This window comes from Tachypleus tridentatus, chromosome 10, assembly GCF_004210375.1.
Source record: "Tachypleus tridentatus isolate NWPU-2018 chromosome 10, ASM421037v1, whole genome shotgun sequence".
Classification (NCBI taxonomy): domain Eukaryota; kingdom Metazoa; phylum Arthropoda; class Merostomata; order Xiphosura; family Limulidae; genus Tachypleus; species Tachypleus tridentatus.
In genome coordinates this window covers 34,674,383-34,800,829 of record NC_134834.1, presented here as the reverse complement: position 1 = coordinate 34,800,829, position 126,447 = coordinate 34,674,383, and the positions used below count along the sequence as shown (strand labels likewise).

At 33.1% G+C, this 126,447-nt stretch overlaps 2 protein-coding genes across 19 annotated transcripts; one reads left to right on the top strand and one right to left on the bottom strand.

The window, feature by feature from the left end:
• The first annotated feature begins 21,364 nt into the window (after positions 1 to 21,364).
• LOC143229038 (E3 ubiquitin-protein ligase RNF4-like) lies at positions 21,365 to 84,989 on the top strand. Of its 17 annotated transcripts, none has more exons than XM_076460719.1 (10): positions 21,694 to 21,906; positions 22,817 to 22,868; positions 29,289 to 29,626; positions 36,258 to 36,417; positions 49,768 to 49,870; positions 50,571 to 50,656; positions 51,341 to 51,549; positions 60,133 to 60,214; positions 69,993 to 70,164; positions 83,514 to 84,989. In XM_076460719.1, the coding sequence occupies exons 5-9, from the start codon at positions 49,837 to 49,839 to the stop codon at positions 70,140 to 70,142; spliced, it is 561 nt and encodes a 186-aa protein (XP_076316834.1). In that variant the 5' UTR covers positions 21,694 to 21,906; positions 22,817 to 22,868; positions 29,289 to 29,626; positions 36,258 to 36,417; positions 49,768 to 49,836; the 3' UTR covers positions 70,143 to 70,164; positions 83,514 to 84,989. The 17 variants fall into 17 exon arrangements, with proteins under 17 accessions (XP_076316842.1, XP_076316837.1, XP_076316834.1 ...); XM_076460721.1 differs by lacking the exon at positions 83,514 to 84,989 and adding an exon at positions 79,075 to 83,304; XM_076460718.1 differs by lacking the exon at positions 83,514 to 84,989 and having other exon boundaries at positions 21,694 to 21,860; positions 69,993 to 70,210.
• LOC143229041 (uncharacterized) lies at positions 84,898 to 86,697 on the bottom strand. 2 transcript variants are annotated; one of them, XM_076460733.1, is made up of 3 exons: positions 86,559 to 86,697; positions 85,695 to 85,892; positions 84,898 to 85,075 (listed from the first exon to the last, which is right to left on the bottom strand). In XM_076460733.1, exons 2-3 carry the CDS (start codon positions 85,872 to 85,874, stop codon positions 85,010 to 85,012), a joined length of 246 nt encoding a protein of 81 aa, XP_076316848.1. In that variant the 5' UTR covers positions 85,875 to 85,892; positions 86,559 to 86,697; the 3' UTR covers positions 84,898 to 85,009. The 2 variants fall into 2 exon arrangements, with proteins under 2 accessions (XP_076316848.1, XP_076316847.1); XM_076460732.1 differs by having other exon boundaries at positions 85,695 to 85,895; positions 86,559 to 86,694.
• Positions 86,698 to 126,447: the final 39,750 nt, after the last annotated feature.

Below are 126,447 nucleotides of genomic sequence, written 5' to 3'. Positions count from 1 at the left end.
ATTTGTGATGTGACTATCAATTTCAGTATCCATTAGTAAAAAGTAGTCTGATAGATGACGGAGGACTCTAAACTACCACTTCAAGATTAGAGCAGATAATTCACGCGTATCTTTTCAACGAAACCCAACAAAATCAAACAGTGCCTTGTGATTTACGAGAAAAAAACCATTCAGTGTTGGACCGTAGAAAGTATACTTTAAGGGCATTGTTATTATAGTTTTAACTTGATAGCACTGGATATATGTAATTAATATTAAGTTAGCCATTTTTTTTAAATAACTATGGCTATCAATTATAATTTTGTAAAAACATGGCTCTGAAAATCTGAACAATTAATAGTATAATATTTACAGCTAGTATTACAAAATAAAAAAAGAGAATTAAATTGAATGAGGACTATCGATTTTCAAGAACGTTGTTTAATTGAAAAAGTTTCTTTTACTAGAAGTTCAGCGTCAGGTTTATCCATTAACAGTTCTCATTTTGTTAAAAACTGGTCTTCATTTCCTGATGTTACCTGTAACTAATGAACTCGTGTTGGTTTTGTGTGTTCTTGAAATAATGTTTGCATAAACATTTCATATATTTTTGCTTCTAATATATTGAAGAACTGAGTAATGATAAAATCTATGCTAGTCCAAAATATTCAACATCCATGTTTTTCCTACCGTCGTTTCAGTGTTTTTGAAGAAACTATTGCTAAACATACACTATTAGATGAAAAATAAGAGTTAATGTTTTAAGCAGAGTGAGCATTTCCAGTGAATGGTTATTTCTGCTTCTAATTAACATGCATCGTTTCAGTCAGTTCTTCAGGTTAAAATGCGACGCTTCGGGTACTTCTGTGCGCTTCATGTACTTAGAGAACATTTTATAGCTGTTTCAAAGCTCAGAACAACTAAAGTAAAACAGTCTTTAAATTATTTCAAATGAGAGACTGACATTTCTATAACTTTTATTTTCATTCATTCAGTGACATGTGTGGAAACATCATCAAACACGTGCTATTGCAACTCTTATAGGCCCGGCATTGCCAAGCGCGTTAAGGTGTGCGACTCGTAATCTGAGGGTCGTGGGTTCGCATCCCCGTCGCGCCAAACATGCTCGCCCTTCTAGCAGTGGGGGCGTTATAATGTGACGGTCAATCCCACTATTCGTTGGTAAAAGAGTAGCTCAAGAGTTGGCGGTGGGTGGTGATGACTAGCTGCCTTCCCTCTAGTCTTACACTGCTAAATTAGGGACGGCTAGTACAGATAGCCCTCGAGTAGCTTTGTGCGAAATTCGAAAAACAAAACAAACAAACAAGCAACTCCTACGTACGCTTCAATACTTTTTTATTGTTAACTTGATACGAAAATGCAGAGTACTCCTCACACAAAAAAAAAAAACTTCATTGTTGTATGGTATATAGATTTAAGCACAAGTTTACTCAGTTATGTATGTACCAAACAATGAAAACGTAAATATAATTTTCAAGAATAGTTTCCTATATACAAATACCACTAGGCTACTATGAGTAACAATATAAATATAAAATAGGTAACTTTGTGTTTAACAACAAACCAATGAGAAAAAAACACACACTAAAATCACTTTTTCTATCGAATGTTTTTCACATAAAGCACACTGTGGCTCACAAATAATAATTTACTGAAAAATAAATATATATATAAATGGATTGCCTGTATATTTTAAAAGTATTTTTTTTTTCAATTTTATGTATAATGATAAAATTATAAATTACACACAACATTAAAATAGATTCACAATGAGCGTGTACTATAAGCAAAGCTACATCAGGCTATCTGCTGAGTCCACCGAGGGGAATCGAACCCTTGATTTTAGCGGCTACACAATGAAAGTATTTTTAATTAAGATCAGTCTACGGACTTCAAAAACATGTATCACATGTTTCAAAGTTGTTATTAAGAGCAAAATTCAAGACATGATATTGTTATATTTAAACCTATTTAACTACGTCGTGTTAGCTGTACGTAGCCCCCAGTGGCACAGTGGTATGCCTGCGGTCTCTCAGAACTAAAAACCCAGTTTCGACACCCATTGTGAGCAGTGCACAGATAACCCATTGTATAGCTTTGTTTTTAATTCTAAACAAATAAGCAGACAAATACCTTTACGTAACTTTGTTATTGGTGCATAATACATAGAGGAAGTCCCGCCACATTCTTAGATATTATATTTGCCGGACCTTTGTCTCTATTTAATAATTCATGATTGATTTTATACTTTATCATTGCTACTATTAGCTCTAATACTCTTTAATCGATCCACTATTACTGTTATTTCCATAGTATTTTATATTGTATCAAATATAAACTATTTAATATTTGACCATAGCAAGGGATGTACAGAAAATACAACATAATATATTGCGGGGAAAAGCAGTTAATATTGGCTCTACCAAGAGTATTAGAGCCAATAATATCTGTAAATCTTTGGTAATAATAAAGTATAAAAACGGTCATGAATTATTAAACAGAGACAGTGGTCTTGCGAATACCTGTGTAAAAATGTAGCGGAACCTTCTTCAAGAATTATGCATAGCAAATCTATACACAGATCACATGACCTAGTTAAAAAGGTGTAAATATGACATTATTAAGTTTAGCATTTTCACTTGAGATGATGACATTGAACTATGTACAATCAATTTTTGGAGGCCTTAAACTGAAGTAAATGTGTTTTTAATTGTGTATATATTTTAAAGTTGTGTGTTATTTACTAGTTTAGGATATTCTATTTTACTTTCCTTATACTATAGCGGTTGTTTGAAAGGGAGTGTATTATCTCAGTATTTTCTGAATCATTGAGCATGCTATGATATTTTACATTAATATATAACATAGAGAGGTTTAAGATTCAAAATAGCCGGTTTTCATTTATGACCAGCACGACTTTTAGACATACCTCGATTATTACAAAAAGTGTTAGGTAATTTGCCCATGACCGAACTTTAAAGGAGAGTATATGAAAATTTGATTTTTGATTGTGGTTAAGTGTAAAACTACATTCTGTTTTTACTCACATGCAAAAGGTATATAAATGTTTTGTTTTTTTTTATACGTGAACAATCAAAGAAAGGTAAAATATTTGGTTGGAATTTTTTGTTTGTTTTGAATTTCGTGAATAGCTACACGAGAACTATCTGCGCTAGAGGCCCCTAATTTTGCAATGTAAGACTAGAGGGAAAGCAACTAGTTATCATCACCCACCGCCAACTTTTGGACTACTATTTTACCAACAGATAGTGGGATTGACCGTCACATTAAGACGCCCTCACAGTTGAAAAGGTGAGCAAGTTTGGTGTTACGGGGATTCGAATCCGTGACCCTCGAATTACGAGTTCAGTGCCTTAACCATCTGGCCATGCTGAGCCCTATTTTTGGAGATAAAATGGAATAAACTGTTTAGTTAATCTTGACTTTATTACAACATATTAGTTACTACGGCGCCATCCCGCTGGCTCAGCGCTAAGTCTGAGGGCTTATAACGCTAAATATCTGGCTTGGATACCCGCAATATATACGGTACAGATAGCCCATTGCAAAGTTTTGCACTTTACAATGAAAAAAAAATATTTGTTATATACTGCATTCACACATTTCAGTTTAGTTTTATGATCCCGTTGGAGAACGTTACATATTCAACTGTTGAATACTGTAACACTCACAAAGTTTCCTGTCGATTTATATCACTGTCTTCATAATTTCATGGATTCAACTTGTACTTTAATAATTTAGCCTAACGAAATACTTTTAAAAAACAATGTAAATAAATTAACAGGATAACGGTTTGTGACCATTGATACTTTCAGGAAATTACTGCTCTTTGCAGGTCGGCTGGTAAGACGGTAGTCAGTGTTTTACAGCAGTTCAGCTATTAACATCCCCATTATGAGCGCTGATGAGGGGCAATGAAGCTGTAGAAACGGATTTAAACTGTTAACTATTCCCCAGGGCTTGCAATTTATGGTTTTAGTTGATCATGTTCTTATATTGGACTAGCACCGCCAACCTAATTTCTGTGGGAAACGTTTCTTGCTCTCAACCCCAAATACGCCATTCCAACAGTTTTGAGTCATCATTGGTTATTAAACGAACTGGCCTTTCTAAGGCACCTGCCGCTTATCTACTGGGTCTTTACTCGAGCAGAACGATATCATTTTTCGGTATGCGTTGCCAGATTATTATAGTTTTACCGCCAATTCCTTAATAATGGTGGAAACACAGGTGGTCGCCGGTCAGCCACTGATCAGTTGATGGCTACGGCCCTTTGGCAGTAGTTGTAAATTCATTAGTATTCCTGGTTGGTTAAATTTATCGCGGTTTTAAAATGAAGATAACGTATGATATCAGACACAGCGATGCCATTAATGAACAATGTTAGAAACAAAACTTTCCTAATCATGAAGTTGAAATGTGTTTACCAATATACGAAATTAATTTTAATAAGTTTAGCAGAGCTCTCTTGGAGGAATTAAAAGCTTGAACTTAAAAACTAGACCCACTCCTCGTTGTTTTGAACTTTCTACTGGCTCATTTAAGGGCTTGTGACACGAAAAACTGGGTTTTGATACGCTCTGTGAGCAGTAAACAGATAGCTCATACTGTTGTTTTGCGCTTAACAGCAAGAATAGAATAACTGCTTTTAATATTAAAACACATAAAAAGAGGACAAAAGAATATATTTTCCAAGTATATTACCTAATTCAGTTGGTGCAGCAGTAAAGTTAAAAAAAAAGGATTGTTTAAAACTACATAAAGTCATATTATGTGTCTGTTATGTCTAGAGAAATACGTTTAAATATATTTTTACTTTAAAATAGATTATTTTGTTTTGCGAAGCATTGCTGTGTATATCCAATAGCTTAATAGTCCGAATTATTCAGGTCAGTAGCAGTCGGGTAGAGTTTATGTAAGCTAAATTCAAAACAAACCAAACCAAACCCTTCTTGTCACTGACGTTTCGCTATTTCTGCCCAACCATTCGTAAGAACTCATTCATACCAGAAGAAATAAAGGTGCGGTCTAGATGCAGCGGCATGAAAAATGTTATGTATTTCAAATAAATGGACAAATTAAGAAAATATTTCTGCATGAGATATGTAATCTGTTTTATTTCTTTTTGCAAGATTTTGTTTTCTTGAGTGGTTGTACAAAAATAACAAACCGTCATTGATTTCTAATCAGAGTGTCAATTTTCTTGCTCGAAACAAAATAAAAAGTTATCTATCGCAAAATATGAAAGTTTGTATAGTCGTGTTTCTGAACACCCTACAAATACAATAACAATCCTCGGGTTAATATGACCTTCTGAAATTAACATAAAGTTAACTCCTGATATAGTATGACGTAACATTCACAGAGAGAATCTGTGAATACTAAATTAATTAATATGTTTTTGGAACTTTGAGAATATTGTTCTTTACAATAGTAACTGTATAAAACAATAAATGTTTGTAGTCAAAATTTCAAGTAATAGGCACTGCTAATTTGTTCTAGCTTTTAATTCTTCAAACACAACAGCAACAAAATACACATAGAAGCCCAAGACACAAATAGCATTGTGTATTTATTATCTGTTAGTAATTTAGAGTCGTTGACCTCTTACAGAGAGCAAATATTTATCTAAAAATATTTTCAAGTAGAGATTTCAGTCAACGATTTAAATGGCCCTGAATGGCCGGATGTTTAAAGAGCTCGACTCGTAATATGAGGGTTGGAGATTCCAATCCCTCTCACATCAAACATGCTTGCTCTTTCAGCTGTAAGGGCGTTAGAATGTGTCGATCAATCTGACTATTCGTTGGTAAAAGAGCGGTAGCTCAAGAGTAAACGGTGGGTGGTAATGAGTAGCTGCCTTTCCTCCAGTTTTACGCTGCTAAATGGGAGACGGCTAGTGCATATATCTGTACGCGAAATTCAAAATAAACAAACAAACGGTGGAATATTTGGTGACTCAAAGTTTATGAGACTGTAGCAACCTGTCACATTTCATATTACAAATTTGTCTATAAAAATCAAACGTGTTTGGTAACACATGCTTCAAAGGTTCTTATGAAGGAGAATATATCCCTTCTGCATTATAGTAATTGTTCCAATTAAATTAAATATCAATCATCAAGGATAAATATCAAACCACCAAAAACGTATTACAAAGATAAAAGAAGCGGAAAGCGTAGGACAGGCACATAACCAAAACCCAAAGGGTTACTGAGTTGGATATATGATAGATCTGTTCAAGGAAGAGGAAGGATCATAAATGTTTGTGACCACTGATAGGGTCTGAAGCACGTAAATCTAAACACTTTCTTAATAAATAGAGAAAATACACGACAATCAAACATTTCGTTAACGTTTAAACAAACATTGAACAATATTGATGTAATGTTTCACTGATAATGTTTGAGCAACTGAGTAAAAGACATTTTGTTTGTGAATGCAAATGATTAACAGTTATATTTTCTTACTGCTATAATACAAATAATTTGAAAATATATAATAATTGTAACGGTAACTAATTAAATGAACATTATAACTAATTTCTTGTTCAACTAATATGTGATAGGAATATGATTAGTTTTATTTCCAGCAACGTGTAATTAGTAATACATTACTAATGCTAGTAATACTGCCCGACATTGACAGTAAATATTTAATAAGTTCAGAATATAAAACAAAGAATGTGTTCACGTTTATCTTAGCATTAGGATCATATTAAAGAAATATAAATTAATAAAAAGAATTCTGTTAACTACTGATAAAAAAGAAAAAGAAAGAAATTTAGACAGTAGAAAAAATATCAAATATTATAACGAGTTTTTAACGTTTTATAAAACATTAAAATCTTAGTTTGTTTGTTTTAGAATTTCGGACAAAGCTCCTCGAGGGCTATCTATGCTAGCCGTCCCTAATTTAGCAGTGTAAGACAGGGAAGGCAGCTAGTCATCACCATCCACCCCCAACTCTTGGGTTACTCTTTTAACAACGGATAGTGTGATTGATCGTGCCATTATACACCCCCACGGCTGGGAGGGCGAGCATGTTTAGCGTGACGCGGGCGCGAACCCGCGACCTTTGGATTACGAGTCACACGCCTTACGCGCTTGGCCATGCCAGGCCATTTAAAACCTTACTACAAATAAGCATTTTCTTAACGTTTATGTAAATATTAAGATTTTACAAGCTAGAGAAAATAAAACATTAGAATCTTAGTAAGTAGAGAAAATACAAAACAAAAGTAAAATCTGCTAACATTTAATAAAACATTAAGTTTTTGGTAAGTACAAAAAAATAAAAGTTTTTTTTTACATTTAAGAAAACGTTAGGGGCTTAATAATTAGAGAAAATATAATTCTATAAAGCGAACTTTATTAACATATAAGAAAAAACAGTTTCTTAGAAGATAGAGAAAACACAGTACAATAAAGTGAGTTTTGTTAACATTTAACTGTTTGTAATTTGTATCTATGGGGAAACTATTACGGCTATTTACTACCTTTCTTAAGTTTGAGCTCTAGGTCAAAGGTGAGGCAGTCATTCAACAGCATTCTATATCCCACCAACTCTAAAAGACTTACCAAGTTCTTATAAGACAACAGTTTAAGAGTGCGGATTCATACCAAACTTACACGTGGTATAGCTCTGGATTTCAGAATAGTAATATTTTGAATTGGATTTTTTTTAACATAGATGTTTGTTGAAATTGAAGAAATGTGCAAAAAAGATAAACAGTTTTTGAAAGAAAAATCCAATTCCTGTAAAAAAAAAGCTAAATGCTTAACTTTAAAAATGTAATAACGTTATTACATTATGTATTATAATGTATTACATTATAATGTAATAAATATGTATTATATTTCTGATTAGTTTTCAAGTGCTGTGAAATTCACAATCTTGTAAGTTTAACTCCTAAAAGTGTATGTTTTTTTCTTATAGTAAAAACATATCTGGCTATCTGCTGTGTCCACTAAGGGGAATGGAATCTCTGATTTTAGCGTTGTAAATCTGGAGATTTATCACCGTCCAAGTGGGATACCTCCTAAAAGGTTTCCACTTTTGTCATCATAACAGTTATCTACTAACTTTAGTTTAACTCTATATTGTATTCTGAAATAATTTTTGAAAATAAATATCCTTACTGAATTATCGTTTTATTACCCAAACTTTCTCACTCCTGATTTCTCCCTGCCGTCGGAATTTGTGGATTCACTTCTTCCCATAACAATTGGTTCTTACCGTGTAGAATTTCTTAGGCATAGTTTTGCCAAATTATGACCTAAAGTTTAGTTTCCGGTATTTCTCTGTAAATCATTTGTCTACCGAAAGTTTCAAACGGCGTGTTGTTAAGATAATTGTTTTATTGCATAAAAACTTTTAAAAGCCGCGAAATCGTTCTTATTTCCTTTACGGTATTGAAGCTACCACCAAAACATGGTATTAATGACTATTAAACTTTGGTGTAGGTTAATATAAGCCGCTTGGTTGATTATACAGGTACTCATTATTTATTTTGATGTTTTTTGCGTATTTGTTTGAAGTTAAGCACAAAATTGCTCAATAAGCTACCTCTGTTCTGCACATCACGCCTAACGAAAACCGGTTTTTAGCGTTGTAAGCCTGCAGACTTACCGCTGTGCCACTGAAGGGCTTTTTTAAAAATAATGTACGTACGGTCTATTTTTTTCTTTTAAGTATGTTTAGCCATGTGTTCCATAATACGAATACTGCTTCTCCCTGATGCGCTGTTAAAAGTGATATACCTTTTCCTAATAAACAGTTAATATGGCACACGTTTTCCCAATACGCTATTAATACAATACACATTTTCCTAATACGCTGGTAATCTGATACACTTTCTTTTTTATATATATTTATTTGGTGTGAGTTTATGGAATATTATCAATTATGTATTATAAGCATTGTATCAATTATTTGTTTGTTTTGTTGCTAAGCGCAAATCTACACAATGGTTATCTGTGCTGTGTCCGCCCCAAGTATCGAAACTCGGCTTTTAGCGTTTTGAGCTCTCATACTTACCAATGGGTCCTCGTATGGGTGGTGGGATGGGAGGGTGTACCCAATTATAGCTTATAATAATAAATATTATCAGGCCCGGCATGGCCAAGCGTGTTAAGGCATGCGACTCGTAATCTGAGGATCGCGGGTTCGCATCCCGGTCGCGTCAAACATGCTGGCCCTTTCAGCCATGGGGGCGTTATAATGTTACGGTCAATCCCACTATTCGTTGGTAAAAGACTAGCCCAAGAGTTGGCGGTGTGTGGTGATGACTAGTCTTACACTATTAAATTAGGGACGGCTAGCACAGATAGCCCTCGAGTAGCTTTGTGCAAAATTCAAAAACAATAAATATTATTCTTAACTTTTAACCTTTAAAAGTTTTATCATTTTTAAAGAGGTTAAAACATTTACTGATGTTTTATATACATCTATATCACCATTTTCTTGAAGACGTTGTCATTTGAATGTAACAGTTTTTAGTTAATGAAATAAGTTATGTTACACAATTACATGCACGAGGTTTTTCTCATACCTCTTTCCTTGTATCTCCTGCTAAGTACGTTTTCTTATGACTGAAGAAATATACTGTATATAATACGCATTTCATATCAGATGAGCTCTATACAGGAGCATTTCAAGTGGTCACATTTGTGAACTTTGTGAATGTTTAGCGCCCCTACAATTTCAATCTGGTTTCCAGTTTGACGTTCTTTCTATATGGATATTTCTATTGTGATGTTTTTCTGTCTAGATCTTTTTAGTTGTTTTATTCTTTCTTCATGGATATTTCTCGTGTGTTGTGCTTTCTCTATATACATTTCTAGTTGTTTCATTTATTGTGCACGGATTTTCTATTGTGATTTGCTTTCTCTGTGTATGTTTCTAGTTGTTTTATTATTTTTATACTGATTTTCTAGTGTATCTCAGAACGACTGGTATGGATATTAACACTTTTGTTGATAAGGAGAGAACAACGTTTCGACCTTCCTAGGTCATCTTCAGGTGAAGAAAGAGAGAGTTTGAATGTGACCATTGACGGACACATGTCTTAGGAACAAGAGTATAAACGGGTACGGGATTGTAGGGTAGGCTGCAGATGGATGTTAGGTTACTAATTAGTGTAGGTATAAAAGTGTTACTTTAGATTGGTTTAATTTTGGTTTTAGTTGCCATACAAGTAGGGCTTCTTTGATTTTGCGTTTGTTTATATTTGTTTCCCTACTTGATATCTCGGTGTTTTCTATGGTTATGTTGTGTTTATTTGATTTGCAGTGTTCAAAAACATATGAAAGTTTTTGTGTTCTTTGAATCTAGCTTCCCCAGCAACCAGTTAGCAACTCTCATAGAAGTCACTACCACCAAAACTACCTACAAATAAATGGCCTAAGTATGGGGAATCCCGCGTAACCAGTTCTAGCCAACATTTTTATGACACATATTGAATCACAAGCGATCAATTCAGCCTTACACCCACCACTATACTGGTATAGGTATGTTAATGAAACAATTGCTGGATTCACATTTACAGAACACACACTTAGTTTTTTCAATCACGTTAACTCGATACACCCCAACATTAAGTTCACCTGTGAACAGCAAAAACTAGCCAAATAGCATTTCTTAACCTCAAAATCACAAGAACTGTTACACAATTCAAAACAGAAAAATCACCCATATTGGATTATACATTCCCTGGGCCTCAGCACATAAAACAAACAAACAAAAAACTCAACATATTAAGAAACCAAATAAACACAGCCACAAAACTATGCTCACCCGATAAAATTAACAATAAAATCAACAAAATAAAACAACACTTCATCAACAAATTTCCTTAAAAAACCGCGGAAACAATTGTACGCACACACCTAGACCAACAACAATAAATCCCAAGATAAAACAAACTACAAAATCTTATACTGCTGCATGCCACATGTTCCCGACATCAGCAAAAAAATAACCAACATTTGGAAAAAAAACTTATAACAAAATACAACATTCCAGAAAACACCAAATTTATTCAAAAACCAGGTACAAAACTCAAGTCCATATTATGTAAAAACGACTCTGACAAACACAACACCAACATAGTTTATAAAATACAATACAACAACTGCCACGACTTCTATATTGGAGAAACAAGTAGAAAAATGGAAGCTAGAGAGCCCCGATAACAATCGACCGTGATGTATTCAGAATTAATTTTTAAGTATTGCTTTTGTCTTCGTTGAGCTTTAATTACAATGTATTTCAGATGAATGATGAAGTATGTCATATTCATCATCAGTATTTGTTGTTGACCTTTTTTGTAGCCATTTTTTTTACTGCTTGTGTGATAGTGCAAATACTGTCCGCTAGGAATAAAACAAAATATTAAACCAACTTTGATAACTCCATTAGTTTGTTTGGAATGAAGGACAAAGCTACATAATGGGCTATCTTTGCTTTGCCCATCACGGGTATCGAAAGTCGATTTCTAGTGGTGTGAGTCCGCAGACATACCACTGTGCCACCAGGGTTGCTAACACCATTACAAAAGTGACAAATTAATATTCTAATAAACTGAGGGTGGTATTTCACAATTATTTTATCTATATAATTGATAAAATTACATATCACTAACGTAATTTAGTTCACACCTTAACAGTTGTTGCTGATGCAGTTTTATAGTATACGTAATGTCTCAATCACCACTATGACTGGTTATAACCTTGGTGAGCATAAATATTTGGCAAAATATACAGTGTGATTGGCATATTGTTGTACATTTTTCTTTGCTTTCACTGTCAATTTCTTAAAACTGTAATTTAATTTTTTTTGTTCAATACGCGAACAATGTCCCTTGGCTATAAATACAATACTATATTTTTCTAAACAAAAGATAGGAAATGAAGAAGCTCGTTTCCCTCAAAATCACAGCTCTCCCTTTTTTTCCTTCTTAACTTTACATGTGTGATCAGTGAACTATTAAAGTAAATTGTTTGATTACAGTGAACTGTTAAAATAAATTGTTTGATTAGGTTGAACTGTTAAAATAAATTGTTTGATTAGAGTGAACTGTTAAAATAAATTGTTTGATTACAGAAATTTATGTGAAATACATGGTTATAGGTTATTTGATAAGGACAGAGTAGTAAAGAAAGGGAGAAGAGTGGCTCTATATATAAAGCGTGAATTACATCCTGTTGAAGTTGATAATGTTAAGGATAATCGCAAGGACGTTGAATCCATTTAGGTTTCTGTTGGTGCATATCAAGGGAAAAAAACTCTCAGTAGGAATTTGTTAAAGATCAACATATAAAGTTGATGAAATTAGTGAAAAACTTTACAGTGAGACTAAGATTTCAGTTGTTAATGATGTCATAATTATGGTCGATTGTAATTTCAGACAAATTGATTGAGAAATTTATAAAGTTAAACCATGAGTGAGAAGGGTTTCTGGAAAATTTTCAAGATAGATTTCTTCACTAGTTGGTGAAGGGACTCACTAGAAATAATGATATTTTAGATTTTCTGTTAACGGAAATATTTGAGATGGGGTACATTGGGGAACACCTAGTTACCAGTAATCATTGCCATATTAAGTTTGATGTTTTTTTGCATATGGAAATCAAGAATAATAATATTTTGATTCCAAATTTCAAAAATAGAAAGCTGTCTTTCCTGTCAGCAAATAAAATAAGATCAGAAGCAATTATACCCTAGAACTCAACCCTCAGTGATTACAAATATTGAATGTGAGGTGTGTTTCGTAAACAAGCCTCTACTTTCGATTTTGTGTATAAAGCTGTGTGGAGCCTCTTAAATCAACACCAGCCAGAAACGATGAGTTAACCTGAACTTGTAATAACTAATGAGACAGTCACTTAGATAGAGATCAAATTCTAGACTTAATACCCACTGAAGTTGAAAAAGCATAAAAAGGCAGGAGATCAAAGGGTCTAAGACTAAGTTCTGCTTTATTTCTATTGATAAAGCTAAAAGCTCCAACGAAAAACATTTTGCTAACAGACCTAATAAAAATACTGTGTTCGTGTGTGGACATATCACATAAATAGGGCAGACTTCAACTAAAAATATTACGCAAGAGATATGTGGGTGGCTCAGTAGACTTGACTACAGTACCTGTATCAGCAACACAGATAGTTTTTGAGGGCACCTACCACTGCAAATGTTTTCAATTATGTGTTTGGTTGTGACCACAATCACTATCACCAAAGTGATTACTATAGCTATGTGCATTAGAGCGTCTGCTACAACAGACATGGCAGAAATTCCTGCAATGGCTCTGGAGGTACAGGCTGAGAGGATGGTTAACCAAGACCCCATAAATAAGCTGAAAAAGTAGTTCATCCTGATTCAGATGATTATTCCGAAATTTCACTGCCATGATCAGAAAGTCAGAGGAACAGAGGCCTGGGAATTGTTCAACCAGGAGGAAGACCATCTGTTGAAACATGGAGATCCACCAACACAGCTTAAGAAAAAAGTGTGTTGATTCTGGAAGGATCTGGAACGTAATCAGAAATATTTTGCAAGAGCTAGAGAGATTATTTAATAGACCACCATGCCATGAGAGGTCCCTAGTTCCATTGAAAGATTTATTTTGAAGCTCCTGTAAGTGGGTAGCTTCAGCTTCTCACCATAGTTGTATATAAGATTTGAGTAATTATATATATGTGTATGTGTGCATCAGGTCATTCCTTAAGTAATTCTTAAACGTCCTACTACATATTTTAGTCATTAAAGCCTTCTACAAAGAAAAAAAATGATGATGCATTTTTTGTATTAAATTTTCGGACATTACTTATGGGATAACCTGATATTTATTTACTTAACAGTGCAGTTTTATTTATCATATTCAGTTGTATGAATGTTTATGTTTGCATTTATAGTATATACGTGAATTTACAGCTGTTTACAGTTTAAGTTCATTTTGGGTTTTATATTATTAATTTATTTGCAATCAGTATGGTGCAGTGAGTATTTTCATTTGTAACTGTGGAAATTTATTTCTTTATACCATTTGTTATTTTTATTCTCAAGGGTTTTTATTTCATGTACTGTTTTGTTGATTAAGTGGTTTTACGTAGAGCTAGCACCATAGCATATATATATTACATTTTAAGAATTTTATTTTTGTAAGGTATTATATTTGTTTTGGTATTTAGATTAAGTTATAAGAGCACTGTCAATATATGTAGCTTACTTTTTCTATAGTAGTATTTTGCTAAGAGTATTTTTTCTATAAGAGTTGGTTTATTTAAAATTTTTATGTATGAGAAAGTAAGTTTTTATTTTGATTAATTTAAATATTTACCTTAACGTTTCAATTAACAGGATTATTTTCATTCCACACATTATTCTGTATAATTGTGCGTGATTTGTTAAAGTGGCACGTTCTGAATGAGCTAGGTGAACTGTGTATTCACGTTTTTATATTTATAAAACTGTTTTTGCCTTTGTGTTTGCTAATACTCCAGTCAAATAGTTTTATTAAAACAGATTAAATTGTAATACTTCTTGAAGACATGCACTTAAAGTTTGATATTTTATAGTTCTAGATGGTATGGCTGGATAACCATGGAGATAAATATATTATTATGTGCTTTCTATCTTCCTAGTTAAATTTGCATTTTTTCGTGATTTTTAAAGTTTGTAGTTTGGATGCAGAGAAAGTTGCTCAAGTAATACTTTAACTTCCCTTGCTTTTAACTCTTCAAGAACTTTTACTTAGATTTCTTAATGGGAGAATCTTAGACCTTTGGCTTATATATATATATATATATATAGTGAAATCTCTAAGTGCAAAGCTTAGTATTTCTCTTGCTTAACTTTAGATTTTGTCGATACAGTTTCAATTTAAATTAAATTGTAATTTTGAGATTTATCAATACCTTTAACTTTAGATTAACTCTATTCAGTTCACTGTTCAACGTAATTTTAGTTATCGTGATCTTGTATTTGTTGTCCTTGTTAACTTTTAAATTTCACTTTTAGTTCATGCGGACGTTTTAATTTAACTTTCAGAGAGAAACACATCTAGCAGCTAAGAGCTTTCAGATAAAGACCTCACAACATGCATGATTGAACATTTGCCCTTGTTTTGTTTTTGTTACTTTATTGTCGTTTTTGTATATGTGAACCTTATTCACTGCACTGCAAGAAAACTCTTCTGAACAGAAAATACCACGATGTTTTTGTTGGCAGTTTTTTGGTTTTTTTTAAATTTAAGAATTCTTCATAGGCGGCCTCATAATAACATTCATTACAAAAGAGACGAATATAAAAATTAAATAACACAAGTGCATAATGTAATGCGCTTCGTTGATGCCATTTGTAATAGTTTATATAAAAGGTTTGGTTTGAATTCTGCGCAAAGCTACACGAGGGCTATCTGCGCTAGCCGTCCCTAATTTAGCACTGTAAGACTAGAGGGAAGGCACTTAGTCATCACCACCTACCGACAATTCTTGGGCTATCCTCTTATTAAAGAATAGTGGGATTGACCGTAACATTATAACGCCTCCACGACTATAAGTGTGAGTATGTTTGATGCGAGGAGAATTTGAACCCAAGACCCTTGGATTATGAGTCGAGTGCCTTAACTATCTAGTCATGCCGGGCTGCTTTATAAAAGAACAAATATGCGAATAAACCTTTTGAGCTGAACAATTTTTTTTCAGCCATAATCTAATATTTCACAAGAGTAATGAAAAATATATTGTAAACTTTCATCTTTACATAAACCTTCAAGAAAGTCTTTTATAATAACAATCCGTTTTTCTGATTAAATTATAATGTTTTTCAAGTGATAAAGAATGTAATATCAAAAACTAATGCCCTTGAACCATTGGACACAGGCAATATAAATGCCTCACTGTTTCCGATTCTTTAGCACATAATGTATCTAACTCGGTATCGTGTTTTTGCATATAAACAAGTTAATGTTGATCAGTAAAGCTTTGTGATATATCAAATAATTCACATAAGCAAAGACAAAGCTCTTAAATGAGAGGTAAGTTAATTATTGTTAGGTTTTATCAATTAGTAGCTATTAAAAGATCTTTCCAAGCATGCTAATCGAATATCTCAAATCCTTGATTCTGTAGTGGTATTGAAAGTGCTTGGTGTAAAAATGACCATTTATAAAAACAAACAAACAAAAACACCCTCAATTCGATTTAGTTTTTTGAGTTTAATCTATCTGAATCTATTTCAATCCATGTTTATTTGAAATAAAACTTATTGAAACTTATTGTTAAAGCATTTGACATCTTGAGGTGTGAGAACAAAACATTCATGGGTCTGGTGGTTCCTATATTATCTGTTTGTCTAGCTAAATTGGGCTATTTGAACAATAAACAGTTGTGAATTTGTAAGCCTCTAGATGAAGTATTAATTAAAAACATAGAAACTAAGTTTGACAACGTATCAACGGTGGCATTTCCATACTTTCGTTTCTAGAAAATTTGAAGTAACGAGTTGAGCAAAATATGTTACGCGCAGTAAAAGAGCACAGTACAGTAAGGTACAGAATCGTCTAATCAAGATAGTACAACAGTAACAGTAAATGAAGACGGTTGTTTCAGATACCTGCTGTTACATTTTATAATTTTTCCTCGACGATTATCTGTTTTATTCTGTTATTAAGATTTCAAATAGTTAGAAATTTTAATTTTAGTTTGGAAGTTAACTGAATATCAATATTTATTAAATTTAACATATTTGCCAATAAGATTGATACAAACAATTTTCTTTCTTAATACAAATATATTTTAATGTACAAACAACAATACAATTTATTATAACGGTTATTACAAGTAAAGATTTAGATACAAAAGTTTCACAAACTTACAAACTATGCCGAGTCTTCTGTCTAATCTGTAAATGAATATTCTATCGACGATTCAAAAGGATCTAATTCTATATTTATACTGTTACACTTTCGCTTAATGAACAGACGCGTTTATAAGCTGGTTTCTCTTCGACGAATATATCTAATATCCTCGAAGAAATACTAACGTTCGAAGTTAATTTACTGAAGTTAAACAGTTTGTAATGCTCGAAATCTCTGAACGTTCCGAGTCAAATATCCGTAGTTTTTGGATTAATAAGAGTTTACCACAATTATAGCTTTCGAGGTTTATAGTATACTGACTGAAGTGTCCCAACAATATATTAAACTGCGAAGTTCTCGAAAGTTCAATTGGTCCAACAATATTAGTATTTACATAGATTTATACATTGTTGATTCTTACGCTCCAGAATCTTCTACGAATTTGGAGAACAGGCAGAACTTTAGAAATGCGCATTTCACAATATAAGTTAGATGCATTTTTAAATGTATTATAACAGATCCCCTGTTGTACATTTATTTTGGTGGCTACGCTTTTTTCTGTATAGTTTGTTTTTTGCACGTAGCGTATATTCTTGGCTCTGTATTGCGTAAAACCCTCCTGTTCTCCAAATTTATAGAAAATTTTTGAAAGTGAAAATCAACAATATTTGTTTACAAAAACGCGGTAAAGCTGTAACTGTTATTAATGTCTATTAATCGGAAAGCTACAGAATTTGACCAGAAACGTTTATAGATTAGACTTGGAACATTAGAAATCGTTCAACTTTAGTGAATAACTTCGGACGTTAGAATTTCTACGAGGACATGAATTATCACTATTGGTAAGAGGTGAACTTGTAATCGGTGTAAGGCCAATCAAGTCTAGTTAACTTAAACGAAGTGCAACATCATCAACTCAGAATTAATTTGCTCGTAATGGACCTATATCGTCGATTAAATATTCAGTTTTATTGTTTGTAAGTCTGTAAACCATCATTTGTAATAACTATTAGTAATAATCGTATTATAAAGTGCATTGTTTTAATAGTTGTATATTAATATACATTTGTGTTGAAAAAGAACGTTGTGTGTATCAATCTTGTTGGAAAATACCACAAATTTGATGCATATTTTTATCATTTAATTAACTTTTAAATTCAAATTCAGAATTCCGGTTACTTTAAATAGTAATACGTAACGTAATTAATCGGAGGGCCTGGCATGGCCTAGCGCGTTAAGGCATGCGCTTCGTAATCTGAGGGTCGCGGTTTCGCGCCCGAATCGCGCCAAACATGCTCGCCCTCACAGCCGTGGGGGAGTTATAATGTTTCGGTCAATCCCACTTTTCGTTGGTAAAAGAGTAGCCCAAGAGTTGGCGGTGGGTGGTGATGACTAGCTGCCTTCCCTCTAGTCTTACACTGCTAAATTAGGGACGGCTGGCACAGATAGCCCTCGAGTAGCTTTGTGCGAAATTTCAAAACAAACAATTAATCGGAGACTCGTCCAAAATAAATTATAATACGTAACTATATTTTAAACTGAAGAAACATAGATATTAAAATAGATATATAACTGTAAATTCGTTACACTGTAAATAAAGGAAATATAATGTATTGGATGTAAAAGTGATCAGGTAGTTTGTGGTTTTCTGTATAAATCACGTAAAGTCTATTCAAAACGACGCAGTTTTAAAGTCAGTTTTAATTTAATTAAATACGGATGTTCCGTCAACTGCTGCACTTTTTTCTCTAGTTGGAAAAGGTGTGGTAGAGAGAAGAGAGGAGAAATGTTTGATGTAATCATCGAAAGAGCTGTTTTTTGAAATATAACGGTGATACTGATCTTCCAAAACAATCGTTTTAATACTGCAGTTATTACATGATGCAAACTCTGTTAAATAATTTCATACTAATTGACAGGTTTCATATTAGTTATTTGTATTCCTTTTTCTTGTATTGTGTAAGTTATTTGTCGCTTTTCTTTGAATATGATAAAATAAAAATAAAAGTATCTCCTTTAAATGTATCATGCATTTTATTGCATTGAGTTCATTGCGGATAGTTCAGCTCTGTAATATATGAGTTCTCCCAGTGGCACTGTGGTATGTCTGCAGACTTACAACGTTAGAAACTGAGTTTCTTTACCCCTGCTGATGTGAGCACAGATAACCCTTTGTGTAGCTTTGTGCTTAACTTGAAACAAACAGACTATATTCATATAAATAATGCACAATGTACACAGTCCACGTTCGACATGCAAGTAGTTATTTAAAAATAACGATTGAGTTGTTGCATTTTTAAATAAGTAAAGTTTTGGATAACGGCTCTTCTATCTTTAGCTGGTAACGACCAAAGCAATTGCGTTATTTTCCCTAGTAACGAGCCCAACATTGCTTCTCCCCAAAATAAATCACTTCACCCTATGGCGACAAGTCATGGGTCAAAGGCTATATGATCGTGTTTTGTTGACTCACAGTGAAAATTGTATTGGAAAACTATTTTATGAATTTATGTCACAAAGTTCGTTATCAAGCTGTATATTATAATTCACATTATATACTATTTAATTTAAACGTAAATATAAAACACATATCTAAACATCGAATTTTGTGTGTGGCGTGGTATGCTGAATGCAACATTTGTTGAAATTAAATGCTTGTGATGTCAAAATTCAAAATCTATAGTTCTGTACGAATTAATAGCTCAAATCTCGACATTTAAAAGATAGAATTTAAAATAAAACCTCCTACGTTTACTATAAGCTGATATATCGCTAATGTAGTGAACCAAATACAATAGCCCCTTAGTAGTTTGGAAACCGTCCCTCATATACACTTAGTTTTATATATAACATGTAAATAACCAATTAATGGCTCAAAATGTCCCACAAGTGGTTTTATCAGCCATTTTCACATACAAGAGCGTCGTTTATTTGTTATTTGAATTTTGTGCAAAGCTACACGAGGGCTAGCCATCTCTAATTTAGTAGTGTAAGACTAGAGGGAAGGTAGTCATCACCACCTACCGCCAACTTTTGGGCTACTCTTTTACCAATGAATAGTGGGATTGATCGTTACTTATAACGCCCTTACAGCTACAAGTACAAGCATGTTTGGTGTGATGGGGATTTGAAGCCGTGATCCTCATATTACGAGTCAATCGCACTATCCTCCTGGCCATGCCCACCAACAGCGTCGTCTCTTTCTTTCTAGACATACCTTGGTACTGGCGAGTTGAGTTGTTAGCCTATTTAAAATTTCGTATTTTTAAAGTCCCAAATACAGCTTAGTAAATAAATATGATGAATTATAATGACATTAGATGGTATCGTATGCTAATGTATGATTTATTTGGTTATTACAATGTATATACATATAAAACCTGAAAAAAATTATTTTGTTTTAGGTTCTCCACGTGTAAAAGTTCTTAAGGCTTTGAATTCTACAACAAACAGCAACCGATTACAAAGGTGATAACTAAAAGTATAAGAGATAATTGTTTGCTTTACTTCTTTTTTATTGTTCTATGTTTTAAGAAAAATAAGTTTAAGCATCTATTTATAAATAGTAATAATGTATTATAACTGAAATGTGTTTGTGTGTTACAAAACATTAGTCCACTGAAATCAGTTAAGACAGGACAGTTTGTATATATCAGTTTCATACTCATTGATATGGTAGTATTAGTACACGTGCGCCGTGTCATCGTAACTTTTATCAAGTTAGCCAGCAACGGCTGAAAGACCAATTTAATAAAAATAGTATATATATATATATGTGTGTGTGTGTGTGTGTATAATATAAAGTTTGAATTTCGCGCAAAGCTACATGAGGGCTATCTGCACTAGCTGTTCCTAATTTAGCAGTGTAATCCTAGAGGGAAAACAGCTAGTTGCCATTGCCAACTCTTGGGCTATGCTTTTACAAATGAATAGTGGGATTAACTGTCACATTATAACGCCACACGGCTGAAAGGGTGAGGATGTTTGGCGTGATGGAGATTCGAACCTGCGCCCCTCAGGTTACGAATCGAGCGACTTAACCACCTAGCCATGCCGGACATAATATAAGGACATGTAAGCTATTTAGATTTAACATCTATGTTTTCTAGTTATAATTTGTAGTTATTCTAAAAAGTAAAAACGATATTGGTGGTTACGAGATCGGTCAAATCTATCGAACACGCACAGAGATTCCGACTCGATAGTGAAAATGATAGATAAAATATAAAGTTTTCTCTTAAAATATTTCATAATTATCTGGAAGTTATAAATATTTTGTATGTTAAATTTGAAATCTTTCTGATGCACAAAAGTATTTGTAATCGTAAAATGAAAATTATTCTGGATGTTGGATAGTCAACATTCTGAAAGAAAAAAATCTTTAACCAAAATATCTTAATATTTAATTTACGAATCTGATATTTTGTGTACGAAAGATTTGCTATGTTTACTAATAATGAACTGCAATATTTTGTAAACGTATGCTAACATCATTAAAAATCGTAGTATAATTACTATCATAGATTCTTTCCAGTTTCGTGATTACAAGATAGATGGATTCAACCTAACTCGTAATGAAAGAGTGGCAACGATTAACGAGTCGTTACATTTTTAAATAGGTAACGTTTTAGATAACTAGACATCTATTTTAACAAGAAACATAAAAAAAACGCTATTACTTTTTCTAGTAACGTGCCTAACACTCATTCTCAACAAAATAAATCACTTCAATATGCTTAGTAATTATTGTTTGCCTGGAGATTTTAAAGTGTGCAAATTCTCAATCACCGCTTAGCGACAAGTTACTTAACTACTCATTCAAAAATAATAGGTATTAACTGAAGGAGTCGAGCCTGGAAAACTAAAAAATCTCAATTGAGGAAAAGACTGAACTTTTTCTTTGTTTTATTTTCTAAACTTAGATGTGAAGTGTGAACTGAAGCTAATAATACTCTCCAATATTATGAAAATAATTAATGTATGGAATTCAGGAAGACGTAATTCTAGTATTATAATTTATATATGTATGTATGCATTTGCAACTCTGACGCGTGTAAACCAACATAACAAAAATAAACTAAATAGCCTTATAAAATTTGTAGTATATAGTGAAGGGATTTACACATTTTGGTAAAAGTTAAGGAAAAAAGACTATCATTTCACATGTATCTGAAATGTAAAGATTGATTTTACTTAACTTTTATCAAAAGGGCCTTATACTAGTAATGGTATACTTTTTTAGTATTAACTTCGGCAATCAGAGTTTATCGTGAGTAATATCTTATTTACCTAAACTGAAGAGTCTCTTCCTAGCTTCAATTTTTGTCCCAGCATTCATTGATCACAGTTAATTTCTAATATGAATGGCATCGAAGCAGTTGCATTGTTTCATTGTAACTTACAATAGTTCACTTAAATGTATAACCACATTTCTTGTAGATTATTCAAAACAAATGGTAAATTAATATTACTAGGTGGAAAATAAGTCTTTTGTTTAAAAACTGTTCTTTACAGGGTTTTTTTTTTAATATAGAAGAACAAGTGCCAAAATTATTGATTTATATACACCTATGTTAGCAAGTGAATTCAACTAAAAATGGAAACTAGCAATAAAAACTGGAACTATTATAGGTGAAAAAGTAGAATTGTATTTGTGTTAGTTGTAATCCAGGAAATAAGTAGAAGTCAGGTGTGATCAACTAACACTTGGTTTTTTTTATAATTATGGTTACTACTGGAACTGATTTTCTAACCTTTAAACAATTTACAAAGGTAGAAAATTAACATAAATTTTATAGCTGTAATTGAATATATATGCAAAATAACAGAAAATGATCTCAATAATATAATTTTTATTTTGTGACCAATAATTTGATTAAAGAACTTTTGCTCCTTATGTGACAATATGCCTGTTTCTCTTTTTTTTTGTTTTAGCCTTAGTCCTAATTATACCAGCTAGAACTTTTCTTGCAGAATCATGGAGAAGGTCTGTGTTATCAATATTACATTTGAGTACATTGTTTGACAATAGTGATACTGCTTGTTAATTTACATCTTTACAAGTAATAAAGACCCATATTGTGTCAAATACTTCTTAACTCTATTAATATTTTAAACTTTTATACTACTACTAATAGTAAGCAGTGTAAAATATATTTAATACTGAAATTTTATAACAGAGGTTTTTTTTTAACTTTTCAGTTTGTTAATGGCAGAAATTCAAATAAAAAACAGCAAAGGAGGTAAAACCATTATACAACATTATGCAGTTTCTTGCTAATTTTGAATGCTGTTCATAATGTGTATAATCCATATGAATAAGTTATTTAATACATAGTTTTTAAACTTTATAGTGCTATTTATATAGCATTTAAAATTATTCACTCTTTACTAATATATTACGAGTTCAAAATTATAAAGGACAGTTAAGGCTATATACTTATTTGCAAAATAAAATTAACATGGAGAGTTGGGGCCTTGTCTTTCAACTTAACAAATGTAAATTTCAGTAATAAAATAGCTAGGTAGCCAGTGACATGCTGATTCATGTTTCATTTGTATAATTTTAGGTATGTGGAAAGTAAGTACATTTATAAATCTGTCATTACCTAAATAATGGACATCCAAATTATCTTGTATATTTGTGTTGTTTCTTAACTAACAACCTTTTTCTTTTTTTAAAGCTGATTATGCAAAGCACTGTAAGATATACCTTTAAAGCTACATTAGATATGCATAGTAACAGAAGATTATTGAGTATTACTGAATCTTACTAACTCTGTTGATGTAAAATGAAGTAATGAGGCTGGACACGAAAAGTAATACAAATTGAACACACTTTATTCAACACTAAACACAAACATAATGTATGAACTTGCTGTTATTTAGATGGAATTATTGCCTTTTCTAGATCACAAGAAGCTCTTAAACAAAACCATTCAAATGAAGTTCCAGACCAAACTGACTTACTGCAACATTTTTTGCTTTTCAGTAAACTTCGAGCCAGGTGATATGTGTGTTACCTGCCTTCCTTGTTATAACATGGGTAGGGCCATAACCTGTTGATATCACTTGAACAACCATTGAATAACACTGCTATTGACTTTATTACATGTTGTATTAAACAGTGTTCATTTTAGGCAGTAACATTTATTAAGTAGTTGGAGACCAATAAAGGTATCATGAAACATGATGAACTCAGAGGTTTCCTCAAACATGTATTAAGTGAAACCTGTATATATTTAGAACAAAAAACAAATTCAAAATAAATATAATACTAAAAGAGGTTGAATCCCATGGTGTATTCAAATATTATAGTTATACCAAAGTTATGATATATTTGTCTAGTTAGTACATATTTTTTAATCATACAAGTTGTGAGGAATAAGTTAGCATTATTTCTTTCTTTAGATGCAGGCAGTTGTTGGCAGTTAATCATTGCATACTATTTCATGTTACACATTTACTACAACATAATACAAACATAATCCCCTTGAGGTGGATTCTTGTATGTGGTGAGGTGACCTCCCAGAGAAGGTTCTATACTTTCAGTTTATGTTCTCCATGGATGACGTGCATGGTGACCCATGGAAAGGAGTAGAAGATTCTAGTAGTTGAGGGGTCCAACCCCCAACATACCACTTTAGCCATGAATTCCTGTAGATGGACAGCTTTAGGGTGGCCCCTAGGGTCAGTCAGCTGGACCTTGTAGGCTAAGGTCAACTGAGTACCAGTTGGACTTTCTTAATGGGTGTTGTGGACATTGTGTCTGGGGCTGGTGTATGGGTATAGTGCTTACAAAACCCTGGCATTGTAGTGCATATCCTCACAGGGCTCTATGGTGGGTGTGGTCAATGGGTACTGAGGTGTATTATATTTATTATGAACACCAAAATTCTTGAAAAAAAAAAAAGAAAATTGGAAAAATGATCACACATGGACAACTCTGCACAGTTGGATTCCATTTCTCAGTGTCTTATCCTTCATTCAGTATCTGAGAAATCCTAAAATTCATTTAAAAGGGATTAAAGGGGCTTGCTTGCTCTCCCATGTCAGTTAGAAAGTTAGCATTCTGATGGAAAATATTTCCTACCCAGAGGCTTGAAAGTTTTTTTCCCCCATTCCATTAAGGAGATATGTTGCTGTATTATTCCACTGTTACAGTGGGAGTTCAGACAGATCTTTCTGTGCTTCTGACAGAGTCATTCTTTGACCATGTGAAGAGTCTTTTGCCCTCTATTGTTAAAAAAGTTGATGAGTTAATGTCCACTCCTATCTCTATTCCCACCATTCCTTCCAGTAGCTCCCTAGATCCACTTCCTTTGGCTTCAGTTTCTGGTGTCTGCTCAGGACCATCTTCTTCTTCTTGAACCCTAAGATGCACAATGATTATTTGTTCACACCCTCAGTTGCTAGGATCTTTGTCCACCAACTGAAACCTACCCACTCGACCCAGAGCAGGATCCATCTGCTAAAGAAAAATAATGTGGTCGAAAACAGAAGGGCTTTATACCCAATTCTCCTCCATAAGTAAAGATGACCACTTTGATACAGTGAACTGTTGAGGTTTTCATTCTAATGTGAATGACATTAGGGCTTTGATTGATTCTTAACATCATATGTATCTCTCCTTACAAGAAACATTTTTGAAACCTTGCAATATACAGTCACTTTTCAGCAGCTTTCTTTGTATTGGAATGACAGGTTGTGTGATGGATGAGTGCATAGAAGGGTGGCACTACTGGTTAACTAGCACATACCCACTCAGTTATTGCCACTTTATATGCCATTAGAGGAAGTAGTTATCCATATTTCCTTCGGTCATGCTGTCACTATTTGTTTTCTGTACCTATCTTTTGGAGAGACCTGTGATCAATCAGGTCCTGATTCTGTTATTGAACAGTTGCCATCTCCTTACTATTTCTTGCATATTTTAATGGGCATAATCCCTTCTGGGATGGTGCTCATATTGATGGGAGAGGTTATTTCACATATGCTCCCAGATCATAACCTGTCTGTCTTCAGTACTGGTTCTTATACTTATTTTTATGCACCTGATAAATCTTTTACTGCTGTTGATCTCTCTATCTGCTCCCTTCCACTTTTTTCAGTAGAAGCTGGACCAGGCCAACTGACTTTCTTTCACTGCTCTTTTGGAACTTGATCCTTCTGTTGTCTGTATGCCATCAATGGATGACTTTGTGACAGCAATGAATGATGATATTGTCCAACCAGTTGCTTAGTCTATTCCAAAAACCTTGACATATTTTCCATGGTATTCTTGTCTGTGGCACCAAGTGGCATGGAAGGCCCAAAATTGGGCCTGGGATACCATTCGTAGGTATCCCATACTTTCAAACCACATTGCTTTTCAACAGGCTTGTGCCCATGCTTGGCAGGTAAAATGTCAAAGCCAGAATGAATCGTGAATTAAGTTTACCATCAGCATATCTTCTCTCACCAGTTCTAAAATGATATGGGACAAGATTCAGAAGGTCATTGGAAAGTGTTGAGCCCACATGGACTTGGAATTGATGGTTCATTAAAAATATTTGGATAAAACTGATTAAATAAGCCACACAACCCAGATGAATGGAGGTCTTTCAAAATGTTATACCTCCACATAGTATTGTAAAACCTCTCCCCTTACAACCTTGGTCTCCAATTGCCAGGGAGTTGCTGATGCCCAGAGCATTATTTGTACTCTGGGCAACAACTTTTCTCATGCATCTAGCACTTTTGTTTCATCCCACACTTCTTGGTCATCACGTCTTGGGCAGAGCAATCATTTCTTTCTTTTTTGGGCTGATCATCATTATGACTATAATCACTCCTTTACACTAGTGAAACTCAAAATTATTCTTCATTGGTCTATCAGTACATCAGTTAGACTTGATGATAGTCACTACAAGATGCTGTGCCATCTCTCTCCTGTCTCTCTTGCTATTCTTCTGGTTATTTTTACTTGGATCTGTTAAAAAGAATGTTTTACTTAATGTTTGGCACTAGGCTATTGTTTTCCTATTATTTAAGTCTGGGAAGGGTTCCAAGATTCTTTCAAACTATTGTCCAGTTGCTTTGGAAAGCTGTCTCCATAAGATTATAGAGAGGATGGATAATGCTCATCTTGTTTGGTTCTTCGAATCAAACAACTTCCTCTTGTCTATCCAGTGTTGGTTATGATGACTATTTTATTTGACTTGAAACGTTGATCAGAGAATCCTTTCTCAAATCACAACATCTTATTTCTGTATTTTTGACCTTGAGAGGTTTTACAATACTATGTGGAAGTATAACATTTTGCAAGACCTCCATTCATCTGGGTTGGGTGGCTTATTTACCCAGTTTTATCCAAACATTTTTAATGAACCATCAATTCCAAATCCATGTGGGCTAAACACTTCTATTCTTTTCCATAGGAATTGGAGTCCCTTAGGGCTTTGTCTTGAGTGTCACACTTTACAGTGTGAAGATTAATGCTATCACTACACACTTCCTCTGACTGCTAGAAGTAACCTCTATGTTTATGACTTCCACATCTCTTGTTAGTCATTGAGCATGAGGTTTATTGAGCAGAAGCTTCAGACTGTACTTAATCATTTATTGAAGTGGACCATAGCAAATGGTTTACCTTTTCTTTCTCTAAAACTATTTGCATGCACTTTTGCTGCCAATAAATATTCATCCCAATCCTGAGCTCTATCTCGGTGATTTTGTTCTTCCTATGGTTTTTGAGACGAAGTTCTTGGGGCTCATATTTGACTGCAAGTTGACTTTCATTCAATACATCAAGCAGATGGAAGTAAACAAGACATTGAACATCCTCGTTTCCTCTCTTTCACCTCATGGGGAGTGAATCAATGTTTTATATTAAAGATATATCGTGCCTTCATTCAATCCAGCCTGGATTATGTGTTTCTATCATTTTGCCAGGACCTTGGCCTTAAAGATGTTGGACCCTATTCACCATCTGCACAGGGGCTTTCTGCACTTCTCCAGTTTAGAGTTTGTACACCAAGCCTCACGAACTTTGTTTTCACCTCTGCTGCTTACGACGTTCTTTACTCTATGCTGCAGTCCATCTGCTGTGATGCTATCACCACTGTACCTGTCTCACATATAGACTGTAGCCCTGTATTCAAGGCTCAGCTCTGTGCCAGTTGACAGTTGACTGTAGTGAGCAACATGATAAGCAGCTTTTCCACATCAAACCATCTTCTTTCTGTAAGGATCGGAAGGAGGAAGGTTTTCTGGCAAGGCTACATATTAGTCATAGCTTTTAATTCATCATTTTCTTTTCTCTGTTACTGATGCTCCAGTGTGTGGTCTGTATGATACTCAAATTACAATAGCCCATGTTTTACTGTTGTGCCCTCATTATGACACTGAATAGTGGCACCATTTAGACGAATTTGTTCCAACACGTTTACCCTTGATGCTGGAGAGTGCAATTTGTGACACTGTCCACATTACTTATGCTTATAAATTTTAAGGACCATTGGCCTTTTTAATTCTGTTTGGGTTTTTTATCCAAATTTAGACCATTGTATTTGATTTCCTTTGACATATTATAATAATTTTACTTTTATTTCATTTTTTACCAGTTGTTTGGCATAGATGACCTAGTTGCTACATGCCAGTAATTGTCAAACAATCAACAACAAATATAATTTTTCTTAATAATACCTTAGAAGTTTCTTACTTATATTTTGTGTGGTTGTAGTGTCTAAACTTAACCATTGGTGTTTGATATAACTTAAGTGGCATGATTTACTGTTGCAAATAACCTTACACTTTGAAATAAAAAGTTACATATTTACAAAAGAAGTCTTAATTGACCCATCTTACAGTGGAAATTATTATTTAGGCTGGCAACTAGTTCATAAGAAAATTGTTGAGTCTTCTCTAAATGTTACACGTTGGAAGTAAACTGTTGCAGTAAGACTAAAGAAAAGTTCAAGTGCCTCATGTGCATTTTATTTTGAACATTCAGGATATTTATTCAAAACAGTGGATTCCTGTTAATTGGCACTGGACTTTACCAGCTTCTTAATGGATTGAGCAAAAATAGCAGTATTTATAAGTGGTACATACTGAAAGGGCAGGAAAACATCTAAATAACTTAAAATTTTAATTGGCAAGTTTCCTTAACAAACATCAGGGAAATCAACCTATATTTTGGATTTTCTTCAATGCATGATAACGGAATACAACCAGAACAATCACTGGTTATATATCTGGGAATTTAGCAAGGTACTTCAATTTACAAACTATTGTTTGTGACCTCAGAAGATAATAATTGTGACAGACAATGCAAGAACCTCAATACTGTCAGCAAAGGTTATTCAAATTTTCTCTGTGAATTCCATAATCAGTATTGTAAATAAAGTAGTTTATAATTTTGCAGGGTTTGTATGGATTTTGGAAAGTCTTGGAAAATTGTAGAAGTAATTTCCAGGGCTTAGAAAGTTTTGGAGAAATGAGGTTTCACCACAAGGTTTTGGAAAAGTTATAGAATATGAAAATTTTCTCCTTTCAGTATCATAAACCAGTGTTTTACATCATATGTTTGTTTGGTGATTACAACATATTATATCCAATGACAATGATCATCAGAACAGGCCCTTTACGTCTTCCCTTAGTGAAGAGCATGCACTGTATGTTCACATGAGTGAATAGCAACTTGAATTGAGTGATACATGGTTGAATGAAGCTGTCAACACCTTATCCTTGCCATTTAAATAAGTAAGTAATTGTGATTTATCAATTTCTTCTGTCATTATTGTTATGTTTTGTGGTATTTACTTGAATGTTTACTTGCATAGAACATGCTGAGCAAATGTATATTTAATAAAGCATGGCTTTTGAATGATGAATACAAGGAATGGCTCATTATGGTTGCAGATCTTCAAGAAGCTTATTGAAATGTGTGCCATAAAAAGCTCGGTGTTTTGGCAGAATAGATTAGTCTGCAGTGATAAGCCATATGAAGAAGAAAAAATACAAGATTCATCATACATCATTTGGTATTGTCTGAATCTAGGTCAGTGCTAGAGAGAGAATATAAATTTAGGCCTTTTGTTGGGACAAATCCAAACAATGCTGTAATTCAGCAAGTAAGTGAATAATATTCTTAAATTTAATATTGAAGAGAGTGGGCCAGATTTAATTTAATTAAATGCACAATATAATTTGATAGAGTTGCATTATTTTGCATTTAGCCTCTGGATGACTCATTTTTTACATCATTGCCTCGTCACACAACTTATTCATTACAGGACAAATTGGATTCATATATTTCAAAATTAGATTAGTGGAAAGCTGAGGTTTTGTGAGTGTTGAAGACCATTGTAAACCAGCACAGTTTTAAAAGCTGTGAAAACCTAAATGAACTGTGTAAAAGATGTTCCCAAATAGTAAAATTGCATCCAAGTTGTGGAGAGGAAAATCTGTGTGCATGTGTAGCATGTTTTGGATTAGCCCTTTATATACAATCAAATTTGTATAAAAAGCTTGGAAAGGATGTAGTCATTGTGCTTTTGTGTGAATAATCCTTAAACAGTGAAATTGAAAAGGACCAACTTGATGTGTACTTTTGGTACTTTTACTTGTGATGATTAAAGTTTTTGGCATTCACATTTCTCACCTACACATGGCCTAATGATCTCTTAAACTATTTCTTACAGCTGATGAAGAGTCTAATCTTAATCATCTTTTGCAAATAGTGATGTATGATAACAGGTTGTTTTATGAAAAATTAGAATCAGAGTTAAAAACTATGAATTTCAACCCATCTTTAACCCCTTTGCAACTGGTGGGTCTTAACTGCACATTTCTTGGTTTTTCAGCAATTTATTTTTAAATGTTTAATAAGTAACATTAATATATATATCAAACAACTTGGTATAAAAATGTACTTTATATTTCAAATATTAATATTAAATATGTGTTAATTTCTTAAAATAAATTGAAATATATAAACTAAAGATAATTTCTTTGCATCAAATAGCACCTCCTCATGTTCTGTTACTCTGTTTATATTTTTTGTACACCTTCTCTATATGTCTACAGTTGATTAACAAATTAGAAACATGAATTTTAGATACTGGCAAGTTAGAGTATAAACTTAGGTCCTCCCACCAGTTTGATTTGCTGAGAAAACAATGTATCTAAGAAATCAACTAGGATGGTGTCTCCTCCTACTTTATTCTTTCCAAACCTGTTGTTTAGTTTAACCTACTTTTCCTACTTTTATTTTATAACCAATAGAAAGAACAAATTGTAATTCATGTGCTTTTGACTCTTGTTTGTAAAAGCTTGGAAGAGAAAATAATTTTTTCAAGACTGTTGAATGGTGATGACCCATTTATAAACCAAGCAAGTTGCAGACGTTTTTGGGTGTACAAGTAGAGTAATTTAATGTATTTTTTCTTTTTAAAATGTATATTTGAAGCCAACAAAATTATATTGCTTCACACTCCACTAAAATATATAATTTTTATTTATTGTTCTGTGTTTTAAGAAGACTTAAAATTTAAGTATTTATGAATATATATGCCTGTGTGTGTGTGAATATATATATTCATAAATGCTGTGTAGGGTTGTGTAGTTATCTCTATTGAGCTTGTGTTTTCTAATTGTCTAAATTTGAGGTAAAGTAAAAGCAAATGATGCAACATTAGAAACTTTACGGCTCATTCATAACATTTAGAAAAGTAAAATAAAGCAATGAAAAATTGTGCAAATTCATCTAATAAATGTATACAATGTACATTCAAAAACTGAAACAGATATGTATGTATACAAACTTGTTCACGATCGTGAACATATTGTATTCAACTGTCAAGAATGTGAACAACTTTCAGAAAACACAACAGAAACTAAATGAGTATCACTTTAGTTAGAATGTTTTCCAAAGAAGACTAGACTTGTAATGCATGCAAAACTAAATGAGTACAATAGGTAGTACTGAAACTTGAGTTTTTATTGCTTGATGCTCTTCCTACTACAGATGAGGGTATGTGGATGGTCAAATTGACAGACCCCACATAGTTAGAGTAGAGAAAATAACAGACAAAATATAGTCTTACTGAAAACAAATGTTTGAAATGTATTTAAGAGTTTTTAAATATGAATAAAAGAAGAAATTTGAGAGTTTTGGGATGATATTTTTAATCTCTTCCACTCAGACTACTAATGACATAAAATATATTAACAAACAAGTCTTTAATAAAAATACTTAATTAAAAAAATTGATTTTTTTTGTACAAAAGACTTTTAATGCATACTAAAGATATACCAAATTTTGTGAAGATGCACTTTTTGAAAGTTGTAGTTGTGGAAACTTGTATACAGGCTCATATTATACTGAGCCCATTGCAAAAGAGTTAATCAACATTAAATCTTGTGGTCTTCACACAGACCATGTGCCTCTTCATGCTGCTTTTAATGCCTTTGATTGCAATTTAGAAGCAGTACTTAAATTAAAGTACCACCTTTTCAAAGTTTCTCTGACTACATTAGAAGGCTTTGAAGAAATTACTCCTATGTACATACTGAAATTTTGTTCTATCCAATGGGTAGAGAATGGAGAATATATCTGTTTCTCAAATGGAAATTGCAATTTTTCTGAATATCCAAACATAATCAAAATGGTTGAAGTCGAATCAAACTCTTACACAATACCAAAACTTAAACATTTATTTTTGTGAAACTTGCAATAAATTATATCTTTTCCATAACAAAGTTACCGTTTTATGTTTTGACATTTGAAGAACTCCATTTGTGACAAAATATCAGACAAACCACCCTTTACTTCTTTTTGTCAGCTGTGAATTTGATTCTATGATTATCCAAAGCATTGTTTTTTTTTTTTGTTTTTTAGTATTTCATACAAAGCTACTCAAAGTCTATCTGTGCTAGCCATTTCTAATTTAGCAGTGTAAGACTAGAGGGAAGGCAGCTAGTCATCACCACCCACTGCCAACTTTTGGGCTACTCTTTTACCAACGAATAGTAGGATTGACCGTCACATTATAATGCCCCCACGGCTGAAAGGGAGAGTATGTTTGGTGTGAGGGGGATGCGAACCCACTACCCTCTGGTTACGAGTGGCACGCCTTAACACGCTTGGCCATGTCGGGACTTTATCCAAAGCAAATAAAGTGTTTAGCTTGTTAAAAATCAATTAAAGAAATATGTAAAATATTAAATTTTTAAGCACATTGTGTTCTGTTTTTTGTGCAATAGAAAATATGAATGTATTGATAGCACAGAGAAGGCAAATCCAAGAGAAGAAATTGCATTTCACAATAAATGTTCATCTTTTTTCATTTTAAAATTTAACAAAAACATTCCCAAAAGTATGTAGTTTCAGAAAAAAAATTAAATAGTTTTAATTTTTTAAAAATATTGTTTCTAATAAGAATTCATTATTTAATATAGTTATTTGCATACAGACTAAATAGTTTACCCTTAAGATAATTTTCTTGTGAAGTGTAAAATTACTATTTTTTATTTTACAGTTTTAACATTTCATTTCTTTTATTTTTTTGAGTTAAATGTTTATATTTTAGTTTTAATTTTTTCTACTATTTGCTAACTCTTGCTATTATCATCAATGTATACTGCAATGAAATCATTCAAATTAAGAAATGGAAATATCTACTTATCTTTTATATGTTTGTTGAATAATCTTAAAATATCTTCTGTGGGTCATATGAACAATTTCACATTTTTATCTTTTCACTTATAGTTTATTTTTAAATTTTTATTTTCTGTTGTAATTCATTATTTTTTTTATTATTTTTGCCACAATGTTAACTGGTACTGGTAGGCCATATGATGTTATGATCAGCAAGGAAGCTTTACCCTCCAGCGAAATGTTTTATACCTGCCTTGTAAAGAAAGACCTGTTGAAAAACACAGAGCTCAGAATATTTAAAAATTCATTACCCCCTTAAAAATATAATTGACTAAAATGTAAAAGTAAGACTTAAATGGAATTTAACTATCAAAATAATTTGTATAAGAGAAAGAAAAATAGCCAAGACAGCATTGAGAACAGTACACCAATCTCTCAATAGTGTACTTGGTTATTGTAAGTCTTCATAATAAACAGTTACATTATATAAGGTTATAGATAATGGATGGGAAATAACGGAAATCTGCTCTTTCAGTTGGTTATAATCATGCCATTCAACTCTAGAAAAGGCTGTTGCTTAGCAACTTGGAAAGTAGTTGTGGCTTCTATCAGAGAGGGAGGATGCTATTAGCTTTTTCCTGAAATATCTATAATGTGACACATAATTGGAATTTGATCTTGTATGCACAGAAGCTCGTACAGACTCTTGCAGGAGTACTGAGACTAAGCTGAATATAATCAGAAGAAACAAGATCTATGATCTTTTAATTGAAAATACATCACATGACAAAAAAACTGTAGTTTCAATTGATCTTGTATAATATGAAACTTTGAATTATGACACAAGTAATAATGCTAATTTCATTAAAATACATTGATAGTAAATTGGTTTAATTAAATTTTTAATGTAACCCAGTAACACTTTTTGTGACAAGTGCAGAAAGGAATTTAAGGAGTGTACAAGTAATTATAAGGTTAGGTGAGAAATTGCTAGTGTAGCTTCTGTTGAAATACTTTTTACTTGTAATGTATTCTGTGTTTCTTCTCCAAAAAATAGTGTCAGATGTGATGGATAATAAGGTTTGTTTTTAGCATGTACTGTCCACTCTTGTCAATTTGAAATGTTTCAAAGCCAAAGAATGTAATCACTTAATAAGAGACAGTATGACTTGTTTTTATCTGAGGTTCTGAAGTGAAATTCTTGATCTTCAAGGATTTTGATTTCAAAATGGATAGGCTTTACTGCTATTGTTTAAACACATGGGCAAAGCTATGAATTAAGAGTCTTTATGGTGTGTTGTCAAATTCATTTTGATACATTCTCATGGCCAAGCAAGTGTTGAAATGGGCTTTTCTGTGAATTGAAGTGTTAATGCTTCAAAATATGTAGGGTGTCTCCCTTGTTGGACAGTGGTTTGTCTCTGATTGTGTGCAGTCAATTGGAGGTATTCTGGAAGCTCCTTTGTTGAAGAAACTGCTCACTGCTACTAAATGTTTAGACACCTATACCACAATCAACAGAGTGATGTTGCTGAACTGATACTTTTCAATGAGGATATTGCAAAATTCAAGACTTAATGCCAAAGATTTGAGAATGATATAGCATTCTTAATTGAGGATGAAAAAACAAGGCAATAGGAATGATTTGGCAAAATCAAGTAGTTTAAGAAAAATGGCAAAAGAAAAGTCTTCAGAAGTACAAGTTTTGTATGAAGAAAGTATAGAGATGATGAAGAAGCCAAAGAATTGCAAATCTATGTCCCATCATTCTTTTTCATATGTAGTTATACATGTATAAACTCTCCCATAATGTTTACAGAATAAACAGTTAATGTGTATTTTATGACTTATTCCATTATATATTTGGTCTGGAAAATCAGTTTACAGGTCAATGGAAAGTTTTGGAATAGTCATGGAAATCTGAATCACCAAAGGTTTACGAATCCTGATTTTGTCAAAAAACCTATTGACTTTCCTTTTATGCCAAATTTCTTACCATTAATTTTTGTTAAAGTGGAAAATAGGGTGACTGAAAATTGCTTTTATGTATTGAAAAATGTAAGCTGGGAAAGATACAAGGTAATGTAACAATTGGAAAGACATAAATGTATCAAGATTAGATAAGTCTTATGTTTTATGTTCTCATATAGAGTATAGGATGCCTGATATAAGTGGACAGCTTATCTTGATTGATCAAGATGATTAATTGCTATGAGTATTGATGACATTGATCAGTGCTATGTAAAATAACTAATTAATCAAAATTAAGATTCACTGATTAATAATCAGAGAAATTATAAACTTGTGCTTTTGAGTATATTTCGTGGAAAATGTAAAAACAAATATTATAAATAGAAAAATCAACAAAGCTGTGATGCCTTGAGTTGCTTATGAATGAACAGTTAGTAAAGTTGATAAGAATTCAGTGAACTATTTAATGAATGATTCAGTTATGTTTTTGTAATGAAAGTTATTGTATCTATTAAGATGTTTAATTGATTATCAAAGAAATTATGTTATTTCATTTATAAATTAGGTGTATTGTTTGTTTCAATTACTGTTCAAATTGTTCTTGAATTTTGGCTTACAACTTGTATAAAAGTGAAAGTATATACATTTATTTTTTGCTCATAAAAGTACTAAGTTATTGACTTTTTGGATTGCTTATATTGGTACTTTTGTTTTATTTTAGTAAGACTTTAAGCTGTTTATACAATTTTCTTACTCTTATAGACTAGACAAAGTGAGGTTTCATCAAGAGACACGTGAATTGTTAAACAAGACAGCATTGAGAACAGTACAGTTTGAAAGTGTCTGTCTGACATCATCATCAATACCAAATATTTGGTTATTCTGTCTATTTATACATTCAAGACTTTCCAAGATGTCTTCAGTAAGTTCTTATTTAGCAGTGTTTAATTGGTTAAAATTGTTTAGCTAATTTTGAGAAGTTGTATGGTTTAATACTAAATCCAACCATCTTTTAGTTCATCTTAATGTCTTGGTGGACAAATAATTGTCCTAGTAGCAATGCTAGATGTTTCTTTTATTTTTGGGAGGGGGGGTAGAGAAAGAGTACGATTGTATGAATTTTTAAAAAATCCACATACATTAATTTCCAGCAATACAGTTAACGTAGGTCTCTGATTGATAATATTTTCCATCATAACTAGTTGTGCCAATATCAGCTGAAGTTGCTTGGAATTACAGTCCTTGGCTAATCAGCAAATTATCGAAGATGAATAAATATGTTGTTTCATAATGTGAGACAAGTGGTATTTAGTTCTGTTTGTAAAATTTACTGTAACTTTTAATGAATTTAATCTTGGTTAATTATGGAGATACTCAGGGTGGAATGTACAAGTAATTTTCAGGATATTTTGTATGTTAATTTCTCTTTCTTTTGAATTTTCAAAGTTGTTTCAGTGATTCGTTTTCACATTATGTTTTGACATGAATTGTATGCTGTATTAATTAAAGCAGAGTGTTTCTTGATTTTTATATTATGTCATGAAATTGAAAAAGCCTGCCAGGTAATCAACTACAAAAATCCATTTTTGAGTAGTAGGTTAGAGATGTGTTAGTAGATTCTTTTCCTAGCCAGGAATTTAAAGATACTTTTAAACATTCTAAACTTTATTGGATGGCATTTTTGTAGTCATATATTTTATTTTATTTTTGTTACAGAAACTAGTCAACAATGTTTGAATAGTAATTGCACATTAATTATTACTTACATTGAAAATTTGACTTTTATTTGTGTGGGGGACAGTACTTCAACAAACGTTGTACCAAAATAAAATTCATGGCACTACCATACTTTATGTATACCAACTCCTTTCATAAATTGGAACAGACCATTATGTTGAGCACACTTTAGCAGCTTGTTGCTTTAATAAAGTGTTTAAAGCATTAGAGAAAAGTGTAATAGAAGAATAAGTATGAAACAAAATATATGCTAATACAAATAACTTTAATATAAAAAAAAGTACTGGTGTAACTGCCCTCTGTCCCATTAGTGATGGCTAATGTTTAATAACTCAGCAATGTGGTTAAAAATGCGACTGACACTTTCTCTTAACTTTTTGTAATAGTTGAGGGTCTAAATTTATTTTCTAATCTTACTGTTAATGTTACCCTGACCAATTTTGCTATTTATTTATTATTATTCTATATATTAGATATATTCCATTAATTAGTAATTAATTGTCATTGCTGTTCTATGTATTGTATTTTTAAACTTGTGTGAATGATTTATTATTTATATGGATTATGTGTAAAATAAAATGGTTCTAGCCATAACACTACAAATTTTCAAAAAATATGTAATCATGTTTGTAGACTCACATTCAAAATTTTATTGAGCTACCATTTCATGAATGTATGCCAATAAATTTGTTATCAAATTGCAGCTTATAATTCAGATTTTTCCTATTATATCTCAGTTAGTTTGTTTATTTAAAACTAAAAGATAGACATAATTCCTATATGAATAACAATTTTTGTGTGCTATGTGGTGCATGGAATGCAGCTTTGGTTCAAATCATGGTGATGTTAGGTACAAAGTCTATAGTTTTGTATAAATTAGGTGCTCAAATTTCTTATATTGTTAAGCTTAAACATATAATTAGAATTTTATATATATATTTATTTATTGAGGTACGATTAGTGAATTAAACACTGTGGCCCCTCCCACTTCTTTCATTTTTGGGAATACTTACTTATTTACACCTCCTTCACTCTATAATATGTTTATAGTTAATGAAAATCTCAGAATTTATCTCACTTAGTTTTTTCAGCTAATTCAAGTTACCTATTTCCCAAGATTAATCTTTTTCTTCTGGTAAATTACAGTGGAATTCCTTGATATTGGTAGAATAATTTATAATTTTCTATTATTTCAAAATGCATATATAAAATCTACAAAAATTGTTTTGTTTTACATCTGCTATGAAAAATGGTAAGACTTAACATGCAAGGTAAGGTAAGCAAGGAGAAACTTAGAATTGTAGGTGGTAAAAATAATTTTCTATATTTCTTTATTTACTGTTATGTAGTTTAAGAAAAATAAAGTTTAAGAATTTATTTGTAAATAGCGTGACTATTTTACAAAATCTGGTCCATGAGAACAAAGCAAAGATGACCACTTTTTAAACACCAGTATTATGCTATTGGATGCGGTAACATGAGATTCAAGTGAGGTGTAATTGAAACTTCTACAAAGTTGGTTAGATATGGCTGAAAGGCAAATAAAATAAAAATAATAAATGTATAATGTTACAAGATTTAAGCTATTTAAAATAGACATTTGTAGTTTTTTGTTACAATTTGTAACCATTCTGGAATAAAAAAATATATAATTTAAATCTTATTTCCAAATTTTTTATGGTGGTGGTGAGGTTGATGAATTTGGCAAAATCCATATAGAGATAAGATAAAAAACAACAGGTAAAATATAAAGTTTTTCTAAAAATGTTTCATATTTATGTGAATATTATTAAGAGGATATAGAGGTTTTATAATTTCTGATGCATAAAGATATTTTTAATATTAAAGTTAAAATTACTTTGCATGTATGATAATTAACTTTTGAATTAAAAACTGCACAAGCAAATCTTTAATTAAAAAATCCTGAAACTTAAGCAAAATAAGTTATATTTTGTATATGAAAAACCTTGTTATGTTTAATGATAATCTCTCATATTTTGTGATGATATGCATACTGTATTAAAAGTTATAGTTTGAAAAATATAACATGTAAAATGGTTGAGGTCAGTCACTGGGACTGAGCCCATAGTGTAAGGTTTAAATCAAATTTAAAGTAGTAGGTATGATGACATCATCAGTTAACTATGCAAATTAGTGCTATCAGAGGCTCAAAATTAGTCGTATAATAGGCAATCCAGCAGTTTGTTAAACAAATATTAAATGCTGCAAAACCTAATTAGACATTTTTCAATCTCATTACTACTTGCCAGTGAATTTTTTTTCTATTGATTACTTTCTGGGAGTTCAGAAAAACTTAGCAAATCATTAAAAATAAATTTACTGTTCTTTCAGTTTATTCTTACATTATGTCAAAGTACCCTTATATTAGTTTTTAAATGAGAAAAGAATTAAGATATTTGCTGGTTTATTTTAAATAAACTTCTTCTCTTCTTGTGGTTTATTTATACAAAAACTGGTTTTTATGACAAGTGTTAGAAAGACTCCATAATAACAGCAGATTTGTTCAAGAAATAAGAATTATAATTTGAATCTGATAACTGGACTGGGTTTTTCTTAGTTCATGTGAAATAAGGAGAATGGGCAAGTTTAATAAAACAGACATGATCTTTATTATAAAACTAGGCAGGTCTTTACTAATAAAAACAATTGTCCATCAAAAAGTTTTGAGGGTTTCAAAGTTATATTTGTTAAAATTAAACCATGAGAAATGACTATTATTGCTTTACAATTTACATTTTAATAAAAATTTAGTCTAAAATTTATCAGAAGAGAGTATGAAAACTCATTGTTTGCTGAAGCAGGCACTGTAATGTGAAAGGCTGGAAAAGACTGATTTAGATACATCACAGCTATATTCTCTTGGGCAGAATAGAAACAAACTACTACAGAGAACAAAAGTAGGTAGAAGATATAAAATGTTTTCCTGTCACACCCATTATTCTAAGTTTGAAGGTTGTTCATAACTTTTGAATATACTTATTCATGTGATACCACCACCACATACCTAAGTAAGATAACATGTAGAATGAAAGTCTGTTGCTTGCCATTTGTATAAAATAGGTGAAATTTCATATAATATGGAAAGGTATTTAGGAGCATTTAGCAAACACTTGTCATAAGCAGTTCAAATTTTTAAACTAATACCCTTTATAATGTTTCATTGTTACTTTTACTTAGGTAAGTTTTCAAAATGATGCACATCATAAATGCACAGAAAATGCTTTAATCTGTTCTTTCAAAGCTAATTTTGCATCTGGAATTTTAACAAGTAAACTTAACCCTATTGTGATGTAGCAAAGTGTGCAGAATTTCTTAAAACCAATGTTCTCAACAAAGCACTTTTGGATTTTAATGGATTGTTATTGAAGACTGAACAAGTAGGTATGTATTTCAGTTTTTACCAGTTTTTGTACATTGTGGATATTTAAACTCAATTGCCTAATTTTCTTGTCAAAGACATAGTTGAAGATTTATTCAAAAAGGGCATAATCCATGAAACACTGTTTTGATATTATGATTTAATTTTTTGCTGTTGTCTTTTAAAATCTTTTGAGCCAAAATTGTGGAATGTTTTAGTAATGTAACTATATGAATAACCATTGGACAGTTGTAGTTTTGGAAGTTTCATCCTGTTTTGTGTCATACCATACATGGTGCTGCAGATTGTTTTCAGTTCCATTAAGTTGACTGATAATGATATTCCATTTAGTAAATGATGGATGTTGTGAATTATAATGTAGAATAGTAATGGTTTTAACACATTTTTTTGGAATATACAGTAGCAGTAAATTTGCTGTTTAAAGTAGTGTCTATAGCATCAAGAAAGAGTATAGACTTCCATACATTAATAGTGTGAGTAAGTGTGAGCGTGAGCTTTATTTTGGGGAGTTGATTATTAAGGAATTCAGTGAATTCCAGAAAAGAATGGAGTACCTGATTCGATGTACCAAAAATTCCAGCACTATATCCGCACTGCTTAGCAGATTCAAGACTAGTTCCAAAATTCTGAATAAGAGATGATGGTTCAAACAAATTTGTGAAAATAGGGGTTAAAATGACAGCAATATTGTTGTCCAGAGTTATCTTTTTGGTTTGTTTATTGAAAGCTGAATTCAACTTAAAGTAACTTGTTGAAAACAAATCCAAGAGCATTTTTAACAAGTTTTACAGGGTAGTAGAAAGGGCAGTCAGTCTAATAAGATTCATAAATGAGCTTATATTCTATTCAATAGGAATGTAAGGCTACATAGAAACAACATAGAGAGTAAATAGGATAGTTTTCTAACTTACCTGTAAATCATCCTCATGTAACCTATTCTGAGAGTCTTTACTGCTATTTAGGTATAAAGGGTTTTTTGTTAAGGAGAAAGTGAAGTAGCATTTTAAGTAATTGAGGTACAGATTTTCTTATGTAAATATGGAGACTATGGGTCTTATAAGTGTGGCAGATTTATGATCTCTGGGTAGCCTGTGCAGTTCAAGGAGTTTTGAATGAGAAGCTTTAAAGTTTGTGTAGATGTTGCAGGGATGTACTGGTTTTACTTTTAAAGTTCTTCAAAATGTAACTTAGCATCATTTTCGAGTTCATTTGTAGGCTGTGGTGTTTTTGTTAAGTGGTTTGTAATTAGGTTATCTTCAAGATATACTTAAATGCTTTCTACAGTGAATGTATCCATTAAAACAAAGCTTTTGCACTTGTTGCTAAGTTTCACAATTATGTGGTCATTCATATTTAACTCATTTAACTGCTTTTTCTTGACAGATTGGATTTCACGTAATTCTCAAAACTATTTAAAATCATGTCAGTATCATTTTTAACTTGCATTATATGAGTCATGGTAATCTTTAAATTGATCAAGAAATGATAACCCATTATGGTTTTTTCTTTTTCCTATGACTTGTGTTACTTATGATAATTTATCTCTAATGAGTCTCAGATTTATTATGTTACATTATGTATTACAATTTCCAAATGACTGGAAATTTGAATTTAAGGTTAAATAAATGTCAATATGTATCCAATTTATTATATTTGCCAACAAAATTGATACATCCAATTTTCTTTCTAAACAAAAATATATTTTAATATACAAACATTACAGTTTATTATAACGATTATCATAAATAGTTATTACAAATAATAATTTACATACAAAAGTTTTACAAACTTACAAATAGTGCTGAGTCATCTATCTGATCTGGAACTGAATCTTTTATTGATGGTTCAGAGAGAGCAGGTTAATTCTATGTTAAGACTTTGGTATACTTCTCTCAATTTCTAACTTGCTGAGCACACTTTTAGTTTTCCACTGGCAATAATATTTAATATCCTTGAAAGAAATACTAATATCTGAAGTTAATTCACTGAAGTAAAATGGTCTGTAATGTTTGAAATCTATGAACATTTCTGATGAAATGTAGTTTTCATCTGTAGTTTTCCAATTAAGGAGCATGTATCATAATTATAGCTTCCAAGGTTTATACTACAGCAAACCAACAATATTAAAACTGTCTCCGTTTGTTGTGATGGGAACCTTTTATACTCATTAGGCTATATTTTCAAATTCAGTTGGTAGTGATATTGGCAATTTCTAGTGTGTTTCACATACTCTCATTGTACATTCTTGATACTGATGTTCAAGAATCTTCTGCAAATTTAGAGAACAGGCAGCATTTTTGTGAGACGCATTTAACAATATACATTACAAGCACTTCTAAATATATATTGAATTCAAAGAAATATAGATAATAAAATAAGTGCATAACTGTAAATCCATTACACCTCCCTTCTTAGAGAGTTATATGTGCATCGATAACAATACATTAAATATACATTATCAAAAAATTATACAACTTCAATAATCATGACAGTATATAACACAATCACTATAAATAACCTTATGATAATAAAATTACATAGCATGTGAAAGTGCTTCAGTGCAAATGTTATCTTTTTGGTTTAATACAATTAATAATCATATGACTAAAGTTTTCTACGAAAACTGGGATAGGTTTCAAAGGAGCAACAGGAAATTTCTGGTTATTATTTCTGACCAATTGTCATGTCAAAACTGAGAAACATCTTGCCTAATTTTTGGCCAAAAGAAATGTATAATGATTTTTTCACTGGTGTTGTTGATACCTCAATGACCACCCATGGGGAGTTTCTGGGCAATTTTCAGTATCTTACAATAACACTGCACAACAGTTTTTTTTTAAAGTTTTTACTAATTGTGACAGGTACCTGGTGGGTATGCACAAATATAGTTTTGATTTTGCTTCATCACGTAGGAACTCTGAGAAATAGACAGTTAACTGTTTACCGGCGGTAATGTATTTAATTGCGTTTATGTTTCTAATACGCTATTAAGTTCAACATAATTAAAAGTGTTTTGCTCCTGATTTTTGTTTGTATTGAATGTTTGGTGCATCATGTTTCAGTGTCCAACAGTAGTCAGCAAGCATTGACAGATTCCAGTTGCCATGATATCATTTTTCTATTGTAGCAATGTCCTGGTGAAACTGAAGATTTTGATGAAACAATACATGATGGGCAAATTTGGATGTGATTTTCATGATCAGCAGCAAAATAATCTATAAGGAACATCCAATAGTGTTCAAGAAGCAAAAACTTTGTTGTGCAGTGTAATATGCTTTTGGAACAACAATTTGATAAACTACAACACAGGTCCATGAAGCTGGTACATTTGGTGGTCTCCATTTTCTCATGAGCATTGAGTTTCAATTGGATTTCTAACTTATCACTCAACTCTTGTTGGCTAGTTAAGATAATATTTTCCTAATGCTTCCTCAGATAACAAGTCATCATAGACTAATATTTCAATAATTTTCTTTTTTAATTCTAGCTTTGATTTTTTAACTTCTAAAATTTTGGCAATTTTGAACAAATTCACTATATTTGTTTTTCTAGTTCAAGAAAGGGTGATTTAAGAAAATCTTGATAATCATGCATGGACAAATCTTGTTGGCACTGATACATATAAAATGAATTAAGATTTGAATTTGAATTTTGAACAAATTTTATCTCTAATTCAGATCTTAGACATGATCCCTTAATTTATTATGTTACATATTATAATATATATTGGACTAGTTTCCAATTTATTATGTGACATGCATTGCATATTACAATTTCGAATAGCCAAAAATTTTAATTTAAAAGTTAACTGAATCTCAATACATATGAAATATATAATATTTGCTCAGAAGATTTGTATGCTCAATTATATTTTAACATAGAAACAACAATACAATTTATAATAATGTTTTTTAGAAATAGGTATTACAAATAATTTATATACAAAAGTTTTACAAACTACTAAACAATAATAAGTCTTCTTTTTAATCTGGAACTGAATATTTTATCAGTGGTTCACAAAGACCAAATTAATTTTGTGTTAGAATCAGTACACTTCTCTTTGATGTGTAGCTAACCAGCTGTTTCACTGAACACGTAAATTTTCCACTAATGACAGTAGCTAATGTCCTTGTAGAAATACTAACGGCCAAAGTTAATTCACTAAAGTAAACTGGTGTGTAATGTTTGAAATCTGTAAACATTCCTGGTAAAATATCTGTAGTTTTCCAATTAATAAGTACTTATCACCGTTATAGCTTCCGAGGTTTATAGTATACTGACTGTAGCAAACCAACAATGTTAAAACTGTCTCCCCACATGTTGCAGTGGCTACCTTTTATACTAATTAGGTGAGATCCTAATCAGCTGGCAATATTACTAGCAATCACTAGTATTTTACATACACACATCATATATTGTTGATTCTTATGTTTGAGAATCAACAACTAATTTAGAGAAAAGGTAGGACTTTTTCAATACACGTTTAACAGTGTATGTTACATGCATTTCTAAATATTTATTAAACTCTACTTTTACTGAAACGATTTTGTTGATGGACAAGTCAAGTAAAATGTGGTAGAGAACAGTAAAGAAATTCTAATGCAGTGTTTACATGCAAATATAAGGATTCATGTTGTGGAATATACTTCATGTCCAACCATTATGGTTGTTCAGGTTATGGATTAACTCATGCTGTAAAAAAATATCTCCAAAACATGGTGGGAATAAGTTAATGAATCCTCATGTAATTCAAAAAGAGATACAAGAAGTAAATTAAGTTCCAGCTACTTTATGAAGGAATTTACTCTTGATTTGGCTCTTACATCCACCACACAGTAATATTTATGGCCAGAAGTATATAGATTGATTCAACGATGATGTTCTTGAAATGTTCATGAACGGTCTTGGGGATCAGTGGAAGAAAATGGCTCATGGAAGAATGATCAAAGAACTGAGGTCTTTCATATTCTGATTGATTTGATATACCATTTGACACAGAGATTTGTCATTGCCTCACAATGCTTAAACTCATGCACATGCTCGAAGGATAAGATGTCAAAGCCAGAAGGAATCTTGGATTAACTTTACAACTGGCATATTTTCTACCACCAGTTTCAAAGTCATATGGAACAAGATTTGATAGGTCAGTGAGCAATACAATTCTGTCCCCTCTCGATCTTACTCTCTGATGGCCAGGAAGTAGCTGATATCTGGAGCATCACCGATACTCTAGGTGAAAGCTTTTGCTAGGTATCTAGCACTTCTGCTTCTTCCTCCACCTTCTTAGCCATCAAGACTCGGACAGAGCAATCACCTCTTTCTTTTTTAGGTGATTGTCTATGTGACTATAATCTTCCCTTTACACCGGTGAAACTCAAACTGGCCCTTCATCGGTCTGGCAGTACATTGATCAGCCTGATGACATACACTATGACATGCTGTGCCTTCTGTCTCCTGTTTCTCTTGATATTCTTCTAATTGTTTTTAACTGGATCTGGCAGGAAAATGTTTTTCCTGATGCCTGGTGCCAGGCTATTGTCTTACCTTTCTCTAAGCCTGGGAAAGATCCCAAGATTCCTTCAAACTACCGTCCAATTGCTTTGACGAGCTGTCTCTGTAAGACCTCAGAGAGGATGGTTAATGCTCGTTTTGTTTGGTTCTTTGAATCAAACAACCTCCTCTTGCCCACCCAGTGTGGGTTCTGACGACAGCACTCCACCATGGACCACCTGATTCAACTTGAATCAGCCTTTCTCAAATGACAACATCTTATGTCAATATTCTTTGACATTGAGAAGGCTTATGACACAACATGGAGGTATGGCATTTTGCTAGACCTCCATATATATGGGTTACGTGGCCATTTGTCCATTTTTATTAAAACTTTTTTAATGGATAGGAGATTCCAAGTTCGTGTGGGTTCGACACTTTCCTGTTCTTTTCTACTTGAACTTGGATTCCCTCAGGGCCGTGTTTTGAGTGTCACACTTTACAGTATCAAGGTCAATGCCATCACTGAATAACTCCCTTTCACTGTTGCAAACAGACTCTATGTCAATGACTTTCACATCTCATGTCAGCCATCGAACATGAGATATATTGAGCGGCAGCTACAAACTGCCCTAAATTGTGTACTGAAGTGGACCGCGACAAACGGCTTTAATTTCTTTCTCTCTAAAACCGTTTGCATGCACTTTTGCCATCAACAGGGTATTCACCCTGATCCTGACCTTCGTATCGGTGAAGTTGTGCTGCCTGTGGTCCCTGATTAAGTTCTTGGGGCTTATCTTTGACCATAAGCTGACCTTTATATCACACATTAAGTGGGTCAAATGTACAAGAGCACTGAGCATCCTCTGTGTCCTCTCTACCACCACTTAGGGAGCAGATCGATGCTAAAGATATATTGTGCTTTTATTCCATTGAAACTCGACTATGGATCACTGGTCTATGGCTCTGCAAGACCCTCAGCTTTAAAAATGCTTTACCCCATTCATCATCAAGGACTTTGGCTCTGCACTGGGGCTTTCTGCACCCTCCCAATTCAGAGCTTATACATAGAATCTCATGAACCTTCTTTGCACCTTTGCCGTTTGCAACTGTCTTTACTATATGCTTTGAAACTTCGTTCCTTTATCAAAGCATCCCACCTGGGGTTGTGTTTTTCTTCCTCAGTGGGCCATACTTTTTCAGAACAGATGATCTGCCATTGCTCCTTTTGGCTTTCTTATCCAGGTGCAGTTGGATGAATTGGGTCTGTCCTTGGATAACATTGGTCAGCCTATCCCACCATGGCTTATTACAGTCCCCAAATGGGACCTATCTTTAAGTCATCTGAGAAAAGCAGATACTCCCGATTGGAAGTACCGTCTTTTATTTACTGAACATCTTTCAAACAATATTTCCATTCCTATTTATAAGGATGGTTCAAAATCAGGTGACTCTGTGGGCTCTGCCATGGTTTGTTGCAGTTCGGTGGTTGTGCTCAGAATCCCTTCTACAGCTTCTGTGTTCACTGCTGAACTGTACACCATTTCTGTTGCCTTGGATCACATAGAAGCTAAGGAGTACTCCAACTGCACTATTTATATTGACTCGCTTAGTTCTCTACTGGCCCTGAAATCACTTCACATTGGTTCACACCCTGTTCTCATCAATATTCAAAACTGACTGGCCCATTTCTCTTTAATATCTACTTCTATCTAGTTTTACTGGATATTGAGCTACGTTGGTATTTGTGGGAACGAGCTCACAGACACAGCACCTCGTAAGTTAGCACCTCTGTGCCTATTCCATACATGTATTCAAGGCTTGGCTTCATGTCAGCTGGCAGTCAACTTGGAGTGAGCAACGCAAAAACAAGCTTTTCCAAATAAAACCCTATATTGGACTTTGGCCATTTTGCTTCCGTAAGGATCGGAAGGAGGAAGTTGTTCTAATTAGACTACGCATTAGTTACAGTTTTTTAACTCATCGTTTTCTTTTATCTGGAACTGATGCACCAGTATGTAGTCTTTAAAAAACTAAAAACTTTATCAGAATGTGTTTAAAATGGAGCCATTGTTGAGAGTTGTAATGACAGCTCCATTTTAAACATGTTTTGATAAAGTTTTTAGTTTTTTAAAGACCATTAATCTTTTCAATGTCATTTAAGTTTTTTTTACTTTATACATTAAAATTTTTTAATGTGGTTCCCTTATAAGAATCACAGTCTCTCTAGTTTGATTTGAAATTAGAAAATGGCCATAACATTAAATAACTTAACAGCAGGACTGGAAAGGCCAACTTCAGGTGACTAACGCTGCTGTTTGAGCTATCCGTTAGTCATCCTGGCGAGTTATTATTAAACTTTTGCTACACTCTTTTAAAACTTTTATTACTTTACATTTTGAAAATGGCCATAATGACACATAACTTAGAACCAGGACAGGAAAGGCCAACTTTAGGTGGCTGATGGTAGTTCTTGTACTTACCTGTTAGTCTTCCTGGTGGGTTATGATAATTACCATTATGCTACAGGAAGTCCTTTACAACTTCTCTTACTGTAGTTTCTCTCGTAACGTTGAAGACTTGATGTCAACATTGGTTTGATGCTATTTATGTTTTTAAACTCTGTTTTGTTGTACCTTCATTTCCTTTTATGAATTTTATTACATTTACTTTACTTTTACCTTTTTACTGGATGTTTGATGCAGATAGCCTAGCTGCTTTGTGCCATAAAACACTAAATTAACCAACCACAGTGCTTACAACAAAGTATAAAAACATGATACCTTTTGTATTACTTCTTCTGGGGGGGAATACAGTAACCCTACAGAGGCACATTGATATCTATTGTGTCTGAACCATACTACACTGTTACAACTAAAAATGCAGTCTGAAAGTTCAAGGTTCAACATAAAGATAACAATTTCATTGACCATTTTCCATTAGATGATCAACTGAGGTTACGACAAAAGAAAAATAGCCAAACAACCACCATCTCATAGTAATTGTATGACCATCCCTATATGTTCTATTCGGCATATCCACTTAAGCAACATCTTTTTCAGTTTAAAAAAAAAAAAAAGTTGTAAGAGTTTCTTTGTTAAAGATATGTCTAAATAGAGGTTTTTAATAGTTTCTGCAGTTAAAAGGTTTTAGCAACCAACAATTCAAGAGTATCCCACCTATTTTTTGTTTTGTTTTATACATTACTGTGTCTCACTTTATCTGCACAATGCTTTAAATAGCTTAACAACCATTTTTCCCACCCTCATTTCTACTGTATAACTGAACTGATGTGTTACAGTGATATTATATTCTTTTTTAATAATTTTGCATTCTTTCATATTCAGTTAGGCCATTCTTTTAGTTGGATGAAAGCCATAACGTTTGTAGCCAGCACTGATATTGTAACATATTTATATGTGCTGACTTGTTGAAAATCAAGAGATTAAAAACAGGAAGATAACAGTTTTTTTTTGGTGTATCAACGATCTTTCTTTTAAGCCATATTGGTGATCAGTTTCTTTGTATTCTGTAACTACTGTGGATGAATTTTCTTCAAATTTAATACATCAAATACATCAAATTATTCAGCAATATTGGCTCATTATATTGGAAAATGGTAGTGATTTTTTAATTTGATTGTAGATAATTGCAAGTCAAAAGAGAAGATAGCAAGTGTCAATCATTCAGCACACTTACAGATGTCAACACAGCATGGAAATTATTGACTTGTGTAATACATCTCGTGGTGTGTACTTTTTTGAAACATTACACAATTACTTTTTGCTAAAATAAATATTCTGTGTATAGTAACATGATCATGGATGATTTTGTCCAAAGTATTGAATTCTATGAAACCAAAGTGCATGCAGTCAAATGGTCAAAGTGTATTGCATAAAAGATATCCAGTTTATTGGCTAAAAGTACTTGTAGCTAATTTTGAAGATGTAATAATGAATGTATTTGTTAGTGTTTCAGTTTTCCATTTAAGGAACGTAAAGTACATTAATTTAAACTTGGAACAAGAAACCTTTCCCTGTGAGGCTTGATGTGAAGAACATGTAGTACCTTTAGGGTTGATTTACATGTCATTGATTATTTCCTGTTATTTCACCTTTTCAAATTTCATTTGAAATATATGAAGATGTTTTAAAAGTCTTAAACAGATCTGATTAGTTGTAATTTATCTATATGTAATACCTAAGAATATTTCATGAGTTTAATTTATTTAAGATATCAAAAATACATATCACTTTATTTAGTCATTTATCACAAGGGACATAAGATTTCTGTATAAAGAAACATTAAATCCTATTTTTCGTGGTAACAATTTGATAGTTAATACATCTCTAATGACAAAGTTATTGAATTAACTTGTTGCTTGTCACTATATGTTTCAAAGGGTATGCTTATACATACCTAATATAGAATATTTTCACATTTGTCAGACCTTCCTTCTTGCATTGACCTTACTAGAGAAGGTGAAGAAGAAGAGGTGGTTGATCTGACTTCTCTGAATGATACAAGTATCGAAGTAAGAACCTCAATAGTATTAAATCTTACAAATATTTTTTACTGTTAAAATGCATGTATTTAATGATGAGTCATTGCTTAGAAACTTATGAGCAGTTATAAGTGTTGGTTCAAGGCTTACATTTGTGAATATTTATCTCTTGCATACTGTAACAATAAAGATGTTATTAACAGAAGTTAATGTTGTGATTAGAGAAATGATTTGAATTTTCAGTTACTGCTCTTGAATGTTTTGTAAATGAAATTGTAACTGTAGAATCATTTGCAATAATATTCTAGACCAAAGTTATTTTTATCTTTCTTTTAATTGGACATATAGCCTTTCATGCCAGTTTCAAGCTTTCTTAAATATGTATGTGTTTCATCAAAAGGTTTGGCAGTGTAACCTTGATTCTGTAGTTGTATACTGACAGATTTAATTTTGTTTTTCATTATACTTGCATTTTCATGCCAAAGTTTCTTACAAACAAAAAATGTTATCTAAAATAAATAAAACCAAAGTCCTCTTATGACCAAAATTAAAACGTAGATCTACAGGATGTGAAAAAAATGGAATTACATGGTTTATAGATATAGGAAACATAGCACTTGAAAATATTTTTTTTTATTTTTTAAGAAAGTCTTAAAGTTATTTCATGACAAATCAAGTTATTATAATATAAATATTATTATATATTTTTTAAAGTTTTCTCATTTGGTTTCACCATTTCGACAAAGTGAAATCCAAACGGAGCAAAGAACTTTGCGAGCTTTGCGAAGACGACATTCTTATTTACCATTTAGAATGTACCAGACCACTAGCAGATCAAGCTTTTCAGGGTTTGATCAACAGGATAATGGTCATGAAAGGGACAACAATTTACTTGTTTTTGATCTTGGAATTTCAAGAAATGTGTAAGTAGCGGATATAGATTACCAAGAAGTGTTTAACTTCTTTACAGTTAATCGATAATAATTGGCTTTTAATAAATATTTAGTTAGTTTCTATAGCAGTTAATGATTAGTAACTTATATCATTAGAATATCGCTCAGGGGGTAGCAACTAATCTCTGAAGTTTACTTTTCCTTCAAGATATTAACATGTATTCACATTCTTGCAAAAAACCATTATATGATTATGAAAATTGTTCTACTATAAGTATTTGAATTTTCTTACATAAGGGTTCCAGAACTGGCCTTTTCATAATTTTACAAGAGGCTTTAAGAAATAAATTAACATGATTAATTTTTGAGAGGAAAACATTAGTACAGTGTCTCACAATTTCTTATTGTATGTAAATACTAACTCATTTCTTTTAAATACTTTTGCAAAGAATTTATTAACTTTGTTGCTACGGATATCATATCTACACGTAGCATAAGGTTTTAGTTTTTTACATTTAAGATATTAAATAACTATTTTTTGTGGCCCCTCAGTGGCACAGTGGTATGTCTGCAGACTTACAATGCTTAAAACTAGGTTTTGATACCCATGGTGGGCAGAGCACAGATAGCCCATTGAGTAGCTTTGTGCTTAATTAAAAATAACTATTTTTGTTTGTTATACAAATTAGTATAACAATTTTAGCTAACAATCCACCGCACATCCAGTAACTTCGAAATTAAAGGTAAGTTACTCATCATAAAATCGTCATAACACAGACATCCATAATATTTATCGCTTTCAATTTTGTTTGGTTGTACAGCTATCGATTAGAAAATCAGACCTCTCCTGGCACACCCACCTTTCACATTTTCCATTTTAGGATTTGTTAAGACTTCTTTTTTAGGTTGAACTATATATTACCTTTAACCAATAGGAAGCTAATGCTTTCATCTATCAAATGACGTATTATTATATAATGTTGTGTTTTGAACAGGTAATCATTAGTTTCACTCAGAGTACAAGCTTCATTTCCATGAGAAAGTTAACACTAGTTTGGATGAATTTGCAATGGCTCTTATCACATAGAAAACGAAGTTGTAGTAGCTCTTGAGTAATGTAATCCAATCGCGTAACATGAGCTGAACATGTCTTGAGTGATTTACAGACTTCAAAACAAATACTCAATGTATTCAGAGACAAATCTCTATTAAGAATACTTCATAAAATATTATTTTTTGTATTTGAAAGACTTGTAATGTTAACTGAAAGACTAAATTTTGTGAAGATATACACACTGTATTGAAAAATAGAAATATTAAATCTGAAAAGCTTTAAATGATTACAAAGAATTCATATGGTTGGTCAAAATAAATAAGCCCATGTTGAAAGAGTTAATTAGGAGGATATAAATGTTCCTGTTTTTTTATTTAACTCAGAATATGTGTCATGAGAACATCCATTAAATAATAAAGATATTATAAATTTCATTAATAATTTATATGTGCTGAGTTGATCATGTTTTTTTTTACACATGTAATTTTTTATTAAATTAATTTTTACACTTAGACACTTAACAAGCTGATACTTCTTATGCCTTGCTATGAAACAAATAATGGTGATTCCAAAATTTTTTTAAATACTCATTTAATATTTGTGATTGAAATCATGGCAGGTCACAGTTTGTTGTTGTTGTTGTACACATTCCTATTAACTTACTCATTGAGGATTTCAAAGTGGTAAAAGGGTAATACAACATGTCAAGTTTATATTCTGTCACAACCAGTTGTGAAAAGTAGAACATACATTTGTTTTTTATTAATTTACTTTCATGCATTTAAAATAGTATTTGTAAATGTTACTGTGCTTCATTAGAGGTGAAGATGTGTTCTGTATTAGTTTATTAAAAATGATATATTGTGTAATCATATACTGTGTTACAGCAGAGCAGATATTCAGGTTTGCAGTACTGAGTTTTATTTTTCATGCATGTTAGTAATGAAGGTAGTACTTATGCGAATATGGGATTTCTACACCCTCTTTGTGATAACTGGAACTTAGAGTCTATTTACTCTGTTTCTTTGATGCTGAAATATAAAACATAAACGAAAAATTTTAATAATATAACAAAAGACAAGAAGATATTCTGTAATAAAAGGAAAGGATCCCATTTAATTTAACATGTTAAATTATCAGTAAAAAAATCTTATCTTATACTTGACAATGTTTTATTCATTATTGTGACAGCAGATATTTCATTCATGGATCAAAAGACTTACTGCATTGGATTTAAGATTTGGAGTTCTTCTAAAATTAAAAGTCTCTGGTCTTGTTATAACATATAAATATGTGTATATATATCCCACTAATATTTTTGTAATATATGGTTTTTTTCCTGTTTAAGAAATACACATTCCATAAACTTATTTGAATTTTACGTAAGCATTGAGCTGTTGACATATCAGCAATTGTGTTTTTTCTAGATTACTTCCTTAAGAATTCATTGCTTTTCAACTGTTGTATTCTTGTAACTAGAGGGGCACATAGTAGAACTCATACATCCTCCATGCAGCATTAATCATATTTAGCTCTTGATAAATATGAAAATATATCCATGTGTCCATCATTATCAATAGACACAGACCAGTATTGGTAGGACAGTGAGGAATAATACTCTTAAGTAGGTTCACCAAGTTTTATCTGATCATTTTTGACAGTTTTACAGAACAAAAATAGTATGAAAAATTGGTTCCTATGTTAACAGATAAGGTTTTATTTATTTTCATGTCTAGTCTGTAACCTTGAACCATCAAAATCTAATCACTTCAAAGTTGGGTCATAATCCAAAGGTATGCCAACTTTTGTCCAAATCTAGTTTGCCATTTTTGAGAAATCTTGCTGAAACACACACACACACACACATGGATGATAGTCCAACCTCTATCCACCTTTGGTAACGGAGGTAATTAGTGAACAAGTTTGTTGACCTCCAGTACATTATACGTTACAGTTTATACCAACAAACTTGTGATTAGTTGTTTTGCTTAGTTTTATATGGGGTTGTGCAAACTTCTATTTACACTCTCACAAACAGATACTCATGTTGAGGTGAAATGGTAACACAAATTGCTGTACGATGGTATTTAAAATATAAAATGAAATGCATATATACTCAAGTTAAATTTGGTATTTATGACCAGTTTATTATTTTAGACATTTATATCTGTTTATCAGCTCAATAAAATACTAATGTATCCATGAACATATATATTTGTATATGTGAATTTGAAATTCCATATATGGAAATCAATGAACATAAAAAGCTCTTTTCTAATACACTATTTTTTTTCCAGATGTATAGTTTGGACACCAAAGACAAAGATTGAATAGTAGATGTTCAGTTCTCATGAGTATTTAAAATAAAACATGTCTAACAATTAAATCAAACAGTTTTCCACTTAGTAAAATGAAGTGGCTTTTAATTAAACTTATTATTTATGCCCAAAGTTAAGACTACTGAACTAATGACTCATGCTAATTAATACAGCTAGATATTGCCTTGTTTGATACATTAATTGGTGACATTAGAAGTTTTTAATTTACATAAATTTAGAAGCATTAAGAAAATTAATACATTACTAGTTATGTGTTAGCATAAAAATATTAACCCTGTGTTAACAGCATTGTTCATTAGACTAACCCTATCTCCACCTGTGAAACCATACGTACTTTTACTATAGTCCTGAAATTATTATTTGTAACTTCATGAAATTTGACAAGCTTTCATTGTAAAGTAAAATTCTGTTGTACACAAAAGCATTATAATTTTCAATGAAGCACTTCATATAAATATTTTTCTATCAATTTTTAGCTTTCTTTCGTGTGAAATTATGATGATGGTTTTGTGTGAGAATTCTTTGAAAAAGTTGTTTAAGATAATATTTTGGGGTGTGTTTTGGGCAAAATAGATGTGGTTTTTTCAGCTCTACCTAGAAAGATAGGTTGTTGGTTATCGATGGAATTGCTATCAAAGTTATCTTCTTTTCAGTGGCTATTTTCTTTTGTTTCATTGTCCCTTTCAGTTTGTACAGAATAGATCACTATTATTCTGGCAAAGTCCTCCAGACAGGCTTTCATTTATATATAAAATACAATGCAACAACTGCCACAACTTTTATATTGGAGACACAAGCCAACAAATGGAAACCAGATACAAAGAACACATAAAAGCACCTTTGCACCATTTTGAACACTGCAAATCCAGTAAGCACAACATAATCATAGAAACATCAACATCAACAAGTAGGGAAACAAACAAATACAAAATCAAAAAAGCCTTACTTATACAAGAACTCAAACTAAAATTGAACTGATATAAAGGAACACCTTTATGCCTATATTATTTACTAGCCTAACATCTTATTTCAAAGTTCCCTACATTGTTATACCCATTCACATTCTTGTTCCTAAGACTTGTGCCCAGCAAAAGTCAGTTTCAAACTATCTTTGCTAACCTGAAGATGACCTAAGAAGTTTGAAACATTGTTCTGTACTTCATTTTAATTAAAGTTTTAATATTCATACCCAACAGCCTTTAAAATAAATATAAACTGTAACTTTGCTAGTACTCACTTTGTTTTTAGTGTACTACTAGAAATTCATGTATTTTTGAAATATGCATTTTAGAACACAAAAATTATGTCAAGCACTAGAATAACGTCTCCCAAAACTACTCCAGTTTCTGTCTTTCTGACTGTGTTATAAATGACTTAAAATTTTGTTAATGCTTGGAGCAAGGGCTTTAGTATGCATTAAAGCTTTCTTTTTGAACTTCAAGCTTTATTGTTCAGAAATAAACAGAGAGTTATCTGATTTGTCATAAACATGTTTGCATGACAAGTAGATGTGAGTAAGTGGCTTCAAAAATATAAATGGATGGGAGCTGCTCTTTTGGTGGATGTGATAAATTCATTGACATCTTAAAAAATGTTAAAAGGTGGGAGATTCTAATCTTAATTCTTGCTTGGCAATATCTATAGTTTGTGTTTCTAATTGATTTGACAATCTGAAACCAGTGAAAGGGAAAACAAAAAATCTGAAAATAAGAATTAAAAGAGATACATCATGTGACATAGAGAAGTGACAAATAAGAATTTAAATATTTTCTTTTAAAATTAATAACTTAAAGCTTGTGTAATATAAAACTTTGAATTATAAACTAAATTTTATTGTCAATATTATTAAAATACTTTGGTAAAAATGTGGTTTATTATAACTGTGAAAGGTCATCATGTGTACTTACCAGATGAGATAAAAGGGTTAATAGTGTAAAGAATTGGAGTAGTGCGTATATTAAACTGCAGTTTATCACCAGCCTAAAATAGTTACTTTGAACTTAAAATTTTGTGATGTTAACATTATATTTAGTCATTCTGAAAATTTCTGAGCATTCTTCATATATTTAATGAAAGTTTCCAATTTTAAAATGCAAAATTTATGGAAGTTTAATTCTACTTTCAGTTTTAAAGAATGCAATGAAAATCAGGTATCAAAACCTTATGACAAAGAATCACCTGACAATATAGTAAATAATTGTTAGGCTGAATATATTATAGTAAAATGCCTCACCATGTCATTACAGTCCGTGTCACCACGTCTGGGCATGGTCTGTTTAACAGGCACATGTCTTGATAATAGCCTTGCAGTGTATTTTTCAATTCATATCTCCAAAGCAAACCACACTTTTATGGTAGTATTCCATAATCTTAACTAGTGAGAACAGTGGTTTCCCATATTTGTTTTGATAGTCTCATTACATCTAAATATACAGGCATTACATACAATATCTTAATTGTCAGTGATGACGAGAAACCCACTTGTTGAGAAATTTATATGCAAAACAGCTCGTTTGGGCTGAGAAAACACTTTTACATAGAAGAGCGAACAACGTTTCGACCTTCTTCGACCTGACGATGACCGAAGAAGGTCGAAACGTTGTTCGCTCTTCTATGTAAAAGTGTTTTCTCAGCCCAAACGAGCCGTTTTTGCATATAAATATCTTAATTGATATATCTTTATATAGAACAGTATGAGTTCTAAAGTCATTTTCCAGCTGATTAAGGTATGCAATAGTTGAATAGGAGGTATAACTGGAAGTCTTATTTTGGTGAATCAGTACCCTGTTGGCCAGTTTTTAAGTTGTACTTTTTCATTGTATATTCAGTTTATTAGAATATTACTGCTCTTTAGCAAGACATTTACTTACTGTGGCTGGGGTATGTGATATTACAAATCTTTCTGGATTTTCCTGGTTAGTGTCCCATGTTGATTCATATTTCTTTGCTTTTCAATGCCTTTACTTACAGATCATTTTCATCTGAATATATGAATAATATGAATAATATGCATTGGAAAAGGTTTGTTACATACCCCCCCCCAAAAAAAAAAAAAAAAAGTTGTAACTTTTTATCATCTAGGCCAAAATGCATATGTCATGATGTTTTATGGAGTTTATTTTAAATCTTATTAAACAAGTTTTTTTTCAACATCACAGTATTAAAAGATATTTTATAATTCCATGTTTTATGTGAGTTTTAATTTCTCTGTATTACATGATGCAACTATATTTTTAATTTTTTTTCTCTTCCTCTATATGGCTTTCAGAGTTATCTTCTAGCCCATTAGAAGTACAAACTAAATATATATTGTCAACCCAGAATATAAAATTTGAACCTTCTACCTTCTCAATTTGCTGAAATATAAATTTGTTAAACCCAGCAGTGAAGCTCTTTCAATCATATTAGTCTATAAAGAAATAATAATATGTAGGTGAATAATGATTTATAAGCATAAGGAAGAAAGTTTATTGATAATGGAACATACTACATGTTTTGACAGAACATTAGTTTATCTAACTCACTTGTCCAAAAGAAAAAGCATTTTCTCCCTTAGATTGTTATTATTGTTTTATTTTTTAAGTAGTTTATATGAGAAAATTTTGTTCAACTTTGTGAAGTTAATAAAAGTTTAGAACCTGTTCATGACATAGTTAGAAATTCATTTGAACTATTGTAGTTTTGGAACATTCTATTCTGAAACCTAATGTATTTTTTATATTCTAAAAATGCATGTTTGAAATTTACATGAATTATGTTTTGAAGAACTAACTTAATTGAAAAAAAAATCAAGTGCAGTGCAGTTTCAGCTTTTACTTGCAAAAATCATACAGGTCATGTACTTCACTTGTGTTTATGACATGTGGGTAATGAGCTTCCATTTGTGGTTATTGCTTGAGATGGGAAGATCAGTAAAACTATGAAATTAAAGAAATCATATGAAAAGGTTAACAGTAAAAAGTGTGAAAATAAAAAGAATGGCAATCAGACATTATCAAAATTATGCAATAAAGTAGACAACAATGGTACACTCTATTTTCTCTTTTAGTTCTTTAACTGTAAGTTGATTTCACCAGTGTGTTCATGTGTGTTGTGGAGAAAATAATTGACTAAATATTAAGTTTCACTGAAAAACTTGTGATTTTCTTTAAGAAATTGTGTAGGTTTTACTATCAAAATATGAGACTATGAAAAAAATATTTTTATTCTCAACATTAAAATCATGTCTCACTCAGATTGACTCAGTGAAGGCTTAAGAACTTCACAGACAAATTTTAAGAGATATTTTATTAAAAAAATATTTTATTTTATTTTTTTTGTGTAACAGATTTATAATATTTCTAGCAGCTTGAGAAATGTTGTGAAAATATGTGTAATAAAATAAAGTTTAAATTCACAATGATGAAAATATCAAATTTTTAAAGATACTAATTCTGACTCTTTCATGTGTCATCTTCAATTCAACATGAGATTAAGAGAATGTGAAAATATTAAAATGAATATGTGTATAAATTTAATTTTGTTCCATTGTTGTGGTTTTAAACTTTGTTTTAGATTACACACGTTTTGGATTTCCATACTAATGTGTATGGTAGTTTCAGAATTATAAACTTTATTATGCCTAGCTTTGTAGATACAGGGTGGGTTTAATGGGTCAATGCCAATAACATAGGGTTAATATAACATACTAAATCCTCTATAGATGACAGCAGTTTAATTGTCATGATTGTTTTGCAAGAATATTTAGTAGCTTCAAAAATGCCTGTTCTTCATAATATATGAAAGTGTTTTTTTCAAAAATCTAAGTATTCTGAAGAATTTGTCGATTAATAAGAAATGTACGTATAAATAAAAGATCAATCAAATTGTCAAAATAATAACAAGAGAAAGCCACTTTCATGATTATTCACATTTGTTCCACATTTAAAAATGAAAAGTTAAACTTGAGAATGGCTGCCATAGTTTATAGTAACGAATAAGCACAATTAATTTTACATAGTTTTATTATTAATAAGACTATTATTAGTTTTCAAGTATTTTCATTTATGTGATTTCAAAATGTACTGAGATTTGGTTTTCAAAGATTCGTAATATCCATTTTACTCTTAATTAACTTAGTGTGTGTAAACAGATTCCTATTTCAGTTGATTTGTATTGTAGTAAACACTATTTAGAAATCCATCTTCCAAAGTAATTATGAATTTTTTGTTAAATTTTAAGATCCAAGAAGAATGATGATGATGATGATTCTCCTCTCAGGAAGAATATAACTTGTCCAGTTTGTTTTGATTCAGAAAGAACTGTAAGCAAATATTAATTGTTAATGTATGTGTGATCTTGGAAAGAAATACATTCTTAAATGACTAGTGATTATCATACTGATATACAGAAGTATGCTTGAATAGCTTATTTCAACCCTTTTTTCTTTATGTAATTGTAATATGATGCCTATGAGTCATAACACCTGTTTTTGTGTGGGAGTAGATTTCAGCTTGCATTACATCTGATAGCATTTAGTGTAGCACTTTTTTAACATAATCTGTATCTCAATCATAATTCCTTTTTGTAGTTTGCAGAATGAACTGAAGTAGACTGTTCATCTTTTGGTAATGTAACTTTCTATGACATTAATGTATATTCAAAAAAATTATGTTATGTTTATATAGGCCTAATATCATTTATTTTTGTGCTTCATAACATTTTAAACCTATTATTTTGTGATTATTCATGTTTACAGAGGGTTGAGTATGTTTTATCCAAACATATTTTGTTCCTCACCACACCACACCCTTAGACTCCTTGTAACCATATCTGGTCATGTTCTGTCTGACAACAGTGAATCTTAACAGTAGCTCTGCAGCATAGTTTCCTTTGCAGAAGGTGCCATCACAGGGCTGCAATGTCTAACAAAATTTATACAGTCTTGAAAATTCATTAAATTTTAAAATTTGATTTTGAGGCCTGGAAAAGTACTTGAATTTTGAAATTCTTACTCAATACTCTGAAGAGCTATTAACATTTTTAAGTAGAGTTAATAGTTAAAATAGTAAAGTAAAATATAACAGAACATGAATATAATTTTGTATTAAATGTACTTTTGATGAATTTGATAGAATTGTGGTTGAACAGGAAATAGCAGTTGGAGATTTGTTAAGTGCAACGATAATGCGCTTTTGGCAGGTAAGAAGTGTGTTATTGTCAACTGTTGTTTATTACCAAGGTAAAGTATCAATGCTGAAAGAAAGTTTCACATATGATGTATTTACTCTGTTTTGACTTTCATGAAACATTAATCGTCTCTCTACAGGCAGATCAAAATGAGTATGCCATGTCTTTTTAGAGAGTTATATTCCACATTTAATTAAATTACTTTATTATCATGATGTACAAATAAACTTGAGAGAAAAACATAGTTAATAAAGCAAATTTTAATATTGTACAAGTTTTAAGCTCTTAATTTTATAAGAAAATATTTTTTAAAAATTATCAGTTTTTTCCTAGTATGAAAATTGTGACATTTGCCCTCTAGGTATTTTCTCTTCTTTCATGTATTTACTACCCTCCTGACATGCCCACTTGTCACATCCTCTCTTTTATAAATTGCCAGCAGTTCTGTATGGTGCTTAATACTACATTGTTTATAACCAATAGAAAGCCAAAGTTTAAGTGTGTCAAATGACATGTATTACATTATTTCCTTTACAGAAGGTCATGTGTTTTGTTTTCAGCTTAAACTTTATTCCCATGGGAAATGTGTTGATGATGTTAGCTGTAATTGTATGGTTCTTATTGCACAGTTAGAAAGCTAGAAACATTGTTATAATTACAAGATATTGTATGCCTTTTACTTGTTATTATACTGTGTTCTTAGGTGTACTATTTAATTAACTAAAGATTTATTTTGTGTTGTAGTACCTGTAGTAAAAAAAAAGTTAGAGTTAAGTTTCATTGAAAGTTGACAATAACATAAAAGACTCAAATAAGCATTATATTTCTTGTTTTTCATGCATTTTTATAATTTATTATCTTAAAAATAACTAAAATTCTGATACTATATCCTACTTCCAGTTACAAAAAAGTTTTCCAGACTTATACTGCTCTCTATAGATGCAAGTTTTCACTTGCCACTAGGTTTTAAAGTTTCTTTATTTCTGCATACTAACATGCAAATGATTATGCAGCAACTTTCTACCAACAGGAATGTGCCACTGTTAATCACTTTTCAGTTGGCAGTCTGATTTAACAGATGTATTTTTACTTGTGGTTTGATTCAATTATTCAGAATTTTTTGCTATTATATGTTTTCTACTTTAATTGCATTGTTTTTTACTGTTTTCAGTCTCATTTGTTTTCTCTTCTCTTTCAAGATCATGAATTATGCACTTGCAATTTCAGCTGGTCATGACTACAGCTGCTGCAGCAGGATTACTGATCATATCCAACTGATCAGAATCACAATTTTTTAACCCAAAAAGTGACAACTCTGGTCCATTGGTAGTTAACCAATTTCATGCAAAAAACATAACAAACTGATGAATATCTTATCATTATTTTCAGTAATAGGGAAGGTCTGAATTTGGATAGCTTTTATTCTCCTAAGAATGCTTCTAAATCAGTGTTTTGGGGGACTTGCCCTGGATCTTTTTCCCATTTGATGGATTTGGTTATTCAGGTATATATTTATCTCCCAGTTCCTGTATTCCTTTTATCTTTGAGTCAATATTTTACTGTTTCCTCCTTCCCTGAAAATTAAGGTTCATGAGAGTTGTTTTGGGGAGCATTTATATTCAGGAGTATGTATGCCTTGACCCCTCACATACTGTAAATTATCATGTTTTTGATTATCATCATTTCAACTTCCTTTATTTAGACTTGCAGCATTGATATTGCTTCTCTCTTGGTGAGGATTTGACCCCATTAATTTGATTAACCTTTTCTATTTTTGTCGTACTTTCACCTTTTACAAATCCCTCTTTTTATGGTTGGAGTGTATCTCATCACTAAGGAGGCTTTGGAGTGATGGTCTCTTTCTGAGTCCTTGCTCAATATCAATCTTTGAACATCTTAATGTTTGTCAGGTTTTCCTTCACTTCCCGCTGTCTCCTAGGGACTGATTGGTGATGGTTCATTCCAACACTTCTGTGATAGTCTCTTAGATCACCAGGCAAGGAGCACTTGGTTGATATATCTCTATTTTTCACAGTGGATCCTCTGTACTTAGCCTGCTGCTGTCCCATCACTTTGATGGCATATCATAATTCAGCTGCCCTGAATCTGGTTGTGTATTGGTTATCTTGTCCCAACAAGCTTCTCTCTATGATGTGATCTTCAAATCTACCCACTTTTAGGGTGTTGAGTGTTTTGTGGGGGTTTCAGATTTTGAAACTTTTGCCACTCTTCTCAATACACCATAACCTTGATTTTTGTTTCTCGTCCTCTGATGGGAACAGTCAATGCTCTTAGTTAGGTTGATGCCAATATGCTTATCTTCCTATTCACTTTCTCTAGTGTGTCCTTGTTGTACTTCAGCCTATTTTGAGTAGTTCTGCTTCCAGTTACTTATTGGTTGGCTTTCTCATGATTCCCACTACTGCACTGAACTGGTTTTTAGTATTGCTTCCCTCTCTTTCTTTATCTCTAATACTTCAGCATACATTATCTATCTGTACCTGTACTTCATCTTCACACACCCTTTTCCAATCTCTTGCTCAGAGGACTGGATTTTTATGTGTAGCTTCCTTCATTTTCATCCTTTTTGCCTTCATTTTTGAAAGCAGGACCTTTCAGTTTCTTCTGTTGTTGGCTATAGGGTGACATTATCTTTGCTTATGTTTTCCTTTTGCTAGTCTTATTCGTGTTGTTTTGTTCCTTCCATTTTGTTTGTTGTCCCCACCTTTCTTCCTTTCTGAATTAGTACCTCTATGTTGTCCTCCATGCTCTTCTCCATTCTGTATTGGATCTTATGTCTTTGTGTTCTATAAGTTGCCATTTCTTGAAATCCCTGTTCTTGCTCTTGTTGGTGTGCTTGAATATTGATATGCTTGTATTCACTACATTTTTTTTTCTTAGTTCCTATGTTCTCCTTTTTCTGATCATTTTTTCATGTCCAAGACTCCATCTGATCATGAGGATACCTCTATATTGCATCTGTTTCTCACTTTTATGGCTGTTACAGTCCTGCTGCTTCCTTTACTCAGTCAGGGCTCTTTAGTGGTATAAAACATGTACTACACCATTCTATGGTTCCCAAATCCATTTGTTTCTCTCAGAAAATCTTCACCTTTCTCATAGCCTTTTACCCATTATCCTTTTGGGTTGAATTCACCAGTTAATTAGCCTGGTGTTTTTATTCCTTTTCTCATGATGACTATCACTCATAGCCTTTTACCCATTATCCTTTTGGGTTGAATTCACCAGTTAATTAGCCTGGTGTTTTTATTCCTTTTCTCATGATGACTATCACATTTTTAGTATTTTCTTCCCATCGTATCCATCACCTTAACAAACCCTAGGCTACACATTTCCATTGCCCCTTGGAAGACATCGTCATTGCTGTGAGTGGTAAGTACTCCATTCATTTTTTTTTTCTTTGTTAGGGCCTTTATTGGATATTTGGACTCTGCTCTGTGCCAAATGTTGACTACCCTGGTATACTTAGTCTTAATTATGCCCTGTGGTGTTGAAGTTCTTCCTATTGTAGACCTGATGTGCTATTCCAGATGCTGACAGGTGTTGGCTAATTGATTCCATCAAAGTGATCTTTCTGTTTTTCAAAATAGGTTATTATGGTTACCTATTTCACTGCCTGTGGTGCTGGATTTCTGTACTCTACAATGCATTTTTTTGCTCCTTTTATTAAGTAGAGCATGGTAGCCCTTGTCACTTATTAGTTACTAGACCATGGAGTCCTGTCCTCCTGAGTGTGCACAATACCACTCAGTTGAGAGTAGCACAGTGCATTCTGCTGGTGTAGATGGCATGATATCCTTCTTACTATAGACTTGATATATAATTCCAGTTGCTGCCAGGTATTGAATGTAGTACTTTGTTGTATTTTGCACTTTGCTCCTCCAGCTGGCACAACTTTCTATCTAACATCTGCCAGATATTAGTTCCAAGGGGTCATGTGTGTTGGTTGAAGCAAGAACACCCACTGAGGCTGAATACCCTCTTCCTACTGGAGAGGACAAAAAATTTTCCAATGCTACCATGTTTTGGACCAGGGAGGAAACACCCTTCTGAGTTCTTCACCTTCTCACATTTGCTAAATGTTGGTTCCAGTGGATCTGATGTTGGCTGGGTTAGGTGTGCCTGTTTGTGGAAGGAGTTCTTATTACAGAACATCTTTTTCTGTTCTGATACCTGTTTTTGGAGTAGAAGGTAGAATACCCTCTTCTTACTGCAAACAAGGTTACGAGGTCAGTAAAATTGACAGACCCCACATAGTTAGGGTAAACAAAATAACAGACAAAATATAAAGTCTTACTGAAAACAAATATTTCAGATTTATTTAGGAAGTTTTAGAGATTACACAAATAACATTTGAGACTTTTGGGCAAAGAATAGTTTTTAATCATAACATGTAAGTCACTTTACACTCAGACTAGTAATGAAAAAGATTCAGTATTTTCACAAAGAAATCTTTAATAAATACTTCATTAAAAAATCTAATTTTTTGTGTACAAAAACATGCAATATTTACTGAAAGTGTAGCAAATATTGTGAAGATATGCATACTGCATCAAAAGATATAGTATAAATACTTAACATGTACCAATGTGTACATGAACTCGTGTATTTTACACCGATCCTATTGCCAAAAGCTTAAACTATTTAGGATAACCATATCTAATTTCATCTCACAAATTAAAGCCATTCTAGAAAATAATAATACCTTTTTTTTTAATGGGGATTAGAGGTTTGATTAAATTGACAGACCATATAAAGAATTAGATTAGAGAAAATGATGGATAAAATATAAAGTTTTACTGGGAAAAAAGTTTAAAATTTATTTGGGAAGTCTGAGAAATTACACAAGTCAGCTTTGACAATTTTCAAATAAAGAAAAGCATTTTTAATGTTAACATGAAAATCACTTTGCACTTGGAGCAGTCTACACTTTGATTTCATGCATTCATAGAGACATTTTTGGTATAAAGATTCTGATTTATTGTTTACAGAAGACTTATAATTCTTGGTGAAAGCTTGCAAAATTTTGTGAAAAGATTCAAAATGTGTTAAAATTTATAGTATGGAAACTTCAAAGTTCAATTTGGTGTCAAGATTTAGGTCAAATTGATTGAGCACTTAGTGAAAGAGTTAATATTGTCTAGTTGTTTGATAAAAATGATTTATAAGTGCAATATATAACTTTCTACTTTAAATAATTCATAAGTTTTCTAAAAGTTTTAATTTTTCTTTTGACCTCTGTGTTTTGTAAATAATGATTTTTTTTTTCTTTTAAGTATTGAGTCTTAATAATACTAGGAAATTGTGTTAATAACTCTGTTTGGGAAAAACCATGTGATATATGGAAAGTAGATTGCTCCTTGTGATGACCATATTGCCATAACATATTGAAAAATGTTTTGGAAGACTTTTGATATATCTAACATGAGAGTTTTTGCTGTTAAAAATGACAATGGTAGCATTCAACATGGCAACTCTCTCAAGAAACAGCAAAAACAATCCACAAAGGTAAGGTGTGAGCTGTTAATTTTTTTTTCTTGGAGATTTTTCTGTGGTCTCTAAGGCAAAGTTCTTGGAGCTTATCTTTTTCTGTAAGCTGACCTTCATTCTATACATCACACAGCTACATGTCAAGTGTACAAGGGCACTGAACATCCTCCATGTCCTCTCTTCCATCTCCTGGGGTACAAATCGATGTTCTTTGCTAAAGCCCCTTGGTGAGGATTCCTGTACATAGTGAGGGGACCTCCTAGGGAAGGTTCTGTTCTTTCGGTTTATCTCTCTTGGATCTAAACATCCACCCACCTGTTTGCCGTGTGTGGGTGACCCGTAAAGGGGAGGGGAGGATTCTGGTGGTTAAGGTGTCCAGCCCTAACACACCACTCTAGCCTTGAATTCCTGTAGACGGGCGGCTCTCTTAGGGTCAATCAGCTGGTTCAATTGGGGTAGGGTTAACCAAGTACCAGTGTTGGATGTTCTCAGCAGGTGTTGTGGATATTGTATCTGTTGCTGGTTTTTGGTATAGTGCTCAGAAACCCTGGCGTTGCTGCAGTATCCTTGTATGGCATTGTAGTGTGTCCCCTCGTAGGGCTCCATAGTGGGTGGGGTGAGCGGGCACCAAAATATTCTTTTATTTATTATGAATCCTTCAAATAAAAATTTAAATAAAATAGTGAAAAACATTCCATAAGTAAAGGACCACATCTTTAGCATCTGTAACACTTGTACCTCATTTTCTTATATTACATGCTCTTTCAGACAAACCTTTAGGGCAAATGTTGAGAAAGTCTTACAGCTACTGTAAAAATATGTTGGACAGACTGCTGCCCAGTCTGCTGGACCTGCTCTGATGCACATGCAGTATTCAGTCATTTGTTTCTTCTTCTGATGTGTTAAGTTCAAATGTTTTCTTCTTCTGGTATGTTAAGTAAGATCATAAGTGTTATGGATTTGGAGAGTTATTGACTGTCATGTTTCATTTCATTCAAATGGAAGGATCATATAACCTTTCGAGAGGTGTTCCCTGACAGTAAAATTGCTCAAAAGTTTTCACGTAAAGAAGACATCATATATAGTCATATGTGGATTAGCTGTGTATTTCACTTCTTCACTAAAAGAGAAAATCCATAAATTTGATGTTTGATGAGAGCTTGAAGAAATCCCTAAGGTGAAACAGTGTGGCATTCATGCTTGCTTTTGGGATGAAAAAAACTGTCCACACAAGATATATCAAATCAGAGTTCTTAGAACATGCTACTGCTAATTGATCTATTTTATAAACTGTTCTTTGTTACCAAAATCTTTGGTTCTCAAATTTTACTGCAGATGTCTATGGATAGCCACAGTATAAATTGGAAATTACAAGAAATTTATCAACTGAAGTAATTAAACTTAACCCAGACCTCCAAAAATAAAGGGCACCTGTTCCATGTTGGACTTTGTGGTTCACACACACAATGTTCAGAATGCTTTTGGAGATAGATGTAAGACAGCAGACTGGAAATTTGAAGAAAATCTGACAAGTTTCTATTTTCAAAGATTCTCCAGTGAAAGCTGAAAACTTTAGAGGTGAGACTAGATACTTGAACCTTCCACTAAAGTTTTGTAACCACAGGTGGCTGGAGAAAAGTGTTGTGCAAAAGTGCTTGCCCCTGCTACCCTATTTTAAATGTATGTGGGTGCACAGAATAAATCCACCAAAATTCAAGTGATATGATAGTATTTATGAAGCTGTTAAGTCTCATATCTTCATCCCCAAAGTGCAATCTTTTCTCTCATGTGCTAGAGAAATCAAACCTTTTCTCAAAGAATTCTAGTGTGATTAACAGTTTTGCCTTTTCTGATTACATATATCTTTGGTCTTGTTAGGAAAAATTTGTCACTTCAGAATGACTGGGAAACAACCGATCCACAACACTTTTCAATTCTGGATTTGACAGACAAAAAATATTTTAAAAGAACCTTTCAAAATTGATACTGGTTTTGTTACAAAGAAAGTCCTTATTAATTTAAATAGGACTTCATAAATTAGTGATAAGGAATACAAGTTGTTAAATGCATCATCCAGTGCTGTTTTTATTTTGTCCAAAAACTGGTTAATTTGGGCAGAGTGGAAGAAAGGGATTGCAGCACTATTTTCAAACAGTACAAAGAGTGTTTCATGACATCCCTGATATCACCTGGTTCAAAAGATCATATATTTCAGAGAAAACAGAACATTATGTTTCCTTCTACTGTCAGACAAGAAACAACTCTAGATGCTTTGGAGGGTTTTTAAAACTTTCCCTGTCTCAAAAACAAAGAAGTCATCTTTTTTTTTTGTAGTCATGAGTGACCACATTAGACATAACTAAGGAAATGTTTGACAAAAGTATAGGACTTAAAGAGGATTAGTCATAGAAAGGTGACAAGAGAAAGGCTGAAGAAACTGAATTAGAAATGGAAGACCTCAAATATTAGAAGATCAGATTTGAGTCTGGCATTAAATAGCTCCTTTCATTAGTTGATGAAAACTTTGAGAAATCTTAAAAGGAAAGAAACTTTAGCCTCCTCACAGTAGCCACTTTCATAAGAAGAGCTGTAAGAGAAAGAAGAATGTTTGAATGCTCTTAAAGTGAAAATTGAACAGAAACTGTCAAGCAGGAAATGCTGAAACACCTTAACTTTGACTGTTTTTCTATTTTCAGATAATTCAGCTACATTTCAATGCTGCTAGATTAGTACTAAAAATATTAATGCCTTTTCATCGTATAAAATATTTGCCATTATTTGTATAATACTTACATTTGAAAACATAAACACCCCTCACATGCAGTTTTTTCTATCATCCACACAAAATAGTTCTTCAGTTTCCAAAAATGATTGTTGAAAAGTAAGAAAATTTAATTTCTGCATAGATGCAGGAACTGTGATGGGTGAGTGCCCTAATAGTTTGTTGTTGTTGTTTTTTTTTTAGCTATGGTCTTGTATAAGTAACTGACAATTATAAATAAGTTCAATCAGTACACTGGAACTTCTGCAAATTACAGAGGAGCACTTGTACCTCATAGCAGAGTATGGATATTTTATGATAATAAGAGTAAAAGAAATTTAGCAATGAATCTTGAGTCACAGAATCTGTAAAGCCTGTGGAATTAGTGTGTCAAACCTGGCTTCAAAGTAAATGAAGCAAATTCATATTCAGGTTATAAAATGTTCAGTGTTATTATTTATGTTTCAAGAGCTTATATTTTAGATATGGTGATATTTGTATTAAAGAAATTTACAAAAATGACCTTGTGCTGCCATGAGGCTGGAAAGGCTTAAAAATATCACTTTTTTTTATTGTAGCTAGTAACCTTTTAAATATAATGTTACTTTCTACAGATATATTTATTCATTGTTTCTTTCAGATCCAGTTTTCACAGCGACAACTTGTATCTACTGTTTGTGGCCATGTCTTTTGTAATACTTGTATCCACAATGCCATTCAAAATAGTCATGCCTGCCCAAACTGCCGGAAGAGGTTAACACCCAAACAATATCACCCTATATTTATCTAAGTATGGAGAAAATTACTTACATGTGAGTGGATTTGAACAGATTGGTAATTAAACAAATGTAATTAAAATATCACTTTATTTGGCTCATAATTAATCAACTTAATCATGATGCTAATTGTGTCATAGGAGCTACTGCACATAATTTGACATCTTGTTTTTATGAATCACTTGTGAGCTTAATTTCAAGTCATGAATATAGAAATGTTACTCACCTATGATGAAATCAATTTTTTTGTTTTCATTTTCCAAAGGGTTCAGTAATTTAATCTGAAATCATCTGGAACCACTTTATGAAATTAATTTATAAACATTTCAACCAGTACATTTTGTTTTAGTTCATTGTGTAAGTGTATAAAAAGGACAGAATTGTGGACTTTATTGTAAAAGCCTGGAACTCAGCATACATATACATCATGCCAAGGAATGTAAATTTAGATACAGTTACATCCCAGATTTTGCTTTTGTATTTCAAAATGGAAGAATTTTCAGAATAATGCAACATATGTTGGAAACTAAGAGAGGTATAGAGCTTTCATATAGGTGTCTACATGTAGGGTTTCATGGTCACTGAGTTCAAAAGAAGCATTGATGAATGTGCCATACCATCATATCCATTTTTTATGGAGATGGTGATCATGTATAGCCATCTAAAGATGATATTTTAGAAAAGAGCACAAACAACTTAATGTCTAAATCTACTTTATTTGGCATGGTGTACACGTGTACCAATTTTTATACTTTTACCACAAAGTGCACAATTGTTTCCCCTATCTACTAGACTAATACAAGTAATCTGTGAACATTATGAGTATGATGTAGAAAATGTAATAATAAAAATCATACATGTTATATTTAATATTTTAGATAATTTTTAATTAGTAAACTTGGCAATGTGGTATTATGCAATTTACTATAATAGCAAATAAACAAAAAATTAATTGTATTACTTGATAATTTACTTTCTATGTTTTTACATAGATTGTTGATGTAAAACTGAGCAACTGAAAGTAATGTTTTAATATAACAATTCTGTATTTTTTGCTATGATTTTCATTTCACATTTGCATTAACAAGAGTCACCAGACTTGCAAATGACTGTGAAGACCAATGCAGCTCTCACTCACTTGCAGTTTGTTTTGCAGCTGTTTGTGCAATTGCAGTGCAAATGTTCACTGTATATTTTTCCTGCCTCAGGGGGATTGCTTCAAAGAATTTCCCACTTTCCTTCATCAGTACCTGCTCAGCTCCACCTTTCCAGTCCTGGAAGCTCACTTAGGGGCTCAGTGGACTGGTTCCAGTAATGTTTAACCTGTTATGCAGCTCTCCTTACATGCTGAAGAAGAGCATCTTGTTCCAGTGAAATCTTTTTCACTTCTTGGCATTTTTATGCAAACACGTTCTATCAAATTTCACTTACATGATATCTTAAACTTGTTTGGCCATATAACAGAGTGATAAATCCACATCTGACAGGTGTGTTTGTCTCATCAGTACAGTGAATTATCCCATGACTTCAAGATAAATGTTCCAGGTGTCTTATGTAATACTCTTACCTCTGACAACAAAGCAAGGGACTGTCACATCAGGACTTTCATATTGAAACTTTCAGATAGTTTTATACTGCTGGGCCACTTTGGCAATGTTGACCATCATTTGGTTGTCTGCTTTATGTGTCAAAGGGGTGAGTCCTTCTGTGTTTCTTGGTTGATGATGCACAAAATCTTCATACAGTGTGCTAATTGCTTGCTTGTCTGTTGTTTTCTTTGCTAAAAAATGCAAGTAACTCCTTTGTTGTTGGTGGCTCTCAACAAGAACTCCCCAAGTTTGTTTTATTGTATTTTTTTGTCTCTACTCATTGAAGGAAATATTTCCCACTCTCTTCTCATGTTTACTCCTTCAAATTATCTGGTCTGAAGTTGTCCCACACAATGTCTACCCTAGCATTGCATGTGTATAGCAGAACTGGGAAAGTGTTGCTCTTATGTAGTAGCCATATTTCACATAGAGACGACAACAAAGATGATCAAAGGTCAGATCCGTGGTTTTGTACTATCAACAGTAACACAATCAATTAGTATTATCACACAATTCAGTTCTAAGCATTTAACTGCTAAGTTCTCTAGTTTGTTTTATATTCAGTATGGCAGAATAAACAGTGCTGACCCAGTGCATGATATCATGTGCATAATTTATATAGACTATCAGTTGGAAAGAATAAAGTTGTTACCAGCAACTTTCATTATCCACAGTGCTTCAGCTTTCCTTGCTTGTTTAGCTATGGTAAGGTAACCTTGTACTGTCTTCTGGGCATCTTTGCAACCAACTGCAATAAACTGAGATTGAGCAGGTGCAGGAAAGACCAAATTATACAGAGGAGATGGAACTAACAAGCCTTGCTCCTGATTTTTTTCTTTGAATCTACTTTTATAAATGGTGCAGGATAGCCTAGCTGCTTTGTGCCATGAAACACTAAATCAACCAGCTTATATAAATCATGCATCTATGGTTCCATCACTAAGATATTGTGCACTTACAGTAGTGATTCCCAAACTTTTTTTCCTCTGGGATGTACTTTTGGAATGAAAATTTGCTCACACCACACCATATTTTTATTGATTAAAAAATACCTTCAAAAACAAAACCTCAACTCCTAGCAATGCTATATTCATAACATAGAACACAACTACATTTTAATATGATTGTGAGACATCCAGAAAGTATAAAACAGTGCAACTACATAAAAACGTGATTCATTCACAAAATACATAGTTTCAATGAGAAGTGTAAGCTTGTTTTTGTGCAGTTATCTCATTTATATTAGGTCTAATCTGAGACTAACAAACTCTCATCTCCTCATCAACACAAATAAGCCTTTTTCTTTTCTGGTCTTTGATATTTGTCAGAGCTGAAAATCCCTGTTCACAACAGTGTGTCGTGGAGAACTGTAGAAGAATGGATAATCTCTTGAAGAGATGTGTAGATATTGTATCTGGTTGTATATCCAAAAAGAGTCCAGTTGAATACTCCCATGTTTCATTTTCAAAGTGCAATCACTCGAAATGCATGCCATTTCCTCTTTCTCATCTAATGTCAGATCTGAACAATTGGAATTCACAAAGGGATCTCTAACCCAGTTGATGGGAAGTACTGATTAATCTTTTCTACTAGTGTTGCAAGATATTCCTGTATGAGGTCATACAATTCATTGCTCATTTTAAAATTTTTTACCAGTGGGAACATTTTGAGGTCATGTTGCATTGCTCTTCCAAGTCAGAGCTGAAATTTTTTTTTAAATCCAGGTAGTTTGTCTGTAGTGGTGAGGATATTGTCATCACAGCCTTGCATACTGGCATTGAGTACATTCAACTGGGAAAAAAATATCGGCCAAATATGCCAGCTTTGCACACCAGTCATTCTCATCCAGATGGTGGTTCAATGGATTCCCTTGTTCTTAAAATGCTCTTAACTTGCTTTTCAGTTCCAACACCTGATTTACAACTTTTCTGAAAGATAGCCAGTGAACCCTGATTGCAGAATTAGGCACTGGTGTTCTTATTCCATGTCTTCGCAAAGTTGAGCAAATAACTGCACCTTTAGTGGTTTTGCTTTGATGATGTTCACAGTGTGCACAGTCTGATCTGGAACCAACTTCAGATCAGCTACAAGGGTCTTGCTGATTAATGCTTCTCTATGTAAAAAACAGTGAGTTGGTATTATATCTGTATTTTTCTGTTGGATGAGTGGCACCAAACCTCTCACATTACGTACAAATTCCAACATAAGAATCCCATGAAATCTAAAAATTTTCCAAATACTTAGACATAGTTTGGAAAATATCTTGTTCTCTGGTATGTTTTTCAAGTTTCTTGCAACATAGAAGGTGCATGATTATTTTGTCACAGGAAATTAATCTGACATAAGCAAACAACTGTGCTTTTCTACTAATGTCACTTGATTCATCAACTTGAATGGCAAATTTAAAATTCATCATACATTTGGAAAAATGCTTCTCAATATTAGCTGACATATCTGCTATTCTTCAGTAAATTGAATTATCAGACAAAGGAATTTTCATAATTTCTCATTCAGCATCATCAACAAACAAAGTTTTCACAATCAAGCAGCTGGCAGATATAATCAATTTTTCAACTGACTTACAGGAACATCATCTTGGAATTCTGTCTTAAATGAAGCTGCCAATGGAATGTCTAGATACTACAGTTTTTGAGGCTGCTAATGTACTGTCAACAGGCACGGGGTTGTCTGTAGATATTGTGGGCATTGTACATTTAGGTTTGTGAAACTGTTTTTTTTCCTTTATCATTCTGCCAAACCTGAAGTTATCCACATTTGTTTGCTGAGTTGTGAAAGTGCATGAATTTCCAAGTGTTATACATATACATCACACAGCTTATAATGCTCTGTCTAGCCAGTATTTTCATAAAACCAAAGATTAATTTGATGCCCAGTTTTGCCTGTTTTTTCAAGTCAGAGTGCCTAATATTTGTTTTTGAGCATGGGGAAATCCAGGACGTTGGAAGGGTAAGGGTTTTGAGGTGACTTGTTGATGAGTAACAACTACATATGTGAAGCAAGTAAATGAAATAAAGCTTTACATCAATAATTTGGGCTAATTTAATACAGGCTGTCCCAAAAAATTGTTTACACACTTTGAATGGTTATAAATACAATGTTTATTAAGACATATCTGGGTTTTATAATCCAAGTTTAAGAAGACAAGTGTAGAATTTTTTGTTATTGCAGGTGTTCGAACTAATGAGCATTCTGATTCAGGCACTGCTGATAACACGACCAGATGGAATTGCAAATCATCAAAATCATTTCATATGGTATTTGAATGCATTCTCTATCAATTGCTGCTCTCGGCTCATTGATTGTTGCAGATTTTATGCTATAAACCTTATATTTGATATATCCTTATTAAAAAAAAAAGTCCAGAGATGTGAGGTATGGTTGAATGTTAGGGAAATTCAGTGCTACCTCTTCACCCAATCCATCTGTTCGGCAAATTTCATCAAGATAGGCCCTCACATTATGATGGTAGTGAGGAGGTGCTCCATTTTGCTGGAAATAAAACTCCTCATCTTCAAGTTGCTCTTGAATGCATGGCATGATAGATTCTTGCAGCAAGTTCAGATAAACAAGACCAATGACTGTGTTTTTGAAAAAGAATGGTCCAGTTACACCCAACACCAATAATTCACACCACACTGTAACCCCTGGTAAGTTTACGTAGTGTTCAACTATAACATGCTGGTTCTGAGGTGCCCAGTAGGTGCAATTGTGGTGATTAACTGAGCCATTTAACTTAAATGTGGCGTCATCGCTCCAGACAATCTTGTTTGTAAACTGTGCATCCTCTATAGATTTTGCCAGGTACCACTCAAAAAAATTCAACTCTCTGGTCAGGATCACCTTCATTGAGGGCATGGACTAATGTCGGAATAAAACTTTTACAACGAACGCACTTCAATATGCGAGGAATGCTTAATTTTGGGATTCCTGTCTCACAGTCTGTTTGCCAAACAGATTTTCTTCAAGATCAGTGGAGACTTTCCAACAGCTCTGCTTCTCATGTGGGACTGGTGGACGACCGCAGTCTTCCAGAACACCCTTTATGGACATCTTGAACAGTTCCATTTGTTTCAAACTTATCTCTGATGCGAGCAGTGGTGAGTCGTGTTGGTGAATCTGTTTGAAACCCCCTTCTAAACTGTCTTTGCACTTCCAATAGCACTTTAAGATAAATGTCCTTTTCTGAAAGCTTAGTCTTGCTTCTGCCATTACTTCAAATTTGTTACACCTGTAAAAAAAGAACGTTTGAGTGAGTTATAATCATTCAAAGTGTGTATACATGTTTTTGGGACACCTTGTATATTTCTGAACATAATGATTTTTGAATGACTTTCAAGGTGTATTCCAAGAGCATACTGTTAAAAGGCTATTCAACAAACTAAGAAATAGTGAAAATACAATGGTGTAAAATTTACTTTTTTGCTTCAAAATTCTGTATTTATCTGTAGTAATATAAGAGAACCATGAAACATCCTGCAGACTTTCTCAACATCAATTTCAACACTGTAATAGAGGTGCTGTTATACAGTTGATTGGAGAAAAGGTTTTCTCTTTCTTAACACTCCTACGAAAAGACGTTTCTAGTCCTGATTTCTCCAAGCCTGTGGTTTCGCTAGATAGTAGATAGGGACAGTGGGAATCTCGTTAATCCATTCATTAATGGATTTAAATGGCAATTTCATTTAAATACAAAATTATTAGCCTAATATTAATAACCTTTCAAGTTGCTCTGGGGCCTATTAGGCCCCACTTTTCGTAGGAGTGTTAAGCTACTGAAGGACTTTCTGTCTCTCAACTTCTTATGGGTAAGGTACAACCTATTGTCAATAACATTTTGGTATTGGTGGATTGGTCTTCATCTGTCTTTTCTAGATATCCTAGTAAGTTTATATGCAACTAGTGAGATAGCTGTTTATAAAATGAAGTTAAAATGATTTTAAGAGATTTATTTAACATTTATAAAGCTGTATAAATAATTTATTTTATGTAAGCTTTTGTTACATTGCTCAATCCAATATTTCCTAAAACATGGGTAACATAAATGTTTATGTAAAGCAGTGGTGTCCAGTAGAGTGTTTTTATTGCAAAAAATGTAGCAGTTGCTTCGTAGGTATTTAGGTTAAATTATCTTTAGTTCCCCGAAGGGGAACAAAAGTTAATTAGGGGTGTACAGAAACTTCTGTTTCTCTTCACTCTGCCAACTTCAGGTGACTAACTGTGATTTTTGTACTTACCTGTTAATTTTCCTGGTGAGTTATGATAATTACAATTATGCTATAGAAATTCCTTTACAACTTTTATTACTGTAGTTTTTCTCTTAGCATTGGTTTTAAAATTGTGTTTTTTTAAACTTTGTTTTGTTTCACCTTAATTTCCTTTTATGAATTTCACTGAATTTACTTTATTTTTACCTTTTTACTGGATGTTTGGCAGAGATAGCCTAGCTGCTTTATGCCATAAAACACCAACTCAACCAACCAATTCTTCACTCCACACACAGCTTATGGATAGATGGCAAATGGCTTTTCGAGATGTTATAAGAGGTCCAGGGGTTAGTAATGATATTTATTACTCTGAATAGTCTGTTTGAGGTCTGTGAGTGGTATTTCAATAAAAGCTGCAAAGAGGTCTCAGAAAGCTTGGAGAAAAATCTCAAGAAGTGGAGTTGAAAAAGATCATCAATGAGTTGATTAGAGTGCTAGTGAGAAGTACTTGTGGTGATGGTCAAGGAGGCATAAGCAGGGAGATGCAGGCTGTGTATGTCTGCTCCTGTTTAAAAGCCAAAGAAAAGGATTTATTAAGATAAACTAATTGGATTTAGCTGAATGCTTATAAGCAATAAATTTAAGTTTTTATTTATTAAAGTTAAATAACCCCTGAGAAAGGCCACTTTTATGGCCAGGGTGTCAAATAAATGGATGAATTGGGTCTGTCCTTGGATAGCATCCACTGGTCGGACCATCTCACTATGGCTTCTTACAGTCCCCAAATGTGACCTATCTTTAAGTCATCTGAGAAAAGTAGACACTCCCAATTGGAAATACTGCCTTTTATTTGTTGAACATCATTTCAACCATCCTTTCATTCCTATTTGTACAGATGGTTTGAGGTGAGGTGACTGTGTGGGCTCTGCCATGGTTTGTTGTGGTTTGGTGGTTGCATGCAGTATCCACTCTACAGCTTCTGTGTTCACTGCTGAACTGTATGCCATTTCTCTTGCCCTGACTCGCTTAGTTCTCTACTGGCCCTGGAATTGCTTCACGTTAGTTCACACCCTGTTCTTGCCGATATTCAAATCTGACTGGCCCATTTCTCTCTAACTTATATTTTCATCCAGTTTCTCTGGATAACAGGCCACGTTGATATTTGCAGGAACAAGCTTGCCAGCACCTAGTGCTCTGGCACTATCACTGCTGTGCCTGTTCCATACATGGACTATGGTCCTGGTATTCAAGTCTCGGCTCCATTCTAGCTAGCAGTGGACTTGGAGTGAGCAACATGAAAACAAGCTTTTCCAAATAAAACCCTCTATTAGACTTTGGCCATCTTGCTTCCATAGGGATCGGAAAGAGGAAGTTGTTTTTACTAGACTACGCATTGGTTACAGTTTTTTATCCCATCGTTTTCTTTTATCTGGGACTAATGCTCCAATGTGTTGTCTGTGTAACACTAAGGTCACAGTAAGCCACATTTTACTGTCTTGCCTTCGTTACAACTCTCAACAATGGCACCATTTTAAACATGTTTTGTCCCAAGGTTTATTCTTAACGTTAGACAGTGATGGTGATGTTTTAATGCTATTTAAGGTTTTTAATTTATACATTAGACCTTTTTAATGTGATTTCCCTTTAGGAATCAAAGTATGTCTAGCTCGATTTGAAATTAGAAAATGACTGTAACGTCAAACAACTTGAAACTAGGACTGAAAAGGCCAACTTCAGGTGACTAACACTGCTGTTAGTCATCCTGGCGAGTTACAGTGATTAGAATTTTGCTACAAATCTTTTAAAACTTGTATAAATTTACTTTCTGATAATGGCCATTACATCAATTAACTCAAAACCAGGACTGTAAAGGCCAACTTCAGGTGACTAACGTTGATATTTGAACTTACCCATTGGTCATCCTGGCAAGTTATGATAATTACAATTATGCTACGGAAAATCCTTCACAACTTGTATTACTGTAGTTTTTCTCTTACTGCTGTAGACTAGATGTAAAAATTGTATTTAATACTATTTGTGTTTTTAATTCAAAAATTAAACTTTGACTTGTTTTACATTAATTTTTTTTTGTGGATTTTAAAAATTTTACTTTAATTTTAACTTTTTACCAGATGTTTGGCACAGATATCCTAGTTGCTTTGTGCCGTAAAACACCAAACCAATCAACCAACCAGTTGTAAACTCTCTTTGTTAACCTGAAGATGACTTGTTTTAATAAAAGTTTTAATACCCATACCAGCCATCTTGAGATACATGCTAGAGGAGTTTTATGCTATAGCCAAAGTATGATACTTGGATAGAAAATGTGAGATAACCAAGTACGTTTGTTTCTCTTGTTGCTTAATTAAAGCAAGTAAACAGGACTGTGATTTATCTGATTTCTTATTTGCCATTATACTACAACCAAATATACTGCTGTTAGTAAACTAAAGTTGAAAAATAATGAAGTATGCTTAGAGGACTGTAAAGGATGAAGATTTTTTGTTTCTAGCACTCATTTTGAAATTCTTCATTTCATCATAGTGTAATGGCACTCTTGCTTATAAGATACTGTAAAAACGTTTTTATTACCCTATGTGCAACTCCCAACTTTGCAACGTTTTTTATCCTGTGTGCAAGTAGATTTTCAGTAAGGGTCACAATGTTTCTGTTTCACCTGCATTTCACATCACATTCAATTGTACATCAAAAAATTGGGCAGCTGAATTTGCTGCCCATAGTGGACCAAAATGAAGGTGAAGAGATCACATGCAGATTTGACGTTTACTGAGTTATAAAGCTATGAATAGCATTAGAAACAGTTCTGTAATTCTACCTAGTATTCAAGCAAAACACTGTTATTTGTGTCCAGAATTTAGAAAAACTTGGGAAAATATTCTTGAAGCATTGCTATTTGTTTACAAACACACAGTGCAGATATGACATCATGAATACAGTGCACATAGATCTAATTGTTTTTCACAGATTACAGAGTTACAAAACAATGAATGGTGTCTTTACCATTACTTAGCACGTTACTCACCTATAGCTAAGTAAATGTCTTCTGTCTTTGGCATGTTTTTGTCTTTGGACAAAAAAAATCAACAGAGATTGCTTTACAAGGCTGCAAGTTGCTTATAGCCATTATGCACTGTCATCCTTACTAATTGCTGGCATCTCAAGTGAGCATTGGCACCATATATATTAACATATGTCAGTGAAGTGTAGATGTAACATTGCTGAATATCAAAATGTATGCTAACTGACTACTAAAACAACTCCAAAATTGTTGCTCTACATGGTGCAAAGTATGCACAAAAGTAGAGGAAAAAATTTAACATTTTCATATTTTTATTTGCATTGTGCTGTGTATTTTATTCCCAGAATGTTTTGTGCTGCTGTTAACTGCATTTTTATAAAATGTCATAAAAGTTATTTCATTTTAGTGGAGTTAATGCTCTGTTGTGTTAAAATCAGTAAATTATTCTTGAACTCCTTGTAAGTTATATGATATATATTGTTTGTATTCAAAGCATCACATTTACATTTTCTTGTCCTTTATTATTTAACATGAATTATATCATTCTTATGACCCTAAAATGGATTTTGTATTGTGGCTCCTAACTAATTTCTTGCAAACTTTTATTACTGGCTGACTGGCTATCTTTGGTTGTGTAAATCCTTTTGCTATTTGCTCATCTATTAGTGTTTGCCAAATGGTATTTCATTGATTAATGATTGACTTGTTCTGATTAAGATAAATTGAGAGATACAAGACAAGTGTATTTACTGCTGTTAGGTCGATAAAAGGATCAGGAACCAGAATTTTGCATTAATAGCTGTATTTCCTAACAATCATTAAACTTTATGGTTGATAGAATATCTGCCTTATTTTTCTTAGGAACATGTTAATTAATAGTTGTTTCCCTTTTTAAGACAAAAACTACAAATAACACCTCCCTTGCTTTATTAGTTGGTGAATGTTCTTGCAGAACCCATATGGAGTAAAGAGTTATTTTACAATGCTAGTTGCTCTTTAATATCTTGCAAGCCACCTTGTTTTACATGTTACAATAGTGCATTAAACACCTACCATGATTCACTAAAAACCCAAAATGTTGATACTGCAGTTTGCATGGTGGCATTAAAATGGCTCTTCCAGGTACTGTATTCCAAATATCCTTATGTTTCAAAATGTTAATTTTATTTTTCCTGTAGAGATGTTCAATCTTGTATTTGAATCCATTCCCAGTAGTAGTTTGTTCAACAACAAAAGGGGCCTGGCATGGCCAAGCGTGTTAAGGCGTGCAACTTGTAATCTGAGGGTCGCGGGTTCACATCCTCGTCGAGCCAAACATGCTCGCCATTTCAGCCGTTGAGGCATTATAATGTGACGGTCAATCCCACTATTCATTGGTAAAAGAGTAGCCCAAGAGTTGGCGGTGGGTGGTGATGACTAGCTGCCTTCCCTCTAGTCTTACACTGCTAAATTTGGGACGGCTAGCACAGATAGCCCTCGAGTAGCTTTGTGCGAAATTCAAAAAACAAACAAACAAACAACAACAAAAGATTTAATGTCTAGACTAATAACCAAATTGAATGCTTCTAAGCAATAGCTGGTTCTGGTTATCCTTGAAAATGTTGAAAAGCATGCCTGAAAATGAATGATCATTTTGGCCAATAAATTTGATTCTGCATAGAACTTTAGATCCATACTGTTATTTCCACTAAAGCTACTTAAATCAGTCACATTGTCTTCTGAATCCATATTACAAACAACACTTGGGTTGGAGTATTTGAAACCACCTGAGTACGAATCATAAGAATCAATAAAAGTTCATCAGATTCACCTCCATTAAGTTCCTTCTTTAAAACTGCTTGAGGTGTTTAAAACACTAGAGGTGTTTCTTGTGAATAAAGACTGGGTTCATTATCACCAAGTTTCAAGACAGTCTTTAAAATAAAATGAAAACTTGCATGATAAAATGTAGTGACACAGTATCTAACTGGAGAGTGTTTGGATTTGCCTACTACATATTTACATTTTTGTCTCCACTGTTAAATATGCCTTGGTAAGGATTATACTGCATAGATTGCAAACCCTTTCGTTGAAAACAACACAGTTTTTGCATAAAAAGCATCTTAAAGACTAACTGGGGAAGAGTTGTCTTTTTCTGTTCTTTCACTTAGTTCTTCTGCCAAACTGTGACAGCTAATACTAGTGAATGGACTTTAGCATTCTTTTTTTTAGCCATAATTTAACCATCTACAATTTACTTTGAGTTACCTTAATCATAAATCCTTTGAATGATCACACAAGATTCACTTTGTTTTGTTCTTCTACTTCATGGGCTAGAAATTTGCTTAATATTCCTTTGTATAATTTTTGTATTTTTTGTAAAAGACTTAAATGATGCATTTCTAAAGCCTGGTTTAAGTACATAATTGCCAATTATTTTGATTTATTTACTCCAAAATCTGTGTAATTCTCAGTGTGCTATACAGACAGCTTTGACTGGGAATAATTTTCTTGAAGATTTTTGTGTGACAACAGCTGATGTTCTTGACTGTAATGATTATGGACCTATCTTAAGTTTTGGGGATTAGACATACCTTAATATATTGGTGGAATGCTAGATGTAAGTACCTTTTTGAGGCAATCTCATCTATATATCATAGGACTCAGATGGGAAAAGCATCATAAAGAGTTGGCCCAGCATGGCCAGATGGTTAGGGTGCTCAACTCATAATCTGAGGGTCTGAGGTTCAAATCCCTATCACACCAAATATGCTTGCCCTTTCAGCCATCGGGGCATTATAATGTTACAGTCAATCCCGCTATTCATTGGTAAAAGAGTTAGCAGTGGGTGGTGATGACTAGTTGTCTTCCCACTAGTCTTACAATATGAAATTCAAAAGCAAACATAAAAAGTTGATGAATGGATAGGTTAGTATAGTGTTTTATTTATAGGATTATTCATGGGGCTTCACATTTCAGAAAAGGAACAGTGTTATAAGATATATTTTCAGTGTTTCAATTTAGATGTTAGCTAGAGAGTGCAAAATATTAAAATAGTTCTAGAACACTTATCATTGAGACATCAAATGTTAGAATGAGTAGACCTGTGAATTGATAAACTACCAGTAATCCTGTGAAGCTTTTAATATTGGGTACTGCGAGTAACTGTTAAATTATACATCTAAATTTATTTAAATGGGTACGTACGTTAGTTGTAGTACCATTTGTGAGGTATTTCTATTTAAACTTTATTTGTAAACTTATGTGTACAACTGTGTACAAAATGTGACAGCAACCTGTAACTAACACTAAGAACGAAATAAACTAATTTTCTGTAGTTAAATGAACTGTATTTGGCATTATTTTCACCAAATAATTTAAAAGAACCAACCCCACAAAGGTGGTGTTTCAGCTGAAAATTTCGTCAACATTTATAAATCTTACAGAAGATTGGTATTTGGGTATAAAAGTCAGGCTCAGGTTAATTGTGCGTAATCCATCTATTCTAAATTACAGTTTCTATATAAAAACCAAACCATTGTGCATTGCCAGGTAGAAGACTTCTTCGAAAAACTGTGCTAATGAGCCTGAGGTAGGTGAAACTGCAGACCACCTCAGAAGGTACAGCAAAGAAAAAGATGTGTTAGGTCTCTAGGTAACAGATTGCATTTTCTTTCTTTTTTATATAATTTTCCATTTTATATATAAGTTAGACTGATTTTTTGTTCACGCGGTGATCGAAATTACTTTTATGGAAAAATATTGCATTATTTATATTTTTGTTCTTATGCTATTTTATGTATTTAAATAAAGAAATTTTAAATGTGGTAATAAAATAATGCAGTATTTCTCTATAAAGGTCTTCTGAGACGATATTTTCCCATAAAGTCTCTTGAGTGGGGAATTTAAATTTTTAATTTCCTTTTCTGCATTTGTATTGTGTCTAAATACAAGAGGGACATTAAAAAGAGAAATACAAAAAATACTATATTTTACAATACAAGAGACTTTGTGGGAAAGTTTTGTAGGACTGAAACCATAACACTGCTGAAACAGGTTTCCTAGTCTTTGTAATAATAGTTCCACTTTTTTTTTTCATCTCTTTGTTAATGTGTGTATTGTGTATTTTACACTACTACTTTATTATGGAGTTGAGGCCCACTTCATGATGTGAAAAAGAGGTCCTCCCAGATCACCAAACATCTCAGCCCGGCATGGCCAAGTGGTTAAGGCACTCGACTTGTAATCCGAGGGCCGCGAATTCAAATCCTTGTCATACCAAACATGCTCGCCCTTTCAGCCGTGGGGGCATTATAATGTGACCATCAATCCCACTATTTGTTGGTAAAAAGAGTAGCCCAAAGAGTTGGCAGTGGGTAGTGATAACTAGCTGCCTTCTCTCTAGTCTTACACTACTAAATTAGGTACGGCAAGGGTTATCTGCGAACCAAACAACAACGGCATAAAGAAAACATCTTAAGCTCTCTATTTTTTCTTTGCCTTTGTTTGGATACAAACAAATGGCTTGTAGTTTTAAAGGTGGTCAAAATCTACTTTATATATGTTATCTTTTTAAATTTGCATGTTTTAATGCTACCTTTAAAAAAGAGAGTATACATATCTGTTAATATATTTCAGCTTTCAAAACTCGTGTGCATACACTCAGAAATATAATTTAAAATTTTAACAAAATTAGCTTCAGTTTTTCTAAGTTGCCAGGGAAAATTTTGAACTTCAACTGGAGAAACATCGTAATGTTAACATTCACCTGTTTATAAACTTGTGTGAGAAAAAGTAGCTCTTTGTAGTTAGACCAAAATTCCATAGTGTTCATATTCATACGATAATGAGATGGATAAAGCAACTATTTTAATTATATGTTTGTTTTTATAGTTATAGGCATTTTGAGGAATTATACAAACTCAAGACACTCAAAGTTTTTCTATGCACTTTATTTAGCTTTGTACTTTAAAACACATTTATGGTGTTTAACATATCCATTTCAATATATTAAAGTTATATCAAATATCATCCTCTGGTAGTCAGAATCAATTCATCGGAGAAAAGGGGTCTTCTTTAGCAAGTCTACATTTGGCTAACTCTGCAGTTTCTTTCTGGGGTATACAAGAAAACTTTCATTGAAGTAAAAAATATCCAAAGACTCATTATGTTTCGTGCAAAAACATTGGTTTATTTAGTTAAATAGGGATAATTATTGCTGTTTTATTGTTAAAAAAAACAAAATCAACATCCATGTACTTTTGTTAAATTGATATAAGATAAAATGTCAAGCTTTTAACTTTTGCATCATTTGTTTGTATCAACTTAAACACAAAGCAACACAATGGGCTATCTGTACTCTGCCCACCACAAATATCGAGACCAGGATTTTAGAGTTGTTAGTCCGCACACTTGCACTGTGCCAGTGGGAAAAATATAATCTTTGTAAAAATTGCACATATTTTGATAATGGTTTTGATCTTTAGGAGGCTTTATTTGTAGGTTTGAAATTTGGAAATATCAATTTGTGGCTCAGATGATGAGAATTGCCACATAATCTGAAGATATTTATTTCGTAGAATTTGAGCTGGTCCAGTGTTTGCTTTTTCTGGAAATTAGCTAAGTCAATTCCAGGACAAACTAAAATTCTATATTGTTGTATCATGACTTATGGGTATTTCTTACAGATGCATTTGCTTCATTGCTCAAATGGAATTAATGAAAAGCACACACCTCTAGAAAATCGTGAATTTTCATAAGCGAGTGAAGACCTGTTAAAGAACAGTCTTCCGATCTCTTTCCTGCCTGCCAGCTTTTGGAGAACGTAATCTGTCCTTCAGCATCATTGGTTAGTAGTGCAAAGATCAGAAAGTAGACAAGAAGCAAGTAGGGTCGACAAATCTGATGTTCCATGTCCCATAAATTCTTTACCTACTTTAACCAAATGAGTACAAACAAACGTGATTAAAAATGGTAATCTAATATGAAAAAACAACAACGAAGAAACAAAGTACGAGCTAAATTAAAATCACAGCGCGGCTGTTTCTCTAACAAAGACTAAAACTATAAAACCTGGATATATTTAAAACTAAGTAACTAATACATAGTATAGTACTAAAAGTACAAAGAGGTTCCATCTCCAATTAATCACAGGATAGAAAGAAATATTTACATAATCGCAGGACAAGAGAATATCTTGTAATAATCGTATGATACAAGTTATACTCCAAAAGTGACTATAGAACAGCAAAAGTTTCTGGCATTATGTAGTTCATTATACAAAGAAAAGGAACGTACATATAGCATCTCCGTTGACTACAAAACATAAAATATTAACTTTCTTTTGAGTTCCAATTATGTACTAATAACAACAGGTTCTAAGCCATTTAGTCATCATATAAATCACAAAAAATAAAGCTGTTTAAAGAAACTACTCAATAGCGAGGTTTAACAATCTTTATTGTGTATTGATATTTTTCGGTGGAAAAATGTTATCAATACAAAATAAAAATTCTTGCTACTAAACGACATCTTTTTATATTATAATTGAAGATAACAAATTTGTGAAGTAACAGCAAGTAATATCTCAACACGTACCTAACGTTGTACTAGCAATTTCTCTTCTCTTGTTAATATACACAGGTAGACATTACTACTAGAGTGCCATATTTATACTCATTAATACTAAAACTGCGCATGCGTTCTACGCTGCCGGCTCATTCGTACATAAATATTATCTGAAATTTATTATTGGTTAAGTTAATCTGAATAACGAGGTTTTACTATTAATATTAAGGCATTTGAAAATAACGTCAGCATTGTCTAATTTTTTACCGCCTTTTAACGAGTAACGAATCTTTTAAACAAAAAGGCGATTCATTTTTCAATTTTATTTTATAATGGAACATCTACCGATGATTAGGTTAAGAGAAACAATTTATAGATTATTACGAAAACATAGTTACAGTTTTCAGAATACATATAATACTATTACAGATATTTTTCTACTAAAGGATTAATAATTTCTGTACTTCTATAATAATAATAATAGAACTTGCTTCGATGTAATCGGAGGCTAGAGTTTTAGATTGCGACTCTACAAGTTCGAGGCACGAAATGTGAGTTTGCTATATGCAAGTCTATTATTCTTTTATAGGAACCAGACAGCCTTTGTCTATCTTTCATCTGGTCATTAGTTCAAAATCAAAAATGATCATAGCCGAACAGTAGTATCCTCTGATTTGACCATTTAGTCCACGTAGGCTAATTGCTGTTCAAAATCAAAATACCAATACCAAGAAAATTAGAAAAATTAATGTTGGTGTTTTAGTTTTCAATAGTTTGTAATTACACCTCCAAAACCACAGTACATTTTACCACCCTGTGACTTAAAATACTGGCAGAGCTAATATGAGTTTTTGGTTCTAGATGCAGATACAGTAGAGGATATTTACCATAACTCAATTAGGTAAAATACATATATACAGTGATTGATATATTGGACATAAAAAATATATCTGTTTAACAGTAAACGATTTCTTACAAGCTATGTTGTGCAACTCTGCCAACACGTTTTTCAATATATACAGGGAATACCTATGAGTGATAACTTTAGTCCACATGCTGAAGATGGATATTGCCTGGTTGCTGATAACCAAATATAGGTTCGGTATGGCCAGGTGGTTAAGGTACTCGATTTGTAATCCGAAGGTGGCGGGTTTGAAACCCCTTCATACCAAACATGCTCGCCCTTTCAGCCGTGGGGTGTGGTAGGGGTATAATGTGACGGTCAATCTCACCCTTGGTAAAAGAGTAGCTCGAGAGGTGGCAGCGGATGGTGATGACTAGCTGCCTTCCATCTAGTCTTACACTGCTAAATTAGGGACGACTGGCGCAGTTAGCCCTCGTGTAGCTTTGCGCGAAATCCAAAACCAAAAACCAAGCATAGCAAAGTAAGGACTAATTACTACAAAACAGAGGACACGTTGCAGATGTCTGTAATCTATGACCTTTGCATGTGAGATGGCTTGCTGTATTGGCATAATACTTTTATTTATTCTAGGTGTGGCTTTGACAGGAAAGAATATAAGCTTTACCTGATCCGTGAAACAGATAGACGGAGGGAGAGAGTATGCTACCAGAAATCCGTAGTAATAATTATATTAGCCAAATTCATAGATACTTCCCGTAATCCGAGGGTCGCGGGTTCGCGCCCGCGTCGCGTTAAACATGCTTGCCCTCCCAGCCGTGGGGGTGTATAATGTGACGGTCAATCCCACTATTCGTTGGTAAAAGAGTAGCCCAAGAGTTGGCGGTGGGTGGTGATGACTAGCTGCCTTCCCTCTAGTCTTACACTGAAAAATTAGGGACGGCTAGCACAGATAGCCCTCGAGTAGCTTTGTGCGAAATTCCAAAACAAACAAACAAACATAGATACTTCCAGTTTTATGTGTTTTTGTTTCGTGGCAAAACTGTCCACACAAGGTTAAAGTGCAATAGTCAGTGCTAAGGTTACCATTTTAATGAATATTACTGGCTGATTGTAAAGTTTATATCGTAGATCAAAGATGCTGTTAGTATGTCATAGGAAGAAGACACACTTCCTTACTAAGTTCATTCTCTTCTACTGTGCATTTTAAAATACTGACAATGCTTAAATGAGTTTCTGATACTGCATTAGTGTTTAGATACTAATACAGAAACATTATAAACGATTTACTGTACTTAATTTAAATGGTATATGTTTTAGATCCTCAAAATAGACCGAAGCCTCTCTTGTTGTCGACATAGTTCAGATTTTCGTAGATATAGTATATAACTAATTGACTACTTATTTTGAATTACCTAAGATATACACGAAAGAGGGGAAAGAAGTTAGACAACCAGTTAATCACTAAATTGTTATGAATAGGGGAAATGATGTGTCCGGCATGGCCGAGCGCGTTAGGCGTGCGACTCGTAATCCGAGAGTCGCGGGTTCGCATCCCAGTCGCGCTAAACCTACTCGCCCTTTCAGCCGTGGGGGCGTTATAATGTGACGGTCAATCCCACTATTCGTTGGTACAAGAGTAGCCCAAGAGTTGGCGGTGGGTGGTGATGACTAGCTGTCTTCCCTCTAGTCTTACACTGTTAAATTAGGGACGGCTAGCGCAGATAGCCCTCGAGTAGCTTTGCGCGAGGCCCCGCATGGCCAAGCGTGTTAAGGCGTGCGACTCGTAATCCGAGAGTCGCGGGTTCACATCCCAGTCGCGCTAAACCTACTCGCCCTTTCAGCCGTGGGGGCGTTATAATGTGACGGTCAATCCCACTATTCGTTGGTACAAGAGTAGCCCAAGAGTTGGCGGTGGGTGGTGATGACTAGCTGCCTTCCCTCTAGTCTTACACTGCAAAATTAGGGACGGCTCAGGTTTCTCCTCCTGGTTGGGGGTTGTGCAGTAGGCTAACAATCTGCTAACTTAAAAATCCAGCCTGTTAATGAATCCGCAAGCGATTGCGGCCCTATGTTCCTTCATGGAATCGAGTGGCATAATAATAATAATTATAAGTGGAAATGACTACCTTATCATTCTCAGTCTAACTATGTAGTTGAACGTGTAAATGTAAACTTGATGATGATACATCTGTCAAAAGAATAACAGTGGCACAAAAGTGTGTCTTCGGCCTCACACCGCTAGAAACCGGGTTTTGATACTGGTGGTGTGCAGAGTACAAATAATCCATTGTGTGTATAGCTTTGTGCTAAATTCCAACCAACCAACAGTGGAGTGGTTGTTCTACAAATTTTTTGATGTTTTGGTGGAATAAGACATTGTACATTAACCTCATCTATGATTTGTCACCCAGCAGAGAGATAACCCAGTATTTAATAGGTTCATGTGAAGCACCTGTGGGCAATCACTGTCAAATTGCACTTGAGTATATGCACTAGCAGCTGAGTAAGGCCACAGCATACATAACAGAGAATTAAACATATAATAAAAGAATATTATTTCATATACAGAGACTGTATTTATTGCTGCGTTATTCATGTGACATGGTAACTACTCAACTCCAAACGGACTGGTACTTACATTTTTCGTCTGGCAATTAAATCCCTTATCTGGTAGAACTTATGACCAACTTGAGTATATGTTTTCAAGATATTTTCTGTTCGTAATTTTCCATTTATTTATTTGTATATTCTGAATATACAAGCATAACAGTACGTCGAACAATACAGCAAAGTAGATTTTTTTGTGCGCCTGTTAGTGTTCAACTTTTAATCTGTTTATATGTATTTTAGTTTTATGTTTTACTTTTCATTTTTTTCTTTTGGACTGTACAGAAGCATTTTTTAATGCTAAACCTGTAGAAAATCAACATTGACTACAAAAGATGCTTCAATATCTAGGGTAGCATGGATTGGGAACATCATCTTTTAGGATATTACATATACTTCTTTGTTTATAGCTAGTGTATATATTACATTTCTACTTGACTCAAAGGTAGTTGATTTTCAAAAAATACAAAATATTAAAATAGACCAAAATCATTTTAAAATAGTCAAAACCATTAAAATACCTCAAAACGTTAAAAATCATCGAAAGTGACAATCATCAAATTTACTTTTGTTGCCCTACCCTCGAAGTCGATTTTACTTTATCATTAGGAGCCTGGAATTTCTGTCCCAGTTTGGAGGTTTACTTTATTTGAATTAGCAGCTTGCTAAAAAGACAACGATTTTATATAAACAATCCTGGTAATAAAAATATAAAATTATCAAAATCCAATTGGTAATTAAGTTAAAGTTAAAGTATCAAACGACATTTTTTGAAAGTATTTCCATAACGTTTTGTGTTTCAAATTATGTAGAAAATTTGTCAAAATTAACTGTGGTGGAAATTAAAGCAGTCTTTTCTTCTTTATTGGCCAGGTGGGTTAAGGCGTGCGACTCGTAATCCGAGGGTCGCAGGTTCGCATCTCCGTCGCGCCAAACATGCTCGTCCTTTTAGCCGTGGGGGCGTTATAATGTTACGGTCAATCCCACTATTCGTTGGTAACAGAGTAGTTCAAGAGATGGCGGTGGGTGGTGATGACTAGCTGTCTTTCCTCTAGTCTTACACTGTTAAATTAGGGACGGCTAGTGCAGATAGCCCTCGAGTAGCTTTGCGCGAGGCCCCGCATGGCCAAGCGTGTTAAGGCGTGCGAGTCGTAATCTGAGAGTCGCGGGTTCGCACCTCCATCGCGCCAAACATACTCGCCAATTCAGCCGTTGGGGCGTTATAATGTGGCGGTCAATCCCACTATTCATTGATAAAAGAGTAACCTCAGAGTTGGCGGTGGATGGTGATGACTAGCTGCCTTCCCTCTAGTCTTACACTGCTAAATTAGGGACGGCTAGTACAGATAGCCCTCGAGTAGCTTTCGAAATTCACAAAACAAACAAACAAACTAGCTTTGCGTGAAATTAAAAAAAAAACTTTCATCTTTATAAGCACTTCCAAAAATAAATTTTGATGATTAAGTATTTTATTAATTTGAAATGTTTTGATAGTAGTTTTAATAAATTTATATTTTTTTATCTTCTTTACTGTTTATTTATTTATGCTTAACTTATAGTTTAAAACATTTTTAGTCGAACTATAAAGCTGTTTTAACATAGATCACATATTGTATCAAATCAACTAAAATAACAGTTATTACAAAATCCCAAATTCAGCAATATGAGCTTTCTGATTATTTTTACAATCCTTCATCTTTGTATAAACAAATGTAATTTTTATCGCATTCATTGAATTAATATCAATCTCAGTTGGCCTGAAATGGCGAGGTGGTTAAGGCGTTCGATTTCTTCTCTGAGGGTCGCGGGTTCGAATCCCAGTCATACCAAACGTACTCATCCTTTTAACCCTGAGGTCGTTATAATGTGCGGTCAATCCCAATCTTTGTTGGTAAAAGAGTAGGCCAAGAGTTGGCGATGGGTAGTCATGACTAGCTGCCTTTCCTCTAGTCATACACTATTAAATTAGAAATAGCTATCGCAGATAGCCCTCATGTAACTTTTTTCAGTAAGATGTATTATTTTATTATAGTACTTATGATGTTTAACCTTCTTACACGACGTACATTTTCAAAAATATTGTTTAAAATATTAATCCTTCTGAGACACACACACAACTTAAATATAAACATGTATCTCAAGGCGGCTGGTATGGGTATTAACACTTTTACTAATAAAGCAGAAAACAACGTTTCGATTTTCTTAGGTCATCTTCAGATACATTTTCACTTCAAGTGGATTTCTCGTCATCACGAGATCTAAAAACTGCAGCTATGACGCATCACCCATCTAGTGCAAGTGTGGTGTGTTGTAGCTTTGCGCGAAAATTCTAAACAAACCAAACCATAATAGTCCAGGTGCTGTGTAATAAATACCAAGAAGAGTCTGATTTATATGTTTTCAAAAAAATACATTTAAAACTATCCAAAATGTCATCTAATATTAAAACCTTACTCTTTACATAAAGGACAGAATATCGTACCATGTTCTGTATCTATAACTCTTTGCAAACGTTTTGAGCATCTTTGTAGTCTTCATCAGAAACATACTATTCATTCACTACAGTGTAAAATGTTTCTTTGGTGATTACTGCATTCCATTGCGTTTATCAAATGAATCCATAAGATCATAAGGATAAGTTACTTTCTTATTGTAATATTGAGCTTATCTCCTGAACAATGTTCCATTGTATTTTTAAACCGCTATTTCTAAAGGTTACTTGAAAGTTTAGATAAAAGCTTGGCCATAAACTTAAATAAATTGCCGAGTTCTTTTAACAAAATGAAATGTATTTTTCTTCGTTGTTTGGAATTAGATCAATTTCTTTAACACCCCATCATAATTTACTGATGAATAGATACCTGTCGATATAAGTTAGCAAGGATATGAATGAAATATTTCCAAACAAAAGATTACAGCTTTCCTGTTCAGGCATTATAAACTTATAGTTTGATTATCATGATTGTGGAATTTCTTTTTAATGTCATTTGCTTTATCTTCATAATTCTTATAATAGAACTTAATTATGGTTATCTTGTCAAAGATATGACAGATTCATTATTTTATTTTTCATTGTCACTTAAATCATCCATTTTTATTGTTGACATTATATAACTTTATTTCTTCAACGTCTCCTTTAACCATTTTCGTTCATTTTGTTCTACATAAGCTACAAGAATATAATTGTTAAAGTAACAAAAACTCACAGGCTCGTGTTTTTGATAAGCACATTTATAACCCTCAAAGGGATCTGGATTACAGATATCAGTCCTTCGTGTTAAGTATTCAAGGTCAGGATATATAACAAACGAAACACTTAATGAATTATTTATATTATTCAGTTATATAATTGCATTATTTAGGGGTATTTCAATCTTCTCATCTTCCTTTGTCTCGCAGTCTTCTTTACTCAGAGTTCAAATGTTGCAGACATCTATCATATGGATACATTTTTTATTTATACTTTATTAGTTAACCTTTTGCTTAATCGAGATAAGTCCATGATAACACAATAATGTACATTAGTTTTATCTTATACACGTAAAAGCTTAATCTGTCATTCTTGCTTATTATAATTATAATTGAAGAATACGTAATACACTTTTCATCATAATTGTAGATATTTACTGATTTATTCACCTGGTTTTCATAATTTGGAGTATTATTTGCAGTAACGGAGCTTTTACCTGCTTCTCAAGCATCTTTTATTTGTTCTGGTTTATTATAATTACTACCTCTTTCTAGATTGTGAGTTGTTTTTTTTTCTATGTACTAGACTCTTTTGCTTTGAAATCAATCGTTTCTTTTGAAAGTTTGTCAGTAACATCTCTGTAATAATCCTCAAAATTAGTTGACTTTAGAAATATTTCATTTTTAGTTCTGAATGAATTTTATACTGTTTTTTTCTTCGATAAACTCAGTGCAATTCAACGTTAACTTTTATTTTGCGTCGTATCTCATCAATTTTATGCCGCGCATGGCCAGGTGGTTAGGGTCGCGGGTTCGAATTCCCGTCATACCAAATATGCTCGCCTTTTCAGTCGTGAGGGCGTCATAATGTGAAGGTCAACCCCATTGTTCATTGGTAAAAGAATAGCCTACGAGTTGGTGTGGGTGGCGATGACTAGCTGCCTTCCCTCTATTCTTAAACTGCTAAATTAGGGACAGCTAGCACAGATAGACCAGTGTATTTTTGCGCAAAATTCAAAAACAAGCAAACTCATCAATTTAAAAAGAAAAATATTTTCTCTATTAAATTAAATCATTTTTCCTAAGTTGGAATAATGGCTATATCCCCTTCATTTACCGAACTAATTAAACCATGTTGAAATTTTAGTTCGAAGTGCTCAGTCCATTTATTATAGTTTAAAGTTATTAGGAAATAAACTTATTAACACAGACTTAATTTGTATATGTGTATTATTTTGTTCATGATTATATGATTGAACAACTTTTAATCAACTTCTTCATATATTTCATTTTGAATTTTATTCTAATTTTACATTCACAGGTATAAACCTAAAAAAATATATCCATTTTTATGAAATTCATCAAATTATTTTTCTTCTTTGCTCATGGGACATTTATTAAATAGTTCGAATTGTAATAGTAACACTAACCTTTAAGTTAAACGAACACTTTAAGAATGCAACTGCAACATTTCAAATAATCATGATAATGCTATGATGCCAAAGACTATGTTATATGAAAAGCATTTTGACAATTCAGATTGTAATTACAGTAACATGTAATAAATGCTGTTTAACATGATCTATCGTCGGATTGGTACTTTTGGGGTGCTTGGTAAAAATAATTTGAAGTTCAACCTTGGTAATAATAACGAATTATTTTATTGTCTTAAAAGATCAATAATGTTTGTTGGAGGCTACGTTTACTTATAGATCTAACTTCAATAACAACAGTTCACAAATCCAAAACTTGCTTGCAGTATTTCAGTCACAGACGCATTAACTGGCACTAAGCTATCTCAACCAAAAACTGATTAATTACTCACCTACTGCTCATTTTCTACTTTGTGCAGGAAACTTCTAAATCATAACGTAAACAAATGTCTAAATTAATACGTTCAAAAATATCTTACAACAATACTTTAGAAGTGGAACTATATCTGTTCAAATATTTAAGGTAATAGTATGATTTTTCAGATACTGTTTTGGTTTGTTTTAGAATTTCGCGCAAAGCAACTCGAGGGCTATTTGCGTTAGCCGTCCTTAATTTAGCAGTATAAGACTAGAGGGAAGGCAGCTAGTCATCACCATCAACCGCCAACTCTTGGGATACTCTTTTACCAACGAATAGTGAGATTGAGTGTAAAGTTATAACGTACCTACGGCTGAAAGGACGAGCATGTTTGGTACGACTTGGATTCGAACCCACGACCCGCAGCTTACGCGTATAACGCTTTAACCCACCTGGCCATGCCAGGCCTTCAGATAGTGGTGTGTGATTAACATTTTGTTCGATTTGTCATAACATTTCTAAGGTTTTGTAGATACTGTTCTATATATATCAAGTTTTAGCAGCTGAAATATTATCAAGACAGTATTACAGATTTGCGTTCACTCTTAAATGTATTTAACGTTGTCATTGTAATAGGAATGCTTCGTATATACTATTATGTATACAAAAGTTTTATTAGTTGAAATATTTTCATGACAATAGTGAAATTCTGAAATCATTGTAAAACGAATTAAACTCTAGAAGTTGGCATTGTCATGGTAATAGTAATACTTTGTAGACTTATTTTATTTTGGAACTTTGAAAGTATGAATTTTGGACAGTCACTTAAATAGTTTATAAAATTAGTTTTTTGCTTTGCGAACATTATCTATGCGTCTTCTAGATGTAACATTTCTTAGTTTAAACATACATTCATATATATTAGGTTGTTTGTTTTTAAGAAAGAAAAACAGTGTGTTTTGCATAGTCTCATTTTCTTCAGCAGGGTGATATTAGTTTCTCTAGTGTTAGGTCGTTTAATAATGCAGTGTCCTGATGATAGCTTTCAAGATATAAGGTTATGTGCTTGGCTAAGACTGTAAAACTCATTACGTTAGTCGTCAGTCAGGCATGTAGAATCTACTTGCAGTTTCTCCACTTATAAAAATTACCATATTTTGCAAAAGCATACCGAAATCGTTTGTTTGTTTGTTTGTTTTGGCACGTGTATTGCTATGCACATTTATAAATAAAGTTTTGTACAGAATATTTTCATGGTTTACAAAACTAACTTTTTATGTACAATATCCACTGAGTCTGACAGCATCATTCTGTAAGAATTATTTGGTAATGAATAATGTAGGTAAACCCTGTTCTGCATTCCACATAATTTACATACATATTGGTTCCATCTTTGAATTATAGTGTTTCTGTCTGAGCTGACTCATTTTATACAACATTCTTGAATAAACATATGGAAAGGGACACGTATTAGAAGGTACAATGTTCGAGGCACGATAAACTGCTTAACATGCTCCACACTTCCAACTGTAGGCCACTATAACAAAGCCAGTCAATCACATTATTTGGTTAACAGTAGCCGTCTAGGTGACGAATGCTTGTCCTCTGAGCAGCAGATCTAAATTAGGGATGGCTTTCCTAAAACTAGAGTTTTCTGACCTAGCTGTTTAGCCAGAGAAATGCCAGAAAAAGATGTTATTCAGATACTAAATACGAATACCGAAGATGTTGGTACGGATGCTAGTATGCTTTTAAAAGTCGTTCATAAAAAAATTATTTTCAAACACACAAATATAACACACACAAACTCTTTTTATATATGACATGCATGTTTAATAATAATAACAGGCGGTGCTTTAAGGTACTCGAACTCATTCCATGAAGTCGTGAATACAGAATTCTACCCTCAGGTTAATTCTAAGGTTATCCAAGAAATCCGTGTGCAAGAAATCATTAAAGTTTAATTCTTATGTTTAAAGTTTAACACAATATTTCTAGGAAGGAATAAAGCTAAAAGTTTGATTCTCTGACTCATCGGCCATACGTCAATCTTTTAGACATTTCTTCATAGCATTCCAAGCTAATCGCGACAGACTTGCAAAGAAGGGTCTTACGAAGGATTTAGTTTGATAACAGGAATAAAAAGAGCATTATGGATACCAAAATATATCCGTGACTGCATGGACTTAATATATTCTGCTTATAAAGTATTTGTAATACGTGAAATACATGAGAGAAGTCGATTTTATTTTCAAATTAGCAGTTAAATAATTTAACACTTATGTTACAAAAATACGTATGTGAATTTTCTCATAGCAAAGCAACATCGGGTTTTCTGCTATGTCAGCCGAGAGGAATCGAACCCATAATTTTAGCGTTGTAAATCCATAGACTTACCTCTGTTCCAGCGGGGAAGTAGTACAACCTATAATCCCCGTCGCACCAAACATGTTCGCCCTTTCAGTCGTGGGGGCGTTATAATGTCACGGCCAATCCCACTATTCGTTCATGAAAGAGTTGGCGGTGGGTGGTGATGACTGGCTTCCTTTCCTCTAGTCTTACACTGCTAAATTAGGGACGGCTAGCACAGATAGCCCTCGTGTAGCTTTGCGCGAAATTAAAAAAACAAAACAAAACACAACCTATAAGAAATATAAAACGGTTGCGATTACTAGGTATTTAGTAACACTTTGAAGTTAACTTATCTTCATCAGTTATATAATAAAGAGATTAAGAAATAGATAATGCAAATATACTAGCATTTAATTAATTTATAAATTAAAATTTCCCACTATTTGAAATCTTAATACATAGTGTACGTAACATAACAAATCGGAGACTCGTCTGAGATAAATTACAAAACTTAACTTTGTATACCTTAAAATGACCACATATTGGTGCAAACATTGTATGACCTTTTTAATAAAAATGTTTTATTTTACTTTTGAAAACGATAACGAAAAATAAACATGAACAGTCTTCTTTTTATGACGCCATTTTCTGCGTGGCTTGTGTTATTTTGTCGAAGTAAAGCGTAGCTAGTGCTTTGCTGGAATGCTCAGAAGGCTAATATTTCAATAAAAGTAAGTTTCAAATTAGATTTCTTAAAAACTGTAGAAACGGATATCTGAAATATGACTTTACAAAATGTCATGAGTCTAACGTGATCTAATGGTTATCGCACCCAAAGTAATGAAGTGTGAATTTGAGGGTTGATGGTTTTCGTCTCGTTACCACAAAACGCGTTCCGTGCTTTTGGAGCCGTGAATGTGCTAAAAGACGAACGGCTAGATCCTTCCCTGTAGTCTGTAAATTAAAAATTAAAAAGTGGCTATATTCGTGACTTTGCGAGCGAAAAATCGCTTGGTACGTTTTTCAGATGTGCATGAACCTTTGTAATGTAGAGGTTGAGTACGTTATATAAAAACGATTTTGGAATCTCATTACGTCATTACAGTTCATGCCACCATGTTTGGTCATGCTCTATTTTACGACAATGCATCTTTATAATAGCCCTGCAGCATACTTTCTACTTCAGAAAGCTCCGGTGTAAGGTTTCCATGTCCGAAGTACACTACTTATTCTTGCTGTAACTCATATGATGTACAAGGATGTACTCAGTGGTCGTTTCAATAGTCAGACTGTACAAAAACACAAAGGCTAGTTGACCACTATGCCTTTGTATGGAATTGGATAAATAACCGTTTCATTTCATAGCTACCTTATGTTTGCAATGTTTGAATGGATATTTTGTAAGGAAACTTGTCGTTTTCTTGACGGAAACCCTTCTTAATTAATTTGCACGCCGTTGTCTGTGACACATTTATAACTTTTGTCATTGACCTCTGTGTTCGTGCATTCTCACCTTTTACAAGACTTTGCATTTTGCTTACTGCGGCTGGGGTTCTACTTGTTGCAGATTGCTACCTAGATAATCTTGACGCTCCTAATTGATCCATATTTCCTTCTTTCCAAAATCGTTAAGTACAAGGAATATTCCTATCGTGAAAATTCTAAATATCTGTTCTGAACCATCTTTGATCTGAGTGTATGGGTATTTTATATCAAAAAGGGTTGCTACGTACTCTTCACAAGAACGATCATTTTCCGTGACATCACACTATCTATGAATCGCTAAATAGTATCAAAATGTAGTGCTAATACATTTCACCATAACTTTATGTCGACCGTGAGTGTCATGTGATTCGTTAGTTTGCATATTTCAAATACTTTTAATATAAAACACACAATTATCTGTACTATTTCACATGTTATTATAAATGATAAAGTTAACTTTTTGCTGTTAAATTTGGATTTTGCTCAGCTATAATAAAACAAATTAAATAATTTTCTTCGGATACTTAACAAGAATCATGTGTATATTTAAATGTTATTGAAAACAGAACCAAAATCATATAAGGTACGAAGAATTTCAAAGGAAACTCTTCTTACCGTTTTATTTTATAAGTTGACAGGGCGAATTATTAGAAGTTAGGAAAATTGTTGTACTAGTTGTTTTCCCTTTACGTTCTTTCAGTTTTAACCATTTATTTTCAAATAATATCAGTTTTAACAGTTTAAAATGTTTAATTCTACTGTTTGCACGTGCACATTTAATGTTCCTGTCTTCATTCGAATATCCACTTGTGAAGCACATGCGATTCCAAAATCCAACTTTATCTTCATTCTAGAACTTTCCTAATTGTTATACATCACTTACCTATATGCTACGAAAAATAACAACAAAACAACGTTGATTCCCTACATTAAACTGTAATTCATAAAAATGTCTTTTTTAATAATTCATAAATGGTTTCTTGTTTTTTCATTTTACGCATAGCTACACGAAAGCTATCTGCGCTAGGCGTTCTCTCCCCACTACAGTATTGAAACCCAATTTTTAGCATTTCTACGGATCTTCTTGGGACGGACGACTAAATTAGTGTTAGTCCTTTTTAGAAAAAACTTACACAATAGACTAACTACTCTTTCTAAACATAGGGAAATCAAAACTCATATTTTAGCACTGCAAGTCTATAAACTTACCGATAACCTATTTATGGTAAACACTACATTAGTAGGTCTAATAACTTCTGAACAAAGAAAAAAGCAAATATGAATGTATAAAAAAACATGTCAAATACACTAGATCAGCTGTATTTAGTGTCAAGGCCTTTTATTCCATAAAAGGGCACATCTTGATAAATATTGAAAGGTGCGTTTTAATTGCCATGTATTGAATGTCATCAAGCTCAAACTGCGTGTACGTTGTTGAACATGTAACATCGGAGACAATTATAGAATTAAGAAAATTAACAATTCTTTGCACCTCGTAAACTATTGGTATAATCAGCGGTAAATTTACGGGCTTATAAGAATAATATGGAAGTTCAAATTCCCGCAGTGAACAGAACGAAAAGCCCATTGTGTAGTTTTGCACTAAAAAAATCTTTTTGTTCAGAAACACACCCATTGTTTTGATACTAAAGTTTAGTAAAGCCACCCATGTATGAACTTTAGTTCTTTTAAAGATTCTTCACGTGACCGAAGTGAATATGTATATACGTATATCTTGTAAGAATTTTACTTTTAAATCACAGTACTCTATGGAATTACAAGTTCTCGAGATTTCACTCTTATGTACTTTTGTGATTAAAAACAGGATGATAAAGCCAATTGATACTGACAGAACTGAGAATCATCTACTTATTTTATTTACTCTTTTCAAAATTTATAAATGTTTCCTGTTCTTTTATTTATTCTAAAAAATAGAAAGTTTTATTTAGAAACGCTGTTTTTCGCTCTTTAACATTGACGTCACAAGAAGAGGAGGTTCATCAATAATAACGTTGTGAAGTTTGTTTGTTTTGAATTTCGCGCAAAGCTACACGAGGGATATCTGCGCTAGCTGATATCAAATTTAGTAGTGTAAGACTAAAGGGAAGGCAGCTAGTCATCACCACTCATCGCCAACTCTTGGGCTACTCTTTTACCAATAAGTAATGGGATTGGCTGTCACATTATAACGCCCCTATGGCTGAAAGGTATGACAGGGATTCGAACCTGCGACCTTCAGATTACGAGTTGAGCACGCTAACCATCTGGTCCTGCCAGGACAAGTTGTGAAGTAGCGACTATAAACGGTCCTGTAGCTGTTTTCATGCACAATAAAATTGCTACAAGTTATTTAACTGAGAATGGAAACAGTTTAAGAAGTCTTTCTCATTATTATTCCAAACACTCATTTACTTGAAACCTTGTTGCTTGTTATTCTGGATCGTTCTATAGACAAAATAAGAATAATAAGGTTATCGGCTTTAATGAATTCAAACTCTCCCTCAACTGCTTTCTCTGTTTGTTGGTGTTTTATTTCGTAAGTATGGCTGGTACATGAACTTTTAAGTTAAAACCAGTCAGCGTATTATTGTAAATGGGCAGCTTTTAATATATTACAATATCGTTCAGTTTCATGTTAATATCAATAATGGAAACGTAACTAGCACTCTTAATATAAAAGTCGTAGATTATGTGTTTTGTATATAGCGAATGTTAGTCATTTGCAACGAGTGATTTTTTGTTATTTACTACAAAACTACTTTCTCTCACTTGAGGCTGTAGCACTAAACGGGTGATGCGTCTTAGCCAGTTTTTAGATCTCGTGATGACGAGAAACCCACTTGAAGTAAAAATGTATCTAAAGATGGTCTAAGAAGATCGAAACGTTATTTTCTGCTTTATTGGTAAAAGTGTTAATACCCACACCAACCGTCCTGAGATATAGTTTTAAGATCTAAGTTTTGTGTGTGTTTCACAAGGATTAATGGTTTTTACAATGTTTTCGTAAATGTACATCGTGTAAGAAGCTTAAACATCGTTAGTTCTATAATATATTTTACTAAAAGTGTATTGCTTTTACTACTTGAAAATAATATATTTTGTAAGAACGTTTCGTCGAATAACCTCGTTTGGCAAAAATTGATATTGCCATAATCTGCATCATATCAAGCTAGACGAAACATTAAACTGGACTAATGGTTCGTGTTTTGGGTTCGTAGCTAAAAGGCTGCGATTTCGAGGCTTCTCTATTACATATTGTTTTTGCTCAAGCTCCCTAGTGGCACAGCGGATTTATACCTTTAGAAACTATGTTTTGATACCCGTGGTGGGCAGAACACAGATAACCCATTGTACGGCTTTGTGATTCTCTGCAAAACAAATAAATAAATTAACTTTACTTCAATCACTTCAGTCCACCTAGTTATATAATGGGTACGAGTAGTGATCTACCATACCATGAAGAACAGTCCAGCAGTAGAGATAAAAAGGGACGACCCAAACTGGCTTTACAACATAAATTATTGTACGCTAAATCAAGCATCAAGTCTCTAGATATTAACTATTGACGATGTCATTGCTTTAAACCTGTGCAACTTTTCAAGTAAACCATCAAAACTAAGGTACTTTGAATATTTGCATACATATCTTTTTTGCTTACAGAAATAATTTGATGTTTTTTGTAATTCCATTTGTATCCAAATATCAATATTTAGATTTAAATATTTTCTCAATCGAAATAACATTCCATCTAATACAGAGGCAACGAATAACAGTGTCACACTATGTACATCGTTATAAATAAATAATATTTTATAGTAGGTAGCTTTTGGTTAACAAAATATATGTATGTTAATCTATATTGCATGAAGCAAGAAGCTGATTGAATTAGTTCTAAAAAGTATCTATCTGTGATAAAAAAAGGAGACACTTTATTACCAAGTATTTGGACTCATGCCATAATTAAAATATTATTTATTTCCCATTATTATTACAAGAGTGGTCAAATGTGAAAACTCTTAATCACAGATGGCATGACAGACAAAATTTAAGTTATTGTCAGACATAGCTCAATACCAATGGGAGTGGTATATACTTCAATGTACCAATCAATTAAACATTTCTATTTGTTATTTATAATGTTTAAATCCCTAATTTTCATAACTTTAGCTTCCTCAGTATTAACAAGAGCAAGAGCTCTTTTTATTATTTTCACGACTGTAAATGTATAGAACCTGGTTGCTAGCTCCTCTCAGATTCCAGAATGGTTGCTGAATTGGATGTGGTTCCCTTTCAGTAAGGACATAAACTACTATTTAGAGAAACATGCACAAGCATTTGGGACACAGACATTTGCTAGTTCCCCTTCTGATACGATTGACGTTACCAATTTGACCACTTTATTTTCAACTTGCATGTAAAACTTGACGATGTTGCCATCCAAATTTTGATGCACGAATTGGACATTCTAAACGCTGAAGCTATTTTTCGTTATGATAGAAACTGTATAATCACTTACAATAATTTTGTACATGTAAAAAGGTGAGCAGAACAGTGTAAAAACAAACTTGTAGTGGCGCTGGTGTTGAGAGTTGTGACAAAGCTTGCGCAAGTAGTTCCAGTGAATAACTAACTAGGTCTGTTACAGGTAAACCAGCCTTTTACAGAAAAAGTGTTTCATCAGTGGATCTAAAACAATGGCCAATGTGGTCAGTGGTTGAAAGTGACATTTGCTGTGGTTCTAATGAACGTACCTTGTGCAGTACAATTCTTCGAACTGCAGATGAATCCAATGACAATTACAGGTTTACGAAATGTCACTAACGGTAACTTTGTGGCTTTGGAGACAAGTACCACAGAATAAAATAGTGTTTCACTGTCACTATATATCAAATTACATACCAATCAAGAAGAAGCAGACACAAGTGTCATTCTGCTTACCATCACAATGGAATAATTGTCAACAGTTATTGATATGTGCATTCCAGTCACAGACATTTTTTGTGTTATTTCCTCACTGTGGCCCTTACACCAAAGCCAAATAAATTTGCTTCGTGACTGAGAGGCAAGGTTCGCCAACGTACACAAAATATATGGCAATCTGACTATCTTACAGCACAATATCACATTACTCGTCTATATCCTAACAAGATGTGAAACTGTCAGTGCCCCACTTGGATTTGGAAGAAAGCAGTATTTAGTATCAAGATAAAGGAAGTATGGAAATATGAGGTCTTGAGAACACTAGCAGAAACAAACACTGAGCTGGGTGACCATGAAAAGGTTGGTACAACACACTATTTTCGAAGTCTCTAAATGGGCTCAGACGTAAAAGACCTAAAGATGAAAGGCGGAAGACTTTCGAAACGTTTTCCTCTACACTTGTGTCTCCACCACAGGCAGTTGCCATCCATTCTACAAAGTTTCATCATGTAAAGACTTTTTTTTTGTTTTATTTTCACACAAAACTACACGAGCAGTGTAAGACTAGAGGGAAGGCAGCTACTCATTACCACCCACCGCCAACTCTTGGCTTTTACCAACGAATAGTGGGTTTGACCGTCACATTATAATGCCCCCACAGCTGAAAGAAGAGCATGTTTGATGTGACAGGGATTTAAACTCGAGACACTCAGATTACGAGTCGATCGCGCTACCACCTGGCCATGCCGGGCGTATAAAAGAAGAGAAGGAGATTCTTGCTCATAAATTTTTACCAACAGATGACAATTTTATAGCGTAAGTGGTTTGATGTCTGTACCTAGTTTTCATTTGAAAGTATGCAAATGTTGGCAGTACCCGGCGACGCCTCTCACGTGAATTAATTTAGGTGTGTGAATACTGTTATGGTATTACACCTAATTTATTATTCAGTAATGTACAGAAAAATTAGGCCTCTAATTAAAAGTTATCATTATAAGAGACCTAACTGTGTTTGCGTATTTTATCGACCCAAACTGTGCAGATGAGCCTTGAATAGACAAAACTGCAGTCAACAGCAGAGGGTGCAGCGAATCAAAGAAGGCATTAAATCGCAGTGTTACATCCTTATTCTTCTACTTCAGCCAATATGCTTTCCAAAAAAAAAAAAGAAAGAAAAGATTTTTGATCAAGAAATAACATTTGAAAAATATACGGTATATTACCATACAGACAAGTGTTCCAACCTCTGTTTAGTTCACATTTAACTTTATGATATGCGCATGACGTTGTAGCACATGATTCCAAGGATTACATTAATATGCATAATCGATGGTGAATCTTCCAGGAAAATAAAAGTACATCTTAAATTTACAGACTCGAACAAAATATCGTTCCCAGTTGTTATTTTATACCTCTGTGGTAAGAATATCATAAACAATTGATATTGTTAATTTGTTTGAAGTCAAGCTATCAACAACAGTATCTACAAATATCTGTAAATTGATAGTTCAGAAACCTTTTTCATACCTCTTCAGGGTTAAGACAACTTACCTAGAATAAGGTATTTATCCAGGTATACACTATATTTCTTGTTTTTTATACGTATTTTGTATTTATTGTTGTGAAGGTAATTAAAATGTAAAAGCTAGAAAGCTTATATAACTTAGTGATAGAACATTGGCTATGTTGGCCAGGATTCTCAGCTTCAAATTGCAAAGTGATTTTTTAAATTATTTTTTCAACAAAATGTAAAAGTAATGCTTTATATATATGCAACAGTCAGTTCCTTAGTATGGATAGTGGGTAATGAATAAATGTCACTAGCAGTAAGAGTACTCAACAAAAGAATGGATTCTCTAATCATTATGATAAAAAAAAAGTTTGTTAAATTAGCTGTAATTCCTTCTGGTCAGTAGCTCAAAGTTAGGGACAAAACATATATGAGTATGTTCAAGTGTTTATAAATAAATGAACACATACACATTCTATAAATACCAACATAATTATACTGTATAATTCTTTTTATGTTTTGTCTTTGATTTTTTTTCTGTCTATACTTAGACATTTTTTTGTCTTTCATTATATACAATTGTATATAATTGTATAAATATTAATCACACTTTTTTCTCTTTCCTCTTATATGTTTTTTTTTTCATCCGGTATGTAAAGCTGTCACCTTTCTTTTTCTTTCATTATGTACAAAACTACTGTTTTGAATCCATTGTTTTTAAATGCACTTCCTTTATTTCTTCTTCTTTAGCCGTTTTGAGTATGTAATTGTTATCCAAAATGTCACTAGCAGTAGGAGTACTCAACAAAAGAATGGATTCTCTAATCATTATGATAAAAAAGTATGTTAAATTAGCTGTAATCATTGCTGGGTTAATGTTTAGTTCTGAACTATATATCTAGCTTCTTTGATACTTCTGTGCTTCTTTCACTTACTCTCTCAAATTTCTTTCTTTGGTTTTACGTTGCTATACTCTCTTAAATATTCTGTGTGCATGTATGTACGTTACATATCAATAGATGGCAGCACCAAAATAGAAACTTGTTTTAACTTTTGTAAAATAGTCTGTTACATTATATGTCTTTACCATACTTTCTTATGAAATATAAAATTAATAGATACATCTTAAAATCATCGATAAAGAGCAAGAATATGGAATGATTTATATATTATCAAATACAAACAAATTTAAACTAATAAACACACATCCAACAAAAACACATGAAAACCAATTAAACAAAATACTACTATGAATGGAAAAAAAAAACCAACAGAATCTCAGAAAATCTTTATTCTTACCTACGAAAGACCGACTCATGCACACCACAACTATAAGGCACCCCCAAACCTCACAAACCCGATTGTCTACTACGACTCATAATGTCGACCGATGAATCATTTAACTACAGCCTCGTTAAATAAATAACGTGGGCATTTTCTAAATACCTAACATCAGCTGGCTCCTTTTTCAAGGACTCTTTCAACTTTAAATCTATCCTTAATCAGCTAAATCATAAAGCCTTAATGGCCAGTTTAGATGTAATCTCTCTCCACAGAAGTCCCAACCACTGAGGCCTGCAAGATAGCTATAGAACTTTATATCCAAGACTCCAACTCATTGATACACATCCCCAGCAACCAGTTAGCAACCTCAAGATCACAAGAACTGATACACAATTCAAAACAAAAATTTACAGAAAAATCACCCATACTGGATTATACCTTCCCTGAAACAAAACAAAAACTCAACATATTAAGAAACCAAATAAACACAGCCAGAAAACTATGCTCACTCAATAAAATCAACAAAATAAAACAACACTTCATCAACATCAAAACATTTCCTCCAAAAAGTGTTGAAAAATAATACATACACACCTGGATCAACAACAAACAAACGATAATAAATTCCAAGATACAACAAACTACAAAACCTTACATGCCATATAATCCTGATATCAGCAAAAGAATAACCAACATTTGGAAAAAAACTTATAACAAAACACAACATTCTAGTAAACACCAAATTTCTTCGAAAACCAGGTACAAAACTAAAATATAAAAAAACTATGCTGACAAACACAACACCAGCATAATTTGTAAAATACAATGCAGCAACTGCCGCGACTTCTGTGTTGGAGAAACAAGCAGAAAAAATGGAAACTAGATTCAAAGAACACACACAAAAAAAACACCTTCATACGTATTTGAACACTGCAAATCAAATAAACACAACATAACCATAGAAAATACCCAGATACTAAGTAGGAAAACAAATATAAACAAACGTAAAATCAAAGATCCTTACTTATACAACAATTCAAACAAAATTAAATTAATATGAAGCAAAACTTTCATACCTGTACTAATTAATAACCTAACATCCAACTGCAACGCCCCTACATTCCCGTACCTGTTTATATTTTCGTCCCTAAGACATGTGCTCGGCAATGGTCAGTTTCAAACTTTCTCTTTCTTAACCTGAAGATGGCCTAGGAAGTTCGAAACGTTGTTCTCTGCTTATCAATAAAGGTGTTAATACCCATACAAGCCGTTCTGAGATTCAAACTGAACGTTAGGTAATTGCTATAACTTAAACTGACAAGTATAAAATAGTTCGTAATTAGACAAAAATTAGTAGTTATGGTAAAATGTAGGAAGTGCAGAGGGCGGAGTACGTTACATAAGTTTTATGTGTTTAGGAATAGCATGTATCAGAACTACACTTAGATTTTTTTTTTTATTTAAATAAGTAGTGTTATGCCACCGAAAAAATAATCGCTTTTCGGAAGATTATGTAACAGCCTTTTCCAGCACAAAATATTGATTCTTTTAGATCACAAAAGATGTGTTTAGGTTGGGGATTTAGAATTTCCAAGACTGGAGTATTATTTCTACTTATTGTCACTAGAGAACAAAAGTATATGGATCAGCATGGGGGACAAGTACCATTCAGAAAAAACCCGACAAGAAGTCGTACTTCATCTTTTGTAGCGTGGTGTCTTCTAACAAACAAGAATTCATGAACACGTGTTCAAGGAAGTAATAAGTACAATAATCATGAAGGATCTCCGTCTGTAGAAACGACATAAGTCACGAGTACACAAGCTGCTTCCATGACATATCTATTCAATCGTTGCATAATTCAAGTAGTTGGAGAATGAAGTAGGTAGTCACTATTTCATATGAAGACATACTAGGATGACGTCCCGGTGTTGTCGGAACATTCTCGTTTTATGGTAGTTTGCTCTCATAGTCCCGATAACTTTCTTCGGAACGCACAAAACGTCCCAGTTTTATGATAAAGACATCAAACTGTCATTCACGTCGAATCACAAAAGTATTAGATCTACTTGACTCGCTTGTTATTGTATTATGTACTCTTCTGTCCACGCACAGACGTAATATTCGGGAGAGTTTGGTGAGATAACCAGGTCTGCATGTAGAGACAGTTAAGACAATGCTTATGGTTAAAACTCACTTCACACAGTGATGTTCAGAATTTTATGACTATTTAATAAAAAAAAAAGAGAAAACTTCTACTTTCCACTCATTTTTCACAAATATGTCTTAAAAGTTTCAAAGTATGCCAAAATATAAAAGAAGAATGTTTGAAAATGTTATGGAATCTTCTTAAATAAATCCAAGAATGAAGAAGCCCATGTTAAGATGAATTGGATAAAGTGAATAACTGAATATTTTTTGAATGTACATTTTGATTACTTTGCTCATTTAGTTTGTGTCTATAACCGAAAAATTAGTTTATTTTATTCGAAAACAATATCAATCTTAATATATTTGGAAATATTGTGGAGTAATTCAATAAATGTAAAGTAAATTAAATAAAGATTAAATTATTTCAAATTTTAAATAACCATTTTGAAATTGAGGGCAATGTCTGGTGTATCTCGGTTTTTCGGGTTGAACATCTGGTCCCCTTAAGTCATACTGCTCAAATCATTTATGAATTTCTGTGCGGTTAAACTGAGTACTGATACGAGAGCCTTACAGCGGAGCATTTTGCAATGGGGGAGCTGTATTTCAGATCCATTGTCAAGGTGTATGGCAGTCAGACAGAAAATTACAGGACGTGTTTACGTGTATCGTGACAGCGCGACGAGGCATTACAACAGGAAGCACTAGCCACAACGGACCGAGTTCTCTGTGGGGAGGCACAATGTCAAGTGTGAGCCACTAGTGGACCTCTAGAAGGTGTTGTTCCTACCATTGCACATAAAAAAATTAGGTCTTATGAAACAATTTGTTACAGAAGTTTGTGATAAGGAGTCTGCAGTCTTCAAGTACCTTCCTAAGCTGTCTGAGGAAAGGTCAAAGCTGGTGCCTTCGTTGGACCACAAGTAAAAAAGATCCTGGAGGGCACAGAATTCTCCAAGAAGCTCAGTAGGAAAGGAAAAATGCTTGGGGCAGCTTTATCGCAGTGGTTCGGGGCTTCTTGGGCAATCACAAGGCCGAAAACTGTATGAGGGTCTGGTGAAGAACTATGGCAAAATGGGCTGCATGATGTCCCTGAAAGTCCATATCCTGGACGTTCATCTTGATAAACTCAAAGAAAACATGGGAGCATACTCAGAAGAGCAAGACGAGCGCTTCCATCAAGATATACTTGACTTTGAACGCCGCTACCAAGGAGCATATAACGAAAACATGATGGGAGACTATATTTGGGGACTGATACGTGAAAATGATTTACATTACAGTCGCAAATCTGGAAAAACTACTCACTTCTAAACATTTTTGTATAATTTTAGTATAAATACATGTAAATCTTGATTCATATGTTGTTTTATTCGGACCTTATGTAAATGAAAATGTGCAAATTTGCTCATTTTTACATAGAAAATAGGTTAATTTTTAAATTTTATTATCCAGGTCACAAAAGCAAAGTTTGAAGGGAATAATGGCCATTTTCTGTACTTTTACAACATAAGCAATTAAGAAAAAACACATACTATCAGGAACAAAATTTTTGTTACATAGTGTTATAGGAATAAAACATTCTCCGACTTTTTCTAATTTCCGTCTGTAGCGTTTTTCTTATTTGAGAGAAGGCGGTCCATGTGACTTACTACGTCACAAGTATACTTCCTATAAATTTTCAATAAAAAACTTCAGAGCAAGATTTTTTAGAATTTCTGTCGTTGTCATAACCGGCTTTCAAGGTAAAATGATTTGCAGGTTTAAAACATCCAGGTATGTATTACAATACAAATTTGATTTGATTAATGATAAATGCAGCCATTACTTCTGTGACTGTATTGCGCTTGTTTTCTGAATTTTTAGAAACTAGCATTCATGCCTAAGAGCATTTTTCAGATCATGCAAACGTATGAACGGAGAGTAAAATGGAAAAGAATGTTATAAGCACGGAGTTTTTAACTTTAAATATCTAAATCACAGTTCCTTTCTTACATAGCTAAAACGCAAAAGCTCTTCGTTAATGATAATTTTTGAATCAGGTAAAAGGAATCTGACAAACATAGTGATTTACTGAACTATAAATAAATAGTATTTTATAATTTTTCGTTACCAGCTAGATGTTCGATAGCGTGTGTGGTTTTTCACTTATATTTCAAATGAGCAGTTTTTTATATCTGTGTTTCAACAGACTGTGATAAAGACAAACATATACATATACCCTAATGTTATGGATAATATAATATGGGCAAAACAAAACCAAATTTAATAAAATATTGAGCAAAGAACAAAAAGAAATGTTAAAAGAATGAATAAACAGACTATAAGTTTTATAGTTTTAGTGAAAAGAAGAACTGTATTGCACTAGATTTGTAAACCAATATAATTTGCCTATATAACCTAAAATCTAACAAAATAATACTTTATTTTTGCAAACCAGCATAGTTTGCTTACGAAAGTTGAAAAATAACACAGCATTGTTTTATTTTTGTACATCAATGCAATTTCCTCCCATAATTCCTAACACAGTAATATTTAATTTATTAATACAAATACAACTTGCCTACGTCATTTCTAACAAGTGATGTTTTGTTTTTGTATACTGATATAGTTCACTTATGTAACTTGAAAATAAGTAAAATGTTTTATTTTTATAAATCAATACAGTTTGTTTACATAATATCGAACCAAGTAATGTTTTCCATAATGACTTGAAGTAAAAATGTATTCTAATTAAAATAAAGAACAACGTTTTGACTTTCTTAGGTTGTCTTCAACCATCTCTAGAATATAAAGTAATATTTTATTTATGCAAACCAATACATTTTGCTTATGTAACTTCAAAATTAATAATGTTTGACTTTTGCACAACAATACAGTTTGTTTATGCAACTTGAAAACTCACAACGTAGTGTTTTATTTTTTATATGAGAAAATATATTGTAGTGTCAAAGATATCATTTATTCTCATATTACTGTTTATTTTTGTTTATTTTCTAAAGTGATGTTAACATTAGGAAAACAAATATCACTTTATTTTACTATGTATATATTCCTGGTGTAAAAGAGTAGCTAATTGGTAGTTGTGTTTGACACAGAGTATAATTTCTCATAATGAAAAGGAACCCACTTGAAGTAAGTATATATATAGCAAAAACGGATGTTAATTTTTACGTCATAGTTACAATATTAACATTCGAACTAAACATCTCATTAATATCAGTGTGGATATTAAAGTTTCATCTATATTTATGACAAGGGACAGCTTCTATTATTGTATATTTTAATTAATGTATTTCGATAATATTTGAAGTTATCTACACGCGTGTGAACACGTGGTTTTAGTATCTTACATTTTTTTTTGTCCCAGGTTTTCTATTATTATAAACCTTGGTCAAGCCTTGGATTTCCACCTAAAGCTAGTTTTCAACTCTCTTTTTTTCCTCTAATTCTTCATTATCAAATGCAAATGTTTTTCTACTTTGGCCTTGTGAAGTTCTTGTTTATTTATACTATGAACCACTCAGTTCTTTTCTATTTCGTTATTGTTATTATTATTATTGTTATTTCTCCCTCTCTCTCCTTCCACGTCTCTCTATTACGACAGTTTCCATTAATGAATTACGTATTAAGTATATGATGGAAGTGGTTAAGTTTTCTGATCTTAAGTGTAACTTGTTTATGTGGTAAGAGTGACATAATGAAACAATAACATTATAGCGATGATTTAGATTCAGTCTATTGAGATTCGCCAGGGGTTCTTCTAATATATTATATTTATGAATCCGAACTGTGGCCCAGATTTGACCATTCAGTGGCAAACATCTAAACATGTGTTTTACCAAGAGGTACTCTACCAAGCTTAAGTAAACTCGCTACAGACCACCTAAATGTTGTAGAATATAATATTTACTTTACTTTGAAACAGATGAAGTAAGTAACAAATAGATTTTAAGCTACTGAAACAATAACTTTTCTTCCCACAGCATCAACATCTGTTATTTCTCAGGTTAAATTAGGACTACACAAAATTTTCTATGTATCTATTCTCTCAAGTAAACATAGAAAAACAAATTAAATAGCAGATTTTCAGATATTAAGCTAATAATTAAAAAAGATTATAACTCAATAAATTCGTGTAGTTCTTAGTACTATATTTAAAGATTTGATATACTTTTATACAATGACTAATGAAGGATGGAAAATCCTGAAATCCAGTAGTAAACCTGATAAAAGGATTAATTGTAAGTAGTGATCCTAACGGAACGCAGTTTTGATATTCTTCAGATAAATGTAAAATACGGCCGTAAAAATATGAAATAAACTATTGACATAGGAACCTTAATATTCGTCAAAATACTGTAACACAAAACATTTTTATTTGGTAAAATTTGGTAATAATGGCCAAGTGATCAGCCACCAAGTGAAAATCAAGTCTTTCTAGCAATGCTTACAAGTTATTTGCATGTATTTATACAACATGCATTCTTCAATGTGGAGGAGGTTTATTAATTAGTATTCATCCATGTTTTTCAATAGCATGGTATACATATCTGAAGATGCATGAAGCAAATCTTGTTACACTAAACCTCACCATAGTAGAATTGCTTGGTAATGTGTAGCGTCAGTAAAGCAGGATTGCTTGGTAATGTGTAGCCTCAATAAAGTAGTATCGCTTGGTGACGTGTAACCTCAGCGTAATAGGATTACTTGGTAACGGCTAGTCTCAAGAAAGCAGGATTGTTTGATAACGTGTTGCCTCAGTAAAGTGGATTACTTGGTACTGAATAGCTTTTTTTAAGCAACATCACTTAGCAACTGCTAGCCTCATCACAGCAGTATCACTTGGTAACGACTAGCCTCATCATAGCAATATTACTTAGTAACGTGTAACCTCAGGAATATAGAATTACCTGGTAACGCGTAAAATAGTAGGATTTTCTAGACAGGAGGAAAAAAAAAACGAACCTTTAAAAATGATAAAAGATTAGATGCGTTTAACTCAAATATCTGCTTCGCAGTAAGGAATAGTTTTCAGCGAAGATCAGTTATTAAATAATGTATCTAGAAACCTTGTTTTACATTAATCTAGATGTTTACTTAACTACGTTATTAAGATTACTACGGAACGAGAACGTTATTTAGAAAATGCATGGAAACTATAATAATGTAAAGAAAGCTTTTTTATAATCTGGTAACTATACCATGGACAATTACTCACACTTCAATGGTAAGAGGATTTAATTAATTTCTTATTTAAAACATAATAAAAGCTTAAAAAAAAGAACTGTCCTTCATGTGCCGCCTTTCTTAAAATTAAGTAAATTTTATATCTATGAAAATCATTTCTTCCCAGAATTTTAAATACTACATTCATGTCTCCCACCTAGTACAGCGGTAAGTCTACGGATATACAACGCTAAAACCAGGGACTCGATTCCCCTCGATGGACTCAGCAGATAGCTCGATTTGCCTTTGCTATAACAAAACACAGACGCACATACTACATTTATAAAGAAAAATATTGAATCTTAAATATTTTTCACAATAACATTCTCTGGTTTACAAGAAAACAATAGTTATAATAAGTTAAAACGAATCCAAAGAAACAAGGATGGTACTATACTAGACCGTACAATTGTTTCACTTCATATCCAGTACTTTGCTAATAGATATAAATAGAACATGTGCCATGTTTGACTAAAAACACAAAACATAATTTCTCCTTTCTATTTTCAGATTTCAGGTCTAAAAAATGGCTCTCAGCTTTTAACTTATCTCCACTATTCTTCTTCTAGTGGTCGTTGGTATAGAAGACGTGAGTTCATACATATGTCTTGCTGAAACTTTAATAGTCTTGTTTGATTCGTTGGTATAACAGTAAACAGTGTTTCCAGACAGAGACAAGTTGATAAAATAAGTTCTGCTCCAAGATTAATACAATGACCTGTTGTTTTTTGGGTGCTAAAGTAAAGAGCAGATAACTTCTGAAAGATGTAAGTTCATAAAATAAATTAAGCTTAAAGGTTTGGGCATCTAGCTGATTCTTTATAGAATAGTGGATAGCAAATAGTTTTATAATACTTATATTACAAATATTTCTTCGTAATCCTTTACGAATTTTTTATACGAGTGGAAAGATAATATTACAGATTTATTCTTTGTTTACCACAGTCATTGTCTGGAGAGCCTTTTGTCAAAATCAAAATTCACCAACTGTATGCAGTAAATATACGAAATACAATGATGTGAGGCGTATACTGTGAAAAAATGTTCATTTTTAAGGTCTAACAAGAATCATTCAAATAACATTTTATTACAGATTTATTTTGTTCACATTCTTCTTAATTTGCAGGCTTCAGACGGTAATGCTGCTTTAGTGCCACAGAAACGTCCATTTTGTAACGTTTTTACTGGCTGTGGAATGAAAAGATAGTTAGATTTTCCTGTGAATATCCAGATTGAGACCATGTTAACCCGGCTCAGTAGAAATGTCCTGGCTGAAGCTCGACTTTGGGAAATGTTACAACAGAGAATGATATACAATGCCAGACTTTTAATCATATAGGCATTACTTTTTTATTTCAATATATTCTTGTTACTAAAGGATGCCTGTTGAATAAGGCACAAGCTCTAAATAAAGAACAGAATAGATGGCGCTATCTTAACACTCAATTGGCCGTATCCTACTTCTTCCAAACATACTATTATATCAATCAAATACGTTGTATGCAAGCAATCGTGTGATTAATTCAGAATGCAATGGTTGAATTTTAAGTTTTTAGTTCATTTGATGCAAAACACACGGCATCAAAAATTATGGGTTAAAGACTACTCTGACTTTATTTTATTGAAATTGGGATAAAATTTAAAACTGTTGAATTATATGTGATGGTTTCACTTGTTTTTATCAAGTGTGACTAACTTGTAATAACTGCAGAAAGTAAGCTACAAGTTAAACTCCAGTTAATTTGAATCTATAAGATGTGTAGGATTAATAATGTGATAACAACAAAACCTCTCTTTGATATCGCGTTACTGATAGTTTTTAAGTGAAATACTTATATGTAAAACTGACTAAAAGAGTTACGTTCAGAAAGTATACTGAGACACTGGTGAGTATGTGTAAACATGAAAACTTTTATGTTATATTTTCATGTGAAATTAATTTACATAGATGTTACTGAGTTTCCAGGTCGAAATTGATTATCCATTAACTACCGTTTCTTTCTGTGTTTGACTGGTTGATGTTAACACTCCATTAATTGGCACACGTGATTCTTTCTGTATTTCGTAAGTCGAGATTAATTCTCCAACAATGCACGTTGTTTGTTGTATTCCACAAGTCAAGATTAACATCCATTAACTGACATAGGTGTTTCTATGTTTCACAGGTCGAGATTAATACTCCATTACTTAACACGTGTCTTCCTGCATGTCGACATTTATGTTCCTTTAATGACATGCACGTTGCTATGTTTCCTAGGTTGAGATTACCGCTTTGTTAGTTTACGTGCGAGTTACTGTGTTTCGCAGTTTGAGATTTATTCTCCATTACTTGTGTATATGTTAGAGATTTCTTTACAATTTCACCAAAGGTAAAATTAAAAGAGAATCTGTGATGTAGAGGTCTAAAGTTTTCTTTGACAAGCCGTACCCTATACTTAGACTACAGTTTCACCTGGTGAAGACTCATTAGTACAGCTTGGGATAGCAAATCAAATAAATTCGGTTAGGCCTTTAGCAAAAGTATTTTTTACAAAAAAAAATCAATTTACTTTATTGGTGATTGAAAAGGACTTAAAAACCACATTAACTCTCCATTAATTGAAGTGCATGTTACTGTGTTTCACATGTCGATATCAATACTCCATTAATATACATGTGTACTGTTCTCTTTTATAGGTCAAGATTAACAGTCCTTTATTTGGCATGCGTGTTGCTGTGATTCAGAGGTAGAAATTAACACTCCATTTATTAACATGAGTGCTACTGTATTCCACACGTCGAAATTATTACTCCATTAACTGACATGAGTGTTTCTGTGTTTCATAATCTAGATTAATACTTCATTACCTGACATGCACATTGCTCTGCGTAACAGTTCGTTATTAATTCTCCATTGACTGACATTCGTATTGCTGTATTTCATTGGTCAAGATTAAAACTACATTACTTGACATGCATGTTTCTGTATTCCTCAGGTTAAGATTTATACTATTTTAATTCACATGCGTGTTTCTGTGTTTCACAGGTCAATATTAACACTTCATTACTTTACGTGCATGCTTGTTTGTTGCACAGGTCGATTATAGTACTCTGTTAACTAGTTTGCCTGTTGTGTTTCGCAGGTCAATATTAACATTTTGTTGATTGACATGCGTGTTTCTGTTTTTCACATGTCGATATAAATACTCCATTAATTGGGATCCGCCTCGTTGTGTTCACAGTTTAAGATTAACACCCAATTAATTTACATGAGCGTTATGACATTTTACGAGTCTAGATTATCACTCTATTAATTGACATGAATGTTATGACATTTTACGAGTCTAGATTATCACTCTATTAATTGACATGAGTGTTGTTGTGTTTCACAGGTTGAAAGTAGCACTCCTTTAATTGGCATGATTAGTAATTTTGTTTGGCAGTCTATATCAATGCTCCATTAATTCACATCTGTGTTGGTGTGTTTTACAGGTCATTGGTAATATTCCTCTAATTGGCATGGTTGCTGATCTGTTTCATAGGTCGAGAATGAGACTCCCTTATTTCACCGACGTGTAACTGTGTTTCACTTCAAGAGATTAACTCTCCATACTTAATGTTTGTTTTGCGGTATTCCACAGGTCGAGATTAACTCATCATTAATGTACGTCCTCTTACTGTGTTCAAATCAAAAGTAACACTTCATAATGAATAAACGTTTTTCCTTGTTTCAAAGATCGTGTTCAATACCACATTAAATGACCAATCTGTCTCTGATATCAGAAAACGACGAAATGCTGACCACATTTGGAACGGTTAGGAAGTAAGCGCAGCTGATTTTATTTGTGTGTGTGTGTCTTCTTTGAAAATACATGTGCTTAAAAGGTGATCAAATAACCTGGTTTGAGATTTAAAATATAAAAATATACTGTATTTCAAATAAGTTTATATTTTAAGTACTCTATTAAAAATTTACTGAAAGTTTGAAAGGAGAAATATTTGAAACACTATACTATAAGTGATTAAGAATTATGTTATAGAAGTATAAATTGTTTAACAAATATGTTTCGTTTCATTATTAATATTTCGCTGAAATTTTGATTGTTACAACATTTAATGTAGGATCTTTGAATGTACCATTATTCTTTGTTTCACAGACAGAACCTTAAAGGAAGCAAATGAAGAAGATATCGATACTCAACCGAGATACAGACAAAGGTCTCCTTAAATTACTCTATTTGTAAAAAGAATAATTATGTTACTTATCATAATACTTCGACACATTTTCTCACAGATAAAACGTTTACACGTTTTTGGATGTGTTTTCCTCTGTAATTTGCTTGCATATTTTTAATTTCTACAAAAAATAAATACTCGTCTTAAATGTACTTTACCTGTTGTTTTATATAAATCAACTTGTAGTATTTGATAAACAGACAAGATAAATTTAAACTATATGCTATATATTCCTAGCATGAGATACAACGAAATACATAACAAAAGTTATATTCTCAAAGGGCTGCTTGTTTAAACCATTTTTATTAATGGTATACTTATGATGGTAATAGAACAGAATGTTTGTTTGTAATATATAAGCTTCCTTGTGAGTGAAATTCCTGGGTACTTACAATAATTATAGTAATTGCTTTATTTATGGACTTTATATAGTTGACTGTTTCTGGTAATAAGGTCGAAACGTTGTTCGCTCCTCGATTAGTGCCTTCTCTACCCATACCAGCCGTTTTTAAGTATATAAAACAATATACCAATTTAATATAGTATACCTTATTGACAGCTGTTTGCAAAAATTGATCGAGTGGCGCCATTTGGTATTTAATTAATCAACTCCGTAATAAATAAAATAATGAGTTGTTTAAATACAATTTGTTAAGGAGTTTGGTGAAACAGTAAAAATTTATTATGAGTCTTTTATTTACAAATATGTTGTTAACTTACTCTTTTGATGAATTAGTCTATATGAAGGTTCAACTAAATATGGTTTATCTATTCAAATAATTCAAAATATTTCAGTGAAACAGAAACTACAAACAGGGATTTATCAGTTCATGCTATTTTTGTCTCTGAATCACTTTTATCACCTTATTTTTTAAAAAGTCAAATTCTAGTAAATGTTTACATACTTTTTTATCATTTCCACCGCGTGTGGCCTAATTTTAGCACGCTCAGATGATGAATCCGAGGATTAGTGGTTCGCATACTGTTTCCATGAAATCCTTCTCTACGTTTTATTGTTGTAGTTACTATAAAGTCGGAGGTTCGAATTCCCGTCACACTAAATGTGCTCGCCCTTTCATCGGTGGGGGCATTATAAGGTTACGGTAAATCCCACTATTCATTGGTAAAGCAAAAGCCAAAGAGTTGGCGGTGGGTGGTGATGACTAGTTGCCTTCTCTCTTGTCTTTCACTCCTAAATTAGGGATAACCAGCGCAGATAGCCCTCGTGTAGCTTTGCGCGAAAATTCAAAAGAACAAATATAAATTTATTTTGAACTCGGTCGAACCTAATAAATGGTGATATATATCGATAGATTGTTTGTTAGTTTGCAGTTAGGCAGAAACCTACACCAATGTGTTCTGTCTATCAGGGGTATCGAAATCCTGTTTCTAATGTTATAAGTCTGCAGATATACCGCTGTACCACTTGGGGCTCAAAAGATAGACACGCGACAGTTTCTAAAAGTAAAGAATATGTTTTATACAGGTATAGCATGAAAAGTAGGCAAGCAAGAGTTTGAAAAAATCATGACTTTTAAAATGAAGTCCCTACTTCATGCTACAAAGAAAAATAAATAAAAAAACGAATTAAAACCACAGTTACAAATTTATAATATTTGCTTTGTCAAATTCATAAACTTATTTCTAGGCCATTAAAGTTGATAAATTTGTGTCTATAGTTATAATCTTTGTAAACGTTATAGTTATCAGGGATATAACAATGTTTCTCAGAATGACTGGTATGGGAATTAAAACTTTTACTGATAAACAGTAGGGGTCAGTTGGGTGTTTATAGCATTGCTATAAGCAGTATCCAAAACAAAATGTATTATGTAATAAAACGTATACAAACAAGTGAAGTTATACTATTTGGCTATATTTTAAAGGAACTGAATTATGTTGTAGTAAAACGTATGCAAGCAAGTAAAATGATAATACAGAGCGTTTGGAAAGTTACTGTGCACTTATATATTTATTAACAGACATGTTTCAATATAGAATACAGGAGGTAAATATGAATAACAATTATAAACAATGTTGAAAGTGACCCCCGTTGGCATCAATACAGGCCTGGATCCTTCTTATTTTGTCTCTAAACACCGCTATCAGTTACTGGCTTGAAATAGACTGAATAAAATATGATTACAAAACTGCACAGTGACTTTCCGAACACCCTGTATTTTGTAATGTTCTAAAGGAACTGAAAATCGTTTTAAAACCTGTCCAACTACTATTACTTTACTTGTCTGTGTACTCTTTATTTCATCATTTATTTTGTGTTGATACTCTTTAGAGCAATTCTTCGAATAACAACCGATCCCTGTTTTCCGTTAACTTCTCGAGACAGATTCCTGTACGTAGTGAGGGGACATTCCAGGAAAGGTTCTGTATTTTCAGTTTACCTCCTCTAAAATCTGAACGTCCGTCCACCTACATGTTTGCCTTGCGTGGTGACCCTTAAAGGGGAAGAGAAGATCCTGGTGGTTGAGTGGTGTCTGGCGTGCTGCAACACATTACATTGGTCTTGAATTCATGTAGTCTGTAGACTTGTTGGGCTAGGGTGAACTGAGTACCATTGTTGGGCGTTCTCAACTTGAGTTGTGAACATTGTGTCTGACGTTGGTGTTTGGATATAATGCTCACAAAATCATGGCGTTGCTGCAATGTCCTTGTTTGGCATTGTGGTGCATCACCTCATAGAAATACAGGGTGGGTGGGGTCAGTGAGCCTTGAATCACTCTTCTTTCATTATGGTTCCTTCATATACTCAAAAGTAAAATTGTAAAAAAACAGCTAATTGGTAAATGACCAAGTTTTGAAGACTCTCAACTCAATCTCCATCCCATTCTGCATCTTTACTTCATTTTCTCAGCATGAATTTTTTGTCAAACAAATCTTTAGGGCAAATGTCTCATTTTTCTCTTCAGATATTCAGAAGGAATTAAAGGGACTTGTTAGCTCTCCAAAGTCAGTCAAAAATCTATATTCTGGGGACATCTTGGTGGAAGCATTTCCTCCCCAAACATAGTGAATTTCTCTTGAAGGCTATTGGGGATATACTCATTGAGGTTGCTCCCCATACTACTTTGAATTCCTCACGATAAAATTATTGTCGAGATGGATTTGAAGAACATTGCAGAGTCGGATATCTCCATTGGTTTCTCCAATTAAGGAGTTTCCACAGTGTGACATATCTCCACTTGTAAAGAAGGAATTATGCTTTTAAGGCAGATTATCTGAACTGTGCGATACGGCGATATATTCCCAGCTCTCTTAGATATTTTTTATTTCAATGGTTTGGTCATTCAAAGGAATCTTTCTGTGGCTCTGTGACGTGTGCTCGTTCTAGTGTCAAAGACCACGACGCCTATGAGTGTGAAATGGGCCTTCACTATGTTAATTGTAATGATCCCCCCTCTTACTATCGACTTGCCTTAAGTTGGTGGAGGAGAAAGAGGTACAATGTTTAAAATGGTTAACCCCATTTCTTATCCAGAGGCTCGGACTTACGCTGCTGCACTACATTCATCCACTACAGTAAGTGTACAGACATAGCTTTCTCCACCTCCATCAATGTCTTTTTCGTATCATGTGAAGAGTCTTTTGATCTTAGTTGGTAATTAAGTTGACAAGTCAATCTCTACTCCTGTCTCTGTCCCCACCATTTTTTCCAGTGACTGCCCGTGTTCAGTTCCTTTGGCTCCATCTTCTGGTGTCTGCTTAGGTCTATCTACTTCAACTACATTCTCATCTTCAGTCACTGGAATCTATATCTACTGACACAGATCTGCTCCCTCGGCCCAGGGCAAGAAAGATCACTCTTTTAATAAAGAAAAACGATATAGTTGTAAACTGAAGGGTTTTTCGCCCAGTTCTCCTTCACCTAGGTAAGAATATCTACTTTGTTACAGTGTCGAGGATTCATTTTTAATATGGATGACATTAAAGTCTTGATTGATTCGTAGCATTCCACGTGTCTTTTCTGAAACCTATCTATACAGTCACGTTTTGGAATTTTTCTTCGTACTGGATGACAGGTTGTGTAATGGATGAGTGCATGGATGTGTGGGACTGCTGGTTGAACTGTGTGTGCTCATCTTGATTGTGCCACTCAATACATCCTTGAAGGACGTAGCCATTTGTGTTTCCTTGTTCTCACTACCTCTCTCCTAGAGAGACTTAGGATAAATTAGAATTTGCTCTCGTTGAACAGTTGTTATGTCTCTTTTTAATTCTAGGAGGTTTTAATGGACATAATCCTCTCTAGGGTGGTGCTGACACTGATGGGAGGGTGTTTTCATAAAGTGTATTCTCTCAGAACACAACCTTTCTCTTTTCAGTACTGGTTGTCATATTTATTTTCATTCACCTAGTCAAACTTTTCCTGCCATTGATTTAGTTATCTACTTCCCTTGGAAGCAGTAAGTAATTGATTCATTTCATTCATGCAGCAACTCATTGTATTCCAAAAGTCTCGACGCGTTTCTCATGGTATTCTCGTCCATGGTGGTCTTCAGCTTTCCAGCAGGCATGGAAGACTCAGAAATTCAGAAATGGGCCTGGGATGATTTTCACATGTATCTCATTATTTTCAACTGTTGTGGCTCTGTAGGCTCTGCCATGGTATGTTGTGGTTCATGGTTGCACAAAGGATCCCCTCTACTGCTGAGTTGTATACCATTTCTCTTGCCCTGAATTACATAGAAGTTATGCTGTACAAAAATTGTACTATTTACATTGACTCGATTATCTCTGGAATAACTTAGCATTAGTTTTTGCAATGTTCTCATTGATGTTTAAAAAAGACTGACCCATTTTTCTTTATCTTCTGCTTTTATCTAGTTTATCTGGTTATCTGACCACTTCGGTATTCGCGGGAACAAACATAATGACACAGGGGCTGAGTCCATCTGATCTGGTACGGTCCAGCCGCGACTATCCCAGATATAAACTACAGTCCTTTATTCAAGGCTCGGCTTGTGCCAGTTGGCAGTCAACTTGGTGTGAGCAACGTGATGACAAGCTTTTCCAGAATAAGCCATCAGCTTTTCTGTGGCCGACTTGTTTCCCTAAGAATCAGAAAGAGGAAGTTGTCCTGGCTAGGCTACGCATTGGTCACATTTTTTAACCCATCGTTTTCTTTTATTTAGGTCTGATCCACCAATAAGACTGTGAGCGGCGGCGCCATTTTATACATGTCTTTTCTACGGGTTTACTCCTGATACTGGACAAAAGTATTTAAGTCTTTTAGCTGACTTTTGTACATTTAGCTTTTAACTCTACTTATTTTTTATATTTTATGGACTTTTCACGTTTTTTATCGGTTGTGTGTGTGTGTGTTTTCTTATAGCAAAGCCACATCGGGCTATTTGCTGAGCCAACCGAGGGGAATCGAACCCCTGATTTTAGCGTTGTAAACCCAAAGACTTACCGCTGTACTAGCGGGGGGCCTTTATCGGTTGTTTGGCGCAGATTGGCTAGTTGCTTTGCTCTAATAAATACCAAACAATCAATCAAGTTTTCTTTAAAACTTTAATTTTTTCCTATTAATCTCATTTAGAGAGAGATCTTCTGTTAAAGTACATTTCTGTACTAAACAAACTGCATTCTTAAATGTTTTTCCAATGTTACATGGACTTTTCCAGTTTGTCTCGAAAGCGCTCGGGTTGTAGAATGCTTATTAATTTCTATCACGACATCTTGAACCTTCGTGTTTTTCTAACATCCTGAATTATATTTACTTTGTTATCCCTTCTATATATTTATAACGCTAAAATCAGTGGTTTGATTCCCCTCGATGAGCTCAGCAGATAGCCCGATGTGGCTTTGCTATAAAAAAAGCACACACACCATCTATATACCTTTATCGATAAACGTATTATGTATATACATTATATTAACCATTAGCACATTTAACAAGAGAGATGCAGCTCTCACAATATTAAATACACATACATAATGTACAAAATAATTCCGCTTTTAGTGCAAGAGAAACTAACTTAACTGTGTGTACACAGTGTGAATGCAAATATTTTAGATTTTAAAAACATTTCAGTTTTGTTCTTCAAATCTTCCAGTTTGTAGTTGGTTCTATTTCTAATAATCATCTGTCTGGAAAGTTATGTTTGTTTTATTTCTTTACACATTCGTATTATTTTGCCAGAGTGAGCATGTGGTTAATGGATGAATTAACATACGTAATTTTATTAAAAGCTTAGAAAAGATTCAGAAGAATAGGAAATGCAAGTTGGCGAAAATATGTCATTAAGATTGTTCATTAAATAATAACGTTATTTTGTTATATATACATATAACCAAGAAAACACAATTCAAGCACGAAATATCTTTATCGTGGTTATCTAAGCCTTATCAACCTTAACTGAACACACACACATCCAACACTTAAGTAATAAATCTAGTGAACCGGGTGTAGGTTAAACCTTATTGTGTCAGTTTACAGATCGAAAGGTCCAAATTTCGAGTCACTATATCTGCTGAACACGCTTCGAATTTTTAGATGCATGAGAATTTTAATTGTGATGGGCATTCTCACTTCGTAAGAGTAACTGTATAGGCGGCAAGTGATCCTTATAGGTTGCCCTATCTCTGGCCACTGGTTGTCTATGTCACAAAGCTTAATTCAGATTGAAATAGATTATACATTCTTTAAACATATACGGTTCTTAACATCTTATGTCAAACATTTTTTTAATCAAATGTATATATATGGAAGCTTTACAGATCATGTGGCATTATTGCAATGAAGGAAATTCGCATTCCAGCTAATATTTAAGTTAACAACTTGTAGGACAGTTAAAGATAAAACAATTTAAAAGAGGTTGTATATAACTAACTTTAGACTTAGCTTGTTTGTTTCCGATATTCCCACAGAGTTAGTTATCAAAAGGTTATGATATCTAACCGTTCCAATTTTAAACTGATAGACTGCAAAGAATGTCTTAGTCAACAACACCTATCGGCAAATCTTCGTATACTGTATAATTATAATTGATTAGTGAAATTGGACTGTCACTCTTCTAACACATCCACGACCACAAAACGTAAGCGTAATTTTGTTGGCACGGAAAGCGAATTATGCATAGGTCTTCGAATTCACATTTCAGGATACTAACCAAATTATTCACGCCTGGTCACTTTCAAGGTAAAGTAGCTCCAATATAAAACTCTTCTATAAACATGAAAGGGAAATAACTAGAGATTTAACAAAGAAATAAAAAGTTGGGTACACAATATTTAATTGAGTTAAATCAGCATTCATAGAGAAAGAGTTTTATTTAATATTTGAATTTGTTATTATTTTATTAAAGACTGTACTAGCCTACTTAGAATTTTCACGAAAAAAAAAGAAAATTTTGAAGAAAGAAGGGTTACTTTCCAAAAGTGTTCTAGTTGACCACTTTTTGTTTTGATGTCTTTATCTTTCATGATATTAATAATTCGTGCATTTATTTAGACATATAATATTATTTTATGGCCTGGCATGGCCTAACGCGTAAGGCGTGCGACTCGTAATCCGAGGGTCGCGGGTTCGCGCCCGTGTTGCACCAAACATGCTCGCCCTCCCAGCCGTGGGGGCGTTATAATGTTGCGGTTAATCCCACTATTCTTTGGTAAAAGAGTAGCCCAAGAGTTGACGGTGGGTGGTGATGACTAGCTGCCTTCCCTCTAGTCTTACACTGCTAAATTAGGGACGGCTCGATGCAGTGGGCTAACAACCTACTCACTAAAATACTTGTTGAAGAATCCGCAAGTGATTGCAGCCCTATGTTCCTAGATGGAATCTAATGGTGAAAACTAACTAATATTATTTTGAATTTTCTAACTTAAAACTGACAAAGATAAATAAATTACTCAATCACACAATATTTTATTTTCGAATATTTTTACTTACACTAATTCACCTCTTATTGAAAGTTCTTAATCTTTGATAAGAAAACTGAACATTCCAACAAACTAAGGTTTGAGAATCCCAAAATACGAAACACACACTTTTTTTTTCCTTGCGGACCACAGAGCCTTAGATATAGAGTGAGTAGGCTGATTAGTTAGATGTGCACAGACTTCTTACAAACGTTCTCAGCTTTCACTTGAAACAGCTGATATTAACATCCTCATCACTTTCATGTATGTTCCACAACTAACTACAAATTAGAAGACTTACGAGAAAATCTAGGTCTTGTATATCACAATCAATAAACTAGCAAACAGAATTGCAAAGCCATGATTTGGTTACCGTCCATCAGCTTGAACTTTCAACTAAAATAAGTATTTTTGTTTGTTTATAATTAGGCACAAAGCTA

What these genes read in the sequence shown, in the direction of transcription:
- LOC143229038 (XM_076460719.1), top strand. Translation starts at nt 49,837, where the DNA reads ATGGAAATTATTGACTTGTGTAATACATCTCGTG. An exon ending in CTTGTGTAATACATCTCGTG is followed by an intron (nt 49,871 to 50,570) that starts GTGTGTACTTTT and finishes CACATTTGTCAG; the next exon opens with ACCTTCCTTCTTGCATTGAC. An exon ending in GTTTTGATTCAGAAAGAACT is followed by an intron (nt 60,215 to 69,992) that starts GTAAGCAAATAT and finishes TGTTTCTTTCAG; the next exon opens with ATCCAGTTTTCACAGCGACA.
- LOC143229041 (XM_076460733.1), bottom strand. Translation starts at nt 85,874, where the DNA reads ATGGAACATCAGATTTGTCGACCCTACTTGCTTCTTGTCTACTTTCTG. An exon ending in AAATTCACGATTTTCTAGAG is followed by an intron (nt 85,076 to 85,694) that starts GTGTGTGCTTTT and finishes TGTATACCCCAG; the next exon opens with AAAGAAACTGCAGAGTTAGC.